The sequence below is a fragment of the Peromyscus maniculatus genome, chromosome 6 (genome assembly GCF_049852395.1).
Source record: "Peromyscus maniculatus bairdii isolate BWxNUB_F1_BW_parent chromosome 6, HU_Pman_BW_mat_3.1, whole genome shotgun sequence".
In the NCBI taxonomy this organism is placed as follows: Eukaryota; Metazoa; Chordata; class Mammalia; order Rodentia; family Cricetidae; genus Peromyscus; species Peromyscus maniculatus.
In genome coordinates this window covers 81,594,848-81,739,026 of record NC_134857.1, presented here as the reverse complement: position 1 = coordinate 81,739,026, position 144,179 = coordinate 81,594,848, and the positions used below count along the sequence as shown (strand labels likewise).

General features: G+C 49.6%; 1 protein-coding gene across 4 annotated transcripts; it reads right to left on the bottom strand.

The window, feature by feature from the left end:
* Positions 1-28,640: 28,640 nt before the first annotated feature.
* Igsf3 (immunoglobulin superfamily member 3) lies at positions 28,641-118,673 on the bottom strand. Of its 4 annotated transcripts, none has more exons than XM_076574722.1 (12): positions 118,553-118,665; positions 117,256-117,934; positions 66,416-66,793; positions 63,690-64,100; positions 60,089-60,478; positions 58,679-58,738; positions 55,904-56,305; positions 51,796-52,200; positions 39,808-40,218; positions 36,476-36,883; positions 33,535-34,017; positions 28,641-31,882 (listed from the first exon to the last, which is right to left on the bottom strand). In XM_076574722.1, exons 2-12 carry the CDS (start codon positions 117,296-117,298, stop codon positions 31,632-31,634), a joined length of 3,642 nt encoding a protein of 1,213 aa, XP_076430837.1. In that variant the 5' UTR covers positions 117,299-117,934; positions 118,553-118,665; the 3' UTR covers positions 28,641-31,631. The 4 variants fall into 4 exon arrangements, with proteins under 4 accessions (XP_076430837.1, XP_076430838.1, XP_076430839.1 ...); XM_076574723.1 differs by having other exon boundaries at positions 58,679-58,735; XM_076574724.1 differs by lacking the exon at positions 58,679-58,738 and having other exon boundaries at positions 118,553-118,673.
* Positions 118,674-144,179: the final 25,506 nt, after the last annotated feature.

The following is a 144,179-nucleotide window of genomic DNA, read 5'->3' as shown; positions in this document are numbered from 1 at the left end:
GATAATCTTTTGGCATCTTTCCTCTGGTAAGTCTTTGTGAACCTGTCAGCTCCTTTTATTTCTCGGAAACAATTCCTCCCTTTCTTTTGCAATCATATCTCACCGTTTAGCTGACATGGATGAAAACAGAGCTGGCACAAAAGAGGCTTGGGAGCGCAGCTCACCTAGGCATGCGCATTAGCAACAGAAAGATGTCTGGGTGATGGGGGCTGCCTTCTGGCCTGAACATCTAGTGCACCCCCACGAGGCAGCAGTGAGTATGCCTCAGAGAGAGGGTTGCACGGTCATGTGACCTGGTGAGTCAGTACTAGAAGCAGAACTTCACCAGAAGCCCTATGTGCTGGGAGTTGGGTAACTGTGAGTCCTCTCATTCTGTCCCTCCGTCATTGCTTCCATAGTTGAAATCTCCAGAACTGCAAGTGCATGACTCCACACATTAGCTGGATCTTGACTATCCTCCAAAGCCCCATGCATGGAAAGCTCAGGGAAAGCCTATGGCACTATTAGAAATGATAGAACCCTTAGGAGATAGTGCCTAGGGGGAGGAAGTTGGGTCATTAGAGATGTGTCCTTCAAGTAGATATTAGGATCACAGGCCTATATAGCCAAGAATGACCTTAAACTTCCTCTCTCTACCTCATATATGTGCTGGAATTGCCAGCATATGGCTTCTGCGGTACTGCAGAGCAAATCCAAGGCTTTGCATGTTAGGAAAGCATGCAACTAAGATATCCCCAGTCTGCCGTTCCTCCTTCTAAGCTAATTTCTCTTAGGTGTTTTGTCATAGTAATGGGTAGCTGACAGACACAGTGGGTGTGGGTGGGGAGGCATGGGAAATCACAAGCTTCTTTTAGCAGTTCACTGCATGGTATTTAGCACTTTGCTGCAGGGCTCTGCTGGGGTGTCCATGGGATCCCACCTCTCCCTGACGGTTACCAGCGAGTCCTCCTCTGCTCCTCTGGCATTCCTCACTGGTTTCCCTAATTCATTCTTCTCTGTGGACCTTTGCATTGCTATTTCCTTTAACGTCTGGCTGTCCTCACCAGAAGGCAGGTCTGTGAGGTGGTTTTGTTGTTGTTGTTGTTGGACTTTGGGTTGTTATATCCTAAATACCTTTAAGAATACCTGACACATGGTAGGTCCTTGGTATGTATCGGGCAAGGAATGGGTGAATTCATCATTGGACAAGTGGATTGGATTCCTTCATTCCCTCCCTGCAATAATGGTGCCAACCTAAGATGCCCAGCAGGGCTAGGGCTGGGGTAAAGAGTGGCACATTTGCCGTGGGCACAACGTTTATGGAAGCATCAATAAACCCCAGTGAATTTTCCTTTTAGATAGGGTTTCATGTTGCCCAGGCTTGCCTCAGACTCATTTTGCAGCTAAGGGGGCCCTGAATGCTTGATCCTCCTGGAATGAGAGAGTATGGGTGGATGTCAGCATACCCTGTTTCTACGGTGCTGGGATGGAGCTCAGGGCTTCATGCATTGTGGGCAATTATTATCTGAGCCACATCTCCAGCCCCAAAGGAGTGACGTTTTAATGCAACTGTTTTTCCCAGTAGTGGGAATGCTGCTTCACATATGCTGGTCAAGCACCTTACCCACTTTTTGTCTTGAGACGGGGGTCTCACTAAGTTGTCCAGGCTGGCCTTGAACTCACTCTGTAGCCACACCAGAGGGTCCATCCCAGCATGGATGCTGACTCCCTGTGGCTGCACAGGTGAAGCCCCCTTCCTGCAGCCTCCCCACCCCCACCCCCAGCGTATACATCACTAGCCCTTCCACAAGACCCCAAGAGCAAGTGAATATCAACAGTCAGCAGGCCCAGCTGAACTCACAAAGATGGCGGCTGTTTGTTTCAGAGGGCAGGGCTGTGAAATACCTGGCCTTAACGCACCACTTTTTTTTTGCAGGATTGGGGGGCCAGGGAGTGGATTTATTTGGCTTGTACTTCCACAGCACTGTTCATCATCAAAGAAAGTCAGGACAGGAATTCAAACAGGGCAGGAACCGGGAGGCAGGAGCTGATGCAGAAGCCATAGAGGGGTGCTGCTTACTGGCTTGCTCCTCATGCCTTGCTCAGCCTGCTTTCTTATAGAGCCCAGGACCACCAGCCTAGAGGTGGCCCCATCCACAATGGGCTGGACCCACCTCCATTAATCACTAACTAAGAAAATGGTTTACAGGCTGCCTACAGCCTGATCTTCTGGAGGCATTTTCTCAACTGAGGTTCCCGCCTCTCAATTGACTTTAGCTTGTGTCAAGTTTACATCAAACTATCCAGCACTATTATCCCCTTGTCAACTTGATACACAAGCACATCACTGTTAAGTCTTAACCTTTCCTTCTCCATCCATCTCCAGGATCTCACACTAAAAACATAAATAACTTTAAAAGTCCCACAGTCTTTACAAATTCAAACACATTAAAAGTTCAGTCTCTTTAAATAGCTCATCTCTTTAAAAGTCTTTTAAAATTCAAAGTCTCTGGACTGTGGCCTCCTACAAAATCAAAAATAAACTAAATATTTTCCTACTTCAAGAGGGAAGAACCAAGGCACAGTCACAATCAAATCAAAGCAAAACCAAACTCCAAAAGTGTAAATAACTCAATGGCCAGTGCGTGGGATCCACTGGGATCTTCTGGGCTCCTCCGAGGGGCTGGGTCACTTCTTCAGCTCCGCCCTCTGCAGCATACACAGCTTGTCCTCTAGCCTCCAGCTGGCTCCACTCCACAGCTGCTGCTGTTCCTGGTGGTCGACCCATGGTGCTGGCATCTCCAAAATGCTGGGGTCTGCTGCTACAACTGGGCTGCACTTTCACCAATGGCCTCTCCTGGGCGCTCTTCATGGTGCCAAGCCTCAGCTTCTCTGCATGACCCCTTCAGTCCTGGGCCTTCAACTGCTACTGAGACTGCACCTACACCAGTCACCCCTCCTGGCCTCTCAGAGAATGCCCCTCTTTTTCAAAGATCACAATGAATACAATGAAAGACCAGCAAAATAAAATAAAATACCATCCAGAAAACTTACAGTGGCGCGCAAGTTAATTAAAGATCATTAAACATCACCACTTGGTCATGAGAAATCCCCAAAGATGCCAATGCTCTTAATTGATTAAATTAATTAAAACAAGATAAGCAAAGAGGTAGATATTGAAGTTTTTATTAATGGCTTTTCTTCCATTAATGCCAGGAAAGTAGTATTTTAATGTATTCCGGTTTTGATTTTCTTAATAAATAAAATATTTAAACTTAAAATAATGAAGAGTTTTAATATACCTACATTTCAATATTTTAAAGCTACCTTAATATTCTAGAACAATTAACTATTAATAAGAGGCATAAAGATATGCTCATGAGAGCACACATATTTTTCTTTTGCTCCGGGCACCAGGCGCCGTCTGGGCTGGCGGGATGCCAGATCTCAGGAGGCACTGGCTGATGAAGAGGTTTAATGAGCTGTCCCGCCCAGAACAGTGGCTCAATGTCACATCACAGACCTAACATGCAATCTGAGCTGCTTTCCTACAAGGAGAGGTGAGGGGACCCCGGATGCGGGTGAAGGAGACCTTGGGGATTGGGGTGCTTTCCAGCAATCCCTCCATCTTCATGTAAGCCAGCTCCGATGACGTCTAGCTTTTCCACTGGAGGGGGCACTGTTGAACCCAAGAAGTTGGCTCACACCTGTAATCCCAGCACTGGCGAGGCTGAGACGAGAGGATCAACACACTTCTGAGGCCAGCCTGGGCTACACAGGAGACGACTTCTCAAAAACAAATGAACAAAAGAGGGAGAAAGGATGGCGAGATGGTTCCGCTAGAGGCGCTGGCCTCTGCCCTCCATCCAGGCTGGGAGGGACGTCTTCAGTTTATCTCTGGAATCTACATAAGAAGAAGAGAGCCAATTCCCGCTGTCCTCTGACCTCACTGGGGGACGCGTGTGAGCACACACACACACACACACACACACACACACACACACACACACACACACACACACACACCGCGTGAAATGCAGTTAAGAAGTATTAAAAAGGAAGACGAAGAGAAAATACTGAAGAAGAAAAAAAGAGCGATGTTGAGAAAGAGGAAGCGCCGCGGACAGGAAGGACACTCCCAGCTCTCCTGTCATCACACGTGACCTCAGGCATCCCGGCAGCTGCAGCAAGAGCCTCTCCCTGTCTGTCTGTTCACTCCTCCCATTCAGAGCCCGAGGAGCTGCTGCCCCTCAAGATGGCCAACGCTGCCAGCCTCACCCAGCGCTGGCTCCTCCTGTGTGGCTCATGGACCCATGCTATATTCTCAGGCTGGGGCAAGGCAAAACCTGACCCAGTCGGATGGAGTAGAGAAGGCTGCTGCTGAGGGCAATTGTTGCAAGGCATGCTGGGAGGTCATGATAAGCCAGGGAGCGGAGGCCAAACCATTGAGCCTCCTGCGAATTATAGTCTTACACAAATAAGCTCTAACCCCTTGTCCAGGCACCTCCCTCCCTGTGTTCTCCTCTGTCTGAGAGTCCCAAGCCCTCTCTAGTGTTTAGAGCTGTGAAGCTGAGTCAGACACCACCCATGGTGCCTTTGGTCTTTTGGTCCAGCACACGGCTAGAAGGAAGCTGCTCTGCAGAGAATCCTGACTCGAGGATAAGTTCTTTCACAGAGCAACCGCAAAATCAAGCACAGAGGCGGTGTTCTGAAGACTCAGAACTTTACACAGAAGGCTGGCAGCACACGCTTCTCACAGGACAGCCTCTGAGGCGGCATTGCCTGGGTTTGGATCCTGGTTCCGCCACTTACAACCAAATAGACCTTGGGCACATCCTTGTCTGTCTCCTTATTTGTGAAACAGGGTCGGCAATAGTGGAGAGAGCTACGAGTGAGGAGAGCTGGAGAAAATGCTGGGAGCAGAGAAGAGGGGATGAGCCGTAGAGATGGGCCTGAGGCTGGGGGGCAGGGGTGGCTGCTGGCTGGACTGGAGCTGGCTGGAATGTTGGCTTCACAGAGGACAACCTAGGAGGAGGGAGAGGGTTGGGAGCACACAGCATGATGGGATGGAGTACAGAAGACAGGCAGCCCTGGGACTTGTTTGCTGGATGTAAGTGAGAAGAGTTGGATAACCCATCGGCATTCCGGTTAAACAGCCTCCCCGGGCTCCCCCAGCCTGTGTGTGGTTAGACTGTTGTTGGCTCTGGAGCTTCTGACAAAGGGTTTATACCCTGGAAACTCCCTTCCCTGGTAGTGTAGGGAAAATAATCAACGTCCTGAAGGACCCACATAACAAGGACTACTGGGGTCCTGCCCCTTATAGCCCTTTCTCGGGGTCCATGGAAGAATCTACAACCAGCTGAGGATCTAATCTTAGGGATGGCAAATGAATCTAAGCACACCGAGCTCTTCAGTCCATTCACTTTACTCTTCTGAGTCAATTCTCTCTCCACAGCTTCTTTTCTGCTCTCACACTGAGCTCCCCTCTTGCCTGAGTCTCTGTCCCTTCTTCAGCTGTTCTCTCACTGTTCTGCCTTAGTTCTTTCCCGAGGCTCTGAAGTTTCAGTGTATACACACACACACACACACACACACACACACACACACACACACACACACAATCAGCAAGTCTCTGGCCAAAGCAAAGTCACAAGGCTTGAATTCTTTCAGGGTCATAAAGGCAGGTAAGAGTTTACACCAGGCAGTGACTGTCCGGTTTTCTTATTGGCTCAAGGAGGTGGGGGGGGGGACTTGAAAAGGGGAAGGGTCAAATGAGAGGGAGAAAGATCTTGAATCAATTAGGGAAATCCAAGAAGAGAAAAAAGGGGGATCCATATGTAATACTGCATTCCTAAGTGTGGTTAGATAAAAAGCTGATTAGTCAACCAAGGTGAGAGCATAAGGAGTGAAGAATTTGTTAGTTCGAGGTTAGCTTGGGGCAGCACTTTCCTAGCTGCTGGCAGGAGGAGTGTTCTGGGTTGCTAGGCAGCCTGCGTCACGGCATGTAGCATTTGGTTCGTGAAAGCACTCTTCTGAGTTAACACCGACCTGGTGCAGGAAGTAAATCTCTTAAATTAGGGTTTTGTGTTAATACCAGAATTAAGGATTAAGGTTAGTGAGGTTGTCTTCTCTTACCTGTAGGTGAGATGAGCTAATGCTTATCTATCTGCAGCCTGTCCTTGGATGTTTGAGAAGTATTTCAGATGAAATATTTTTGTCCGGAGATGGCCCTGGCCAGAAGTTTGCTAATGAAAATCAACCCAGCTGGGGACTGTTATCCAAATACCCCAACTGTATAGGGAAAACTGTATTGTGCCCAATAAATGATCAACCACACTGCTAGAAGTTTTAGGAAAAGAATCAAATGGGAAAGCTACAATAGCACACAAGAAATTCACTGTGGGAAACAGCTAAGACATTCAGAAGCCGATAGCATCAAGGCTCCTTGAGTTTGGCTTCCCTCTAGAAGAGTTCTTGGCTCTTCCAGGCAATAGCTTTGTCTGTGTCAGCTGAATTCCTACTTCATATTTCTGCAGCTCACAGCACCCACACTCACCTACATAGCCTTTGGTCTCCAAGAGTTCAGTCTCGGGTAAAGATATTGACAGGTGAGGTCTGGATGAGAACTTCTGCCCTCCTCTAATTCCTTAGCTTTGTATTTTCTTCTTAAAAAAAAACAGCCTTAATTGAAGCATAATTCACATACTGTACAATGTATCCATTTAAAGAACACAAATCTATGGGTTTGAATATATTCACAGCTGTACAATTATCATTACCATCCATTTTAGAACATTGTCATCATCCCACAGGGAATGATATATTCTTATTCATATCAATGTATTAAAAGTGCTATTATGTCAGCAAGCAAACAACATAAACATTGTTAATGAGGTGTTTTACCTTTTGCCAGACTAAGTCCTAAAACTCCATTGTATATTTTCCATTCACAATCAGATACACTTGGACGGCCACAGACCGGTGTTCCACAGACACTCAGGCTTGTGGAGATGATCCTAGACATATAGGTACTTGTCCCATATGTTTCCTCCCCACAGAGGGCACTGGGCTCAGTGCAGAGCTTGGCCAGTGGTCCAGAAGTCTCAGTTGGTTACTGTCTGCAGAGCTGTCTGTCCCCTACAACCAGCCGTCTAGGCTGTTCACACTCAGCTTCTGCCCCTCCAGAAGGCTCTCTTTCAGAAGTCGCACTGCTTCCCAATTAATAACTTTGAGGTTAAATTGCTTATGGAAGGAAGTGTTTCTGAAGGACCAGTTCTTGGAAGTTCCTTGGGATGAACCATACTAACCACAGGGGTCATCTTCTCTACCTTGAAGGAACTTAAATGAAGTCAGACCAACATGTGGCGAAGTCCTGTGGTTGCTCTGTGCCCTTCCCCTTAGCTAAGGCATCCTGGGAGCCGGAAATGGCCTCGACTTCTGGAGATCAACCTGCTAAGAGATGAGTAATTATAACACTGTGGTGCATTACAGATATTCTCAGGGCAGGCTCACCAGTTAAGAACTCTTGCTGCTCTTGCAAAAGAGCAAGGTTCAGTTCCCAGCACCCACATGGTGGGTCAAAACTGCCTTTAACTCCAATGTCCTCTTTTGGTCTCTGCAGGCAGAGCATGCTATGGTGCATTTGTATGTATGCAAGCTAAATACTCACACACACAGACACAATTACACCTTAAAAATTTATATATTTAGAGCAAGGCATGATGGCACACGCCTTTAATCCCAGCACTCAGGAGGCAGAGGCAGGAGGATCTCTGTGAGCTCGAGGCCAGCCTGGTCTACAAAGAAAGTTCCAGGACAGCCAGGACTCTGTTACACAGAGAAAACCCGTCTCAAAAAACCTATATATGTAGTGGGTAGCTGTTCCAGCTTTGACCTCTAAGCACTGCCCCTAGTGTGGCAACAAATAACTGCCACACCTGCCTATGACCTGCCCCTGGGGCGTGGCTGAGATGAAACCCCTTAAGACCCGAGATGCATACGTGCCTGCTCTCTTGGTTCCTCATGATCCTGGATGCTGGATTGCAGACCAAGTCAGAGTTCTCCAGAGAACCCCGCTGGACTGTACCTCATCTCTCCCAGATCCTGTAACTGACCCTTTATTGGCTGTAAGTTACCCCTGAAATAAACCTCCTTTAATTAACAGATAAACTACATGGAATCGCTTCATTAATTGCCACTATATACGTATATTTAGAAATTTATTCTCCCAAAGCATTTTACTCCTTGGGTAAAAACTTTCTTTTGACAGCCTTCTCTAACAGTATTTGGTGGAGAGTCAATAGGCTAATAACCCATTACCGAGGGGGCTTGGTGCTATTTGTAGCTTATGATATGGAAGCAGCACTTTGGGAAATTACATTAAAGAACTAGTGCTCCCAAATAGCTCCTGTTTGAACTGACCAACAGAGCTTTCTGCACTGATGACCTGGGTCTTCTCCCGGGCTCACCTGTATGCCAGCCACCACACGCTACCATGCATTAAACACTTGAAATGTGTCTATCTTGAGACTGAGGATTGAAATGTAACTTTAGGGGTGTGTGTGTGTGTGTGTGTGTGTGTGTGTGTGTGTGTGTGTGTGTGTGTGTGTGTGTGGTTGTTGTTGTTGTTGTTTTATTGAGGCAATTTCTCACTATGTAGTCTTAGCTGGCCTGGAATTTACCATAAAAATTGGGCTGGCCTCAAACTCAGAGATCCTCCTGCCTCTGCCTCCCGAGTGCTGGAATTAAAGGCATGTGCCACCATGCCTGAGCTAATTGAAATGTGAAAATATGAAAACAGGATTATATTAATATGAAATAATAATGTGAAATATGTACTTAAAATATGAAAACAGTTTTGTACTAAGTCACCACACGTGGCTACTATTTAGAAATGGCATGCTCAGGGAATCAGAAATCTAGTTTGTTTATTTGATTATAATATCCCAAGAAGTGGCACAGGTCTTAGATGCCACTCACAACCTCATAGAAAATCTGCTCTGCCGTGTTTCACGTGGAGGAGAATCAGCCAGCAATTTCATTGTGTGACAGCTGGTGTGAATCACCTGCCCCTCCCATTGTCATCTGGTTGATGTCCTTTAAGACTTAGGGGGTTTCTGGTCAGCAGAAAAGGACAAGCTGAGACCAGGTCACCAGTTCCTTAAGTTGCATGGCTTCCTCTAAGCGTTCCTAGGGGACAGAGAAATGAGGAGAAGCAATACCAGAGGATATGTACATGCTTCAGGTTAGTGTACAACTCGGTACCACCCCTTTGGTCCCTGGACAGTCACCTGCACTGTCACCTAGAAGTGGGGTGAGTGGCAGGCAGGAGAAAGGGGTGTCTGGCTTCAGGCCAGAAGTTGGATGTGTGCTGAAACAGACCCCAGGCACAGGGAGGCTCTGGAGCCAGTCCCAGGAGCACTGGGCTGTGGTCCCAGGTCTGCAAAGGACTCTGTGACTCAAAGCACTGGCGTTCTCTGGAGGGAGCTGGCATGCGCAGCATCTCCAGACAACAAAGAAGACAAAAAAAGCTTTTGTTTCTTTCAACTGTCTAAAACGTCAAACTCTGAATTCTTCTTTGAGACATTTATTTTCTAGCCTTTGAAAAGTCAAGTTAAGTTTGAAATTAATTTTCCTAAGAAATGTTTGCACCTTTTAAAAACAGAAAAACACTGATCACAGTGACAAGCAATGGTGCTATTGTGAACAGCAGCCTGTGCCCTGAGCAAACTGCACAAGTTAAGAGAGAGAATTAGCTGGGCAGTGGTGGCACACGCCTTTAATCCCAGCACTCGGGAGGCAGATGCAGGAGGATCTCTGTGAGTTCGAGGCCAGCCTGGTCTACAGAGTGAGTTCCAGAACAGGTAGGGCTGTTTCACAGAGAAACCCTGTCTTGGAAAAAAAAAAGAAAAAGAAAAGAAAAGAATTAGCCAGACTCATCAAAATAGACAGTCAAAGCTGGACATGCTGCTCTCCCAGCATGGGGAGACTGAGGCAGGAGCATTAGCACAGAAATCATCCTGGGCTACATAGCAAGACCTTATCCTTGTCACAAAACAAAACAGACAAACAAGCCACACACACTGTGGGTCATAGAGGTGGCTCAGCAGTTAAGAGCACACACAGCTCTTCCAGTGTGGAACCTGAGTTCGGTTCCCAGCATCCATGTCAGGCGGCTCACAACTGCCTGTAACTCCAACTCCAGGGGATCTGATGCCATCTTCTGGCCTATTCAGGTACCTGCATTCACATGTATGTATACACACACACACACACACACACACACACACGAGAGAGACAGAGAGACAGAGAGAAACAGAGAGAGACAGAGAGAGACAGGGAGAGGAGAGAAGCAAGTTCCTACTTGAATTGAAAGTTGCCCCTTTGATAATATTTATGTGTATTCTTTAATCAATATTCACAGCAGCCATTCTCAGACCTGAGCAGAGCCCCGAGCTCCCCCCCCCCCCCCAGTACACCACTCTCAGCTGAGGTGAGCCCACCAAAGCTCTGCCTTTCATTTTAGCTGTTATCTTAACAAGTATTGAGGTTACAGTCAATTCAGAACCATGCTTTTTACATGTCTGTGATCTTTGCGTTGATTTCATGGTTTTAAAGGGTTCCCATGTGTGGTATTGAAGCTTGGCTAGTTCCTGAGTGTGAGGAGGCTATGATACGTCACTACAAAAGCATTTGTGTTAACCAAGCTTTGTCCAGGTGCTAGCTATGGCGTGGTTGACTGTGAGTTTATCACTAGTGAATCGACAGTGTGTCTGTTTTGGGGTGGTTTTTTTCATTGCCATGACAAAATACTTTTTTTGTTATTTGTTTGTTTGTTTTTGTTTTGTTTTGTTTTTTGAAACAGGGTTTCTCTGTGTAGCTTTGTGCCTTTCCTGGAACTCACTCTGTAGCCCAGGCTGGCCTCGAACTCACAGAGATCCACCTGCCTCTGCCTCCCGAGTGCTGGAATTAAAGGCATGCGCCGCCGTCGTCGCCGCCGCCGCCGCCGCCGCCGCCGCCGCCGCCGCCACCACCACCACCACCACCATCTGGCAAAACAAGTCTTTTTAAGTTAATTTTTTATTTTTATGTGCATTGGTGTTTTGCCTGTATGTATGTCTGTGTGAGAGTGTCAGATCTTGGAGTTACAGACAGTGGTGAGATGCCATGTGGGTGCTGGGAATTGAACCTGGGTCTTCTGAAAAAGCAACCAGTGCTCTTAACCACTGAGCCATCTCTCCAGGCTCTATGATGAAATGCTTGACCAGAGTAACTTCCAGGAGGAGGCGGAGGGGTTTATTGGTCTCACAGTTTAAGGATGCAGTCCGTCATGGTGGAGAAGGCAGGGTCGTGAAGCAGTTGGTCACTTAGCAACCAGTCAGGAAGCCGAGAGTGGTGAATGCTGCTTAACTTTCTCCTTTTCATTCATTCTGGGACCCTAGCCTTCAGGCTGGTGCCACCCACCTTCAGAGCACATTTCCTCTGCTTTACGAAGCCTTTATGGATATACTGCCACAGACATAGCTGGAGTTTGTTTCCATGGTGATTCGAAATCCCATCAAGTCGATCATCAAGATTATCCATCTTTAAACGGAAGCACACATGAAACAGAAGCATTCAGGGACTGGCTAGTAAAAATGCTTTGATCAGAGGCTCCTGGGAATCTGACCCTGTACTCCTCAGGAGCAGCTCCTGGGAATCTGACCCTGTACTCCTTAGGAGTAGCTCCTGGGTGGCTGGAGAGATAGCTCAGAGGTTAAGAGCACTGACTGCTCTTCCAGAGGTTCTGAGTTCAATTCCCAGCAACCACATGGCGGCTCACAACCATCTGTAATGAGATCTGGCACCCTCTTCTGGCCTGCAGGCAAACATGCTGTATACACCTTAAAAAAAAAAAAAAAAAGAAAAAGAAAAAAAAAAAGGGAGTAGCTCCTGGGAATCTGACCCTGTACTCCTTAGGAGCATCGGTGCGGGGCTCACTGAGTCAGTGTCCATTGTGACTTTATGGGACACAGCTGAGACAAAAGAGCAGATCCATCTTTGTTAAGGTCACTATTGCTGTGAGGAATCGCCATGACCAAAGACATCTGAGGAGGGAAGGGTTTATTTGGCTTACACTTCCACGTCCATCACTGAAGGAAATCAGGACAGGAATTTAAACAGGGCAGGAACCTGAAGGCAGGAGCCGATGCAGAGGCCATGGAGGGGTGCAGTTTAATGGCTTCCTTCCCATGGCTTGCTCACCCTGCTTTCTTATAGAACCCAGGACCTCCAGCCCAGGAACAGAAGCACCTACAATAATCAGGGTCCTGCTCATCAATCACTGATTAAGAAAATGCCTCACAGCCAGATCTAATAGAAGAATTTTCTCAACTGAGGTTTCCTCCTTTCAGATAACTCTGGTTTGTATGTCAAGCTGACATAAGACCAGCCAGCATAGACCTCAACTTTCCTCTAAGGACTTACAAGGCCCCATTCCTCTCCAGACAGCTCAGTGCATCCACTCCCAGAGTCTGTAGTGAGAAGGTAGAACATTGTGTGGGAGAGAGCATGTGCCCTCTCTCTAAAGGATTTTTTAAATTTTGTATATGGTGTTTTGCTTACATGTATGTCTGTGGGTGTATGCAGTGCCTATGGAGGCCAGAAGAGGCCTTCAGATCCCCTGAAACTGCCATGTGGTTGCTGGAAACTGAACCCAGGTCCTCTGGAAGAGCAGCCAGTGCTCTTACCTGCTGAGCCTTCTCTCCAGCCCCCAGAACACCAGTTAAGTCCGTCACTGTGGCTCATGCCCATCTGCACGGGCAACCACAAAATAAATAGGTCAGTAACATAAACATATTTCTAAAGGAAAGCGCCCGACAGAGAACAAATGGGTTTAAAACACAAATCATACGTAGATACGTGCAGATAATTGTACCAGAATTCAGAATAATCCTATGTGTGCTTTTGCCCAGTCATATCAGAGTTTTGTTGCTGTTTGTTTGTTTGTTTAGATGTCTTACCCTCCCCACAAGCCCCCATAACAGCCTCCAGTTCAATAAACGATGTTTTAAAACTTCAGTGGGCAGAGGCACCTGCTGCCAAGCCTGATGGCCTGAGTTCGATCCCCAGGACCCACATCATGAAAGGAGAGAACAGACTCCTTCAAGTTGTCCTCTGACTTCTACACATGTGCTGTGGCTCATGTACACACACACACATGCACATTAAGTAAAACTATTTTAAACCTTACAATTTATCTTTCATTATTTTGCTAATGTAGAGACAGATGTGTATCACACATATGTGTGTGTGCATTGTTTCATTAAAGTGGCCTGATGTATATGTTCCTTTACCCTACCTTTCTTCTGTTGTATGTGTGTATTTTCAAAGAAAGGGTCTCGAAAAACCCAAAAAAATAAATAAATAAAAAAGAAAAGAAAGGGTCTCATTACACATCCCTGATTGTCCTAGAACTCACTCTGTAGACCAGGCTGGACTTGGACTCAAAGAGATCTGCCTGCCTCTGCCTCCCAAGTGCTGGGACTAAAGGTGAGTGTCATAATCTTGTGACTCTACCAAGTCAACCTGTCTCACAGTATTCTAAGGTGTTCATGGATCATAACTGACTGGCATGCGACAATTAGTCAGATCCCCCCCCCCCACACACACACCACCAATGTGTATGGTGTTTGCCTGTACGTACCTTTGTGCACCACTTGTACACCTGGTGTCTGAGGAGGCCAGGGAGGAATTGGCTCCTCTGGACCCAGAGTCACAGGCAGTTGTGAACCACCATGTGGTTCGAACCTGGGTTCTCTGCAAGAGCAGTGCCTATGGCCTTAACCACTGAGCCATCTCTCTGGCCTGTAAAATGGCACTTTTGTGCCTGCATTTGTCCACCGCAGTAACACTGACATAACTTTCTTCGTGTGTGTACGGCTTTTGTATTTATAGAGTGATGATCAGGAGTAGGGCAGGGTTGCTGAATCAAAGAGCAAATCAATTTTCTATTTTAATAGAAGCTGCCGTACTGCTTACAAAAAAGATGTTACAGTTCCCATTTCCATTAGTGGCGTCTGAGACATATTTTCTCTGCGCCCTTTGGTTTAGATTCTCACACTTAGCTATTGGCCACCAGCAACCTTTTGTTGCTATTTGAAGATGTGCTTCTCTGACCTTCGGGCTGGAAGCATCTTCCCTGTTGATGGTTTATGTTGCTTTTTCTGAGATCAATCTTTTCACATCCTTTCCCATTTTTTTTTTTCTGTCAGATTGCTGGTCTTTTTCTCATCAAAGTTTAAGAGCTCCTGGTAGATTATATACATATTTTTTTGTTATCAGTCTTACAATGCTTTTAAATCCAGCTTTGCCTGATGAGTTTAGCAAGTGGATGTCTTGTGTACAAAGCTTCTAAATCTTCACATAATCAAAATGTCTATCTGGTCTGGCTTGGTGTGAGAGATCGTGGAGGAGGAGGTGAGAGAACGAGAGATCAGTCAGAAGGCAGAGGCCGTGTCTGCCTCAAGCAATGGTCTCCTGGCCAGGCGGGAGATGGCTCGGGACCAGGATGAGTGGTTCAAGAGACGTGGGAGGTAGACCTGGCAGGACCAGAGGAATGACAGCGTGGGAGTCAGGAAGGGAGGGGTCTCGGGTACCTTTCCCCCAGGTGGTTGGGGATGTCATTTCCTATGAAAGGGAAGGCAGGGCGCTGGAGCTAGGCTGACCCTGGTGCTCTACGTTGGGGACAGTGAGAGCGTGAGAGGCCTGTAAACACGCAGTGTAAGTGTCCAGTAGCTACTTGGTAACAGGTGTGCGCTTGGGAGAAATGTGACTCAAACAGCATATAAGGACCAGGACCAGGGAGAGCATCGGAAGTGAGACGGGAGGGCCTGCGTGAGGACCCTGACCAGAGGGAGCATCGGAAGGAGAAGGGAGGGCCTGCGTGAGGACCCCAACCAAAGGGAGCATCGGAAGGAGAAGGGAGGGCCTGAGTGAGGACCAGGACCAGGGAGAGCATCGGAAGTGAGAAGGGAGGGCCTGCGTGAGGACCCCGACCAGAGGGAGCATCGGAAGGAGAAGGGAGGGCCTGCGTAAGCCATTTAGAAGATGGATGGAGAGAAGCAAAGACCAAAAGCGGTCTGAGACATAGACCAGGAAGGGACGATTCAGTGACTGTCGTAAGCAACAACATATGGGGCTGGGGATATGGGTAACTGATTCAGAGTACTGGCTCTGCAATTGTGAGGACCAGAGTTCAGGTCCAACGCCTCAGTAACCAGCCAGTCAATCTGCATCCCACAAAGGCCTGTAAACCCAGCTTCTAGGAGGACACAGGATGGTCTCGGGGCTAGCTGATTTCCAGCCTAGCCAAGAGTGAGTTCCAAGTTTAGGGAGAGACCCAGCTTCAAAAGGAAGAGGTGGAGAGTGGTAGAGGGGGATACCTAGCGCCCTCTCCTGGCCTCTGCCCGTGCACAGGCATGCACACCTGTACTTACACACAGAGAGACACATACACACAGGTAGACACATCTGAGGGAGGCAGAGCGAACAATGGAGATGCAGATGAACAAAAGGTACCAGCAACAGGACTCAGGAAACAGGAAAAAGTGCAAGAAAATTCAGATGCAAGCAGAACTGAACACACACTCGCATGCACACACACACGGTTTATTTCTGTATTTATTTTTAATTAAAAAAATTTCACCCACATGGTGACTCACAACTGTCTGTAACTCTGGTTACAATTCCCTCTTTTGGCCACACAGATACACGTACAAGCAGAACACCCATCTTATAAGGATTCATGACATAAGTACAATTCAATTTTTAACTTTTTCATTTTGAAAATATGATCACCATATTTTCAACTCTGCAGTTAGTGAATGAGAATCCCTCAATGCCAGCCACAAACCCCTCTGGCAGTTCTCACTTGGGTCCTGAGGTTGCCGTTGACTGCTGTTCTTATTTAGTTAATCTCAGACCTGGATGGTACTTGCTTAGGGGCAGGCTAACTCGTCTTACAGAATTTTGAGGGCAGGGTTTCTCCAAGTTTGTTCTTAAAAATGGATGATGCAGGTATAAAAATTTTATTCTCATGCTCATTGTGGCCTGTAGATTTAAGCAGCTTTGATGCTTAATTTTAACTGTCAATGTGACACCATCAAGAATCACCCGGGAAGGGAGTCGCAGTGAGGAACTGTCAGGATTGGGAGCCCCTGTGAGGGGGTTTTCAAGGTGAAAGACCCGCCCTGAATGTGGACCACACCACTCAGGGACTGGAGCCTGGATAAATGAAAAGGAACAAGCCGAGGGCTGGCAAGCATGCACGCATGCACTGTCTCTCTGCTCTTGATCATGGAGATGGTGTGGTGGTTGTTTTGTGTTCTGGTTGTCTTTGCTTACCACCCTTGATGGATGTAGCTTGGAACTGGGAGCTACAATAAGCCCTTTCTCACCTAAGTTGCTTTTTGTTGGAGGTATTTTATCACCACGCAAGAAATAAAACCAAGGCAGCAGTTAATGTTTAAAAAATATCATTTGACAACAAGAGGTTTCAGCACTCAACTCTGTACACCCTGGTACTTCCTTCTGGATAGTGACATCACAGGTTAAAGTCCTGTCCCAGCCCTGAGACAGCAGGGGCGGCCGTAGGGCAGCTTTTCTCCCCAATGAGCCTCTCCTGGCTGTGGCTTTGGGATCACACAGTGGCTCCTCTCCGCTCTGCTGATGCTCATGCATCAGCGCACACTTCCATGAGAAGCTCTCCTGGATGGTCAGGACAGTGGCCTCCTGGGAAGAAAAGCTTCCCTCCACACATCTGCACATCTGCAGACCAGGAACAGCCATTGTTTAAAACTCTAGGCCAGCTTGGCTATCAAATCATCGGTCCTCTGAAGTCCAGAAATTCTCAGGTGAGCTGTTCCCAGTTTGGGGGGTGAGCATGTTCCCTGGGTATGCAGACAGAAAAGGTTACCACCGTCTTTATACTCAGGCAGGCGTGAGCAGCCTGTTTCTTCCACCAAGCTCCACAGAAATCCACTGCTGCGAGACTGAGGCTAAGTCCCCTCAGCAGTAATGTTGAACCATGGAAGCTGCACAAACATTTACAGAGGGCTCTCCATGTGCCAAGCACTTCTTCTAAGAGATTTACTTATCAACTAATTTAATCCTCAAAACTCGGAGAGTCGGTCTTATTCCTTTATTCATTAATCAAATGTTTGTGGAGTCCTTTGTATGTGCCAGTCACTGTAATAAGTGCTCAAGGCACACTAGAGAGCAAAGAAGAGAAACCCCCTGCCCTCTTGGAGTCTATGCTACAGAGGGCACAGATTCCCATGGGTGATGTTAAGGGCTGGTGAGAAAAACCCAGCAGAACGGGGGCGGGGCTGCTGAGTACAAATAGGGGGAGGGGGTATGGTTGAGCAGAACCCAATAAAGCAAGAGTGAGTCTGAGATTATGGGGGTAGGGGGTAGAATACCCAGAGGGTAAGAATTATCAGGTTATAGGTGAAGACTATCTTAGTTAGGGTTCTACTGCTGTGAAGAGACACCATGGCCATAGCAACACTCACAAAGGAAAACATTTAACTGGAGCTGGCTTACAGGTTCAGAGGTTTAGTCCATTATTGTCATTATGGTCAGAAGCACGGTGGCATGCAGGCAGACATGGTGCTTGAGAAGGAGCTGGGAGTTCTGCATATGGATTGGCAGGCAGCAGGAAGAGAGAACACCTCTGGGCCTGGCTTGAGCTTCTGAAACCTCAAAGCCCACCCTCAGTGACACACTTCCTCCAGCAAGGCCACACCCACTCCAACAAGGCCACACCTCCTAATCCCTGCCAAGTAGCCCCACTCCATAATGGCCAAGCATTCAAATATATGAGCCAATGGGGGCCATTCCTATTCAAACCACCACAAAGACTGAGCTCGGAGGGGCTGAGAAGCTAACAGCGAGCTCTCTGCAAGTCAGGGACACAGCTGATGTCCAGGCTCTGACAGGAGCTTTGAAGCCAAGTGCCACCTTGGTTGGGGTCATCCCTGTCTTGCCTTGTCATTTTATCCTCAGTTCAAGTTCATGACTTCTCTCTGACGGCCAAAGGCAGAGATCTGCCTGTTTCAGCCATATCATCACAGCTCCCCTGCCTCCCCTGATTTTGGACTGAAACTGTGGCCATCTGTCCTCTCAAGAGGCAACAAACCCCTGTACCCCAAGAGTAAGACTTCCTGGAAATGTGCCTCACATATACCCTTGGCAGCCAATCAATTTCTTGAATGGCTCGTGCAGAATTGAGTTGCCAAATCAGTGTCTTTTTTTTTTCCTAAAAGTTTTTTAAAGATTTATTTTATAATTGTGTGTGTGCGCGCATGCATGTGAGCTCACAGGCACATGAGTTCAGGTGCCTGAAGAGGCAGGAAGACATTGTGTCCCCTGGAGCTGGAGTTACAGGTGGTTGTGAGCCACCCGATGGAGGTGCTGGGAACCGAACTCCCGTCCTTTACAAAAGCAGTGCATACACTTAACTCTTGACTTTCTCCTTTTGTTTCTTTTCTTTCTCCCCCACTCCCCAAAAAGGGTTTTCTCTGTGTATCCCTGACAGTCCTGGAGCTTGCTTTACAGAACAGGCTGACTTCAAACTCAGAGATTAGCCTGCCTCTGCCTCCCAAGTGCTGGGATTAAAGGCGTGCGCCACCACTGCCCCGCTCCTTTTATTTCTTATCCTTGGCACTTAAAATCTTTCTCCTCCTTCATGGTGTTTCCTTTAAGTCTGCATGGTCCAATGCAGCAGCCGCTAGCCACTCACCGCTAGAGCAAACAGGAATGTAGCCTGAGTCTATAGTTCACCCTCTGAAGGATTAATATGAAAGAGCAGAATAGAAAAATCTCATTAACATTTTCTTATATCCAAATGTTGAAAGAAAATGTGGCAGATTGAGGTTAAACAAAATGCATCATTGAAATTAATTTTACCTGTTCCATATTATATCTGTATTTGATGGCTCTGTTCCAGCCTGTCCTTTCAAGACACTCAATCCCATCATGCTTGAAGATCAAGTCTACTTCTGGCTATTCCTGTGTTGAGTGGGATGGAGCAGAGAGCTACAGCATGCCTTGGGGTTTCCGGTTCGTACAGGGCTATTTAAAACCCCACGAGGCTTTTAAAATCTATTTTCCAAAGTCTGATTCACAGCATTTCAATACATTATTGATCATTTTATTAAAATTCCTATAAAATCCCTGCTATTTTCCAGACACTCAGTCCCTCGCTAGGAAATTGCACTTCAGCTCATTTATGATGCGTCATTACCTTCTTATTAATCTGCATGCTTTATTAGTTTCTGACTTTATTTGTGGAACTTCTTGCTTTCTTCCCGTTTTTAGTTGTTGCATAGGGGAAATGCACACAAAGTTACGGAGCAGCCAGCACAGTGGAAACTTGGGCACATATTGGAGAACACATAGCCATGCAGGAGAACTCTATGTATGGAGAACCCACAGCCATGCGGGAGAGCACTATGTATGGAGAACTCACAGACATGCAGGAGAGCACTATGTATGGAGAACCCACAGCCATGCAGGAGAGCACTATGTATGGAGAACCCACAGCCATGCGGGAGAGCACTATGTATGGAGAACACACAGTCATGTGGGAGAGCACTATGTGTGGAGAACCCACAGCCATGCAGGTGAGCTCTATGTATGGAGAACCCACAGACATGCAGGAAAACACTATGTATTTTTGCTTGTATGTTTCTGCAGTGCTGCGGATTGAGTCCAGGGTCTTGAGCATGGCAGACAAGTGCTTTTCCACTGAGCTACATCGCCAGGATTTTTGATGAAAAATAACAACATCAACAACAACAAAGCAAAAATCGGTAGGCTCCAGATGAGCCCATTTCCTGAGAACAAGCCTATCTGGCTCTCATTTCAAGGGAGGGAGCAGGCATGCAGTCATTTCGGTGACCTGAGGCAAGAGCTTCTTCTCTGACTTGCCTTGGTTTCAGTTTGATCCGAGGAGCCATGGACTATGGAATCACCAGCACAGGCACAGAGGTGAGAAAGGAGAAGGTGGCCGGGGGAGGGAGTGGAAAAAGAAGATGACCTGGGTCGACAGGAGGGCGAAGGCATGTTCCTCTCAAGCTAGCAACAGATGTTGGGTGACCTCACGCCAAGAGCTGCACAACTCTTTCCTGAGGGCTTCCTGGTCACATGTCATATTCATGTGTCTGGGTTTCACTCACAGACCAGAGGTGGAAGGCTTGATTTGTGACTACAGAATGTGAGAGGCTCCCTCAAGTACAAGCTTCTGGTCACCGTACAGAAAAAGCTACAGACAGCCTTCTGTACCTGAGCAGGAACTACCTGAGAAGAAGCCAAGCAGAGGAAGTGTGGACTTTTTGTTTTGGTCGTAGATAGGTTCATAACATATATTTGATATTGAAAGTGAATGATGTAGTACAAAACTCCACAGCTTCCATTCTGAATGCTAATTCTAGCTGTACATACGTTCATTAAGTTGCATAGTCTTTGAGTCTGTTTAATTTTGGTGTGTGATGTTTTTATTTATTCCCAAAGTTTCTTTTCTAATAAAGAGAAAAAGGAAGAAAGAAAAGAAAACAGGTCTGGGAATTTGCTTTATTGCCTTCCCCACCCTGCAGTGTGTGTGTGCCTAGTGAACCCAGGTAGGTACTGGGTTCTCTGCTTCAAAGCAGAAAGTCTGTCTGCACAAGCCAGCCAGCCCCGCTTCGGACACTTTCTGTCTTTGAGTGTCACATGTGACCAAGTGAACTGATGAGTTGACCAGGGTTGCTTATATCACCATGAGTGACAACTCAAGAGAGTTGCATCCCTGAGGGTTTGCTCAGTTTCAGAGGAGACACACACACACACACACACACACACACACACACACACACAAACACACACACCCTCCACCCTCCAGCCCCCAGCAATTGCATACTGTTTTTCTAACCCTGGGAGAAGGGGTGAATCCTGTAACTTTCCAAACTTCCTTTCCTCCTTCCTCTTGCCAGGAAGGAATGTTTCGGCTCAGAGGAAATAGCTACCCAACACCCAGCCCTTCCTCTGGCTCACACATTCTCTTCCTCTGGCTCACACATTCTCTTCCTCTGGCTCACACATTCTCCCAGCCCCTCTTCCACTGTGTTCCTTAAAGCTTGGAGTGGGAAATACGGACTTCGGATTATTTTCTTCCTTTCGGTTCTAAGTCTCTGCGGTAGGCACCACCTACTGCGCAGAAGCAGTTTCCCTGCCCGAGCAGAGGAAGCTGAAAGCATCAGTAATCTGTGGGTGTAAACACAATCAGAAGACAGCCGGACAGGCGCATCACATCCATTTAACAAAACAGCAGTAACGGCCTCCCGATGGGGCCTGTGCCCTCCTTAGCCAAGGCTTTGCCTTGTTTTATTGTACCAGGCATGGGTTCCCTCCCGAGAGGTGGGCCTCAAATCAGACCAGAAAGCCACTGTCTGCGTTCCTAAGGATCACGTTCTGTCACACCGTGCAGGCACATCTTCCTGGACTCCAGCCAGAGTCCATAACCAAGTAGGACTTGCTGGTGACACCCCTCTCCCAGCAGGACACCTAGCACCTACTCTTACTACAGATGCCGCCACCCATCGGGGAGGGGGCCATCAGCTGAGTCCCTGACTTCTTGCAACCAAAGCATGTGATGTCTTCAATGGTCATTCCAGCATAAAAGCAATAACTGTGGCAATAGCTTTCATGGTTTATGGAACTTCAGGGGGCCTCCATGGCTAAAACTCGTAGGGAGGTTAACTCACCCTTGACACTGCGATTTCTGCCTAAATGTACAGGTTTTGAGACTGCCTCCTCCCACCCACGTAGGATGCCTTTGTTCAAACTCTTAGCTTCTGTTTTTGCTGTTCTTTCAGACGCTCTCCAAATCTGCAGCACACTCAAGTCTTAGTGTTGTATAACGGAACACTTTCATGGAGCGTGGACAGGATCACGGAAGGCCGCTGGTCCGAGGAGCAAACTCCTGATGGACTGGCACGGCTTATGAAATACTAAAAAGGGAGTGTTAGCAAGGTCCGGGGAAGCATGCAAAGGCCCTGCTACTTCTGCCAACTGTTTCATCACAAGAACAATGACAGGCACTACTATCATCTAGCCTTCCGAATCTACAGCCTTTCCCCGTGATGCATCCTGCTTCCTGGGCCCAGTACCATTCATTGCTCTTGGAGGGCTCCTATGCCTCTCTTCAGCACTACTTGGTCTGGGTAGGACTGGCTTATGTTGCTTAGCCTAGGCCCCCTGTGCCTGCCACTGGTGCTGGACATGGGTCTGATGGACTCCAGGCCACACCTGGCTGGTGGTGAAAGAGCCCTGATCTGGGTCAACAATCTCCACTCTCATCTCCATGTATACTTAACTTTTTAGGAAGAAACGTCTACCTCATACTATCAAAGGACACTGTCCACACCTCAGGCAAGTGGCAGGTGACTCCACTAAAGCATTTGCTCTCTCCCAGAAATCACTTTCTGCTTTTATAATCTTGGGGAAGGACCTTAAAAATCTCGTGACTTCCTGCATTTCATCAGCCCTGTAAGTTGTGATAGTTCATTGGGTCTTATGACTGCTCTCCCCCACTCCCATCCAGGAACGTAGAGGGAAAAGCTACACACAGATAGGTTGAAGATACTGTGCCATTTATGTATTGTGTGAACTTGGATGAGGTACTTAACCTGCCTGAGCTTGTTCTCTTTACCCAATAAAACTGGTGTTATACCCAGGTGCCATGGTGAGCACTTAGAGCCTCGGCTACTTGGGAGGCTGAGACAGAGCAATTGCTTAGGATCAAAAGTTTAGGGGCTGGAGATATGGCTTAGAGGTTAAGAGCACCAACTGCTCTTCCAGAGGTTGTGAGTTCAATTCCCAGTACCCACATGGTGGCTTATAACCATCTGTAACAAGATCTGGCACCCTCTTCTGTATACAATAAATAAATAAATAAATCTTTAAAAAAAAGTTTAAAGCCAGCCTGGACAACATGGTCAGACTTTGAGGGAAAGGGTGGGGGAGGGAAGGAAGGAAAAGGAATGAAAGGGGGACGCTGGAGAGATGGATCAGTGCTTAAGAGCATTGTTGTTCTTCCAGAGGACCCAGGTTCGGTTCCCAGCACCCACATGGCAACTCACAACTCCAGTTCCAGGGGATCTGATGCCCTCTTCTGACCTCCACAGACTCCAAGCATTGCTTATATCCACTTGAGTAGAAGATAGTACACATTTTATAAGACATTACAAAGAATAAGATTTAGCACATTTTGAAAGTAAAAAGGTAAAATACATGCAGGTAAAATATCTGTACACACAAAATAAAGTAAATTTAAGAAAGGAAATGGTGTCTATACAAAGTGTGCAATAATACTATGTTGCTACAAAGCATTATTTCCTTTACCCTGTGTGACAGTTCTGATTTGATTTACTATTTCTCAAGAAAAACACAAGACTCTCTGAATGTGTTATAGATGTTTCCATTGGGGCGGGGCACCGGGTGACCAGTTGTTCTCTGTGTTTTGACCAGTTGTGGTGCCTGTCTGCTGCAGAGAAAAGCTTTTGATGATCAGGAACAGGGGGCTCACAAACCAAAGCCCCCAGCTCTTAAGCTCTTGCTTGGTCCTGTCCACGTGCCACTGAAGTCAGCCGGTGCCAACCCATGCCAGCCCTGCCTTCCTAACAAAGCCAGGCGCTTCTTGCTTCCTCCATTGCCTGTCCAAGCTTCTCATTTTGTTCCTGTGCTATTTCTGGGACCCCTGTTCCTCTCTACAGACCATTCTCCACTCAGTGACAGAATTATTAAAAATCACACTCACTTCATAATACATATTATATCGATAAATCAACAGGCCCGTTGATAAAAAAGACTCTGGGAATGTGCCTGGGGGTGGGTTGGGAGGGGGATCCTTTGTCTCTTCCAAAAAATCCACCCTGTTCCAGGTCAGGATGGCCCCTGGCTGTGTAATGGGGAGAGGAAAAAACAGCAAGCAGCTAAGGGTATTAAAAAAAACAAAACAAAACAAAACAAAACATTGTCCTTGAGAACAGCTAGAAAGGAACCCTTTGCCAACAGAGGTTACTATTGCTTATTCCATAATATAAAAATGCCTGCTGTGGGAACAGGAAGCTGCGAGCCCATCCATGGAAAGAAAGTTCCACCAAGAACTCCCAATGACTGCCTCGGCTTCCCCAGCGGATTTCTGCTGGATGTTGGTAAACCCCGACTGATACGTTACCTCAGGCTACTCCAGTCGCTATGCTGAGTGTTGTAAATGGTTTTGATGATGTCTTGTTACCTGTCTGCTACTTATGATCTGTTCGTTTACTTTGCCCCTAAGTACTTAATAGACTCGTTCAAAACTGAAAGCACAGTTGTCACAGGCCATTTTCCATACTATAAATTTGCTCCATTCAAAACCCCCAGAACTTTCCGTTTCACTGACTGTCCATTTTTTGTTTGTTTGTTTGTTTTGTTTGTTTTGATCTGTAGCTTTGGAGCCTGTCCCGGAACTTGCTCTGTAGACCAGGCTGGCCTCGAACTCACAGAAATCCACCTGTCTCCGTCTCCTGAGCACTGGGATTAAAGGCGTGAGCCACCACTGGTGACCTTGCCTGACTGTCCATCTTCAAGAGTTCCCAAAACGCGTGAAAAAAGCCAGACATGGGACTTGCAGGCCCCTGAGTAGATCCTTTGTGAGAGGCAACCTAGTGCTCAGTGAGACATGTTCTAGCTGTGAGTGCAGGAACATGTTGATGTCCTTGAGTCCACAATGAGGGAGGGAGAGATAAATATTAGTACTCAGCTGGCTTCCTTTTTTCTTCTTTATGCAGTCTGATAGCACACCCTACGGGACAGTGCTACCCACACTCAGGATGGATCTTCTCTGTTAAATCTCTCAGGAAATGCACTGATGGACTTACCCCAGAGGTGTGTCCCAGATGACTCCGAGTCCATCTGAGAAGGAGGTTTAAACTCCAAGGAAAATTACTGCCTAGAGTGGAATATTGCCTTTCGTGTTTGTGAAGTCTTACTTACCATTCCCTTCCCGCTCCACCACGTGTTACGTTGGGTCTAACTACAGAGTTAAGACTGCTCACTGCTTTGTTTTTCAGGTTTCTGGGGAGGCAGGCTAGGCTCCCAGAGGGCTCACCTCGAATGGGGCCCAAACCCTCCTCATTACAGCTATGCAGAACAGATCCTATACACAGGTTTGCTGGCTGAAATGACCTCTGAATGGATTCATGAATTCAAGGAGACACCATCTCAGGAGCTTTTTCTAGCCTGGGTTCTAGAAGTTCCAAAAAAAACCAGGAGTCCAGGCACTCATCCCAATATGTCAATGAAGAAGGCAGAAAGGAGAGGAAAGGGGAGGGAAGGGAAGGGAAAATAAATAATAATAAAAGCAAAAGGAGACTGACTCAATGTGGTCACATTAGGAAGAGGAACAAATACAGAGGTCCAGGGGCCCCACTCCCAAGTCCATCTTCGGGAGTCCTGGCTTAGTTTTAAACAGTAGGCGCAGCATATGCACATCACTCCTCCTCCTGTCCTGTGAGGCTCCCTCCTGCAGCCCTACGGACTTGATGAGGGCAATCAGAAGTGGAGGGTCAGGCTGGGGCGGTCACTCCCAGAGAGCTGTGCCCTATGGGGTTGGCCTTGAAGTGACACTATGACAGACCAAAGTGTGCCATCCCACCAAGAGGTGCGTTTCCTCTTCCCCTTTACTCAGCCCGCACAAGATAACCTCCCTCCCACTTTTTCCTCAAATATTAGAAGGGGCCCTTTGAGACAACTGCTAGAATGTGGGGGTTTCTTAGAGTGCCTCACACAAGCACTTCTTTTCCTGAATCTCCCAAGGACTACCAGTAGCCTTGGTTTCTCTCTTCCATTGCCGCGTTGTTGGGTGTGAATTCCATTACATTCAAGTGTGTGTGTGTGTGTGTGTGTGTGTGTGTGTGTGTGTGTGTGTGTGTACATGAATACCATGTGCATGCAGTGGCCCGAGAAGGCCAGAAGAGGGTGCCAGATCCCCTGGAACTAGAATCACAAGCCTTGTGAGCCACCATGTAGGTGTAAGGAATTGAATCTGGTTCTCTGTAAGAACAGCAAGTACTCTTAACCTCAGAGGTATCTCCGTAGCTCCTTGTTCTTTGTTTACAGACAGGGTGTTTTGTAGCCCATGCTAGGCTAGAACTTGACATGTTGTCAAGGGTATCCTTGAATTCCTGATCCTGGGTCTCCATCTCCCAAGTGTTGGGGTTACAGACTGATTTCTCAGCACCCCCATAGAACCCGGGGCAGGAAAGCACTGCCAACCGAGCTACATCTCCATTCTCTCCCTTGGGAGCAACCCCCCTGACCCCCGTGCACCCCAGTCCGAGACAGTTTGTTAATTTAGCTTTCGCAGGCTTGAACTCTTCCAACCCACCAGACCCCAGGTCAAATTACTATTCTCAGACCTGCACTTTCAGATCCTCCTTCCTGGCTGTCCCGGTTCTTGCAAAAAGAAGCATCAGGCTTGGCCCTGTGCAGCTGAAGGAGTGAGAGAATGCTTGTCCTGGGAGCAGGACTCTGCTGTCCACATAGACACCAAAGCGTGTCGCCAGTTGTGAACACGAAGCATGCTTCTTGCTGTCATCTCCTTCACCCTCAGGTGGGGACCTAGTCACCCAGGCATGTGAACAGGAATTCACGTATGTCTCAAACCAGCCATAAAACCATAAAGGTCTTTCTGTCACTGAATTCCTGGGACGGAATTCCCACCCCATGAAACCTACTTTCTATCGCTTGCAGATCCTGGGAACCAGGCAGGTACAAGGTGTGGCCCAGAAAGTGAGAAAAGACACTCTCTTCTCCACCCCTGACAGTCAGTCAGAATGTCCCAGCTGGGAAAGGCAGGAGAGGTCAGACTTCACGTACCAGGCAGCTGTCAGAAATCTGTCTTGGAGCTGGGTAGGAACGATGAGTGTGTTGTGTGTGAGCCTATCACCTGGCTGGTTTTCACAGGCTTGCTGCTTGTCTATCTTCACTACAAGGAAACTGGCTTGAAGAGGATAAACAGCTTACCTAAGACCCAGTGGGGGGCCGAGTCCAAAGCCTCCCCTTTGCCCTGCCCAGACAGGAACGACAATGAAGATGAATGGGGCTTTGGGACTGAGCTGCCAGGGTTGTCAGTAAGGCAGAGGGGAGCTGCAGAACGGAGAGCCCTATCACCGGGTGCTGGGGAAGTGCCTTAGGTCATGGTCTCCATGTATCGGGTGAGGGTGGACTCGTTAGACCCTTGATTGCACTCTGACCAGTGGCCAGTGCCAGGCCTTTCATTAAGAGAACGGCTGTGTTTCTATCAAGATTCTCTAGATGAGCCGAGAGGCCCTGTACAGCCGACTTCATGAATCAAAAGTGGCTTAGGATGCCCCATAATGCATTTGGCAGAGAGCCAACCAGCTCCCTTCACATGCTGAGAACCGTCTCTACTTCTCTTTTTAAAAGGATTGCCCAATGTGTGTTCGTCCTGTGACTGGCGTTTTGTGGTCCAGTTTTTCCTTCTCGTCACTGTGGGAAACTGTGGATGAGAAGGTAAGAAGAGACAGCCCAAGAGGCTTGGACCATGCTTTGCGGCATGCCACTCTCTGCTGCTCTGGGCTTTAGTTTGGCCAAACACTTGGAATTGCAGTGTAGAAATCTGGGACACAGTGACAAGACACAGCCTCTAAGCCCAAACACACAGATGGTCATTTCCATCATATGCCTCACGGGGAGGTACATGTTCATTTTAAACCCAAGGGCTTAATAGGGGTAATCTTACTCTAGAATACTCTGCTCCCCTTTTAAAAATTTAGTTCCTGGTAGGAAGAGGGCATTTGGGGGTGGGGATGGGGAAATCATGCAAAAATAATGGGTAAGACTTAATAGGGAACCATTTGTGGGTACCTAGGAAATAAACAGTCACATTTTCCCCCATCTAAGCAAAAATAATGCGTAAGACTTAACACGGAATCATTGTGGGCACCTAAGGGATAAGCAGTGGCAGTTTTAACTGTGGCCAAGCTGGCGGCTGCAAGAAGGTGATAAGAAGAGAGCAAATGGGGCCGGGAGCAGAGGAAAGCACAGGGCGGAGCCGCAGGACGGCTGGCTGAAAACGGGATGGAGACGGAAGGGAGGGGAGGAGCACACCCCCTCTGCTTTTCTGTTCCCTCCTCTGCACCTTCTATGAACTGCAAAGACCCAACCAAGTGTGATCACCGCCGGGGCCTACGTCATCCCTCTGCTTCTCTGTCGACCACTCACTCAGAGCAGTGACCGGTGCTCAGTCCCACTGCCCGGGACTGGCCAGCTCCGAGCCTTGTGTCTACCCGGGAAAATGCCTGCTGACCACGTCCACTCACGACCACTAACGGGGCTGGGGAAGGGACAGCGGGGTCTGTGGCAGAGGCCCTAGGGAGCCGGCAGGTTCTTTTCTTCCGGTGTCTTTTGACCCTAGATTTCCCACCCAAGAAAAGCCAGTCACGTAACCCATTGACAGTGTCAACTTCTCGGTCTGCCTCGCGGGGCCCCAGGGCTGCTCTGTGTCACAGCTCCCAGGGCAGCAGTCTACATGGGGTAGGTGTAGAGTCGTAATACATTTCAGCATGTGGCCAAAGTGTCTTGAGAAAGATTTTTATCATTTGTACAAAAACATAATTTAGGCTGGGCGAGGGCATGCATAGAAAAGCTACAGCTTGTAAAACTCGAACCTGGTACACCTCAGTGCCAGGGGTGGAACTCCAGGCCACCCACGAGCACAGTCCCACAAGCCGGAGGTGGCTGGTTCAGTGAGGGGCAGGAGGGCATCAGACTCCAGAAAAATGTAAACAGCGTAGTGTCAACGTAATTTACTACAGTCTCTGCAGTGTCTATAAAATGTCTTAGTGCAGTGGCTTACAAACAGTTTCTCCTTTAAAAAAAAAAAATGCGAAACAGACCAACAGCTCTCTACTTCATGCACGGATGGTCTTCTCACTCCTTCTCTCTTCATCAATGAACGCAGAGAAACCATTGTTTGAAACGAGTATGAAAACTTGCTACAGAGACACCCTGGTGAGGGAGGGTGCGGTCGGATAGTGTCCTGGGACATGCCTAGCACAGTGGAGCGGACAGGTGTCAGGAGTCTCTTGAGTCCTTTGCTCTCTGAATTTAGAAGACCAAAGCCCCGGCACACAATGTGCAGTGAGGTCTTCCAGCCACTGGAGGGCACCATCACCATTCCCCTGACAACACATGTCCATACAGCCAGCCACAGAGAGGCCCTGGGTTTTTGTCTCTTTTTCTTTTTCATAAAAAGCTCAGAGTTCAACGTTTGATTGCATCCCCCAGCCCTGCAACACACACACACACACACACACAAAGCAGTTGTTAAAATACTGACTTCGGTTTCTTCCCTCCTTGCGAATGGCCTGCAACGGCTTCACAAATTCACGTGCAGCATCAGGGTTCCGCTGCTACAGAACCCATCTGAAATCTTAATCCAGGCCAGCCCTCTGGCGTCTCTCCGTTCAGAGGCAGAGGCAGTCTTTCCTCATTGACTCAGCCTAAAAACCAGGAGTCAGCATGACCCACTGAGAGCCCAATACCCACGGAGTGAAGGAACAGAAGAAAAGACGTTCTTTCTTTGTGACTGGGCCAAGTTGGTCCCTCTGAAGTGTTGGTGCAGAATAGGGAATCAGCAGGGTGGGCACCCGAGGGATTAGGGTGGCCGTGCCTGGAAACTTCCCAGAGGATCAAGGGGGAAGAGGAAGGTTTGTCTTGCCTCCCTTGCCCTCCCCCGCCACCCGGAACGTGGCCTACACCCAGTGGACCCCTGGAAAGGACCTGTAACCACATGGCTCAGTGGCCTGGAAATCCCACAGCCTCCGTGTTGTGCTGACCATTTATTCTCATTAGATTCACTTCCGCAATCTTGGGCGGCTTTTCCAAGGGGCTCTATCTTGGGATTCAGAGTGCAAATTCCCAAGGGAAGGTATGGCTGGGAAGGATGGGGGAAGAGAGGGGGGCTTCACGAGATCTTCAGAGCGAGTGAAAGGCAAAATGAAGGATGTGCAATGGATGGGGCTCTAGGGCAGCCAAGCATCTGGCCTAGTAACAGTGGAGGCAGTGGATTTTGAATTTGTGGGCTGAAAATTAGAAGCCACTAGTACAACCAAGACAACCTAAACATGCACACACGCACGCACGCACAGTCACACACACACACACACACTCACACACTCCAACAAAGAGAAGGGACAACCCCTGACTCAACACCTGTTCCCCCACCCCCCCAGTCTGCTGAGATTAGGGGAGAGCTTGGATCACAAAGGGCACCTGGTCCTCTCCGAGGACAATATCCCCACAGCAGTGAGATTCAGGGAGAGAGCAATGACAGATGAGGAAGACCTCATCCCCCGGTGGGAGGAAGACAGAGAGGTTAAGACTTCCTCCAGCCTCTCCAACATCAGGGTCTAGAGACCCCCCACCCCACCCCACCCTCCACTCTCCCAAACTCAGTACGAGAGCTCAGCACCCTCCACTGGGCCACAGTGCTCCACTCAGGGCAGCCCCTTCAGGTTCACTGGACATGTCCCCTTGAAAATTTGGCAAAACACCTGCAGATAAAAGCTCCCTGCTCAGGGGTATCAATCAAGAGACTGAGCTTGCCATCATCAAGACAACAAGCAGCTTCTTTCCCCGTCCCTAATCATTGGCTTTGGTCACTACAAAGGTAGGTACACTCAGGGCAACCCTCAGAAGCTGAGGGCCATCTGGAGCCCTCAACCCGGCCTCCAGGTTGGCTTGCTTGCTTTCTTTATTTTTTTTGGCAAGGACGGGGTCCCCTTTCGCCTCCCTGGTAGATCGGCTGGCTGGATACCATCTAATCCTAACAGGTTCTGCAGGCCGCCTTCTGCACATGTGCAGTTCTCTGAAGCAAAATTCAATGCTTTCATCTTGACTATAAAGTGGTTCCAACAACTCCAGCTGAGGGAAAAGATAAGATACAAATTGGGCCCACGCTACACATATTTTTCAAGTCTTTGCTAAGAAAGTAAAAAAAAAAAAATAAAAAAAATGTTTGGGTGTATTTTGATCCACGGGTGGCATTTTCAAATGTGCAAAAACAAAAATGTCTTGGAAGAGATTTCTTGTTACTATAAAGTCGTCTTCCTCTTGCTTTTCGGTTGTGAGAGAAACTCTTCCACAACATTATGAGATCCACACGGAGAGGACCAAAGGGGCTTAAAAGAGTACATTACACTGAACAGGAAACCCCGTAGCACCGGTCCGAAAACACTAGACAGACTGGTGAGTAGATGCGGCCCCTGGAGCTACGCACTACGTTTACCAAAACCAAAAACTAGAAACCCAGGACGTTGGGATCATGTCGGGATCACGACACCTGGGTGCAAAGAGCTAACCAGGACTGCCGCCCGGAGGCAGTCATCTCCACGACTGGGATCTTCCAACACGGTCCAGGTCTGACTGGTCTCTGCAGAGAAAACTGCAGAGTTCGGGTGCTGTGGCCTGTCCAATCACAGAGCACGAAGCAATGAGGAAAAGCCCACAGGGCTCCCCGGACCCGACCCTGCCATGGGCAATGTCTGCAGGGGGGGCCACCCTCCTTAGTCTATGGCTCCCGGATGGATGCTGAGCACTGGGGGCTCCAGGCAGGTCGGGGAGTAGTTGAGGTGCGGCTCCTTGATCCACAGCAGGGGCACCCCGTTCTTCCCCTCCGAGTTCTTGCTGGAGTTCCGGCTTTTGAAGCGCACCAGCAGGATGGTGATGATGAGGATGCCGAAGATGGGGAACGGGTAGAAGAAGACGAAGTAGAAGAGGGCGTCGTTGGAGCAGATGAGCGACTGCAACGTGGAACCTGGAAGGCAGCAAGGGACCAACCGTGAGCCGGGAGGCTGGACCGCACGGGCCTGCTCCTGAGACTTCCCCCAAACACTCGCCCAGCCCTCCCCACCGCCACCAGGGACTGGGAGACCTTTCCCCGTTCTTTTTCTCACAACGCCCCAAGCGCTCATGCCTCTCAAGTTCAAATGCTGCAGAACCTCCATTTCCCCCGAGATCCACACGTCCGCCGGGAAGGTCACACACTCGGGCTTACTGACCGTGACCTGGCCGGTGTCTAGGGGGGTAGAGACGCTGACCCCCCTTCATTCTTACCTTCCTTCGTTCTGAGAGGGTATCTAACATGTCCTTCCGTGCCTAGGTCTACTGTATAGACGCCTATGCCGGGGAATCTAGCACATCCCCTTCCTGGCTACTTCAGGGAGCAGCTGTACTGGGAAAGGCACTTGCTGAACATTATCAACTCACGCAACCACTGTGGGCCACGGACGGTGTCCAGCGTCTGGCTGCACAGGGGGGACTTACAGCCAGGAGCCCTGACACCAGGTCTTTTTCGGTCCTTGGCAGAAACCCGGCCTGCCTCTGCCTCTCAGTGATCCCCATGTTCACGAAGCTTATCCCAGGTGTCCACAGAGGCGGGTCAAGTGTGTCCTCAGCACTTTCACTCCTGACACACGGGGTGCACATTTGGTTCAGGCTCTGTTTCCCCTTCTATCATACGGTCGTACACCATCGGAATTATTAAGAAAAAGTCAGCATGTACTGATAGATGGCAAATTTATATCAAATGACTGACGATCAACACTTTCAACCCATACACATTTCAATGTCACTTGACATGATATGGACAGGAGGTGATCCGGGCAGAGATTTCTGAGCACCCGAACCTCAAATCAAGATGACGGGGTAGAACGAACTGGCTGAAGAGGTTGAAAACCTGAGATTTCTTCGGTTTCTGGATTCTAAGCCGATTCTACTAGAGCAAACGCCACGTTCAGCCCGGTCGACTCTATGTTTTGACAGACGGGCAATCAAAAGAGCATTTCCTCCAGTCTGTGTTCGGAGCAAAAGGCCCTCATAGGAAGGAAACTGTGTTCCAGGCCATTCTGAGTTGTTGTGTGCCTCCAAACTCCCCCGGCTGTCTTTCTAGGCTGGTCCCAGTGACCAGGCAAAATCTACTACACCCACCCCTAAGTCATCCTCTAAAATAAAAGTGACCCAGAAACATGGGGGACGGCTTTACCTCTTTGCCCGCTCCTGTGAATTTGGAAACACTTGCTAAGTCACTGCAGACTGACCTGGCATTCTAACGTATAACAAAGAAACACTAAGCAAGACACTCGCCCAATGTGATCTTACTGAAACAGACTCAGGTAGAGGTCAGGTTGATCACAAAAGCCATGTGGTATCTCATCACTTTAATTCCTAGCCCTGTTTTTTTTTTTTTTTTGTTGTTGTTGTTGTTGTTTGTTTGTTTGTTTTTGGTGCATGGGTAACCTGAGGGTCAGCTCTGTGGGCTAGTGTGTCAAATTCTACATCTCAAACCCTACTAGTAAACGCCCACTGCAGCTAGGAAAAATGCTTAACCCACAACCAGGCTCTAAATTTACTTTCTAGATGCTGCAGGGACAACAGTCACACCCCTCTTCTGGAACTGGGGGAACTCACTTGTGTCCAGAACCCGGATGCCAATGGGGGCCGACTCCTCCTCTGTTAGCCGGTACCACTCCTTCTGGGGGCTGGGCAGCCATTCCTCCACATGGCAGGAGTAGTTGCCTGTGTCGTGGGGGTTCGCCTCAAGCACCGTGAGCCGGTAGAGCAGGGGCGAGAGTCTCTGGAAACGCAGCCTGCCCTCCCAAGGGCTGCCTTCGGGACCAAAGACGGCATCAGGTCCCACGCTCAGCAGGACCACCCTCTCTGTTGGATCTTCACTGTCCTCGTCTTCCGATACCTCCCCCTCCTCCTCTTCCTCTTGCTCTTCAATGCCAAGGCTGCCTCTTTTTCCTCCACCTTTAGTCCTTAGGGAATACCAGGCCACAGCAAAGCGGGAGTCTTGGCTTGATCGAGACAGGATGCTGCAGTCCAGCTGGAAAGCTGCTTTCTCGGAGACTGTGGCATTGGGGACCACCGTGTCCACCTGCAGGGCGGCATCTGGGGAGGGACAAGGAACGGAGAAGGGAGAAAAGGCTGATTCACTTCCCTAAAACAAACAAAACAGGCCAGGGAGGTGGCTCCCAAGGGAAAAGAGCCTGCCACACAGACCTGAGTCCAAGCTGCCCCAGAACCCAGGTCAATAAGCCCGATGCCATGGGTTTGCAGGAGGAAGGGAGGGTGCTGGAGAGCTGGCTCCATGGCTAAGAACACTTGATGCTCTTGCAGAGGACTGGGGTCCAATTGCCAGCAGCTACATAGTGGCCTACAACCATCCTTAACTCCAGTTCCAGGAGACCCAATACCTTCTGCTGACCTCTGCAGGTACTAGGCATGCATGTGATTCATGCACACACATACATACACACACACACACACACACACACACACACACTGACAAACTCATAAAATAAAATAATCTAAAAATTTTTTCTTGTAGGGCATGGTGGCATCTTTAATCCCAGCACTTGGGAGGCAATGGCAAGCAGATCTCTGGACGTTCAAGGCCAGCCTGGTCTGAGAATTCCAGGACAGCCAGAGCTACATAGTGAGATCTTGCCTCACCACTCCCACAAGTAAATTAATTAAATAAATGCATCAATAAACCAGGGAGAGGGAGGGAGGGAGGATGGAGGGGATCTAGACTGTGGACAGGTCTCAGGCTTCGGGACCACACAGGAGCACACAGTGCGGCAGGGTGGAAACTTGCGGCCACTCTGTCGGCTCTCGTCAGCTGTGCAGAAATCCCCTCCGGGTTTCATTTCCCTCGTTAGAGAAGTCTCCCGCTGGGGGTTTGAGTTAGACTAAACATCAAGCTAACTGGCAGGGACCTAGCTGGATCTCCCCAAGTGTCTGTCTCCTCCCACTCCAGGGGGGGGGGTCCCCAGTGATCTGCCGGGTGGGAGTTGGGGAAGTGTGCTCAGCACCCATTCTCTACACTCTACTTCCAGGGAAAGACAAGCACCGGCCTGCCTCCGGGAAAGGTTTCAAACACCAGCAGCAGCAAAACAGCCAACTATGTACGTGAAAAAGAAAACTCCAAGGAGGGGATTTCTCCTCCAGCATGGCCGAGCACGGCGAGGTCAATCAATGCCCCTCTCCTGAGACAGACTGGGGCACGAGACAGCTGTGACTCTGACATCAGCTCACATTAGCTGTGGCGCCACAAGGGGAAGAACTTGCAATGGTACAAGGACCATTCAGAGTGAACATCAAGATGCCCAGAAGATACAAGGCCAGGCATTCGCACTGACAGGTCGCAAGTTCAATTCCGTGCCATGTCCTTAAGGGATGGTTGACTCCTTGCTCTGATAAGGCTCGGTGGTGCTGTGATGCTGCAGGAGACACAGGGAGTCTGCACATCTCAGCCTTAATTATGTGTTAAATGTAACAATAATTGCACCCAGTAATTATATGCCTTTAGACACTTTAGAAACGGCAATAGACACGAGGAACAAAGGGCCACACGGAGAAGTCACCAGTGTCAATAAAATGATTGGGAGAGGAGGGGAGGCCGGAGGGACTTGCTGCGTTCTGCTTAAAGAACGATTCTTTCCCACAGTAAACCCACCAGCATAACTTCTGGACACACGGCTACTGTTCCAAGGTTTCCGTCACACTAACCACCTATTCCTACCTGAATGGATGCTTTAAAAGGAAAATATTCCTATGGCCTAGAACAATTAACTGCTGGCTTTTATTCTAATTAAGAAATCTAATCACCTGAGGAGAAAGCCTGATGAGCGATTTCCCGTTCATAGGAAAAACAAGTTGAGAGAATTTAGAATATGAATGTACAATATAAATGTTCATATGCTTAACTGCAAATAATTTCTCCCTTTTTTTAATAAAAGGATTTATTCATTTTTATTTTATGTGCACTGTTTGTGTGAGGGTGTCGGGTCTCCTGGAACTGGAGCTACAGATAGTTGTGAGCTGCCATGTGGGTGCTGGGAATTGAACCTGAGTCCTCCGGAAGAAGAGCCAGTGCTCTTAACCAGTGAGCCATCTCTCCAGCCCCTGCAAACAATGTCTTAACTAAACTAATTTTATTCAGGATCATGGTAGTTAACCTTTATTTCTGACTGCATTTGGAATCACTTAGGAGACACACCTTTGAGCACGTCTGTGAGGGCATTTCCAGAGAGGATCACCAAGAAGGGAGGACCCATCCACCCCAAATGTGGGCAGCAGCACCCTACAGGCTGGGGTCCTGGTGACCCAAAGGCAGAAAGGCAGATAAGCAGCAGCATCCACTTCTCTCTGCCTCCTGACCAGATGCCATGTGACCAGCTGCCTCCACGACACCCCTCCACGACAACCCACCATGACGGGCTGTCTCCGCCAAACCAACCCTTCCTTCCTGAAGTTGCTTCTCTGGTCACAGCGACAGGATAAGTGCCTTTCAAACATTCAAAACATTCTTAACACGGAAGGCTGGGGGGGGGGGGGGGCTTACCGGGTCGCATGACCGTGACGACCGTCTGCCCGGCTGTGTCCTCAGCCCGTTTATACCACACACCGCTGGGGCTGGGCAGCCACTCTTCCACTCGGCAGCTGTAGGTCCCGCTGTCCTGGACCGCCACATTCTGGATGAAGAGCCTGTAGACGCCCGAAGACGGGCTCTCCAAGTGCAGTCGGCCCTTGAGGTTGTTTTTGGCGGCCTGTTCACCATAGTGGAAGGTAGCATCTCGGCTCAGGTGGGCCACTGTTTCCCGCTCTGGGTGGTTGGGCTTCCAGACAAACCATTCCACCGTGAGCTGGGAGGTGACGCTGGTACGGTTCAGGACCACACACTCCAGCTGGATCTGCCGGGTCTCCAGAATAGACAGGTTGCCCTGGGCTTGGCTGAGCTTCAGGCGGCTGTCTGAACAGGGAAGAAAGAGACACTGTGACCTGACCGCGAGCAGGGCACGGCACCCCGAGAGAGTGGGTAACAGGTGCCCTTGGGGCACAGGAGAGTGTCTCATACATTTCTCAGACATGGCACCTTAAGTGTGCTGAATCCCTGGCCATGCGTTCAGAAGCCTTCCCAAAGCGCTTTAGATGTTTGGGGGAGGGAAACAAGCAATAAAAGAGTAACTGCAGACTCCAGAGTGTGTGGTTGACTGAAGAGGTAGCTAGCAAGAGAAGGGGCAGGCAAGGGCAGAGACAGCCCTTCTCCCAGCAGGGGTAAACTCGAAGTTGAACCCAGGGCCCTGCACACGCTAGGCAAGCACTAGACTACTGAAACACGGCCGTGGCTTTGAAGGAGAGCGGCCCCCATAGTCATGTATTTGAATGTTTGGTTCCCAGTTGGTAGAACTATTTGAGAAGGATTAGGAGGTGTGTCCTTGCTGGAGGAGGTGTGTCATCGGGTGTGGGCTTTGATGTTTCAAAAGCCTACACCATTCCCAGTCTGTCTCTGTCTGTCTCTGTCTGTCTCTCTCTCTCTCTCTGCCTAGGGTTGGTGGATCAGATGTAAGCTCTCAGCTACTTCTCCAGCACCATGCCTGTCTGCCTGCTGCCACGCTCCTCACCATGATGGTCATGGACTCACCATCTGAAACTGTAAACAAGGCCCCGATCAAATGCTTTCCTTTATAAATTGCCCCGGTCAAGGTGTCTCTTCACAGGAACAGAACAGTGAGCAGGACAGTCACCGACCCTTTGAACACTGTGTTTTGAGACAAGGTTTCACTATGTTGCCCATGCTGGCCTTGAGCTTCTGTAGCCTGGCAGGCCTTGAACTGGTGATCCTCCTGCCTCAGCTGTCTGGGAACCCTGGATTACAAGCCCACACCACTAGGCCTGTGGGAGGAGTAAACTTGTAAGTCTGACCACATGATAAATGGACTATGCAGAGCCAGAACCATAAAGGAACTGCCAAGGAAAACCCAGTTTAATATGCATAGACACTGGGCCTCCGAATGGCTTCTCTTTCAAGGTGGGGAGAGAACAATGTGAACATCAGCCCAGTGAAGATGGTACTGATGAGGCGGGGCGATGGAAACAGCCACCAACAAGGTTTCCCCATGGAAGAAGTAGCATCCCTGCAGCTCCACAAAGGACCCGGATGAACCTCTCTGTACGAAAAGGTGCTAACAGCAATGACTGTAAACACACAAAGGACCTTGGGACCAGCATCCCCAAGTGACCTGTAAAGCGAAGGAGAACCCGACACGCTCACTCTCTGCACTTCAGTGTTGTGTGGATGGTTTGTTCTGCACAGAAGATCGCTGGTGCAAATAAAAGGCAAAAAAAAAAAAGATTCTATTTTTAAGCAGTCTGGCCAAAATATACATATGAGATGTTAACGCTGGCACTGTATCTGAGTTGCAAGACTATGATGCTTTCCACTGTGCGTCCCCACTGCCTGCAATGGCTCAGTGATGTATGCTTTCTCATCAGGAAAAAGGGGAGGGGGACAAGGAGCAGGAAAAAAAAAAAAAAGAGATAAAGATGCAAACCACAGAATCAACTGAAAAAGCAAAAGCTGTGGTAGTCAGCACCCTGGGAGTTTTCTGTACTCAGATTCGCCACAGGAGAGGTGTCACTGTGCTTGCTGACGGGGATCCTCGTGGCCCCTTCCATTGTCTCACTTAGCTCGGCAGAAGCCTGAGATGGGGAAACCCCTTCAATATATTGAGGGCCCGAGAGGACCTTCTTGGCATCAAACCAAAGGAGGAAAGGAAAAAGACTGGAGACGAGAGAAGAAACCTTAGGAGGTGGTGATCAGAGGGGCGAAAATAACATTATCCTGGGGAAGTGGGGATCAGAGGGGCGAAATTCACATTATCCTTGGGAGGTGGGATCACGGAAGCAAAACTCACATTATCCTAATGGAGAGGAAGCAGGACGGAAGGCAGAGGCAGGGCAGGGCAGGTGAGAGCCCCGCGGGCCTCACAGCAGCTGTCGGTCAGCTCTCAGAAGGCCCTGCCTGACACACTGCAGCATGGGCTGCAACCTCAGCTACCTGGGAGGCTGAGGCAGTAGATCTCAAGGTCAAGGCCTGGCCTGCCTGGACTACATGGTGAGTCTGAGTGCAGCTTGAGTAATTGAGACATTCATCCCAGGGCCCAGCAGGCAGACAGGACCCAGGTCATGGGATGGCCACAGAAAGCACCTCAGAGATGGACTTCCTGCTCTATGTACCAGTGAAACAGTCAGCAGAACATGCCCGTGTGTGCCAGATGGATCCCAGAACACAGGGCGTCTTCTGCGAATGGACGGGAATGGTGTCTTTGCATCCAGCGTGCATCAGGCCACATCTGGACGTCTGTCCCTGGTCCCATTGCTTTGCTGGGAGTCTGATGAAGAAACAACATCCCTGATAATTCATGGAGCTTCATCTAGTGGAGACCCAGGCAACAAATGTGCCTATGTACATGCATATATGTGTGTGTGTATGTGAATATATCAACAGCATAAGGTAGCTGTCTGCATTCTGGAGACCTCAGCTGGCCTCAGTATCTCATTGAAGAAGCTCCCACAGGACAGTTGAGGATGCTCAAGTCAGCATCAGGACAAGGGCAGGTCTATTACAAGGCCTGCAGGGCACTAGAACTGACGGTCTGTGCATCTACAACCACACGCAGGGTGTCTCTGTGGCGGCCTCAAGTTGTGTGTGTGTGCGTGCGTGCGTGCGTGTGTGTGTGTGTGTGTGTGTGTGTGTGTGTGTGTGTGTGTGCGCGCACACACGCATGCATGCATGCACGCACATGTGTGGGGGGGTATGTTCAGAGTTCCCCAGGTCCTAGGGTCTCTGCAGTCAACACACAGGCCCATGATGGCCACACCCCCTATGCGTACCTGGCTGCTTCACGGTGACCTCGGTGCGCCCTGAAACCTCCTCGGCCAGCTTGTACCAGGCGTAGTTGGGGCTCAGCAGCCACTCCTCCACGTGGCAGTAGTAGCTACCACTGTCGCTGACCTCAGCTCTCTGCACGGTGAGGCTGAACAGGCCCCCCGAAGCGTGCCTCTCGAACTGCAGCCGGCCTCGCAGGCCCTCCTCCTCGGCGTAGGTTCCATACTCGAAGGCCGAGCTGTGCGTGGTCTTGAGAATGAGCTTGCCGTCCGCGTCTGAGGGCTTGTGGACGTACCACAGCACGGCGAAGTGCGAGTTCTGGCTGGTCTGGGACTTGACGGAGCAGTTCAGCTGAATTGGCCGGTTCTCCACCAGCGTGAGGGTTCTCTTCGACTTGCTCACCTGCAGCTTCGTCACTGCGCGGGGAAGAGGGCGACTTAGAGGGGCCGGCAGTCCTGGAAACGGGGCCTGTCCCAAGCTCACTTCTAGGCTGGGAGACTGGGTCGGTCCAGCAGGGAATATACCATGAGTGAACATCCTTCCCGACCTCCCCCAGTGTTAGCCACCCATCTCCTGGCCCCCCGTCCATTCTCCGTGCACCACTGCCCACCCCCAGCCAAGACACCAATCTGCCCAGAGCTTGACCTTGCTTAAAAAGTTTAATGGCTCCCAACTGCCTGTAGAATCTACAGAGTAAGACTCACCTGGCCAGCACAAAGCCCGCTCAGAACTTGGCCTAACTGTCTCGATTCATCTCCTAGGACTCACCCTCCACACGCACCACTCCCCGGCCCCACACGCCTTGCCCTGCGCCCTGACCACTGGCCTGCTCTTCTGCCGCCTCCCCGCCAGACTCTTCTTCCCACTCCATCTCTTGACCCTTTCTATCTCCCATCCCACCAGGCAAGGTTTTTTCCTCCCTTGGTGCCCTCTGGTACCCAGGCTGTCCCCGCCGCCCACTTCCATCTCTCCCCTCCCCTAGACGCTCAGCTCCCAGGACCAGAGCTCAAGCTTCTCCATGTAGCCAGCTGACATGTCCCATCACCCACGGTTCCACTAGGGCTGTGAAAAGCTGAAGACACCCTGAGAGTGGGACAGTCTCAGTCTCACAGTGTAACTGCTGGTGGAGCCCCTTATTTCTGTACCCTAGAGCCTAGCACAGTGTCTAAGCTTCGGAAAGCAAGAAGCCCTCCCTCGAGGATTGCTAGGATACTGGAGATGCGGCAACGGACAGTTATGGGATGTTGGTGCAGATCTTGAAGAGGATAGCAATGGACGGGGCAGAGCCAGCACCAGCCTTGCTTCCCTTACTATCGTGGTCCAGAAGCAACAGGGATGGCCCACTCCAGATAATAATAATAGGGATGGCCAACTCCAGAGATCCCTGCTTGATAATGGAGACGATGTTCAGCTTTAAGGTGGCGAGAAGCCAAACTCTAGTAAAATGTATCTTAGGATGATAATTGGAGGATTTTACCCTATACATCATCACACTTGTCTCTGCTCTTCCCTACCAACCTACTTCTTCCTACTAAAAACAGAAAAATATAACAAAAAGAAGAAAGGAGAAGGCAATTCTCTTAGTGAACCGATCGATAATCAAGGCAGGAGTCCACCACACTCCACTCTTCACACCTTGATTCTGGACCCCTTTGCCAGGTACAGGACCAAAACAGGGTATGGTACAGGACCCGCGGCGAGGAAAGAGCTAAGGCCCCTGCCGACTGGCCAGGCCCATCTCCAGGCCAGGCTGGGCAGTCCATTTCTTTAAGGCTGGAGTCCAGCAGCTGGAATGCGCAGAAACTGTCCAGGTGTGGGGCTTGGCCCCTGGCTGTGACCCTGGGATTCTGGCCAGCTAGCTAGCCTGTTTCATCAGCAGCTTCAAGGGCTGAGTCCCATGTGTAAGGAAGGAGAGCTTCTGACAGCCATAGACCACTCCTCTGTGTGTCGGGGAACACACAGATGTTCAGGATGAATATGAAAGTTTGGTGAGAAGGCAGAGCAGGGTCCCACACCCAGCACCATTACTACAAAAGCACCTCTGAGGATCTGTCTCGTGTTGCTGAGGCAGACTTTCTCCTTGTGAAGGACCTCTGAATTCACACACAGACCTCGAGCCACGGAGCACACATCAAGACGGGCCATGGCCCCACACTCTAGCATCATCTATTTTTCCTTCCTTCAAACACAGAGTGCTTCAGGGCACACTGGGCATCCTGGAGCCTGGGTCGGCATTAGCCTGACGGTCAACTTTTCCAAGTGGACTCCTGTGAGTCCTGAAACAACCTGTTCCCTTTCCGACCCAATTCCCCACATGCAAACGGTATCTCAATCAGTGCAGACAACACCACCTGAATTATCTGGTGTATGGCCAAATGAACTGGGTTGTTCTGTGTGGAGCAGAGAGAGCTTTAACATGTATTATTAATTGGGGCCAGATTATTTTTGCAACTGTTACTAAGGAAACCTCAATTGCTATAGTAACCGCATATGTTAAACTGGAATCCTATGACTCAACTTCAGTTCAGTCACATGGTCAGAAAACCAGAAGCCAAGGAAGAGAAATATTTCAAAGCATTTCCAATTTTTCTTTTTCTTTTCTCTTTTTGCTATCCCATGTCAAAATATTGTGAAGTATTGGGGAGCTTAAAAGAGAGGCACTTTTGAAATTTGGTATATGTCTGACAGACGGGCAGGGGGTCAGCTCTTACTTTAAGCTCAGCATTTCCTCCCATATCTCCGGGGTAGGGAGGACATGTCCTGAAGCCTGGAGGAGTCGGGAGGCTCCACGGCTAATTAGGAAGCATTCACAAGCCTGTCTCAGCATTGCCCGGGGCAAGGTGCGGCTGCAAGCCTCGACTCCCTCCCTGCTGGGCCAGCCTGGACTCTTTAAGGACCCTGTGTTTTCATCTGCAAGTGAGATCACCAGGCGTGTGCATCCAATTCCCCCAGAGTGCCCAGCAGATTAAATGCAGTAGCTAAGAGTTTAGTACCGGACTGGGTGCACCCTGAATACTAGGTAAGTTTCAGCTCTTCTCATTCCCTTTTGGTTTCTATTTCTGGTCCCAAGACCAAAGCCCATCATTAGATGGGACACTGATAAAAGTGGGCAACTGAACTTTTAAAAGTGCTGTAGACAGGGCCGCTAAATTGGCTCAGAGGATAAGGGCGTCTGCTGCCAAGCCTGGCGACCTGAGTTCAAACCCAAGGACAAAGAGAACTGACTCTCATCAGTTGTCCTCTAGTCTCCACGGTGTGCTATGTCACGTACCTACTTCCTATACCACACACACACACACACACACACACACACACACACACACACACACACAGAGACACACATACACACACACACACACACACCCCACTCACTAAAATAAAATAAATCCTAGGTGTGGAGAGATGGCCCGGTGGTTAAGAGCACTGACTGCTCTTCCAGAGGACCTGAGTTCAATTCCCAGCACCCACAAGGAGGCTCACAACTGTCTGTAACGCCAGGCCCAGGGATCCAACACCCTCTTCCGGCACCAGGCACATGCATGGTACAGACATACATGCAGGCAAAACAACCATATACATAAAATAATCATAAACAAAAACTTCGAAGTGCTGTGGACCAGCAGCATGAGATGACTTGGGTGGGCATTTCTCAGAAACAGACTCTCAGGCCCATTGCGTCCGAATCTCCATCTGAACAAGATTCTTAGGAGAATCAGACTGGCCTTCAACCAGGGAAACCCCAGGCTTAGCTGCTCAGAAAACGGACTTGGAGTCAATGCATGCTGAGGCGAAAGGAGGACACTCAGAAGTGAGGCTGAGTTAGTCCCCCAGTGAACCAGCAGGAGGTGAGAGGATGCAGCAGGAGGCAGGAGAAGGGTCCAAGGCTGGCCGGGATAGCAATGGCTGGCCGGGATAGCAAAGGCTGGCCGGGATAGCAATGGCTGGCTGGGATAGCAAAGGCTGGCCGGGATAGCAACGGTCAGGCAGTACACTCACACGCCAGCAGCTGCCTTCCCAGCAGCTCCCATCATTCACAGCAACGCCCTTTCTTGCTGCAGATGGGCAGTTTCCACCCCAGGTTTGGATCAAACCTAGGAGAGTCTGTCAGTCAGTCCAGGAAAGGCTGCTGAGCCACGAGGAACAGGGTGCATGGGGGACGGAGAGTGAAAAGGGGGCGCTCAGCGGCAGAGAAGAGCAGCTGCTCCCCCAGCCAACCTGCCCCATCCTCTGGTTTTATGCGTGTACTGCTCATGTGAAAGGCACCTACTCCACCAGTAAATGATTCTCCTTAAGCGCAACCATAGCTGCCTTATGCCAAGGGCCATTTTTAAAAGAGCTTCTCTTTTTGCATATGTCTGGGCAAAAGAACTATGACCCAGTCATTGCTAATCACATTAACACATGGGTGACTGAATGAAAATCCAATTAATCTTTTAAGAGGGGCCATTAATTCTGATTGTGATGAAAGAGCGAGAACCTTGCAAAAAAGCTGTGGTCCCTGAGCGGGGCTCCGAGAAACACATGAGCAGGCAGGCGTCCAACAGGTGAAAACAGAAAGGGAGAGGGAACCCAGAGCAGGCAACAAGGCCAGCTTCTCTGTGTACTGATCGGGGAAGAGCCAGTGGTCAGACACAGTGGATGAAGTTACAAGGGTGAGTGGAGAACGCTGTGGGGTCCCAGGACTGGTTCTTGATCCTGCCCACCTGTAGCTCTCGGAGAGGACCTGGTGGATAAGGATAAGGTAAGCAGAGCTACGTGGGAACTTGTTAGAACCATACTGGGTTGGAAACAGGGGGAAGAGGGACACCCAGAGACCTGCGGGTTTGTGAACCTACAGGCCCCCATGGTGCATTCAAGTGTGAGAAGCCACAGGTGCAGCAGCATGGCAGGTATTCTGGGCAGGAGAGCAAGGAGAGCGCAGAGGAGAGGTGAGGAGAGATGGGTAGAGAATGGAGACAAGGGAGGGAGACTCCGTTCTCTCTAAAACACCTGACAGGAATGCCAGGGGCAGAGGAGGCCAGTGGCTGGGGCAGGAAGTGCAAGGGAGCAGGGCATCCAGGAGACGCCCCTCCCTCCACATGCATGGATGCATGCATGCACCAACACATGCACGCACACCCTGGGAAGCGAGCAGCAAAAGCAGCTGCCGCTCATGACGTGTGACTGCACTTCAAGTGCCGGTGTCCCTGCTGTTCCTGCTCTTCTCCTCCTGCACGGCCATGACTTACCCAGTCTCGGATGAGCCCTTCCTCAGACTGCCAGTCTGAAGACGAGTCCCCCAGTCTCTGCCCCAGCCACGGAGGGAGAACTTCCGAAAGAGCAAGCAAGGGGGTGGTCGCTCCCAAGCTGACAGCCTGTCCCTGGGACAGCGGTTCTCCACAGGGCAGACAGCTACCTTACTCCCCTGCCACACACCGCCCATCTGCACAGGGATCTGGAGGCAGCAAGTCTTTTGATTGCTACACTGGTTTAGGGAGTGGGAGATATTTAATGGCTCAAATTCTCTCCAGTAAAGCTCTGTCCCGTGTCCCGTATGACTTTCAAATGACACGCTATGAGTGAGAATTCCGCCTTTGAGCCTAAAGTCTACTTCACTCTTAATAGTAAACACAGCACTCTTTCCCCTCATGTTTTTAATACACAAGGTCAACCAGGAGAGATCTTTATCTTCTTCAGTCACCCCCTCTGTAGCAGCTGTCACTGCAGTTAATGGCAGCATGCACAGCCCCTCCAGCCATGGCTGTGCCCCCTTGTCACTGTCTTTGGGTAGTTATTTATGGTGAGATGCATTTTACTACAGAAACTTTAAAATATATATATATATATTCCTCCTAGCCAGATGTGGTGGTACATACCTGTAATTCTAGCACTTGGGAGGCTGAGGCAGGAGAATCACAAGTTTGAGGCCAGCCAAACCAAATGAAAATAAACAAAGAGCACCACTGTGGGAACCTGACACTGTTTAAAGGTTATGTGACTAGAAAACTACACTGAATTTTATTTAACTTCATTTCCGGTTAGTAAAGGCAAACTGTCATCTAAAAGGGGGTACATGAGGGCTGGCGAGGTGGCTCAGCTATTAAGAGTGCATGTTGCTCTTGCAGAGGACCTGAGCTCAGTTCCCAGCACAGGTCAGGCGGCTCACAACCACCTGTAACTTCAGCTCCAAGGGATCTGATGCCATCTTCTGGATTCCCCAAGTACCTGTATTCCTATCTACACATACACACACACACACACACACACACACACACACACACACACACACACACACGCTAAAAAGAAAATCTTTAATAAAAGGGTATATGGTCTACACATGATCAAATCCCTAATTCTCCAGGTTACGACACTGCTGCTTAACAAACTCATCTCATGCTATCCTCTACCCTAAGCTCTCTACAGATATTAACTGTGTGTTCCTCACTAGTCCTAGCGAGTAAGTATTAGTCCCAATTTTACCAAGATTCTTCCTCAGTCACAGACCCAGTGATCTGGGAGACCTGGAATCCCACCCAGGCCATGTGGTCCACCATTACTTTTAAAAGTATGAACTGCCCCACCTGATGTGTCCATTGCCCGTGCTGGCTCAGGCCCACATCTGGAAGGGCCGCATGCATTGCCGACTCCCATCTGTAACCTCCTCCAGACAGTCTGCACTGGAGCCCTGTGTGACACCCACTTCTGCAGTCCCAGCAGATGCTCAGACATGCCCACAGGGGTAGGGAGGGGTGGGGTACAGGGAGAGCAGCGAGGGCTGGGAGGGGAGACAGCCGATTAGGAGAAACCCAGGCACACCCTACCCCGCCTGACCTGTCTGCAGACAGAGCAGTGACCCTAACTAGCCGACACCAGTAACACACGTCAGGTAGATTCCTGCTGCCACAGCGGCAACAAGGCTGAAGCGCTAGTGGAGGGCTGAGAACGCCTCTGGGGCTCGCACACTCACGCTTGCTCTGTCCTGCAGAGACAACAGGCAGGCAGAAGCTGCCTGGGTAGGAAGAGAATCGAGGCGGCCCTGGGAGAATGCAGGGCCACTCCTCTGTCAAGGACAGCGCATGTTCACATACCACGGACGCACACAGTCGTAGGCAGGGCCCTCAGCTAGCTCAATCTGCCAGGTCAGCAATGTGAACGCAAAGAAAACGGATTTGGCAACATGCAGAGGGCATTAAATATTCATCCGCCTGCCCATCAGTCCGATCCCAGCAGAATACACCCACTGACAAGCAGACTTCTACCACCGGACGGATGCTGTCCGCCTGGAGGCTTGTTTATTGCTTTGTCAATTTTAATGCACAATATTTAATAGTCAGACCAAGGGATGGTCATAAACATTTGCAAAGTGAATGCTGACATTTCCCTTATTGCTTCTGTATTTAGCCATGTGAAATTGGAGGGTGTTTTTGGAACTGGAGAAAATCAGAAGGAAGCAAGATGATGCTTCACAGTTAAGAGAGGGAGAGAAAAAAAAAAAACTGAACAAGAAGGGAACATATTGGACTGGCTAAGTCTTGCCTAAGTGCTCCATGGGATCATTCAGATACGACCAGACTAAACCAAGCAGAGAAAGGGAGGCTGATGATTGCCTCGGGATCACAGGCTCCGAAGCATGCCTATGGATTGCAAGTGGCCAATGAAAAATCCAGGGCAAGTCACTTCTGACAACAAGTCACCCATTCCAGGTAACCAGAGAGCTTGGTGAAATAAAAGCAGTGGTCTGGTCACCATCAGTGGCTCTGGCAGGGAGCAGTCTGGGTACAGACCACATGGCACTTGACTGCAACGGACTTCGCAGCAGTGGAAGTGGATGATAAATGGACGGAGTCAGTCACCGGTGCCCGAGTTTCTTGTCGATTCTCCTCAAGTGAGAACATTCACTAAACTATTCTTTAGGGGTGGATGGCACCTCTCTGGAAGATGCTAACCCAGGCTTGGAGGGGAAGGCTCCACGGGGAGGGTGGGAGGAAGGAGGCTGGCACTGGAGTGTCCCCTGGTCCTAGAGCCACCTTGTGGCAGAAGTGAGAAGAAATAAAGGAACCTGAAAGAGGTATGTATTCGATTTTGTCTTTAACAACTTGTGTGCCAACGAAGCTCCAAATGCTTTGTGGCCTTAGTGCCACAAAGCAAAGGTCCAGGGACTCCAGATGACAAAACAAGACAGGGAACCCACGTAAAGTGCCTGGTGCCAGGGTGCAGCCCTGGGAGTAGAATGCTTGCTTAGCACACGCAAAGCCCTACATTACACAGACAGACAGACAGACGACAGACACACACACACACACACACACACACACAGACACACAGACACACAGACACACACACACACAGAGACACAGACACACACAGAGACACACACACACAAACACATACAGACACACACACACACACACACACACACACACACACACACACACACACACACACACACACTGTACCAAAGGATGCCAGGGGAGAAGAAAACACAAACAAGTATAAATTTGGCTCATTGTCTACAAAGCACATAATATAATAAAATCACAAATGGAGCTCTGGGGCCAGACTGCCTGTTGAGGCTTGAATCCTGGCCCTGCCACTCATCATGAGTCACTGGGCAACTTATTCACCCTGGGTGGCAGAGTCCTCATCTGGGAGCTCTGTCAGGCACCCACACACCCACTGACCCTGCATGGACTAAAGGAGAATGAAGTAAGTTGTCAGCAGCAAGGCGTTTACAACGGTGACGGCCACACATTGCTACTGTTATTAATCCTATCACTGCTGTGGTTTCCACACACCAAGGACCTGAAAGGAAAAAGATCCTCCATGTCACGAGGTTGAGTGCATAATAAGATGTGATTACATGGTTTCAAAAAAGGGCACTATCTCCACTACCAGCATTTTTCATTAAGGCCAACTTATACTTGGGTTCAAATCCCAATCTCCCACTCTTTGCTGATGGCGGCGAAGTTGGGGGCGGGGCACTGTTTGACTGTCCACTTATCAAATGGAAACTAAATACCTTCCTCCTGGAGTTACCACAAAGTCTCAGTGAGAGAGCACACCCCAAGGACCCAATACTGCCTCCAGTACGCAGTCTCCCAGCCCCCAGTGAAAGCACCCGGACTAGCTGTTCTGGCTGAGCCTTTAGGGAAAAGAAGCTCTTTGGAAAGTGTTCGGTAATAAGTGCCTAAATAATTACCACAGGAGGCAGTGACACTCAGCCATGTGGAGAGCCACACGCTCTTCCAGGTGCCTACCTTTGCTCTTCCCAGCCTCCAGAGGGCTAGCACGTGTGTTACTGTCTGCCCATAAGCACAGGCCTTGTGACAGCTATTGTCAGGACCTTCCCCTAGGGAGGACAAGGCAACACCTCACCCCCTCCAGGTCCCAAGAGCAAAGCAGAACTCGATTCTGCCAAAGCTCACCTGGGCAAACCACTGACTTGATCCAGCTCACTTACAGAGCAGCAGGCGAGGGGTTAATCGGCAGGAGCAGGGACGACTTCACAGCAACCACATTGGAAGGTGTGCACCCAGCAGCAATGGTCCAGAGACACAGCTGTGCAGAGGGAACCCACTCTCCTAAGTCTTTCACCCACCTGTGTACTCTGGCCTGCCCATGCGATCACCTGCAATTAATGCAGAACTGCGATACTAGTTGGGAGGGGCATCTGGATACACAGGTGAGGGTCCCATGACCCTTCCTGACCCCTCCTTCAAAGAGGGAAGAATCAATGGCCAACAAGCCCAGGTGGAATGACCTTTTGCAAGCAGGCCCAGGAGGCTCCCGAAGATGGTGGCAGTTTGGAATGCTCAAAAGTGCCCAGTGCCAACCACGACTTGTGGTCACTTCCCAGTGAAGCCGCAAAGTCTCCGTGGCACGTTGACGCTCAGGCAGATGCTGTTGCTGGATTCAGCCTTCTCAATGGCAGTCCAAGTTTGGAAAGCAGGACTTGCCCCTCCCTGGAGCCCTCCATGCTGTGTGTATGAGACACAAAGGCAGTCCTAAGCCCACAGCAATGACAGCCGATAAGATGGTGATGGGAAGGGCAGAACATATGAAGTCAAAGGGATCTGGGCTCTCACCTCAGGCTGAGTCTCAGCTCTGCACCTTTGTCACGGCTCATAGTAGTCAAAAGAGTCGCCATAAATTTGAATCAGAATCCAAACAATGAGAACTGTAATGAATGAGGTGCACGCATGTGCTTCTGGTTCTAGTAGATTCCAAGTAGTAACAGAAGCAAGCAGACAGCAGGGGCTTATTCAGCGGGGCAATGGCAAGCAAGGTCTGGGGGTCACTGTCCCTGCTTCCTTCCCAAGCTGCAAAACCAGGACAGGTACTGCTGCTCACAACACTGACCTCGAGTGGCAGAGGAGACAAGGAGAATGCACAGTTACCATCCCTAAGTACTCTACTTCCTAAGGCAGCCAGCGGGTATTTCCACACCCTCCACACGAGCTCACATCCAATGGGGTCTCCACTTAGTCCTCCATTAACCTGAACACCCACTGAAGAACAGCCTCTTCCTCAGCATCCGGTTTGCCCAGTTCAACTCTAATTGGCCAGAGTCTCAACATCTATAAAACCCTTTGTTCCTAATGGGGTACAGCAGAGGCCTCTGTGACGGGGTCGGGCAAGGGGAAGGATAAACGCAGACCTCACCACCTTCTAACCTCACACTGCTGAAAACTTCCCCATCTGTGTGCGGCCCTCTGAAGGGACCAGGCTGGGCACTAATCATAGTAGGGGAGAGTGAGTGAGTGGGACAGAAATACAGAAAAAAAAAAGTTTGTAAGTTCTAACCACCGCCATTGGCTGTGGGGGGCGGGGGGCTTTTCTATTCTAGGGGTGCAGCATCCTAGATTGGGCTCATCTGCTCCAACAGCTTCCAACCTAGCCAGCCACGTTACTCCTCAAGCCAGTGGAAAGGCTGGTGGAGGTGTCTGGAGGAACCTCCGCTGCAGAATGCTCCCCAGGTTAGCACCTTCGGGGTGACCCGCCTTCCCAGGAGAAAGGAGTTCAAACTCAGCCCATAGGACAGGTTCCAAGACAAGGAAAGACCATGAAAAAGACCACATGGTTCCTCCAGTGACCGGCCCCACGACCTCAGGCTAGCCCCTTTAATTCTTCCAGGGAATGTGAAATTCCCATCAAAGGGCTGTTCTTCCCATCGGGGACAAAGAAGCTCAACAAACACCTCTGTCTCCTTTCTCCTCTGAGTTCCTGAACAGGGAATGAGGAGACCCCACACAAAGTTACGGCCAGGATTATAAAAGACTGGAGTGGCCTGCCCACATTTTAATGTCAGTGTCCACACACACACACACACACACACACACACACCAGGCTGGGAACTGTTCTAGATTAACAGAGTGCAAAGAGACAATACAACTCTAAGTGCCGTGCGCTCCCCAACTGAAGTCTCCTTGGAGGCGGGAGTTACACTGAAGAACACAGCTGAGAAACGAGACTGAACCAATGATGAATTCCTGAGTCGGACTATGGATGGGGGTTGCGATTTGGCAGGACAGTGTCCTGTTCTTAGGGGGTCACAATTGTCCTAGTGCCCCCCACCTACTCTGGAATGCACAAAGGGGGGGGGTAGTGGGGAGGAAGGGAAAATATACACACAGGGAGAAAACACATGCGGCAGACATGAACTGTCCACCAAGGAAAGGGAGCGCAGGTGATCTGAGTTTCTCAGAGGTGGGAGACAGATGCTGGGCCAGGGCTCAGTTTCTCTCCTCACGTCTCCCCATCAGGCAAGCATATGCCCTTCATGTCTTTCCATGTCACATAAGCAGACATCCTCACGGCTCACATGTCATGGCAGAGCATGCCTCCACACATTACACTACGTCAGGTAAGAACAAGCATCCGCATCTCGTGTCATAGGAGCACACATCCTCATGTCTCCTATCACATAAGCACACATGCCTGTGTCTGTGTCTCACCCTGCCGTGCAGACCCACCTGGGCCCTACAGCAGGGGGGCCCAGCAGCCCGAGCACCCACCTGGCTGCAGCACCCGAATCTCCAGCAGGTTGGAGGTCCTCTCCGCCAGCCTCGTCCAGGTATTGTTGTAGTTCCTCCGCCACAGCTCCGCCACGCACTGGTACTTGCCGGCCTCTGTGTCACTGGCCCGGCTGATGCTCAGGCGGACGTTGTTGCTGGACTCGGCCTTCTCGATGGCGGTCCGGGTTCGGAAGGTGGACGACCTGTCTCCCCACTGGACCCCTCCGTCCCGTGTGAAGGTCACCAGGTCGTGGAACTCGACTGTGCCCACTGGCTGGAAGCGCCACGTCACCGACACGGGGACTCGGGACGGGTAGTGGGGTTTGATGATGCACTGTAAGTCAAAGGAGTCGCTGTAGGTCACCCCCGGCGTCCGGGAGATGGCGGTGACGGCAAAGCCCGTGTCTGCGGGGAGAGAGCGAGAGATGAAGCCAAGTCGGCAGCACCTGGCTTTTCTGGGGCAGTGTGTCGTCAAATACGGGCCTCCTGGCAGAGCCGGCAGGCAGAGCGGAGGCTGCAGGTTCTTAAGCGGTCTTGTCACGGGCAAGCTATTGCTTGAGGTATTGTGTTGAGGCCCAACTCCAGAGTTCCTAAGACTTCACACAAAGAGGGCCCAGGCTATTCTTCTGAGCAACCCAGCCCCGTCTCCTCCCAGTGAGACCTGAGGTCCTCGTGTGGGTTTACAGTACATCCTCCTCTAGGATAAGACACCAGAGCCTTCTCAAGGGCTCATACCAGATGGCCAGGATCATTCCTAGCAACCCCAGAATTCTGTGCAAAAATAGGAGAGGGGGAAAAAACGTTCCAGAGCCAACTTCCTTCACTGCACATACCCAACCCCCAGATAGCTGTCCCTGGCCCTCTAGCGCATGACGACCTGAAGTAGGCAGGTGAAGGCTGCCAACGCCTCCTCTAATTCCCCAACAAAACCTAGGATCAGACAGGTATTAAGGGACAGGGGTCAGGAGGGCTTGGTCTCCAGGAGATGGACACCTGAGGTGGGGTGAGGCATCACTCCTAAATTGAGGTCCCTGCGATCTGAGGGGGCTGTGAGTCTCTCAGTATTCCTTACTGACTGGGGAGCATCCCTAACCTCTAACACTCATTCTCCAGTACACGGGACTCACAGTTCCTTCAGTGGAACTGTGGCCGGTGTGTGCTGAATGCTGCGTGCTAGGCCAGCTGTCAGAGGCTTGGCTTTCACCCCTCACTGGATCAACGCTGGCCTTCAGGCAGGCTTGCTACCCCTTTTGCAGAGTGCAGAGAAGTCAAATAAACCACCTGATACTGAGTGTAGGGAATGGTAGAGTCAGGCTACAGACCTAAGTGCACCTCATCCCAGGCCCTGCCTGCGGCTGCCCTGCCCACGGGAATCATCAGACTGGTCAAAGGCACCAACTCCGCAGCGGGCAGGCAGTCACCTTCTTAGGGCAGTTCCCAGCTGTGTGGCGTGAAGCAAATGATCTAAGTCCCCGCTGCCTCTGTTTTCCTTTCTGTAAAGGGTCCTTGTGAAGGTTAACTGAGTATGTAGCACATTGTATTCAGTCTAGAAAATATGTAGTTTGTTTAAGAAACCAAAGCGGTGAAATACTTGAAAGTCCACAGGTGAAATACAAAGAGTCTTCGGGATTTCCCTAGGGAGCTGTTAGAGAACAGGTCGGCAAAAATTGCTGAACTCTTCGGATCTTCCATTTAAAAAAATAAAGACACCGAGACTGATCCTGTGTGGCTGTGACGGCAGCTTAGGCAGTGGTGTGTAGCACACAATGCCACAAGAGGGGTACAGACCAGGGATGCCAGGGAACAGGCCTTGCGCTGGGTGTTCCTGGCTTCCCATATGGAGCCATGGTGCCCAGGCCCAACACAGGCTACACCGTGGACACAGACCAGAGTGCACAGGGCTGAGCCGTCCCTCCAGTCACAATGGTCTATGGGCAGCCTATTAGTTCATGCCCACACCTGTCACTGCTGAGGGAGATCCATACAGAAATGTTTATGTGTCACTGTGTACTTTAGGTAAGACCATGGCTGGCAGGACACCCGTGGGGTCCTAGTTCCAGAGGGAGTCTAGAGAGAGGGTCAAGTGAGCAGAGGCCGCCTCGGGATTCCAGGGGAGTGCTACTCAGCATGGCCTGGCTGTGGGAGCAAAGAACCCGGCATCACCCTTCCCTGGATACCCACCCCTAACCGCCTCGGTGAGGAAAAATTACATGTAGCAGATCCCAGAACCATCTCCCAAGTTCCCCTGTCTGGCTTCACAGCAGTGCCAAGCATAGGCAGCAGGAACTGCGATCATCACTGGAGGAAGTTTCTAGAAACAGAAATCCGAGCTGCCTGGGGACTGCAGAAGGCAAGCCCATCTTTGGGAGGAAGCTTTCAGAGAGCAGATGCAATCGCAGTGAGGTGGGGGAGGACACAGAGGCTGCATCTGGGCTTTCCATGATGCTGTGTCCGTTCCAAGTCCTAGACAGCAAGCCGGCCTAACCAAACAGGCACCAGGGAACGCCAGGGGTCTGGAGCATCTTACTGTTTCCCTGTTTGCGTCTTTCTTCTTTCTTCCTTCCTTCCTTCCTTCCTTCCTTCCTTCCTTCCTTCCTTCCTTCCTTCCTCCCTCCCTCCCTCCCTCCCTCCCTCCCTCCCTCCCTCCCTCCCTCCCTCCCTCCCTTTCTTTCTTTTTTACTGCATGTCTTGCTTGGGGAAGACACCTTGTTACCCTGAAAAGCTCCAGGATTCCTAGAACTGTGGCATGTGGCCTCCCGCTTTGTGAGGCAGCTGGAGGGAAGCCCTGGCATGGGGGGGGGGGGGCGTTAAACATCAAATAGAAGACGTTTTATCACCAGACGATTGAAAACAGACATTTAAGAATAAAGCAAAGGTGTGGCTAATCTCAGCAGGGAGAACAAGGACTTGGTCATAGTCAGCTCTACCCTGCGCGGCCATCTTTACTGGGTGCTCGACAGCACCACCAGCCTTACCTCAGGGAAGGTGGTGGTGACACAGTCCTCGAGAATGGGGACAGACAAAGCCTCCTGATAAACAGAAGGCCTGACAAAATAAGTTATCTTCCCAGCAAAGTAGCAGGCTGGTCTTTTAAAACGTGATAGACCGATTGCATCTGGCAGATAACACCGACAGAAGCCGCTTTGGATACCCCGTGAGAAGCAAATCTAATATTGCTTGGTTTCTGCAGATCTCAAGGTATCTTTTCACTCGGTGCAAATGCGGAAATGTTTTCTTCTTAAGTGGGGCTTTACAGAGGAAGAGATAAAAACACAGGCCTAGATGGGACAACTGAGCTGGGTGCTGAGACTCGGGCAGACACGGGGCGAGGTTGTATCGCTGGCAAAGGGCTTTCCATCTTGTTCAGCCACTTTTGGGGGGCTGGACTGTGAGCAGCTGGGCAAGACCCCCCGTGGACAGGAGACACTTATCTCTCCACCCAGTCACTCTTCCCTTTCAGGCCAGTTTTACCACAGCCATGTCCTGCTAGTTGGTAGCACTAATCTGGCTAGAATCTTGACACCACCCAGCCCCAGGGGTGGTAACAGCCCAAGGGGGTCACTAACCCCAGATGCCCCACCCACCATCAACTGTTAAGTTTCCTCAACCCTGAGCATGCTCCCCTAGAGTCCTTTCAACAAAACCCCTCTAGAAGACACCATTATCTCCAATCAGAACTGGCTTTCCTTTTTGCCGAGTGTGTGACGCGATGCATATATGAGCATATGCATGTTTGTGTGTGGTTGCATGTGTGTATGTATGCACGCACAGGCCTGAGATTGATGTCAGGCACCCTCAATTGTTATTCCACCTTATTCATAGAGGCAGGGTCTCTCAATCAAACCCAGAGCTCACTGGTATGGGTGGTCTCAATGGTTAGCTTGCTTTAAGGCGCCCAGGTCTGCTTCTGAGGCAGGAATTACAGGCATGATGCCAAAGCCCACTCCACATTTTCCCAGGGTTCTGTGAACCTGGATTCCAGATCTGCATGCTTACAGAACGCACTTTAACCACTGAGGCATCTCCCCAGGCCCTGCAACCAGAATGCTGACAAAGAGGGAAGGAGCCGGACACAAACGCATCTGCCACGGTCCCACTGCTCACTCACCAAGAGCTGTGATGGAGATGAGGGTACTGGCGCGGCGCTCTCCCACGATCTGCCACTCCCCATCCACGGCCCGTACCCACTCCGTCACGTGGCACTCGTACTGGCCCTCGTCCTCCTTCCTGCTGTTGAAGATGCCCAGGCTGAAGGAGTTGGGCTGCACCTGCTCCATCTGGACGCCCCCAAAGCTGCTGCGCTCCCAGTAGGATGAGCCTGGCTGCACGGTGCCATCCCGGTCCAGCCACATGACGTTGCTGCGGCGGTTCTGCCGATCCACGAGCTGCCAGATGACGGAGAAGCGGCCCTGCAATCTGCCCACTGTGCGGACACTACAGGAGAAGTGCAGATCCTCGCCCTCGAGGATGACGCTGGCGTTGCTGGCCACCTCCACGGAGATGCTGCTTTCTGGGGACAAGAGAGAGTTCCACACTGGGGGGTTTACAGTCTCCATGGCGCCCTCCTCAGAGACGACGCGGGAAGAAGGGTGCACACCGAATCCCACGATTCTGACAGTGACACTCCAAGGATTCGAAACACTCTGATTTGTTTTGAGACACAACTTACATGTTGTAAGATCTGGCTGTTCAAACTGGGCACTGCTGCCTAGATCTGGTGGCCTAGAATGCTCTATGCTTGGTGTAGTGGATTGGGACAATGAGGTCCTGAGGCCTAAGAGTAAACCAGAACCTGAGAAATAGAATACAGTGACAGGACGTTGATAGCATAAAATTATTTATGGGTGACCTGTTCAGATGCAGTTCAGGGCTGTTGGCTTGGAGTTTCGTCGTGAGGAGTAACTTCCGAATCCTACGGCCCCTCAATCTCCCACCACTTGGAGCTACAGCAGTCAAACAAAAGCTACAAACATTCTTAGTGAATCCTTCAGGGAAGTATGAGGAAGTAGAAAAAAAATGTCAGGAAGTGTTTGGAAGATGGCATGTGCGTGTGTGTGGAAAATGGGGCACAGATGGTCTAGTCTCCCAGCGTGTGTGGAGAGCAAAGTTTCATGCTTTCATTCCCACAGAAGAAGGAGCCACAGCCCGTGGCTCACCATCTTCCGCTCTCCTCTTCACTCACTCACTCAGCCGTGGGGCACCTCTGCTCTCTACCCTGACAGTCTGCCAAGCAGCGGTGGAGATAAGAACTCCACTCCCTGCCTAGCTTGGTCTAGCCTCTGTCCCTCCTGTGGATGGCTGCTCTCAGCCAAGGGGATGATTTAAACTCTCTAAGTCTCAGCTGCTGCCTCTGTAAGATACCATTTTTAACTTACAAAAGATGAAAAAGCAAAGAGGACAATGCATACAGATTGTGCGGCACACACAGTACGTTTTTTAAAGGTGGTACCCACAATCATGATTGATTTTACTATACTCCGGGATATTTCTGCTTTCATAAAGAGCATGGCTAACACTTTCTTAATTATGCATACATTATTCTGTATAATTACCTGTATTGAGCTCAATGAGCTCATAAGAATTAAACAACACAAAACACAGTGTCATAATCAATTTGGACTCAATTTTCTAGGCACCACTGACGATCAATTAAGTCAAATCCCAGATCAAGAAGCACACCCGATCACTGCAGCATTTGGATCCACTTATTCTTCTCCCCTTCATTTCCCCCACAGGCAGAAACAGAAAAGAAGAGCCGCAGGCCTCAGCACTAGATGCTTTTGTCAGAGAGTATGCTGGGCTTGTTTCACAGGAAGGAGGTCTGGACACGGTGGGACAGCAGTCTTCAGGAGGACAGCCTGTCCAGGGCAAGGCTCTGTAGAGCCATCGTCCACAGTGGCAGTGCTTCAGAGCTTGGCTGCACTGCCTCGCTGTGGGATCTTGGTGTTCTTACCAAGCCTCAACTTACCATGTGCCTCAGTGTGGGATCTTGGTGTTCTTACCAAGCCTCAACTTATCATGTGCAGAGTTGGGATGTTCCTGGTGCTGACTCAGGGTCATGACGGAGAGAATGAAATGGGGAGGAGGGGCAGAGCTGAGGGCTGAACCTAAGGTTTCATGGACGCTCTGCAGGCATTCTACTGCTGAGTTCCAGCCCCGGGCTTTAAATTTGTCATCATCAATATTCTTCCTCCCTGTTTTCAACTCAAGGTGAGGTATGCAAAAGGCAACTTCAGCGTCAAGGAAGAAAAAAAAAACAAAAAACCCTTCCGTCTGTCTTGTACAGAAGAAGGACCTGTAGGACATCAGTCGTATGCTCTACTGTCACCCCAGTGGACTCTAAGGACATGCTGGGTGGCTATTTGGAGAAAGCCTGGAAAACCTAGATAGAAGAAAAGCCTTCTGATAGCTGGGGCATGGGTAAACACAGATCTGGTGCTGCACTGCCCATTGTAACTATTTATACAGGTTCCCGGGCTTTAAAAAGGTAGCCAACAAGTTAAAAATCCTCCAGGCTGAATGAAAACCAAGACGGAACTAATGAAAATCTGAGTGTGTGTTCACAAATGAAATCTCCAGTCAGGAGGCTGCTGGCGGAGCACAGGCGGAGCGCAGAGCAGCGGGTTTGGAGTTAGAGCAAATGTTCCTATTGCAATTGCAAGTCAACCACCAACTGAACAACCGGATCAGCCACTTCCCTGTGTGCGCGCTGACGTCTCCATCCACAAGATGGATGTAACACTAGCTTCTACAGGGACTGGCGGATTGAGAGCAGGGAGATCATTTATGCAGAAGCACTTTGGGTTCTTAGGAGGAAAGGTGCCATTAAAATCCAGGGCATTATCACCATTACCGATTGATTGTTATTCTTCAGTAGACTTACCCAAGTGGCCTTGGGGCAGGATCTGGTGCTGCTGGGGGACTTTAACTACCCAGTTATCTGCTGGAAAAGCAATATAGCAGGCCACAGATCATCAAACAAGTTCTTGGAAGGGCTGGGGGAAATCTTTTAGTACAAAAGATAGAGGAAGCCAACAGTGTGGCTGCCCTTCATGCCGTCCTTACGAAACAATGAGAGATTAGTTTAAAAGTTTAGAGTCTGTGGTTAGGGCAGGCACAGGAAGACAGGACAAAGAGTGTGGGCATTCAATCTGGAAGTTTCAACTGTACGTGTGTTTAGCAAGCACCTAAATCTATGCAAAGCATCATGCATCGCGAGGAAAGCACGAGAGTTCAAGGTTACGTACGTGTGTGTGTGTGTGTGTGTGTGTGTGTGTGTGTGTGTGTGTGTGTGCGCAAAGTACAACGAGCAGGACAGAAAACAATCCCGTTGACAAAAAAAGAAAGGGTGACAGGCCTCCTCTATTTTGGACTTCACACTTAACAGAGAAACATTTCAAATACATAATCGTGTAAATAAAAATGTAAAGGAAATCGTTACAAGGCGAAGAGGAGGAACAGTCCTGGGAACTAAGAAAAGGTTAAAGGTTAGTTCTTAAACTAGACCATCTTGTTTAAAATCAGAGCTGTGTAAGTTTTGATTAACTTTTTGCTAAGAACAGAACTGTGAGAGAAAAGAGATTAATAAGGACGTCTTGGCACTATGGACATTTAAACATGGCATGCACACACACTGTTCATCTCTCGAGTTCCCAGAAGAGTACCACCCATCCTGACACTGTCAGTGTGCATGGAGGCCGAGTCCCTGGAACAGCCTTGAGAGGGCCAAGCTCTTGAAGCATACTCCAGGAAGACAGAGACCCCATCCACTGAGCACTTTATATGCACATTAAGAGGAACCTAACACTTGGTACATGCTAGCAAGTACTCTATCACCCACTGACTTTTAACAATGCAATTTCAGTACAAAAGAGACAATTAGGGAAATACCTGCCTTGATACCTGGAAAAACCCAGACAGCAAATCCTTCTTAATAATGCAGCTGATGATATCCAAATCCTCCCCTAAGAGATGAGCTCTCCTTAAGTGAGATTTCAAGGCAGGCCTCTGCCCACTTCTTTTGGGATTTAATTCCCCTAGAGGAGCAAATGACTTCCTGGTCTTCCTCCAAGCTGAGCTGGCAAGGCTGGTGTTGTACACCGAGCTACTTGAGCTCAAGGCTGCAGGTACCATCTCCAGCCCAGACATGCCCCTGTCGCTTTGTAGACATGGGGCTGGAGGAGGTGGAGAGGCCCTCTCTCTGGTCATCTTTATCCCAAAGTCTGCCCCTTCTCCTATAGCTAGTCTCTCTCCCACTGCACCAGGAACTAGTAAGTGGCGCGCTTCTACTTACTGAGGGGAAGGACGACGATGGGGATGTTCTTGGGACGCTTGCTTTCCTTGTCAATGAACTCGCCAGTGACAGTCTTCTCTCGCTCTGTCACCCGGCAGTTGTATTTGCCACTGTCTTCCTGGCGGAGGTGGTATATCTTCAGCACAAAGACACCGTCACCCTCTTTGGACACTTTAAGCTGTCCCTTGGCTTCACGGTGGGCAAATTCACTGTTGAGGACGGGCACAGCATTAGGCCCCATGGTGGCGATGAGTGAGCTGTTGAAGGCCCAGGAGACGGCAAAGTACCGGTCGGGAATGTTCTGAGCCTCTAGGATACATCTGAACTCCACCGGCTCACCCACTGTGTGTAGCCTCTTATCTGTCTCCAGACGCACGGTGAACTCTTTGTCTGGGAACACAAACAAACTGGATGCAATCTGGGCAAATGGGGCTGCAACCCACCAAACTGCTTCAGGAAATCCCTATTCCCCTGACCTTCTTCATGACAATAACCACAGAGAAGACTCAGTGTTCATCTTGGAGAGAAAAACCCAACTCCAGCCATATAAACCCTTAAATAGCAGAGTCCCAGCCAAACCCAGGCGGTCTAAGGAGTTTGCCATTCCCATCTAGACCAATAGGGCTCTGTCAAGGGGCATGCTGCTCCAGATTAAACCAGGGCCTGCAGACAAGCCTAGTCTCACTTAGATGGCAGATGGCAAAGGCCAGAGCTCTGCTAGAGCAACATGACTACAAGTATGTTTGTTTGTTCAGCGGTTACTGTGAGACTCACCTCACAGAGGTCTATGAGACAAAATTTGCGTAGTCTAGGTGCTGACCCCAATTCTAATCAACACTCAGATGGATTTATTGAGATTCCTCTCCTTACCACTATAAGAACACTGAAAATTAGATAAGGGCAAGACAAACTGGCTTCATCACACAGACTGTCTTAGCACTAGCCTACAACCTGCCAGGTCATGACTTTAAGCAGACAGAGCAGGAAAGAAATCCACTAACAGCCAGGCGCCTCTGAAAGTGGTGAAGGATCAAGGCAGAAACTCTTCCAAGAGCTGGTATCTATCTAGGCACGAGCATCACTGCAAACAGCATCACAGTCTCCAAGAAACAGCAAACAGTTGACTCAAGAGGCGTCACCTTGTGTCAGGAGGCACTCATGGCACACAAGCGAGGGGACAGGAAGACGAGTTAAGCCATCCCCAACTCATCCCTCACACTCTTCAAGCCTGTGAGAGCCCTGTTCCTGCAGTGGTGTAAGGGGAGGAGACCTCTTTTACATCATGTAAAATCTTTTCCTGCTCAATAGGGCAGACGTCTGGCTGAAGCAAGAGAGGAGCACACAGGTTCTTGTGCTTTACCCGCTGGTTCCCACACTTCCATGTGAGGAAGTGTACTCACCCAGGTGCACCTCTCTGGTATCCCCCAAGCACCCGCTGAAGTTCCAAGAAGAACGGCTTGACAACTCCTGGTCCACAGGGTCAAGCCCATGCTCCACCTCTCTCTCTCTTCCTCCCCTACCGCTCAATCTAGACCTCAACATCTGGTCACTTGACCTTCTTCTGCCACCCAGCTACCAAATGACCTATGCCTCCCGCATTTCCTGCTGCTGTCTGCTCAACCTTGACGCAGCTCAAGTCACCAGAGGAACTGGAATTCCCAGGTTTGCTACACTAGCCGTCTTCTCCGGGAAAACGTGGCGCTCACACAGCCTTCACTATTCACACAGCACTCGGCACCCTAAGTGCGCAGAGCAATGCTGTTCACCTTGGCATCCCCAGACGCCTCACACCACACCTTCAGTGCTGTAAATACTAACGTCTATTAAAATAGACATGAAGCCTTTAAAGACTGGAAGCCGGAGTTGCAACTCCTGAGCCTGAACAGGAACACACAGTGAAGTTATCAACACTTCTTTTTTCCATTAAAATTTTCCTTTGCTGGCTTAGGCTGGATATATTTGCAGGGCAAATTCAAAAATGTCCTAATTCTAAATTGGTAAGATTAAAATAAAGAAGATTAGCTGATGCAACCTAATTTAAAAGTATTAAGACTCGAAATTAGGCCCAGACTTTTTTGACACTGATCTTAACACCAACCAGGAAGGAAAACGATAAACAGGAACTAAAGCCTCTTGGGTAAACTTAATATTAGAAGATCCAGAAACCGCTAAGAGCCCTGGTCCTAAGTGTTGATCAAGTGTGCCCTTCTCACCAAGAATCCAACCTTCTTTTGCTTTCACACCCATCAGGTGTCCAGAGGATCCTCTCAGCCCTGTTCCCTCCAGAGCTGTGCTAGACAAAATGTAGGCAGGTAAGAATGACCAGGGAAGTACATCAGAAACGTAGCTTCCCAGTCCCGCTCCCAGCAGTCTCCGAGTAGGGACTCCAGGGATGAGTCAGAAAGTTTAGTATTAGGTGAGTCGGAAGCATTGCTCTCAAATGTCACAGTACCCATGCAAGGACCAAGGTAAGCGACCTCCAGGACAAGAAGGACAAGAGGCAGGGTCTGACAAGGGTGCGACCACCTGCAGCACAGACACTTCCTCTCCTCCTCAGGACCAACAGCCCTCAGCAGGGCCACCTCAGTGACAGCTTGATGAGCACCCTCCAACCAAAGCCGGGCCCACGTAGGAACCTGGCCCAGCTCAGCCAAGGCAGCCAAGAACTGCCGTCAGTTCTACACTGGAGCCCTGCAGGTGCAAGAACCGGGAGGAGAACCTGGGTCTCAGGAGATGCCAGGAGACACTGTGGAGGACTGTGGCTTGCCAGGCCGCCATCACTGCCTCAGTAACTGAAACATCATCAAACTGGGTGGCATCCACGCCTAACAGGAATGGGAGCCCAGGGGTATAGGATACAAAGATTTTCTGTGAAATCTCTCATTTTTAAAATTTTTTTATTTTATGTGAGTGTCTTGCTGCATGTATATATGTATATCCCATGTGTGCTTGGAGATCAAAGGGGGCAAAGGACCCCCTGGAACTGAAGTTAGCAATAGCTGTGAACCGCCATGTGGGAGCAAGGAATTGAACCTGGGTCCACCACAAGAGCGACAAGTGCTCTTGGTCACTCACCAGCCATCTCTCTGGCCACATTTTTCTTCAAAATCTCTCATTTTTATTTGCAGTTTCTTTTCTTTTTCTTTTTCTTTTTCTTTTTTTAATTATTTATTATGTATACAGTGTTCTGCCTGCATGTATGTCTGCAGGCCAGAAGAGGGCACCAGATCTCATTACAGATGGTTGTGAGCCACCATGTGGTTGCTGGGAATTGAACTCAGGACCTCTGGAAGAGCAGTCAGTGCTCTTAACGGCTGAGCCATCTCTTCAGTCCAAAATCTCTCATTTTTAAAAAATAAATCTCTTATTCAAAATGATGTACGACACCATATTGTAAAGAAAACATGATGATGAGCAGGGGCCCAGTATGGGCAGCTGTCTGTGACTCACTGGAAGTTGGTTTCTCCAGCCTACATTACAGCCATCTCTAACCTCACCCCAACCCCTACTTGCTGTTACGGTCACCAAACAAGGTGTCCCCACACCCTCCTAGTGTCTGAATCCCTACCAGGTAAAGGACAAGAAGCAGAGAGAGACTGACCGGTGGGCTGGACGTTGACGATAGCACCCTCGGAGCGCTTCCGGGTCATGGCATACCAAGAGCCATCTGGATCCTGGATCCACTCGGCAGCCTCGCAGTAGAACTCGCCCTGGTCGGAAGGCTGCAGGTGGAAGAGGGTGAGGCGGAAGGTGGTCCTCCCCAGCTTGTCCAGCCGCACCTCCCCCAGGCTCTGCCTCTGGGCGTATTCGCTGCTGGAGTGCAGGATGAAGTCGCGGCTCAGGGCTATGACCTCCACAGGCTTCTCGCCACCCTTCCGCCGAAGCCAGGATACGGAGAGGTGGCTGTGCTGGTCGCTCTCAGTGGACACTTCACAGCTGAGCTCCAGGGGGTCCTGTTCCACTTTGTGCAGAGTCTGGGGGACAGCTGTGGTCTGCAGGGAATCTGGGATCACTGTAACAGAAAATGTTCCCACGGAGGAAGGTTACGGGGCTACAGAATCTGAGACTCGCCTTCCGGGAGGCTAGGGCCCTACACCACACAGAAACCACTGTTACAGCCTCAACAAAGGCAGCTCTGACAATCGATTCAAGGCCACAGACAACCCTGAAAGGCATAGAAACCTAAATACACTTTTCTGTTATGATAGCTAAGATAATATTTTTGGCACTGACACCTGCTTGGTATTTTAACGACACTCAGAGCAAAGACGGATTTTATTTTGAAAATGTATACAACAAAGAACTCCCTGAGGATACCATATAAGAACAATCGCTGAGGTCTAATAAGATTTGCTGTTCATTTTGGTATTGCTCTGAGATACCTTAACGTCAGGCCCTGGACCTTCTGGCTTTACATTCCTATACAGTCCTTCCCTTTTCCCTTCTCGACCCGCTCTCCATCCCACCTCATCAGTACACTGTCCTTAGAAGGACACTTACAGAGGACACTGGGGAGTGGAACTAGAGAAAACCATCCTCACCCCTACTGTCCTGGGGACAGAACCTAGGACTTCATAAGTAACAGGCAAGACGCTACTACTGAGCTACAACCCTAGACCCAGCTCTTGGATTTGGAGACAAAGTCTCACTACGTTGTCCAAGGTGGGCTTGAACTTGTGGTCTTCCAGCCTTCCAAGCGGCTGGATTACGAATGGACACCAGTAGGCCTGGCCTGCTCCCCTGTTCCTTCACAGGATTCATCAAAGTGGCCCACAGCAGAAGGAAGCCACAGGACACAGAGGACTCAGGTAAACGAAGACACTGCTGGGTCCCATCACTGGAGTTTTCTTCCGACTTTTATCTTTCTGAGAATTAAACGCCACCCCCACACCGCTGCCTCTGCTGCCTGGTAACGGCGCCCCAGTCACAACAAGGGTACGTCTTCCTCCCAGAGCCCGTCCCAAGACTGAGGCGGAAAGTCCACTTACTAGGATACAGGTTCATTATAGCAATGAAAACTAAGCCAAAGCAGTGTCCTTATCGACAAAGACCTACCAACACGTCCTGCCTAACTGGGGGAATGAGAGGTAGAGCTCAGGACGTGGGCACAAACAGGAACAGCCTGTTCTTGGTCCTTTCTCACTGGCAATGGGTAGCCAGAGATGTCCACACGAAATGCTCCCCACCCTTCCAGCTGGCATCTTCTCCAGCATGCAGAGAACATCTGGAGAGAACATCCGGAGAGAGAGGCCCTCCATAGCTTCTTAGCATGCAGCCAAGGAGGTCTGGGCACCCAGAGCCCTACTCACTCCCTGTACCTCAAAACCTGTCCTTTTTGCTCATCATTTCTGGGGGATGGTGTCCAGGGAATTTCACCCCCAAGCAGGGACACCTGTGTGGTGCCGATTACTTCACACTAAAGAAAGACCCTCTGGACAGCAGTAGATGCTTTAAGCAGCGATGTTCCAGTGCCTGTCTGCCCAAAGGGCAGGCCTGCTGAAGACGCTCTGACCTTCTATTTCTTCTCTGGATTTTCTATTAATTAAACTCCTATCGACAGGAAGGGAGATTAAGGAACACAACTGCTCGTAGGCAGCTTCAGTCACAAGCTACTCTGTCTGTGGGATCCACTCACTTCCCACAGGAACCAGTACTGATGTCTGAGCATCCGCTGAGGTCGTTCACTAAAATCACTTACTATCCCTCCAAACGCTCCCGTTCCCTTTTCGTTCCCTCTCCCCTCTGAGCGTCTGGAACTCACTGGGTTAGTGAGCAGAAACTCTCCGGACACACACACACATTGCTGCACTCCTGTGACGCCCCTCCTGCCGGATCTCTGGCCACTTCATCCTGGCCTCTGCAGGGGGGAGCTCTGCCTTGCTCTTATAGGGGCTTTGCCTCTCTTCCGGCTGATCTCATCCACCTTACCTTCCAAGCCCTGCCTCCAAATTGTCGCCCACAAATGTCCTTGCCACAGGGCAGTCCCTTGCCTCGGCCTCCTGGATGCTGGGATTACAGGCATGAGGTACCACACCCAGATCTTGCCTTTATATACACTATTGTATATAAATACTCCTATTGCCTTTCACCAGCAAAAGGTTAACCACTGAGGTTCTTAACGTTCAAGAGAACTCTCCCAAGTGTCAGCCTTAAAATAGTGTTCACGAGTGTACCCAGAAACCGTGTTCGCTCATGCTCCCTAATGTATTCTAAGACATTTGGGGAAGAATCTGTTTTTCAGTCATATGGTATGCAGTAAAGGTACATGGCAACAGAGGGGACTCAGGCCGGACACTGGCCCCTCGAGAGCAGCGCCTCCTTCCTTACCCACGAGGTCCATCTTGGCACTGTAACTTCCAAAGTAGCGCTCATCCGTGTTGGGGGTGTGACACTCATACTCCCCAGCATCCCGGGCTTGCAGATCTGTGATGTGCAGCAAGGCCGAGTTCCCCTGGATTCTCTCCACGTAGATCTTCCCACCTCGGACTCGCTGGGTGTAGATGGCGTAAGGGAAGGAGGAGTCCACCGTGCTAACAATCTGTACTTCGCGCTGCGGGGCGGAGGGCAGGTAGATGGACCACTGGAAGTTCTGCTCCGAGGGACCCTGGTAGCCACTCACGTTGCACCAGATGGTGATGTGGGAGCCCTCTGTGCGGTACAAGGGCCCTTCCTGGACGGTGACCTGTCGCTGCGCTGACGCCACACCTGAGGGAGACAGACACAACAGCGTGCTTACTTTTCTGACCAAATGCGAAACAGCGAGCAGTCCCCGGAGGATTTGTTATTTGTGTGACATGATGGCAATATAAATAGGTTACTGGCCCTTTCCGAGGCACCCTGTGATTTATAAATATTAATTAAAACACTGTAGTAAAGCTCTGTATCTCATTTGCATATATGAGAATTTGATCGCACAAGGACGTGGCTCTGTTACTTATTCAACAGTGACCCTTGTGAATTTCATTTGGTCTCTCTGTCATTTATACGGCAGTTTTATATCTATTTATTAATGCTGTTTATAAAGTTTTTTAATAAAATGAACAGGAAAAGTTGAATCCTTGGCACAAACCCAGCCAAAAACAAATAAAAGCAACCGCTTTGTAATCTGGTTGAAATTAAATGTTTCTCCCATGATTAGCAGGGCTGGCCCAAGAAAGTCATTGAGTTTTTTTATTTGAAGGGGGTGGGCTGTGCCTCACACTTTATTTCCATCTCATCCCAAGGAGCATCTCCTTTTCCCTGTACAAACGGTGGCAAGCAGATCCCGCAATGGCTGCCGGGTGATAAGGAGTGGGCAGGAAAGTGAAGCCGAGCAGATTCCCACCAGCAGATGAAGCAGAGCAGGACAGTGCATAGGAAGACCTGAAACAAGGTCAGCCGCCCTTGGGCTCCAGGCTCTGACTGGCCCGTCAAGACCCTGCTTCCCGGTTCCAACACAGCTGCCCAAGATCACTTCCGCCTCTGCCTGCCCTCTCTTTGCCCTTCACGTTGCCTCTTGCAGGGGCAAAACCTAGCTATGGAGACTCAAGTTTCTCACCCCCGGCCATCTGCTGTGCCTTCAACAGGGTCTAAGTGTGCCCCACAAGGGGTCCTCGGCTGGAAGCCAAGCCTTTGGTGAAGAGAAGTGAGAGGGGCGGAACCTTTAAGAGATGGGGCCTAGGACAAGGGCAAGAGGTCAAGAGGTCATGGGGCCACTGGAGGGATCAATGCTAATAGCAAACCCTCCATCTCCGGCTTCCTGCCTCACTCTAAAATGGGTCCTCACTCTTGCACATGCCAGGATAACATCCACCATGTTGTGGCCCGGTCAAGAGGGCCCTCACCAGAAACAGAACACACAGGGTCAACCAACCGTCTCTGGCCTTTGATCTCTAAAACCATGGCTTTAAAAAAAAAAGTGTTTTCAAAATAAAACACTCCACTTTAGGATTTTGTTACAGCAATAAAAAAAAAAATTGATTGCTGGCTGGGCGGTGGTGGCGCACACCTTTAATCCCAGCACTTGGGAAGCAGAGGCAGGCGGATCTCTGTGAGTTCGAGGCCAGCCTGAGACCAGAAACAGAACAAGTTCCAGGACAGCCAGGCCATGTGTAGAGAAACTCTGTTTTAAAAAATTAAAAAAGAAGAAGAGGAGGAGGAGGAAGAGGAGAAGGAAAATGAATTGCTATATCTGACCATTCCTGAGCCACTCAAACATGGAGAGACACCTCTCTACGTGCTCCCTGGGCAGCAGCTGGGTGTGGCAGATGCCAGGGACAGCAATGTGTGGCAGAAAGAGCATCTGAGGCCTGGCCTCAGGAGTCAGCACAGCTCAGACCAGACACAGACGCATTTCGTTTGCAGGCCTTGGTCTCATCTTACAGAAAGACTTCAGAGAGGACAACATTGCAATGCTGGTGATGTCACTTAGCAGCTGAGACCCTGTGTAAGTCCCTTGAGGCCTATAGGCCTCAGTTTCCCCCTGTGCAAGACGAAAAAGACTGGATGTCTATAAAGCCTCCGACTTGGAGCCTAAGACACAATTAATACTCAATAAAAAGCACACAATGGACCTGGATCTAGAGACAGATCTTGGTCAATAACTGCTCAGGGTCATTTTGGTAGCCTCCTGTGAATGACCACATCTTGGCTGCGCACACTTACCCAAAGCTACAGCCCACTCCCATGAATCCTTTCCTTTTACCCAACAGAAACTTAGCTCAGGCAGACTGGCTCCTAGGGAAGTGGGACAATGCTAATCTCAGTGGGACACAGCTCAGTCCAGCCCAGGAGGACCTCAAAAGCAAGCCAGCCTAATCTGCATGACAACAGACCCCCCAAAGGCCAGCTGTGCAGAATGAAGTCCTGTAGATGTAACCAACCGTCTTATTAAATAAGAAACACAGAACCAATGTAAAAGAGAAAACCAGAGGTCAGAGCTCAGAGCTAAAATCTCACCCTTCCTCCTGCAGTGCTCCTACCTCCAAAAGAGAGCTACTTCCTGTGTGTATGTCTTTACATAGTCTTTCCTAGGGAGTGATGGTATGGTAGAAAGCAGAAAGGCATATAAGGCGTGAGGACCAGAAACTAGAAGCATTTGGCCTGGTTAAGCATTCAGGCTTTTGAGCAGTAATTCAGCTGAGACCCATTCCGGATGAGGACTCAGAGGCCTCCAGTCTGAGGAGAAAAGACCAGCTGAGGATCCGGCGAGGTGAGATAGCTGTGGCTTGTTCTGTCTCTCTGATCTTCAAGTGTTCACCCCAATAACTGGCCTCAGGTTTGATTTTATTAATAAGAACTTTTAAGATTCATGCTACAAAGTCCTGTGGTACTTGAATCTATTTCAAAGTCTTACAGAGAATGCTATCCTGGTTTCAGCAGAAGCAGCAAAATGAGAACAAATATAAATACATACATACATACATACATACATACATACATACATACATATCTATGTGTGTATATATTATATATATTATATATATAAAACTATATATATAGTTTTACAAAGGGCAGGGAGGGGTTGAGGAGAGAGCTTAGTTGGTTATTGTGTCTTACCACACAAGGAGCTGAATTTAGCCCCCAGCACCCACTGGCTAGGCACCGTAACCCACATCTGGAACCCCAGCACTGGCTGGCCAGCAGAGTTAGCCAGCTTCTGGGTCGTGGGCAGAGAGAGCAAGGGGAGCTCCAGGGTCACTGCAAAACCTCGTCTCAAAGAACGATGTCAAAAGGTGATGAAAGGAGATGCCCGTCATTGACTTCCCTCTTGTGGAACATTATCTTAAGAGGTGTTACATTTGTTTATGCTGTGGAATATTTGCTTAATGATGCAAAGGTGTGTTGCATTTGATTAATTCTGTGACGCTGTGTTACTTTGTCTGTCTAAAACACCTGATTGGTCTAATAACAAGCTGAATGGCCAGTAATGAGGCAGGAGAAAGGATAGGTGGGGCTGGCAGGCAGAGAGAATAAACAGGAGGGGAAATCTGGGAGGAGAGGATGAAAGAGAGAGAAAAGAAGGGGCCAGCCACCCAGCCACACAATCAGACAACGAATAAGAAGGAAAGAAAAGATAAACAGAAATAAAGAAAGGTAAACGCCAGAAGCAAAAGATAGATGGGATAATTTAAGAAAAGCTGGCAAGAAACAAGCCAAGCTAAGGCTGGGCATTTATAAGAAAGAATAAGACTCCATGTGTGTTTATTTGGGAGTGGGGTGGTAGCCCCCCCTAAGAGTAAAGAGTAATTAAACAACCAACTACACTCCCCCCTTCCACATACAAGTACATGTATGTCTATGTGTGCACATGCACATCCCAAACCGAAACGCTTCCCACCTCTCCAGCCCCCTGCATACACACATACATGAGAAGAGGATACCTAAGCAAGGCAAAGTGACACATGAACCTGTTGCTTTCTGCTTGATGGCAGCTATTACTAAATTTAAAGCCACAGCGAAGGCAACTAACAATAATTTCCAGTGTTAAAATTTGGCACCTAACTTGAGTTTTGAGAAACTTTTATGAAATTTATACACACATTCACATACACTGTGACAGTTCACTCAACACTTGAGTACTCCTGGAATGCACAACACTAGGAAAACAAGTTGACTCCAATCACAACATTAGGGCTCCTTGACATTCAGTCTGCTCTGTACGTCAGTGATCTGTCACTGAACAGCTACAAACATGCCATGCCCACTGCAAAGAAGGCTGGGGGCAGCTCAGGGAAGGCCAGCACCTTCCTAGATGAACTGCTTCTCATCTTTGGACCCACATGGAATCACAGAGACACCGAGGAAGGGGAAGCTTCAAAAACTAACAGTGCCTTGATGCCTCCGATGATGTCATCCATCTGGGCTGCAGCCTGGGGGAGTGAGTTCTCTCCTAGCACCACGTGGTTCCCAGGGATGGAACTCAGGTCACAGGCTTGACGGCACGTGTCCTTACCATCTCACCAGCCCCATGAAGTGCAGCTTAGGCATCAGGATTTTTAATTGCCCCCATGTAATCCTGAAGATGTATATCAGACTTAGAACTGTCTGCTTTGGGGTTGGGGAGATGGCTTCATTGGCCATACAAGCATAAGAACCTGAGTTCAGATTCCCATTCCCCATGTACAAGCTGATACAGCAGCGCAGGCCTGTGATTCCAGTGCTGGGAAGGTGCAGTCAGTCTAGCAGAATCGGCAAGCTCCAGGCTCAGTAAGAGATCCTGTCTCAGAGGAAATAAAGCTGAAAGCAATCAAGGAAGACATCCGATGTTGAATGCTAGCCTCGAGTGCACACTCACGTGAGCACGAATACACTCACAAAGAACTGTCAGCCTTAAGATGTCTCTTTTCTGAATCGAGCCAGTCAGGTGCCCGATGAATGGACACATCCCAACTGAAAGCTCTCAACAGTGTAAGCTCTGGGTTTGGAAGATTCCGCAAAGTGCCATTCTCCTGTCTTTTCTTGTCCAAAGAAAACAGCTGAGCCCCATCTGATGCAATACATGATAATGAGCTTAACCAGCGTGCATTCAGCTCACAGACCTTACACAAGCACAGATCCTACACCCCACCCCCCACAAAGGGTAAACAGTGTTAAGTGCCTGAATGAGCAGGGCAACAGGGTCAGAACTACTCATCCAGACCAGCAGCAGATTACAATCAATCCTGACAAATAAACAAACACCGTCCTGTATGTTAAAGCCATACCTCTTTATCAATCATCGCTGTCATTCCCTAACAAACAGCTCTTCATACCTGAAAATAGGCTCTTCTTAGGAAGTTTGTTTGTTTTCAGATGGGTCTTGTTGATTAGTTAGCAAGGCTAGTTTTGAACTTTTGGCAATCCTCCTGTCTCAGCCTCTCAAATGCTGGGGTTACAGGCATGCATGACCATACCCAGCAAGAAGTACTTAGTACAGAAATAAAGTGAACTTTCTTCTCTCTAGACTAATTCCCCTTCCACACTCCACACTCGCAATGTCCTGGAAAGTTTCTGCTGCCTTCAAACAGACCAGGTACCCAACTCGGCCCAAGGCATCCATCTGGCCATCTCCTTTCTTAGTCTACAGCAGCAGGTTCCTCCGCAAGAGGACCTTTTTAAAAAAAAAAAATAATAATTTTAAATAAATAATAATAACTACAACTTCAGGCATTTTGTACTCTTCAGATTTCTTTGTAATAAGCAAATAGCAGAAGTCTGCAATGAGAAAAGGAAGACTGAATATCATATATAACCATGTAAAATGGACTAGAAAATAAATACTGGCCATAGAATGACAAGTGATTTTATTTATTCCCTTTTATATTGCACTCCTCTGCAGAGTATGAACCAAAGCTTTACCCCAAAATAAAAATGATACCTGACTGCAGTATAAAATATGCCGGGTGGTGGTGGCGCACGCCTTTAATCTCAGCACTCGGGAGGCAGAGCCAGGCAGATCTCTGTGAGTTCGAGGCCAGCCTGGGCTACCAAGTGAGCTCCAGGAAAGGCGCAAAGCTATGCAGAGAAACCCTGTCTCAAAAAACCAAAAAAAAAAAAAATTATCTTTAGTTACTAGTATAATAAACATTTGTATGAAATGTCTATATTGCTGTGTGTGTATATATACATATATGTGTGCGTGTGTGATATATATATATGCATACACTTCGTACACTTGGTCGAAGCCCTAAGTCCTGAGCTCCTAATGCCCTTGCAATATTAATGACAGAGGGCTTCTGATACCCAACGAGCCTCTTCCAACCATATCAGAAGTTTTGCTAATGAGATGACTCAAGGTGTCTAATGAAACTCAAACCCTAGAGTTTCCAAAGGTGGCCATGAGTAGCAGGTTGGAAATTTCAGCTCCATCTGAGATCTGTAGGAACAGGAGGGGGCTAGAGACTAAGTTCAACCACCAGCAGCCACTGATTTAAAGAGGCATGCCCATGTAATGAAACTCTACACAGAAACCCTCAGTGATGGCCAGGAGCAGTGGTGCACACCTTTAATTCTCAACACTCTCAGGAGGTAGAGGCAATAGCAGGCAAATATTCATGAGTTCGAGGCCAGCCTGGCCTACCTAGCTAGTTCCAGGCCAGTCAGAGTTACAATGAGACTCTGCCTCAAAAAAAAAAAAAAGAGGAGGAGAAGGAGGAGGAGGAGGAAGGAAGGAAGGAGGAGGAAGAGGAGGAGAGGAGGAGGAGGAGGAGGAGGAGGAGGAGGAGGAGGAGGAGGAGAAGAAGAAGAAGAAGAAGAAGAAGAAGAAGAAGAAGAAGAAGAAGAAGAAGAAGAAGAAGAAGAAGAAGACGACGACCACCTCCGTGGTGGGTTAGGATGCCTTCTAGGTTCATGAACACACTGTGCCAGGAGGACAGTGTCCAAACAGGCCCAAAGCCCTTGCACTAGGGGCTCCATACCTTGCCCAATATGCTGAGTAGGGCTGGCCTGTGGGGACACAGGAAACTCAGAAGCAATGCACCTGACTTCTGAGGGTGGATCTCTCTCTCTCTCTACTCTCAGGTCACATATTCTGTGTGGGGACATCAAAGCAGCAGATGGGGGCCCACCTGAGGCTCGGTGCCACCAGCCAACACTAACCTGCTGGCAGCCGACAGCCACCAAGAGTGGATCTTCCAGCCATACCCAATCTTCACAGGCCAGCCAGCTGGCCCAGAGAAGACTGCCTCTTCCTGGGAGACCCCAAACCTGAAATACTACTGAATTCCTGAGTCACCGAGACACCCCACCCCCACCACTGCTGCCCTGAAACTGTAAACATCTGTTGCTGTTATTAGTGAGGGCTAAGTTATCCTGAGCCAATACATAACAAAGACTCCTTCCAAGCCTAAGATTAAATATAAAACGACACCTCATACATTATTTATATATTCTAGGGGAAAAGCCCATTTTAAAAGACCCTCCAAAGAATTATTCAAGCCCTAAAGAGCCATGGTCTGTGGCCAGGTGAAGTTGGCTGTCTCCAGCCACAGAAACACACACTGTGAGTCACCTGACCAGCTTTCAAGGCATTGCTTGTCTGGAGCTGGAGAGATGGTTCGGGCATTAAAGGCTAGACTCACAACCAAAATGTCAAGACATGTTTGTCCAAGGGTACATGTTCAACCTAGTGAGCCTGGCCCTGGGAGACATGACTCAGCAGTTCATGACCAGGGAGTGGCCAACACACTTCACATTCGTTTCTTGAAACATGCCTTGGGATTCAAGGAAATACATCTCTCATTGAAGGATCCAGCTTTTTATGTTCAGGATGTATGACTGAGCACTTATTCAAACATCTGGGCTATGTGAATGCGTGACGGCTCCGTCAGCCAAGCGCTTGGTGCCCGAGCTTGAGGGACTGAGCTCAAGCCTCACCCCTCAATGCTCACTCGACACCCAGGACTCTACAGGGGACTCAGGCCCACCGATTTACCGAAATACCAAGAACAGGGCTTGAGTGGCCGCTCAGTCAGCAAAGTGCCTGACGCACAAGCATGAGGACTCAGTTTTGATGCCCAGAACATACATTAAAAAACAAAAAAAAAAAAAAAAAAAGGCTGGGTGTGGCAATGCCCACTTGTAATCCAGTTTGGGGAGGTGGAGATGGGCAGGCCCCTGGGCCTTGCTGTCCAGACAGTCTAGACTAACGACCTGGGGAGCTACAGGCCAGTGAAAGACTCGATCTCAAACACCAGGGTTGATGGGGTTGGAGAGCTAGCTCATTGGCTCTTCTCCGAGGATGTGGGTTCAATTCCCAGCACCCACGTGATAGCTGACAACCATCTTTTAGCTCTAGTTCCAGGGGAATCCAACAGTCTCTTCTGACCTCCGCAGACACCAGGCATACACAGGGTGTACAGTCAGACATGCAGGCACAACACCCATACACATAAAATGAAATTCAAAATAAAAAATAATAAAGGCTGGCAGTGCTTGTGGGACAAGGTTGACAGGTGCACACACACATATACACACATACACGAATGAATACATACACACACACATACATGCATGCATAGAAATGAAGTAAAGGAATGATGTAATGCACCATCTATCCGTCTCCTGGGGAACCCTGAAGAGCAAATAATACTTGAAAGCCAACAAATGAGTATTTTAAAATTTCATCTCACTTCTACCAATATGAGATATCGATCTAAAAATGGGTCTCACAAAAGCTCTAAGTACAGGCGTATTAAAAGGAACATTAATGTTTAACTTTGGGTTAAAGATGCAAAACAGCATTATGTACACAGTGAAATACGTTGGAAACCCTGTCCCCAGAAAATAACAAAGCACTCGCAATATAGTATTTATTGAGGTGCTCAGTAGTGAGGGCAGGGCTGCCTCTCACCTGTTACAAGAACAGCAGCACCCCCTGCCCCCCACTTTCTCATTTTTCTCCAGTTTTTAAATTAGCAAGTACATGGCATTTGAAGACGAAGATGAACGAGGCCAGTGAAGGGCCCTGCCCTCAGCTTTGTGCACGTCACCTCACCTGGACTCATCCTCGACTGAATGAGGTCGATTTCATTACAGCTACACTTACCAGAGGAGGAAATGGTCTTCAAGGGTAAGTAACTTTCTCCATGACATTAGAACATGACTAATGGCTTTTCCCGGCGCCGTGGCTCGGTGAGAATCGGAGATAAGTGATAAAGCATCTATCTGCTTCCTCGCCTAGTTAGCCCTGAAGGAAATGACGGGGAACCCAGAGAACTCCAGATGTCGAGGGGAACCTAAACCCGGCCAGCCAAGCGAGTCAAGACAATCTCCAAAGGACCCAAAGGGTGTGTCAACCGACACTTCAGTGACAGCATCTGAGGAGTCCCAACTGCGAGCCTTTGGCCAAGGGAGGACCGGAAGTGGGGATAAGCTAAACCCATCCTCTGTCAGACGGCCTTCCAGGTCAGGGGACAGGCAGACACAAGTCAGCTGGACTCACTGAGCCCTGAACAGTGTGTGGTACTGTTCTACCTACTCCTCACAGGTGACCCGATTTAACCCTCACAGCAAGTTAGGAGAGATAACCCGCTTAGTGCCGTTGCGGTAGAGAGACAGAGCCTGAGGGCTGGAGGGTGAGAAGCAGCGTGGGGCTGAATGACCTGCACTGAAACACTACATTAAAAATGAAGGTTATGGCCAGGTCCGTGCCATGCCCACGCAGAGACAGGCTAACCAAGGTCCAGATACGACCCGTGGGGTGCGAAGACACCCGAGGCTCACTGTGTGAAGCCACGGGCGCGTGGACCAGGATCTGAGTCCTCACTGTCATCAGAAAGGACCCTTCGGAAGAGAACAGAGGTGGGCAAGGTGGGACACACGGGGGGGAAATGGGATCGGGGTGACACATACGATCAAAGTCCGCAATCTATCTCCCAGCCGTAGGCACCTCCCAGCTGAGGCCTCAGCCAAGGCCACTGTGCTCGGCCCCATCCACAGATCCTGTAAGCTCAACACAGTGACCGTTTTAAACTGCTTCGTCTTGGGCTGATTTGTTACGCCCCAAAGATAACAGTGCACATGCTCCGCTTTCACTCACGGTGTCTCCAGAACCTATCAGATGATGAATACCAAGGCAGCACTACGAGGGAAGGGGAGGTCAAGCGGGTTCGTCTAAGCTGATATTCCTGATAGAAATGACGCTGACTATTATAATCCAACAGGGAACGATGTCATCAGTGAGGTGCCCGGTGACACCCTCTCGGCCTGGTCCAAAACCGCTTCACAGCCACAGCGGCAGCTGGACGGTTTCGAAGGATGTGGAGCAGGGCATGCCACATGGAAGCATGGCTGCAATTCCGGGCTGAGCAGGAAGCTGGCCTGGGTCTGTCCTGCGACCACGGGGCCCTTCAGTTTCAGCTGGGAGAGCGCTCGGAAAGACATTACCAAAGGCAACCTTCCTCCGGGACTGGAGAACTGAGGAAGGCGCAAAGGTAAACAGGGAGATGGATCAGATGCCTGTTTCTGAATCATCGCTCTCGGGGCCGCTGGAAGACAGGGCAGAGGGCAAGGCTAGAGGCAGGGAAATGAACAGTCTAGGGACTCAGCAGGGGACCCGGCCTGCTGAGGGACTCAAGGGCACGAGTCTCATCCATTCATCTTTTCAGTCTTTAAAAAAAAAAAAATGTGAATCTCCTCCCGCGGTGCCTAAAATAGAAATGGCCTAAAGATGATTAATAAATGTTAAATATTAATGCCACTTCTAAGAAGGTGTAACTACCTAATAGTTCACTTTGCCTCAGATGATTCCATGTCCCCGACACCTGTACTGCTGAGTGACCGGCACCCGGCCCGTCACACACGGACGCTCAGCTAGTGTCTTAGGCAGGGTCTACTTCCATGCAGTCCCTCACGAGCGAACGCTGGAGCTGCATCACTGCTAACCCACACCCTGGGAACACTGGAGTCGATGTATTCTTAGGCCAGAAGACTGGCTTCGCTTTTTTTTTTTTTTTTTGGTTTTTAAATCAGAATGTCACAAAGTCTTCTGATCATTATACTGATCCTGCTCCTCTTCATCTTCTCAGATCGTCACAAATGTTACCTCAGGGACAGCTCTCTTGGACCTTTGATACAGGGCCGTGTGTATATAACCACTGGAAACACACAGTATTGCTCAGAATTTTCACTAAATATTATACTTTAGGGGCTGGAGAGACGGCTCAGCGGTTAAGAGCACTGGCTGCTCTTGCAGAGGATCCCAGTTCAATTCCCAGCACCCACATCAGGTGGCTCACAACTGGCCATGACTCCACTCCCAAGGGATCCAGCACCCTTTTCTGCCTCCGAAGGCACCAGGCATGCATGTGATGCACATACATACATGCAGGAAAAGAAATCTTTAAAAAATTAAATATACTTTATAAAGATGTATGCTCCTTTATATGACTATAATATTCCATCACAGGGTCATCTCATAATGATGAGTATTTGGGTCATGTACATGTGTACATATTTTTCTTATTAATGACAACCCTTTATAACGTGCTTGTCCTTTCTCATCTGAATTGACGCAATTCCCCCGATTCTGTCTCAGTGACCACTTAGTGTGAGTTCCAGTAAAGGACCATCCCCAAAGCCAGAACCGCCTTTCTGCTGCTCAGGCTCCCTTCCAGAGGACCTCGCTCTTTCCACCGGTGACGGTGACGGGTTCAGCATCACACAGCCCAAAGACCCCCCCCCCCCCCCCCCCCCCGCACTCTCAATTCTGTCCCTCCTGAAGAGGTAAAGGAAGCAGCCCAGAGTTCCACTTCCCTCTCTCATCCCTCTCTCCTCCTTACACCCATGCTAAAAAACGGCAGGAAAGAAGCTTCCAGAAGGATCAGCATCAGTGGACAATCTGTAGCCTGTTGCCAACCCAGTGCCCACAGCCACAGGGTAGACACTTCCCTCCACCCCACTTGGAGTCAACGCAGCAGTAAATCACAGTGTTTCTGTCTGAATGTAAGTATCCAAATGCTTTCTCTTTTCTAGATGGAGGGGAAATTAAAAGATGGGATCAGATTACTTGCCTGTAAATGCGCGCCTCATAATTACCCTGCCCGCTCTCTCTGGTCTCAGAAATGACGGCAATGGGCTGGATTTGGGCTGCTTGCTGCAAAGGGCAACCTCGTTGCACCGCTCTCTTGTGTCACAGACCACAAGCTTAGTGTGACTTCCTGTAAAGGACTGCCACAGAGAACCAGCACACGCCAGGCTCCCTGTCACAGGGCATCCCCAACTCCCGCTGTCACTATTTCAGGCTTTGGACTCCAGTCTCCCCAGAGTCTCTGTCTCTGGCAAAGTCTCTGCCGTGTGTCTGCCTCTTTCCTGACCCCACCACCCAACCCGAACAAGGATGCCCAGAAGAACCAACTCCTCCTCAGCTTCCGGCATTGAGTCCCTCCTGTGTGTCCTCCCAAAAGATGCAGGGTATCACCTGCATGCCCACGACGTTTGATGCCCAACGTGGACACTAGAAGAAGCTGCTGGGACCAGCCCTTGCTGAAAACAGGCTGGGGGTGGGGGTGGGGGGGACGACACACAACTTCCCTGAGCAGTGTCAAATGTCACTCACTCAGGCAGCAGAGCGAGGCAGCAGGCAGGGAGGGGCTTTTCCAAGGGCTTCAGGAACAAGGCCTGGCTATGAAGAGGTGGCCACTGCTCCAGGAAACTGGGGGGATCTCAGTCTGCCACATCCATCAACACAATGTCTTCATTCTGTCCCCTGGTACCCAGGCAGTAGAGTGAGAACTACCGGGGTATACGGCCCTCAAGGACGGCGTAGGCTCTCAGTAGGGACGGTCAGAGGAGCCGAGCAGTTCCTGCTCCAGGAAGGACCTCTACCTCTCAATCACTCCCCTGTGCAAATCTCCAGTGCTCTTCTCGCTCCATGGCAGGCTCTGCTAGCCAGTGCCTTCCCGACAAGGTCCCTCTGGTCCCCTGGAAGTGCGGAAGTGGGCCTCTCAGTAGTCAGGTGGAAAGACCAGGGATACCGATAACCACCAGGTATCTGAGGGGAAGGGAGAAGTATGGAGGACAGACAGCAGACAGTGTGTACGAGAAGATGCACGGCAGGATTTCTGAGCAGCCCAAAGGATCACAGGAGGAAGGCTCTGTATGGACCCCTGCTCATCCAAGCGTCTGTCCCCTAGTTTAGAGAAAGCATTGGCAGAACCAGGTTTGTTGAACACACAGATCTATTTTCTCGAGAGGAAGAAGATGGCTGAAGCCCAGTCCCTGGGAAGGCTGGAGTGGGTGTTGTCTAACCTGGTGATCTTTTTACTATTCTATGGAGCCAGCCTTCCTGAATCCCCCACAATCCTGAGCATTGTGTAGGCCCTGATCCTCAGCTTTGTCTCTGAGTAGAACCCACCAGAAAGAAAGAGGCCCCATGCACTCTGCATCCTCCATAAATAGAATCTATCCTCACGATTATTACAAATCCTTCCTCCTTAGGCCTTGTTCTCAGCTCTGTTTATCAGCCAATAGAACTCATTCTTATTGTAAAGGTCAAAGGTGCTTTGCAGGCGGTGGTGGAGCACACTTTTAATCCCAGCACTCGGGAGGCAGAGCCAGGTGGATCTCTGTGAGTTTGAGGCCCGCCTAAGCTACAGAGTGAGTTCCAGGAAAGGCGCAAAGCTACACAGAGAAACCCTGTCTCAAAAAACAAAAACAAAACAAAACAAAACAAACAAACAAAAGGTGCTTTGCTATTTTGCTAGGGAGTTTCTGTGTAGCAATGCCCGAAGCTTTGTTCTGAAAACTGTCACATGGAAACCTCTCCCCAAATTTTTACTATGCTTAAGTGTGTAAGAAAAATAAACCGCAAGGTCAGACTCTAGAAGTGTTGACCCTGGTCCTGCTAAAGTACGCTGGCCCAAGTTTCCATCTTCACCTCACAAGGATTGTTTCCCTACCAGCGGGGATCCCCAACACTCTGCCCTCGAGGGCATGTCCTTCACCCAGCCAGTGTGAGCTCCAAGGGCTCTGCTCACACATGTTCACTGCTGCGACTGTGGCATCTACAAATTCTCTAGGCCAAGCTCGGATGGATATCCAGGCAGCTTACAGCATGGTCATTAGTTGTTGTTACATGTATGAATGTGTGATGGCATGTGTGTGGAAGTCACGGAACAACTCTGTGGGGTCTGTACTCCCCTCCACCTTGGCTTCCAGGTCTCTAAGCTGTGCAGCAGGAACCTTAACTCAATGGCTCAGTTTGGGGGTTCCCCCAAGCTTTTTCTTTTAAAACTGTCCTCAAAATCATGCATCCGTTTGTGGCACGTATTCGGTCTATCCAGGTCAAGCAGTGTGTGGTCAGATGGGCACCTGGAGCCTTGTCAACCAGACTTAACTGCTTAGGGCAGGGATTTAAGCACGGGTGGTTAGGCCCCTGAAACACACTTAGCGTTTTCCAGAGAGCAATCTCTGCTCTGAACTAAAAATAAACAGTCTCGAGCCCTGGCACCGATCCTGGGGGAATTGCCACGCACCTGTGGCTTATGGTGACACTCATCATTCTCCCTTCCCTTCATCCCTGGTGTCCACTGCTGGTGGTCCAGGCTGCTGCACACTGCCCTCCTCTGTGGGAAGCCCTGGGATCGCACAAGTCAAGGAAGGCGCACAGAGCATGACTACACATAGGTAGTGAGCTCTGGGCCCATCTGGCTTGTTCTTCTGCAGGACACAAAGTAGTCAGCATCACAGACACACAAAGTAACCCCAGGCAGAGGTGAATTCTGCAGCAACCCAGACAAGAGAGCAGATGATATGTCGGGCCAGGATGGGTGAAAGTGTCAGACTGCACCATGGGCGAGGCGCCCAAGAGAAAGAAGAGGTCTACTAAGAAATAACTCAGATGGGCTTGCTTGGTGGTACACACCTGGAAGCCCAGCACTTGGAAGCCAGGCAGAAGGATCAAGAGTTGGAGGCCAGCCTGGGCAGCAAAGTGGGACCTTGTCTCAACTCCTTGGAACAAATAAAGGTAAACCAAAGAATGTATTGAGTAAATCACAGCATCCCTTCACTAGTGACCTGGCCACTAAAAATCACAGAAAAGATCCTGGGGGGTTAGCTCTGCAGGAGAGTACTTGCCCAGTATGCTCTGGGTTCAGTCCCTAACAATCTCCCACCTCCACCCCTAAAAAAAAAAGAAAAAAAAAAAAACAGAGAAAATATAAACATCTGAAAATGCTTAAGGCATGTTACCAAGTAGAAGGGGGGGAAAGAAGTTATAAAAAGAGTTGAAAGTATTTTTTTAAAAAAACCACTCCCCCACGTCCAAATGCATGGAGGAAGGCTATTGGGCTTTAGGCCTTCTACAGCATCTGTAGAGAAATGAATGAGTAACAAAGGATGGGCTTCTTCCCTGCACTGTGTTCTCTAATTCACAGCAATGGATCACAGCCAAGCTCTCCAATCACCTGCTTTGTAGAACCCACAAAAGGAGGCAGTATTCTGATGCAGACTGCCCTGAGGTGGAGTCAATGTGACAGGAATTGTGACCAAGGGCTTGAGGTGGGACAGGAGAGCAGAGCTGGGAGAAAGGGATGGCTGGGGCCAGCCTGGCCAGGGGGGCGGGGCAGGGGGGCGGGTGTCAGCTGCCCTCTGCTCAGATTCTATGCTGGGGACCTGTGTGAACAGACATGACCTCCTTTACTCATATTTTTTTTTTTCAAGCTTAGCCACTCTCCCGTAAACTCCTTATTTTCTGAGTTATTAAACTTTCAATTCCACGTTGATCCTTTCTGAGCCTTCGACCACATCTCTGCTGTTGGCATGTCCCGATCGGATGCCTCCAAGCAGCATTAAGAGGCACCAGGAGCCCGGATTCAGATTAGCCTTCCAGGACATCAAGAGGGCACCTGAATGGCAGATGGCCCGAGGAGTCCTGAGAAAGCAGAAGGCAGAGAATTAATATGCAGGCTTCCTCGGGCTGACTGTGACAGGGCCAGGGATGTGACACACGCTGCCGGGCTCGTTCTAAAGCCCTGCTGAGTCTGAGGGCCCTGCGGGACCCGAGACGGCAGGACTGGGGTTGTGAACATCTGCAGCAGGGGCCAACCCAGCAGTGAGGGCTCAAAGCCTCCACCCTCCGAGATGCAGACTCGGCTCAGATTCCATATGGGGCTCCCCATGGTGCACCCTACTATTTCAGGTAGATTAAGCTTTCTCTGGGAGGCAACAAAAAATATGAGAGCCATTATCTTGAAACAAGCCGTCCTTGCCATGACTTGGTTCCTGGTGGGATTTTTATTTATTTACTTTTTTTTAGGGGGGGTGGAAGGGCTGGGGGCATTGAGATAGAGTGTTACTAGCCCTGGCTGGCCTGGAACCAGGCTGCCCTCCTCACAGAAATCAGCCTCCTGAGTGCTGGGATTAAAACTGGACTAGGGGAACATGGGATGAAGAAAGGACAAATACAGACATGAACAGAAAAGCTGGGACGGGGCGGAGAGACGCCAGCAGCAGCTCAGAAACTCATCGAGTTTCCTCTGAATTACGGGGACGGACTTGGATTTATTTCATACAGGGAGTGAGGAAGCAGGTTAGGCCCATCTCAGTAGGGGGTCTCCGTGAGGGAGCAGTCTTGGGCTGTAAACATCTCGCAGGAGGAAGCTGCAGTGACATTTCCGGCACACACTGTCACTAGCTGTACAGAGAGAACAGAGGGAGGCTTTGCCGTACCCATGGGTCTGAGGCGACTGGGGGAGGGGGGTGTCCCTGACACAGTTGTGCTCATGTCAACAAACACATCCTTTCCACACTTCACCCACTCCCCAGAGGCACGGCCCCCCTTCTCCCAACTTCTCACCGGAAGGAGAAATGGGGGGTGAGGACCTGTCCTTCCAGACGCCACTATGTACTTACTATGCTAGGACTTCCACGGGAGCCTCCTCTGTCAACTGCACAAGCATCTGGTAGAAATGTGTGCTGTTCCCATTTTACAGGTGACATAAGAGAGGCTCTGAGACGCCAAGCTCAGATCATTCCTTCCACAAATACTTACGGTGCTGCTTCTTTGCTGAATGAGATGCTAAGGGGCCAAACTCCAAGGCCACAGCCCTGGTCTAGGAAGGAGAAAAGGCATATAAATGGTGCTTTGAAGGACATACGGACGACAAAGTGAGGAGTCCTTCCTGAACAAGGGATAGGGAAGGAGAGGGGGTGGGGAAAGACTTCACAAAAGTGAGGGGCGTGGGGTGGGGGCCAGGCTTAAATTCAGGAAATTGGTATTTCCACACAGGGACACGGGATCTCACCAGAAGGTAGCCTAAAGACAAAAGAGCCACCGTGGGGAGCTGGAGGTCCAGAGGACAAGCGAAACATTGCTGGGTGGCAGGTGCACACGGGCATAGAGGAAAACCAGGAAGGGCGGCAGAGAGCAGCCAGATCCGGCTGGGGACCGGGAGGCTGGCTGACAACCTGTGAGCTTCAGCCTGTGCACAGTGGAGGGCCACTGAGGAGGAAGGGCAGGGGGCGTGCACTTCAAACGGCGTCTTAGAAGATGGTTCGAGAAGGGATGATCAAGTCTAGAGCTGCTGAGGCCTCAGCTAGAGCAGTCACGGCTGGGATGGGGGGAGAGGAGGGTAGACAGTCGGCAGGAGAGATACAAGGGACATGTGGACAAGAGACAGGAGAACACAGGGTGTGTCCTGGGAGCCATCTCCTCCCGGGTCCTGAGTGACTGCTGCCGGGAAGATATCCACCCTGCCTCGTGGCTCTAAAAGCCTTCGCCTGCAGCCAGTGCTCAGCAAGACAGAGGAAGCAGAGGCAAGAACCACGGGGCAGACAGGATGACAAGCACTGTGACAGCCGGTGCCTTCACAGGCCACAGCAACCTGCCCATCGATTGCAGAAGGATGCCAGAAGACAGTTAATCCAAGGCCGCTTTCAAATACCTGCCATCCGATCTCCTCCCAGTCCCTATCCGCTGCATACCCCGAAGCTCCCAGAGAAGCTTTGCTGGCCACAAAGGTCAAGGCAGAGCCAAAGTCACCAAGGCAGAGCCCATTCCTGGAAAGCAGTGGACTCCAAATTTACACATTCAATCAAGGAAGGGCTCAGAAAGCTGACGGAGAGGAGAAGGAAAGGACAAAGGAGACATTCATGCTGGAAAATAACCCTGGCAGGGACCAGTGGGGGGTTGGCCTCCTGGCAGGCCATGTGCTTAGCCTAGAGGAGAGGACCAGGTTCCATCTCCAGCAACACACACACACACACACACACACACACACACACACACACAGGAAGAAAAAACAGGACCAGAAGAGAAAACAACCCCATGAATGGCTGCGACACTCGGCTGGGACTGCACTTTTGAAATGCCTTCCTGAGAACCAAAACTCAGAACCAGTCAGCACCCCTGGAGGACTCCCCATTCTATCTACTGATGGGGGGGCGGGGTCCAGAGCACTTCTGTGTACAGCAAGGTGGGACAGGGACTGGGGAGGGGGCCAGCATCCCTCCCTCCACACCACAGCGACTGCTATCGGGTGGTGACATGAGCGCCAGGTGACATGAAGCAGCATCTCAGGCACCAGCTTCACGATAACTGAAGGCTTCAGCATTCCCCATGAGCAGCCCTGGGAGGCGGGGAGAGACGGAGCAAACTCACAGGGCAGTGAAGGGTACATTTTCAACCCCTTTTCCAGGTTTAGGAAAGCCATGAAAGAAAATTCCGGCTTTAGGGGGTTAAAAAAAAAAAATTATGCCCATTAATTGTTGCTGACCTTGTCTGGCAGGATTAGCTGGCCATACCTGTACAGCCACGGGGCCCAGCTCCAGGGCATGGGGAAGCAGGCCCAGCCCAGGAAAACAAAAGGCCACAGTGGGGAATGGACAAGGCCACCGACAGAAGTGACTCTGGAGAAGTTCTCAATCTCCCCCTTGAGGGACGGTGACACCGTGTTTACTGCGCATCTGATTTACTTGCCAAGGCAAAACTCCAGAAAAAAGCGAGCCTGGGACCGTGCAGGGCTTCCCACCGCTGCGATCCCTGCCGGGCTCATTGTAAAGTAATGAATTTTGTGGACACTCTGCAGAGGAAAAACAGCTTCCAATGCTAGGGATCGATGGTGCGTACCGCAGAGACACAGCTCTCAGCTTCCTCAAGCTACGTCTGGGAATTACCCAGAGTTCAGTGGCAATCTGTCCCTTGGAAGGCCAGATAAGAAGTCAGCCCCAGGCCTCAGCAGGTCCCACGGTCCCACAATCTAACCACTGGAGATGCCCTGGCCCAAGCATTCCTGTCATAGCTGAATCAAGCGTCTCCTGCTCTAGGGTATGCGGTTGGGGGAGGGGCCACAGAATGTCACCAACGACCCAATCATGTTCAGCAGGGTTCCTCTGGGTTTGAGGGCAATGTGTGTTGTGGGTACAGATATTTGATATTATAATTTCCTTTCTAGGGATGAATTCTCTATATACCAACTTAAAAAAAAAGGAAAAACAGATAATCCTTTAAATCTCTTCTCAGCTCCAAGACTGTGTAATTCCAGGAATTGAACCGTGTGACTCAAAGCACCTGTGTTTCCCTAACTTGCACACTCCTCTATGCCAGGAAGAGGCACTCCCTTAAGTGTTGGGAGGGGGAAAAAAAAAAACTGCAGAATCACGATCTCAGGATCAAAACAACACAGAAACCATAGAAAGCCAGGATGAAGCGCATCCTGGAAGGATCTGACTGGAATTAGAAGCAGCACTTAAAACTGCAGGGTTTAGGAAAGGTTGGACAGAATCCAGAGCCGAGGTTATCCCTGCGCCTGCAGATTCTGCCTTCTCTGAAGGTGGGCAGCCCAGTCTGGAGGTGATGCCCATGGCCGTGGCAAGGCCGCCATGCTACGGAGGCGAACCTAAAGGCTCGAGAGCAGATCAGCTCCGCAGATGTGGGCAGTTCACAAAGGGTTAAAAACGGTGGAGGCCATACACAGAAAGCAGGCGGGGGGGGGGGGGGGGGGGGGGGGGGGGGGGCCTAGGAGAGGGAGCAGCAGAAGCTGCTTCGTCTGTGCTGACTGCCCAGTTCGTAGTCTTTTTCCCCTTTGAGGCAGGGTCTCACTATGGAGCCCCTGGCTGTCCTGGAACTAAGTAGACCAGGCTGGCTTCAAAGTCAGAGATCCACCTGCCTCTACCTCCCTCCCACATACACACCCCGCTTCTCTCTTGTACTCCTTTTAGGTAAGCACATATGTATGCATTGCCTACTCAAAAAATAAATGAATAAAAATTCAAGCTAAAGTAATATAGGGAAATGGTAAAAACAGACAAAGATAATTTTAAACTTTTTCCTAATAAAATACTGCTTAAAAATCTTTTGGTTAAAAAAAAAAAATAGAAGTGAGGGGGTGGCCGGAGCAAGCACAGAAAACACTAGAAAACAAGGGCACACACACGGTCCCGCCCGAGCTCATCTCCTTCCCATCCTCACTTGCTCACATCTGCCCGGCAGCACCCGTATCTATCCTGACTTTGTGCCCAGGACACCTCCTGCTCTTCCTCCTCCATCCCTGCCCCCCCCCCCGCGTCTCCCCCAGCCCTCAGTCATCCGCTGCCCCCTTTCCTGTCTCTTGGCTGCCACCAAACCTGGGGCAATGCCTGGTGCTCTGCTCCACCCCAACCACGCAATGAGGCAGAGCTGACCTGTCCTTCCCCCACCTGAGCCAGAGTGTGCTTCCCAAGGCGGGGGCAACACTGCCCCCCTTCTTCACCCACCTGACGAGTGGCACTGACCCCCGCTGGAGGGGGGGGAGTGCGGACTCTGTGCTTCTCTCTTCTTCAGCCTGATGAGCTATCACTCTAGCAGAAGTCCGCACGCTCTGGGACTTGGAGCCCGGATCCTAACAGCTCTACAGCTTCTCCGGGTAGCCCGGGATGCTCATCTGGTGCCAGGAGCTGCTGCGGACACCCTGACTGCTCGAAGGCCACCGGTACCCCGAAGAAGTCCCAGGCCCACACCCAACTCCAGTTCCCAGTGTCCCCACACCTGTTTGCAACCTGGGCCGCAGCCAGCACTTTCCTTATTCAGAACTCATGGAAGTCACTAAGACTTAAGGCAGCTCTAGGTAACTGCGGCCTTTGCCTCTAAGCAGCGGACCCCAAAACCTAGCCTTCCCTACGCCCTCCACTGTCTATGTCTTACTGGCTCCAAGCCTTGCGCCACCGATTCCAGACACTTCGGTCTACTCTGCCTGCCCCTCCAGACAGTCCCGTTATTGGGGCTCCCCCCGCCCTTTCTGGCTTTCAGGAGCCTGCTCTTTCCTAACTTGACCCTCACTCAAAAGCTGTCCCTGGGTTCTGCTCAGTCCTAACTCCTGTAGGGCCTGGTCCTCTCCTCCTCCTGTCTCAGGCTGGCCACTTCCCCAGGCACCTGCACCTGGGGCTGCCTCAGCTGCCTCCCGGAACATCGCCCTTCCCAACTCCCCACACACAGAGGAGAAAGGACTATTTTTTATGTCCCACCCACAATGTTCCAGAAAAGACTTAAGGCCACAGCTCAGGCACTAAGAATGCTCCTCTTCAAACACTATAATGACCATCTTTGGGGGCACCGAACTAGAGCCCCCTCACTCCAAGAATTAAATCAGCACCTGCCCACGGAGTCTCCGGCCTGCATCCACAGGAGGACTCGAAGCACTTGAAGTCCCCCTTCACCTGGGAGAAGGCCTGTCCTCCTCTCTGCACCCAGCTCGCGGCTAGTTACAATGGAAAGCCCTTTTGTCTGCTCTGCTGGGAAACGGCCCTCACCTCCGTCATCAGGAAGTCCTCCTGTGTTGTGAGTCCACACCACAGACACATTTCCCCCACACCCACCTGCCTCCCTGCGCTGAGGGCCACCACCACCCAAGGTCATCCTGTCGTGCCCTCTGTGCCCCAGGAGGTAGGTGCCCAATATAAATGCTTCTGAGATGGATCACCGGCCTTTTGCCTGCAGCCCCCAACCCAGTGCACCCCCGGACACAGAAGGCATCCCATCCAACAAAACCCTGGCCCCCAGAGCCCAGGCCACATTCACACTCCCTGGGAAGGAGGCCTCCACCAGCCAGCTCTACCCTCTGACTGTCTCATAAGCCTACTACGCTCTCCGTGCCCTCAGGAATGCTTCTCCCGTCCCCACGTGGGCTTCAAGCACATCAAGAGCAAAGGCTGGAGATTTCTGAGCTCACGTCCTTAGGGCTGAAGAAATGCTATGCTTAAGTAACATTAATAAAATAATGGTGCTACCTGTGGCATCTTAGGTCTGAAGGCTAGAAAGAAATACTGGTGCTAGATCCCCAGTCCTTAAGATGTAGTGTCCCACATATTAAGAGCTCAAACAAGCGAACAAACAAAAGCAACAACAAAAACATCAGCTGAATGAATGAGTAAATGAATGAATGAATGAATGAATGAACAAATGAACGACCAAATCATCATTCTGTTTTAGAGGATGAGGTCTGCCCAGCCCCCTCTGCACCAGGCGCCATGGCAATCACCAGTAAACCCATAAGGGGGTAACAGGTACCTCTTCCTGGCGACACAGCACCCTCCTCTGTCCAACCCTGGGTTTCTCAACGCCCACCCCTTCCAGTTCCAAATGCAGGGTTCCATGGGAGGGTCTGGACGGCATCCAGGACTATTTATCTTCCAGGCTTTACAACAAATGGTGACAAATGGCTCTGCAGATCTACTGGGCCACGGAACAGAGCAGATGGGACTGCAATTCACACTACCAGCTTAAATTCTATCTGGTGCTGTTTCAGATGAGGGCACTTACCTAGGAACTTGATACAAAGCGGTGTTTGGGGGCGGGATTCCACCTGCAAGCCTGCCAGCTGCCCTCACTCTCCTTTATGTGCCCTGACCACGAGGCCCTAAAGTGGAGGGAGGATGGGTTTCTGGGGTGCAGAGTTGTAACCACCACCAAGCTCGGCCGCCCTGTCCTAGAGTCAGGCCTCCAGGAAAAGGGGGTCTCTACTGACAGCCGCCATGGTGGGAAGCTTGTCTCTGGGGCTGGGGGTACTGCCCAGTGGTAGGGAGCTTGGTTAGCATGTGTAAGATCCTGGTTCCAGCCAGAGAGAAGAGTGGGGGGAGGAAGGGAAGAAAGAGGAGAAAGGATGGGAGGGGAGAGGAGGGATGGGAATGCAAGGAAGGGGAAAGGGTGAGAAAGAAGGTAAGGAGGGGAGGGGAGGGGAGAGAGGGGAGGAGGAGAGGGGAGAGAAGGGGAGGGGAGGGGAGGGGAGAGAAGGGGAGGGAAGGGAAGAAAGTCCTGTTAGGAACCAAGACCAGCAGGGCTCTGAGATCTTGGATACGGGACAAGCTCACTCTCATGTATCTATTCAATGGGTAGCAGCTGAGTGCATACCATCAACAGGATGCTGGCACTGGCACTGAGTCCCGGGGACATTGATGGGCACAGTCTGCTGGCTTACAGGCCAGTTCCGCTCCCCACTTCTTGCAAACAGGCTCCAGTCTGTCGATGGCCCTCAGCATGTTGTCAGAACTGCATGCTGTTTTTCTTCAGGTCTGACCAGGATGGAGTAAGCAGAGCCAGGGACACAAGACAGCTTTGTTTGGGGGCCTCACTGCACAGCAGATGCACGCCAAGTAAAACCCTCTATCTACCCCATCCGTCTCCGCCCCACACACAGTGTGCATCTGGAGTCCCGGTCCACAGACCCAAACTGCCAGCCTTTCTCCTTCCTGGCCAATCTGTGCATCTGAGGACCTTCTTGCTTTACCATGGTACGGGTAAGGCCTGGGTATGTGGCCTGGTGGTAGAGCACTCAACCAGCATGGCGAGACTCCGGGTTTAATTCCCACGGCCACAAAGACAGACAGACACACAGAGACACACATCCTCAGATTAGTGCAATCCCTACTTTCATCCAACTCACTAGGAAAATGCAGTTAAGGGCAGAATCCCCAACACGCCAAGAAAAGGTTCTGAAAACACACTCTTTCTCTGTAGTCTTCAAGGTCTTCCTGTATTTCGAAGACATTATCACTAATGCTCTCTGCACTGGGCTCCATCAATCCACCCCACCAAACACTGCCAGACAGGTCTGCCCGTGGCTGGCCACACCATTCCATTCTACTTGGCCACTGAGGACACTTGCGTGGCTAGGGGCAAAACTGCAGTCACAGACGGGGTGTGAGGTCTGCTGGATGAGAGGGGACATGGGAAGCAGCAGGGGAGAGTGGACAGACACGGGAGAGGTCGATCGTTTGTGACACCCTAAAGACAGGTCCTGCATCCTGTAACGTGGACTCAACCGTTCCTTCTTACCCATCTAGGGTCTACCGTTCTAACAGGACTCAGCTCAAGTCCCATCTCTCCCTACCCATCCCCCCTACTTCTGCACAAACCACAGGTGTGGAGACAGGTGTGAGCCAACTGTAGGTGACAGAAGAGAAGCTGCCTTTCAGAAGGACCCGACTCCCTGAGGCCAGGAGCACTCCTGGCTGGGACTTCTCCCTCCGCTGCTGCTCTTACCTTCTTCCGGGAGGAAGCCAGCAACACGGTTTCTTCCCCAGATCACTGGAGCTGCGTAGCTCTGCTTTCTCTACCTCTCAGCATAGATGTCCAGGAAATACCTGGAGTCGTGGGCCTCTAGGAACTCACTAAATGTAGGCAAAGCCACGAGCTATCATTAGAAGATAAAGAAACACATTTCCTCGGGATCAGAAAACAAAAAATGCCAAGTTATCTGAACTCAGTCAAGAGAGTAACACCAGAAGACACAGTGTTCCCGTCCTCCTCCCTTTTTATTACTTACTTACTTACTTATTTATTTAGAGATAGGGATTCCCTACACTGCTAATTTTGATCAGGCTGGTCTTAAAATCACAATTCTCCTGCCTCAGCCTCCCTCAGAAGCTGAGACGACTATAGGTGCACGCACTCTACCCACCCAGTGGGCACCAAGCCATTTATTTATCCACTTGTTTATTTATATTATTTATTTGTTTGTTTGTTTGTTTTTTCAAGACAGGGTTTCCCTGACAGCCCTGGCTGTCCTGGAACTCACCCTGTAGGCTGGCTTTGAACTCAGAGACCCACCTGCCTCTGCCTCCTGAGTGCTGGGATTAAAGGTGTGCACCAGCACTGGCTGGCTTATTTTTTCGACAGGGAAGATTGTAAGCACCCAGAAAGTGTATAACAAACACCTACGCACACCCACGGTGTGCCAAACCCTAACACTCTGCCCCTTTCGTGCCAGGCTTTTTCCCAAGGAAGAATGAATTACAGACTCTGCTCGGGTCCCTGTTTTGCCGCCAACCCTGTCACTCCCACCTGCCCCAAAGCAGCCACATTTCTCACTCTTACACACTTACACACTTACACACTTTTACTACACGGTCGTCAACAGCACAGGGCTTTGCATGTCTTGAAGCTGTCGGAAACGACATCGCCATGCAGGTCCCATTCTGCAGGGTTTTTTTGTTTGTTTGTTTGTTTGTTTTGACTTGAGGAAACACTTTCTAGAGTAATCCTCATCATCACAGGTTAGAGCATTTGCTTCAGCTGCCGCGTGTCAGAGCCTGCTGTCCTAACAGTCAGTGCTGCCCAGGGAACTCATTTTCCAACCGATGGACTTTCAACTGGCCTGCAACTTTCCATTGCAATCTAGAGTCTTCTAACTGTCCCCAAGGGACGGCTCACCCACACCAGGCACTCTTCAAAGCTCTGCAGCAATGCCGCCCTGATTTCCAGTCCCCAGGCAGCATTCCAGTGGCCCCGCCTTGTGTCTCCTCAACTCCTAGTACTGTTTGACATTTCCACTGATCCACTGCGAACGAAAGGTTACCTTTCTGTTACTCTGAAAATGAATTTTTACATGGGAAAAATAAACGCCTAATAAATCCAGCTTAATAGACAAGAGTTTTGAACAGCACCCGGGAATACACTAGCAGACCTCATGTTTTCCTGGAAATCATACTGGGTGGTGGTTGGTGCACGTGAAACAAGATGAGCCATGAGCTGGAACTGTCAGAAGCAAGTACATGGGACGTCATGGCCTCGCTCCCTCTCCTTTGGTTCCCATTTGACATTTTCCACAGTAGGAAGGGGAAGGAAGGAAAGCTGTGGTGTGTGTGTGGAGAGGCCCACCGAGCCTCTCCAGAGAGCATCAGTGATGGCGGCTGGAGGCAGAGCTTCACAGCTGCCAAGCTTCCCTGGAGAAGATGCCTGCAACAGTGACCCAGGAGGCAGGGAACCCCACAAGTCGGGGTGGAGCCTGCTGGTAGGACTCAGGGGCAGGAAAAGGAGGCCAGGAGAAGTTTGGGAGTTGTGTTATGTTTTCATTCAGAAGCTCCCAACGCTAGCAAATTCACATTTCTAGTGACCCTGTACAACCTGGCAGCACCTAACAAAATGTTTTGAGATGTTAAAAAAACAAAAACAAAAGCCCAGAGCTGGAGAGATGGTTCAGCGGTTAAGAGCATGTACTGTCCTTGAGTTTAGTTCCTAGCACCCACATTAGGCAACTTATAACTTACAACTCCATATAACCCCAGCTCCAGGGACTCTGGCACCCACCTCTGCCCTCTATGGGCACCTACACACACACACACACACACACACACACACACACACACACACACACACACACACTTAAAAATAAAATGCATTTTGAAAACTACATAAAATAAATCTTAAAAAAAAAAAATCACTGAAGCCAGGCATTGTGACACACACTTTGGGAGGCAGACACAAGCCTGGTCTACATAGTGAGACCCTGTCGAGAGAGAGAGAGAGAGAGAGAGAGAGAGAGAGAGAGAGAGAGAGAGAGAGAGAGAGAGAGAGAAGGAAGGGAGGGAGGGAGGGAAAGAGAGACAGAGAGGAAGGGCAGGAGGGAGGGAGGGAGGGAGGAAGGGAGGGAGGGAGGGAGGGAGGGAGGGAGGGAGGGAGGGAGAGAGAGAGAAAGGAAGGAAGGAACGCAGGTAGGCAGGTAAAGAACTCAAGTTTTTATTACTAAATTTTTTTTATTTGAAATACAGAACATTTCATTTGTTTTTATATTCTGCAATAAAAAAATCTGTCTGAATTATTATTTAAAACACAGAGGCCAGAGACATGTCTCCACACATAAAAGTGCCTGCCACACAAGCCCCAGAGCCTGAGAGCGATCCCCAGAACCCACAGATATGCTGGGCACATCTGTAATCCCAGCACTCAGGCGGTGGGACAGGAGGCAGACAGGACTCCCGGAAGATCCCGGAAGATCCCGGAAGATCCCGGAAGATCCCGGAAGATCCCGGAAGCTCCCGGGCACCTAGACCTAAGCATACGGAACAGCAGCAGAAGCAGGGGACAGAGCACCCACTCTCTAGAGTCTGTCCTGACTCCACATTTGCACACAAGCCTGTGAAAGCACAAGGATGTACACACATGCACAGCATGTGCACACACACCTGTACACACAAACACACACATACTTATAGATACAAAACTCTGCAGTTGGTGAGGGGCATCTGAGTTTGCTGGGTTCTGGGAGAGGAAGGTGAGTCTGGGATCACTTGGCAAAGACAAGAAGTCAAACTGTCTTCCTCCGAATGGAAATGCAATAATGGTTAAGAACATTGGAATTCTGGGTCCCCCTGGAAGCCGGAACAGGTGGCAAGGAGGGAACCCTTGCCTAAGGAAAGGGGTCCAGGAGCTGGAGTTGGTCAGGGCTCCCAGAAGGTAAAAGATGAGTTGGGAAAACACGAAACAGAACAGCAGGGCATAAGTGAATCACACCCATGCCCCAGCACTGGGGACACTGAGGCAGGAGGACTGCCATGAATTCCAGGCCAGCCTGGGCCACTGAGTGAGACTCTATCTAAAAAACAAACAAACAACCGGAATGGGATCCAAAACCTTTTCCCTGGAAACAAAACTTCCTCCTGCACCAGTAAGAAGCGCACGGGCTCAGCAGGGCTAGGAGGTGGGCAGAGGAACAGCCCTAACCAGAACTCAGTGCCAGGGTTTGGACCGGGGAACAGAGAGACCAGGAGCTGGTGTCTGGAAGCCAGGGCCCCAGCTCTGCAGCAGACGCAGGGCTCTCTGCAGAAGCGCTTCTGTGGCAGCGCCATCCATCACTTCTCCTTGCTAAGCCCTGGGAGCTCCAGTGGCAGATGTCAGCAGAGGCCATCCGGCCGTTTGCCAACAAGCTATGGGCAAAACTGCTTAGCGACATCATTCCTGGGTGCCTCTGCCTAGTGTGGCCTTAGAACGTCTCCCCACCTGGACCCTATGTCTGTCCCAAAGCGGGCAGTCTTCCCATCCCCACCTCCGCCCCTGAAGCAATTATCTACCGACCACAGGGGCTTCCCACCCAAGAGGCCGCCATGAGAAGCAGCACCTCTGTGTGGCTCTACTCCCAGGGAAATGAGGTCATCTGACCCTGTCCTCCCAGACTCTGCACGGGGGAACCTAGATTTCCTGCTTCCCAAACTCATGCTCTTGTGGCTGCTCTCGAGATCCATCCCGAGGCCCCTCCTCCACGCTGCCTCACACTTCCAGGCCACCAACAGAGCCGGCCAGGAGGGTCGCTGGAACCCCAACTCTCCAACAGTGCTCTGTATCTGGAAACTCCTCAGCTGCTCGTTCCTCCTCTGACACCAGAGGACCCATCCAGGCATCTCCACACCCGCCTATGCTCAAAGGCAAGGAGGGGCCTTCTTGCCAGAGTCACTCCTGGGCACACGGTCCTCCTGGGTGGTCAGGCATGGGAACCAACAGGATAAAGGGAGTCTGCCTCCACAGCTAAGCACATGCTCGGAGGCAGACACAGCCACCTCTAGAGGTCACACTGTCACACAGGTTAAAAGGCTTCTGAGGTGACCCATCCTTTATCCCCTGTGAGACTGAATGGGACTTCTACTGCACAGTACTGAAGGCAAAGTCCAGAAGGGCCGGGTGACTGAGCCACACTCACGGATACTGGCAGAAGGAGGGAGGGGCCGGGAAGAACTTCCACTCCCAAGGCCAGGCCTGGCAGCCAGGTGAGCTCACCTGCCTTCTCCGCCTTTCCCAAACATGCACGGGGTTGGTGAGGCTGCTTCCAGACCGGCACGCTGCAGGAAGCTTCCACGGTGTGCACACGCGCCACAACACCGGTCCTTTAGAAAACATGACCTGTGCTTCCCCTCGCTGCAGCCTCTGAATCAGAGGGTGCCTAATTACCAGTGGTTCCCCCCTACTCAGGAAATTCTGCCTCAAATAAAGAAAAAAAAAAAGAGTAAATCCAACCACATGTTCCTGCGTCCCTCTCCGTTTCAGACTCCACACGGACGGAGCAGAGCTGTAACCTGATAGCGGCCCTGTCTGGTTTTGGCTCTTTCAAAACTCGGGGGACCGAACAGGGAAGCAATGGAGGGAACTGCAGTCGTCTGGCTGCCGGTCAAGAGGAGCCCTGAGCAAGGAGAGAGAGAGCCAGGCCTAAAATGGGCTACAAACCAGGGACTGCCCCTCACAGCCTGCACACCAGCAACCAGCATCTCCATCTCTCTCTCTGTCTCTCTCTCTCTCTGTCTCTCTCTCTCTCTGTCTCTCTCTCTCTCTCTCTCTCTCTCTCTCTCTCTCTCTCTCTCTGTCTCTCTCTCTCTCTCTCTCGTAGTGTCCCCAGCATCCCATGACTTCTGAGCTCAGGTGTCTCTAACCCCACCTCTGGCTAGGAGCCAGCGTCTTAGGTGTGAACTAACACACGGGAAGTGAGCCACCCAGCACAGATTGTTCCAGTGTCCACAGGTAACTGGGTCCCCATCAGAGCAGAGGGAACTCCCCCGGTAAGTCTCAATGACAGCTAAGGCTGAGCTGAAAGCCAGCAGGAGGAGGAGGCGGCGGCAGCATTTGGGGAAAGCAGCAAAGGGTTTCCCCAAGGAAACATCTCCACCATCAACCAGCTCCCCAGGGGTTACACGCTCCCTGATACCCCCATGTTAAAAGGCAGGCTCAAAGCACAGGGACACTGTGATATAACAGGAGAGGCTCTGAGTTACAGGCCAGAAGTTCCAGGTCCTTTTCATAGAGGACTAGTCAAAGTGTGGGATGGTGCAGCCTAGATAATCCTTATAAAGTCAAACATAAAATTTCTTGATTGACCCAGCAATTGCACACCTAGGTATCTACCCAAGGAAAACAAACACCTCTGCGCACCAAACACCTAAGTGTCACAACAGTTTTACTCTTAACAGTCACAAACTGGAAACACCACCAGCATCCAGCTGCTTCTGAATGTGGTATATCCATACGATGGAATACTACTCTGCAATTAAAAAGGAATAAAGTAGACACACGGCAACATGAAGCATTATGCTGAGAGAAGACAGATCCAAAGGACAACACTGCAGGATTCCATGCCTATGGCGTATGGGACAAGGCCAGTCTGCACTAGCAGGACCCAGATGCCCTGCTCCCGAGTACCTGGAAGTTGGGGAGGAGGCCAACCTCCAGGAAACACAAGGGGACTACTGTACACTGGGCTCTAATAATAGAGACCCAACGGCTTCCGAGTGTCCAGGCTGCCCGACCTAGCTGCCCTTCATGCTGACGTGTGTAACTGTTCACACTTGACAACATTCAGACAACTACATACTTTCCAATCGGTGAATTGTGCTTATGCAGACCACACTACAATAAATCGAAATAAAACACCAAGCTCCTTAACCTTAGCTTGAGTGCAAAAACATGGCCATGACCTGAAGAAGTGACATGACCTTCTGGGCCTCCACTGCATGGCCACCCCATGGGCAGACATCCGTAAGGCTAACTGGAAGAACATGCGTGAACACACAGAGCCTGGACTCGTGTGGGAGTACAAGAGACACGCACTCCTGCTCGCCTTCCTCGGTGCAGGATGATACCCCAGAGAGCCACAAAGCCTCCAGGCAGCTAAGTCAGAGACGAGCTGGAAAACAAGCGGCAGACACTGAGCACAGCCAGACCTAAAATGCAGTGTGGGCAAACCATCACGGACTCACGGAGGCCATGGACTTAGGGAAACCCTGGACTCGGGGGAAGCCACAGATGTGGGGGCACGAAAGACACACGGAAGTCATAAATGCTGCTGGCTGGGATGTGGGCTGCAGGAACAGCACAAAGCAGGGGTTTGGTGGCGACAACGTGGCCATTCAGCTCAGGGTCAACCACCGGCCTCGGCATCTCATTTCCTGTGCCTTAACGAGGGGCTGTGCACGCGCCCTCCCTCAAGTGCGACACAAAGTTCCCTTTATTAACTCGCTGTGACTCGCAGCTTGTTCCCACTGTCTCCGCTTGAACCCTGCGGCTGGAACATGGATCACAGGCTTCAGCAGTTCCCTGTCATTCCCCACAGACATGGTTGCATGCAAACAGAGCACTCCTCGGTGGAGCCTCAAATGAAATGCTGTTTTATCCAGGAAGACAGAGACTTCGGGACACGGGCCAAAACCAGAACGGCTCCAAACACTTCTAGAAACCTGAAACTGCCAGGACACACGAGTTCACACACAGATCACGCCTCTCAGCACAATACGACTTATCCATCGAGACAAGGTCGGCGCTCGGCTCACCAACAGTGAAACAAATTTCCTCCATTAACTGGAAGAGAGCTGGAACCGGGCAAAAGTGGTACTGAAACATATTCCAGGTAACCCAGATGGCCGGGGGCAGCAGTGAGTGAGTTGTCATCTGTGACACTTGAGGAACACAGAGCGGAGATGTGAAAGGCAGCTGAGAGAGCGTGCCTGAGGCCACTGCCACCGGCCAGGACAGCCTGATGGCTGACCAGCGCTCCTGCCCGTTACCTGCCTATGTTTCAAGCAACTCTAATTCAGGGAACAAGAGCCTGGCCCTTCCGGCCCACCACCCAGTGACCGATCACGCACCTTCCCCAGATCGCCTCTAAGTAAGTGCTCCGACGCCGCCCTACGCTCAGAGGGCCAAGGCCGGGTCCAGCCTCACACACAGCCTGGGACACGGCGGGTCGGCCCTGTTCTCAGTGTACAGGGAGAATGGCGAACAAAAGAAATCTTCAACGCCAGGCCAGAGAAAGACGGGACTGGCAGGAGTCTGGGAAGACACAGGAGGGTAGAAAGAAAAATGTTCAAATGTTGGAGGGGACACCTACAAGTCACCTACAAGTCACAGTGCAACAAACGGTCAAAAAGGTGACGCTGAGGGGCAAGGGAAACTGAGGCAGTGCCGGCCGAAGGACGTGGCTGAGTAGCCACCTCCAAGCCCTCTGTACTCACCCATCACATTCAGGACTGGCAAGCACTCAGTGACCACCAAATACGGGCTCCGCCTTCTGGAGTGCGGCCACGACGGCCTTATCAAAACTGGAACAAGAAAGAACTCCCAAGGGAGATGACGGGTGGTCAAAGATCATGCCTTTATGGCTCGAAACTATGTATGGTGGCCGGCATCCAATCTCCAAACGGCCATATCATGCTGAAGGCAACCTGTGGCTGGTCAGCTGAGGAGGGCGGCCACTCTGGCCACTCTGGCCAACACTGATGGTGCCTAGCACTGACCGGGGCAGGCGCTGCGTACCAGGCCCCGCGCCAAGCGCTCTCCCTAAGGGCTCCAGTGAGCTCTCAGCACTGCGCTCACATCTCCTCACTTAGGGTCGAGGAACCGAGACCGCAGGAGCGTTCGGATAACTTGCCGAAATCCATGCGGCTGTCTCCCAAGCAAATGTTTGCTGAATGCTGGTTGGGGGAAAAGAAGGATGGATGACTAGAAAGACAGACAGACAGACAAATGAGAGGCTGGGCTGACAGTGATCACCCTCTTCCAGGGATTCAATGTGACACAGGCCCCGTTGGACGGAAGAAGAAAGCTCGGGGTGTGAAATACGAGCGGCTACCAGTGTGCCAAACGGCCCTGACAAACACTCATGAGGACACCCTGGGCCACGGGAAGGCAGAGGGAAAGGAACTGGAGCCCTTGCTCCATTAGGAAGACAGACGGTGCTGTCCCCGTCTTTAAATTTTTCAACTCAGAGAGAAAAGTCCCAAGTAGGCAGCACCATCTGTCTCCCCAGCCTGAAGGGTTTTCTTCTGGGGGCCTCTGGAGTCAAACAATGGGAGCTCCCACAGCCACGCGGTGAGAAGGAGGGGGTCCCGCCCCGGCCTCAGCTTTGTTCAGAGGGAGAGCCAACTCCCCCCCCACATGCACTCTCACTTGCTGCCTGACGAAAACCAGATGTCAAATGCCGCCGGCCCTCCTGGGGCCCTGTGCTCTCAGGAAAGTAATGGGAGCCAGACAGCAGACAGACTACACCCCAACTAAGCGTGCCGCGCAGACTGGCAGTGCCTAGCTCGGGGCTCCAGAACTTTTCAGGAAGAGGCGCCTTTTGGATGTCTTCAGAGCAGGGAAAGATAAGGTGTGAGTGACAATTCATCCTACTCGGGGACTAGAGCTTGTTCTTGATGCTCCACAGTTCACTGATGGACATGCCCAACAGCCACCAGTAGGTACCAGTCACCAAACAGTGCCCTCTGCAAGACACTTGACTTTCCGGAGAGAGCAGACCCACGGAGAGAGCGGCCGCACCACTCATGAAGAAGAATTCGCTCCCCTGGAGAGCTGAAGGGCCCTGAAGCCGGGGGAAAAAAACCTGATGTTCAAAAACAATGAGAATCCCAGGGATAATATGGAGTTGACCCATAAGCTCTAGCCTGCTTGCAAATCAAGACAGGAAAGGAAGACAGCTACAGCCTGAAGACCACATGCCACGCAGACTGCGGGGCAGCCAGTGGCGCCCACCACACTTCAGCATGTGTCCACCGATCCGTGGTCTGTCACGTCACAGTAATCCCTGGCCGCTCATCCTTGGAGTCTAGCCCATTGTCTCCCTGAATTCAAGGTCTCCTGAGTTGGATCTCCCACCATTATCTCAAAGCCCCAGTGGCAAAAACCAAATAACATCTCCCTAAAATCTGACTCTCCCAAATTTCCATGGCATGTCATTTTCCAAGTCATTACACACATGCCCCCAGAGTCAGCGTGCAGATTTCACTGTCCCTCAATAGCCAAGCCGCCTTTCGCTGGTTACGCTATTGCTTTACAATCTTCCTGAGATGTCCTCACCCCCATTCCCTACACCTCCCAACTCAGAACTCATCCCGACAAATGAATGCTTCGGCAGCTTACACTGTCCACTTAGCTTTGACTCCCACCAGCCCCCCACTTCCAGTCAGCCTGGCTCACAGCTCCTTAATCCTACTTGCACCCCAGGGTCCATGCTCATGAGCCTCTCCTCTCTGCCCAAGGGCCCACAATACTTTCATGTATAAATCAAATATCGAAGTCCACACACACCATCTGAGGTCCTGTGGAATCCCGATGAAATTAGGACATAGTGTCGCCGTTCCGACAACGCCACCTCCACGTTCACACCTGTCTCCGCAGGTCTGCCCATGCTAGCCCCCTCCTCAGACGCCCTCCTGCTCTTCCACACAGACCCTAATCCTTCTTCAGAGTGCATCCACTCCAGATGCAATCTCCGCACTCACATGTTCCCTGACAGTGTATTTCCCGCTCCTTTCCGGCTTACCGCGGGGCTGAGCACTGGCTCCTAACAATATGCTTTTTGATGACAATCTGAATGGCGCTGTTTCATGAAAAGAAATCCCATTTCATGCTCGCTCAGGGAGTGTCTGAGATAGGTTGCCTCCAACTATGAGCAGACAAAAATATCAACTCGTCCGGTAAACACGGAGAACATAAAGTATGGAGGCTAGACTGCTCGCTTTCCAGGGCCTCCGTCAAGACCTTAGTCCCTCCCCGTTTCTTCTCTCTAGACAAACGTGCTTCCTCGTGGTGATAAAACAGCTGCCTTGCCTCCAAGAATCTAGTGGAAGAAGCATTCCCCTTCCCGATGATTCCTATGAGAAAATGTTTTCCCCAGAATTCCCTAGCAAGTCTCATTGACCAACCTCATTGGCCCACATCTCAATGACGGGCTGCTTAGAACGATCAGCACTTACTCCAGAGCTGGAAGGAGGGTCACCTTTCCTGGAGTGGTGTGGCATCCAAACCAACCAAACTGTCCCCCTACCCCCGCAGCAGGAAGAGGAAAGAATAGCTGTTACATGAGCAATCAATTATTCCTGCACCAGCAGAGGCCAGGTCATACATCTGTGTTTCCCCTCACACTTCAGCCCCATCCTGTGCTGGCACAGGAGGATGCTCAGCAAATAACTGGGCTTGAGCAGAACTAGAAATTACCCTGTGCGTGTGAGAAAACGCTGAGCATCATAGCATGGTGGTACAATTGGACATTTGTGTACAGAAACTGGAAAGACAGCCATGAAATCCTAACAGATGCAGAGACGTTCTCATAAGAGAAGGTTGGGGTACTCTGATCCAACTCCAGCCTGGGCCCAACTCCCAGTTCCACAGATAGGGAGTGGGACCCCAGCCAGAAACTGGGCTTCCAGCAGGCCCAGCTGGGCCTTCTCCTCAGTTCAACTCTTGCCTCTGATGGACTAGTGGGCTCCAGTCCAGCCCGCAACGCACCACACATGAGTTCCAGGCTCAAAGGAAGCCCATGGGAAGGAATGTCATGCCATCAAAGGTAACCAAGCATCCTGTGTAGACCTGTCAGCTTTCCTTCACTGGGACAAGACGCTGAGACAATTCCAGGGGTCTCAGCCCATAGCTGTTTGGCCCTTTTGCTTTGGGGCTTGTGGCAAGGCAGGAAGGATACATGGCAGAGAGCGAGAGTGGAGCCAAGGGCTAACCTCATGGGGGGCAAGGAAATAAAGACACAAAGAGGAGGGGACCTTTCGAAGAGGAGGACCCTACAGACATAACTTTCTCCCATTAAACCACACACACACCCCAAAGGCCCCATGGCTTCCCCATAGCATCACAGGCTGGTGGTGACCCAATCCTTGTCACATGGGCCTTTGAGGGACATTCAAGATCCAAACCACAGCTCTGTAGCCATACAAATGGTCAACGAATGCACAGGAGCAGGCGTGCTAGCCCGCGGAGAGACCCTTCAGCCTTCTCTCCCACCTCTTTTCTGCCCAGGCCAGCCAACCCCTGCCCCTGCCTCCTGGTTCAGACTTCCTGCTTACTCTCCCAGCTTCTCTGGCCAGCGATAGCACCGCAAGTCCCAAATACACATGTCCCCGTGTGGGGCTGAAAGGGGGCCTAGAAATGTCATGGGAAGCACACAGGAGGCAAGGTTCCCCCACCCCCCCTACTCCCACCCCTACCCCCACCCTGCCCTCCCAATGCCCCCAGGCTGCATCAGAAGACTACACTACTTGAGTTTTAGGAATTCCTTTCTAAATACTGGAGCTGACATTTCCTTGGCTAAAGAGAACCACATGAAATACTAAGAAGTAAACCAGCCGGCCTGCCCAACCCACAGCCCACAGCCTGCAAGCAGCTGGCGACAGCTATGAGTATGGCCCAACCTAACATCACTGACTTATTTAAAACAATTACATACTTTTTTTTAACTTGACTGCACCATTTTCTGGCATTACCTTTGTAAACGACAAGGTCACGTTGCAGTATCTTAAGGTTGGGCACACCTAGATCATGCATTCCACCTTCAATACATATTAACTGAGCAACCACTAGGTTGAACCCTATGGCCCTGCTGACATTCGACTCTTTTGCTGACCTTTGAAACTGGTAACATTATACAGTTCATCTTACTATCAACCCTGTGCCAGTCAAGAGCAAGAGTCCTGAGATACTACAAGTCACAGATACAATCTGCAAGGATGGGGGTGTACAGTCTAGTGTTGAACCATTCATTACAAAAGTAACCCACAGTTTAGCCTCGGTGCCCTCATCACGGACCAGGACACCCATCCTCTTGGGCATGGCTTCACTGTCCGTCCATAAATGGCATCCTTGCTGACGACCCGCTGGGACTGTACTGGCTAGCACAGGAGGCTGAGTCCCCTCCACAGACCCACTGCCAAGCACACAGAGCACATCACACATTCTAAATGCTGGGACAGGCAAAATCAGGTGTGTGGAAGCATCTGAAAGAGAAAACTATGGAGCCTCTGATACTGCCGATATGGTTGAGTTAGGGTCTTAGCAATACAGATCTTAACACAGCATGTAAACTACCCGCATCCGGGAGTTTCATGGGGACTATTTAAAATACTTAGGAGAACAAACGGTTCTCAGGCACAATCTAGTATTTCCGAAACTCCATTTGCATCAACAATGGGTCTGCTAATTGCAAATCATTCTTACTTCTCTCCTATAGCGGGTCCCCCAAGGATCTTTATTAGGCACTCCATTAACCTAGTCTGGGTTGCAATATTTACTTACAAGTAATAACAGTGAATTTCTTGAAAAATATTTGGCAATTCAGGCATTTCACTAATTTAGCTAATCTTCCTCATTAGTCTACACTGTTAGGGCTTTGATCATTCTACCAAAAGAAATGACTGACGCTACACTTGAGGTTTCGGCCACCAAATCCTTTCAAAGGGTACCTTTGGTAGTGGGAACGTGAGCTCACATTCAAAGTGAGTGGAAACAGAAAATCAATAGACGACAACTTGAAGAACCATTGTAATCCAATTTGGTCCAGCCATGGGTCCGTGTGAAGTCACGTCCAAACCATAAGCAAAGCACATGGAGATGTCAGCTCCTGCACCTCTGATGTTTGGATGAACCCGATCTCATTTGTGGGCAGCGGGCCTCAGATGGTTTTGCAGCATCTCCCGGAGCCAGCTCCAGACACACACTGCAGGATCACGAGTGAGCCGGGATGAGATCTTCACTCCAGCTCACTTATTGTTCTGGGTACCAGTATGGAGACTTAGTAACACGCTGGTCACACTCATGGGGCATCCTGAACTCTCTTGACATGGCAAATGAACATCGGGCCTTGTCCCTGTGCCAGAGACACACAAAAGCCTGCTGCCAGCCAGAAAGACACCGGGCCTTTCCAAAGAACACCAGGCCCCATCCCTCCTCCTCCTCCTCGGCAGAACCCTGACAAATCTCCCAGATGCAGGCAGGATGCTCATGGGCTGGGGAGATTATGTTCTGAATGTCTTAAGAGATTAGTTACTTAAAATCCTCTCCGTGACTTCAGTCATCCCTGCCACAGACACAGAGTAAAAGGCTCCTTGATTAAAGCTGAATGCCTACACACTGGCAGAAGGGAAAATATGCAGAAGAAAACAAGAGTCGGATTCCTGATGGGCACAGCACCAGCTCCAGGACAGGAACCGAGTAACAGTGACAGCGAGGCATGGATAGGAATCATGTGTTCAGCAGCAATGCCAGCCTCCTGTATCCACTCCTTCCCTCCAGATCACAGATATCAGAGACAGAATCTGATTTATCCCCAAAGGAGGCCCTCTTCTCCCCAAAAGCCAAATGTGGGAAACTGCAGATCCTCTGTGGTGGGGTAAGAGTGGAAGAGTTTATCTCCTGGGATGTTTTAAGTACAACAAAGCCGATGTGCAGAGCGATGTTAAAGGAATTTTCCAGGGCTTCGGCCGCCCCTTCTCTCGCCTCCTCAAGGCCACCACCAGCCTCTTCTTCACCTCTAGAATAATTTACCTCTATAATTAAAAGGGCTGCACAGGAGATCTGCCAGGATTCTTTCAAAATAAATTCATGTCTAGGGACACATTAGTTCTGCTTCTACCTCCTCCTCCTCCCCAGAAGCCCACTCTTCTAGTCTCCCAGCCAGAGACTATCACTATTCCCAGAGAAGGCTAGGGAAAGAGCCAAGCAGGGTGCTCAGATCGGATCTTGCTTTTTCTTCATAGTGCCATACCACAAGACAGCCCACGAGACTGTTCAGAATGCAGTTTTCCATTCTCAAACACCAGGAGACAATATAAAACTGTCCAGCAAATCATCTCTAAGCAGAGTCAGAAAGGGCTGTCTAGTTTTCTAGTTTGGGGGTAGCCTGGAACAGATGTGTAATGAGGCCTCCCCCCCCAAAAAAAAATAACAAGTGTGTATATGCATCTGTGCATCAGAATTCCCAGACCACAGCAGAACCACTGCCAAATAAAACCAATGAGGAAAACCAGAATGGCCTCAGGCAAGCACTGCTCACAGCGAGAAAGCAGGCCTAGCACAGAGCACTCAGGGGCAGCAGCTGCCTGCGTTGGGCCATAGCCATGGCCACCAGGCAGTTTATAACCAGCTTGAACCTGCAGACTTAAAGATTACTGGAGGGGGAAGAAGCCCCTGGCTACCCTGGAGTCCAACAGGAACTCAGGAGAAGACTACAGAGGAAAGCCTTCTTAGGGTTACCACCAAAGTTGTAAGGATGCCTAGTAAGTAAGGGCCCCCCGCAGTGGTGTGGCCTGGGCTACAGGACTCCTAGACAGAAGTCACACCGCAGGAGACAGGGGACACATGGAAGGTGAAGAAGACCAATCAACCTTCCCACCGAGACTGCAATACAAGGAGAGAGCCTGGCCTGGACGTCGTCTCCTATCTGATGAGAAGTGTGCCCTTTTTCTATTTCTCTTTTATTCTAGTTCCCTAGAAATTCAGAGGCACGGATGAAGCTCCCAATTCCCCAAGAAAGACAGTATCCCCAATAGTCAATAACAACAGTTGGTCCCCATATCCAGACAGAATCCCCAACAGTCAATAACAGTCAATCCCTGTATGCAGACAGCATCCCAGCAGTCAATGGCAAGAATCCACATATCCAGCGCTCAGGATACTTGCCTATTTTCAATAGAAAGAATTTCTCCTATACCATCAATTACTTCCATCTCCTCACATCAGCAATATTCTAAATCCTTCCCCTAGAGGCCCGCTGCCATGGGCTGCCCTGGGTATTAGTGATCCATGGCCATTAAAGAACCGAGGGAAGGAAAAAGAGAGAAAGGATGTCAAAGTGACAACCAGAAAAGAGACTTACCTTAGGGACAGAGGAGGGAGGGAGAAGAGGAGGGAGAGAGGTGGAAAGAGAGAAAAGAGAGAGAGAGAGAGAGAGAGAGAGAGAGAGAGAGAGAGAGAGAGACCCTTTGTACCAGAGCGTTTTTAATCAATCCCCCTATTTATGAAAGATTAAAAATACTTATCAGGTGAGTGTTCCTCACAGCGTTCACCTTCAACTCCGAGGCGTTTGAGATAACAGAACAATGAAGACTTGGAGTAGACACTCAAATATTTACTGGGTGAATGGCTAAAAGGTTTCGGGAAGTCTTAAAGTAGATTCTGACAGAGGAGGGCTGCTCTGGTGGTCTCCGGAAGGGTGATGGGTCAGACTCAGTTTAAGAGTCTCCTACCTACCACATGTGAATTCAACAGCCATCGCTCCAGAATAGCAGCCATTTTTACAAGGTGAACCAGGCTCTGCAAAGCCACACCGGTGAGCCTGAGAAGTAACCCATCTTGAGAGTATCTCTCCTCAGGAGGTGCGCTGTAGGCAGCAGGGGAAGGTTCTCTTCCTGGGGTGGAAATCGCAAGCGGGGAGGGGGCTGCTGCCAGGGAACTTGGAGGCTAGTTCCTCCACTGTGGTTTGGGGGAGTCATGTGAAAATGGAAAACTCAGTTCTTTTCCAGCACGAGAACAAACAAGAATGTTGGATTGAGTCAGACGCAAACCCCAGTGTTTATGGCTGTCTCCTTAACAAATCCTCAGTGGGTTTCGTTTTAATCTGACAGAATTTCAACATTATGACAAACTGGTCAGTAAAACATGAACATGCTTAATTTGTCAAATTTATGTGCTTTTCAGAGAAAATATCCAGGATAAACAAGTCGATTATCCTCATTAACTACACTAACATTTAAGGCCAGTGTTTTTATTATGACTCTTGGTTGCCTGATGATGGGGAGACGGAATTATTCTGTTGTATAGCTACTGAGTGAGTTCACGATTCCCCGGTGACTTTACAAATTACAGCCTCAGCTAGCTATAAAATAAGCAAATCAGTTCTGATATGACTATAAAATTAAGCCTGGAAAAAAAGAAGTGAGGTAAATCACCCCTTTAAAATCATGTTGTGGAACAGAATGTTCTGTATGCTTCCATTTATGTCAGAAAAATGTGCATTTGAGTATACATGCAGAAGTGTCTGAGAGACTATATACTAATCATAAGAAAGATATATCAAATCCAATAAGGGGTGTGGGACAAAGACAGGAATGTGCACGTTTTAATTTCTGTTTTTCTTTTTTCTCTTTTTTTCAGTGTTAAGAATGACACTCTGCCAGCAGTGGTGGCGCACGCCTTTAATCCCAGCACTCGGGAGGCAGAGCCAGGCGGATTTCTGTGAGTTCGAGGCCAGCCTGGTCTATAGAGCGAGATCCTGGAAGGCACCAAAACTACACAGAGAAACCATGTCTCGAAAAAAAAAAAAAAAAAAGACACTCAGCCACCTTCACAGGTAAAGCAAACACTATACCACTGGGCCCTCCCCCAACCCCTATTTCCTATATTTCTTACAACAGAGTTACGTTCTCTTGTTACCTCTGCCAAAAAACAAAAGCCTCAAAATCAAAAAATAATACAGTAAATATCCGCTATCATCTAAATTAAAACCAGTATCTGATCTCTTACTGCTATACAATACTCTAGCCTACAGCATTCTATTTAACTGTTTTAAATTATGGCTTAATTCAAACCAAATGCTCTGTTTTTAAAAAAAAAAAAAATTAAAAAAACAAAACTCTACATTTCCTGTAGGTGAGTCCTACCTAAGAGATTGTGACATCTCATTCTCTGGAAGTCTTTTTCCCCTTTCTCTCTTGGCTTCCTCTTTGGACTGACATAATACACATATTTATGGAGTCTGACTCCGTGTTTTGATTACACAATGTGTACATTCTCTAGAAGTCCTTTAGCAAACAGTAAGAGTCCCCGGGGCGGGGCAGCCTGACCTGCAGCGCCCAGTGAGAGCTCAGCTCCAAGCTCCTCTTCCCTCCACTGAAAGTGCTTCCTGGCTAAGTCGGCCAAGGTTAGTAATGTAAATAAGGACGCACACCACCGAGTTACCCAAGGTCCCAGAGGCCTCACGCCGCCACTTGTGGTCAGGAAGCTGGCCACCTTGGAGATTTTGAAACACTTGAGAGTGTGGCCAATCGCAGTCCAGGGCCAAGGTGCCAACGCTCCAGTACACAGGTGTGTGTGTGTGTGTGTGTGTGTGTGTGTGTGTGTGTGTGTGTGTGTGTGTGGACTTCGGCCATCTTTGCAACCCACAGCCCAACCCTGACAGCAGGACGGTATGAAAGTGAGCTACCATACTGATTATCACATAGGAAAGGCACACTAACTATTACTTAATAGTCGACATCTCTGAGAAAAAGATTTGAAAATGGGCAGCTCTTGGGGACGAAGGAACGACAGAACAGGTCCTCGAGAGGTCGGAAGCCTGCCTCTAGACCCAGGCCCTGCAGAGAGCAGCGGTCACCAAGCAAGGGGTGGGTACCAAGCAAGGGGCGGCAGCAGACAACACTCTTGAGTACCAGACAATGGTGCCACGGGCAAAAACTGATTTGTATGCAAAACTAACACCAACTTAAGGAGAGCCTGGGCAAACAGCATCAGAGAATCACCAGAAGGAACACATGACCAGCATCAGTTTGGGTTTCATTTTCAATAAAGAGAACGATAAGCACCAGCAGGTGGGGGAGGGGAGAACACTGACTTCTTCAATTCCCAACTCTACTGCTTCTGCTCTGATTATCAGGTGATAAACACCAAGAACTGAAAACTTGGTCTGTTCAAGAGCAGGCATGTGCCTTCCCTTCTACCTCTGGGATCCTTCGGATGACAACCTGGGGGCTGGATGACCACTTCCCCAGGGATCCTCCAGGTCGATGGCCACTCCCCAGGGATCCTCCAGGTCGATGGCCACTCCCCAGGGATCCTCCGGGTCGATGACCACTTCCCAGGGATCCTCCGGGTCGATGGCCACTTCCCAGGGATCCTCCAGGTCGATGGCCACTTCCCCAGGGATCCTCCAGGTCGATGACCACTCCCCAGTGATCCTCCAGCTTGATGACCACTTCTCCAGTGATCCTCCAGCTCGATGACCACTCCCCAGGGATCCTCCAGGTCGATGACCACTCCCCAGGGATCCTCCAGGTCGATGACCACTCCCCAGTGATCCTCCAGCTCGATGACCACTTCCCCAGGGATCATCCAGGTCGATGACCACTTCCCCAGGATCCTCCAGGTCCATGACCACTTCCCCAGGGATCCTCCAGGATTCCCACTGACAATTTTCTCCGCCATCTGTCTCTGACCCCAAAACCCAGTTTTCATACCAACTGTCTGCTCCAATTCTTACCAACCAGCACCAGGAGGACCTGGCTCACTGACAACCTTCCCCGCCCTCCTAGAAGTTCCCACAATCCTGCCAAAAATGCCATTCCCCTGGTCCTTAGAAAAATGTCTAGAATTTGGGCTGCTCCCGAAAGCACTTCCAGATGGACCAGTGACCAGCTTCTCCAGCATCTCCCTCACCTGAAGTCTCTTTCTTTGCTGCTCTTGCTCTCCCCGACCCCCAACAATAGACGCCCCTCCTCTAAGAGTGCATGATGTCAGTGCTGGCCAGCCTATCTGCCAATCAATTTACCTTTTGTTTCTCTGGTGGCCTTAGATATCATGTCCTAGGGCAGTGGTTTGCAATCCTCCTAATGCTGGGGCCCGTCAATACAGTTCCTCGTGCTGTGGTGACCCCCACCCCACACACACACACACCATAAAATTATTTCATTGCTACTTCCTCACTCTAATTTTGCTACTGTTATGAGCCGTCATGTAAATACCTGCTGTGCAGGATATCGGATATGCAGCCCCATGAAAGGATTGATCAGCCACCCCAGAGCGTCGCGACCCACAGGTTGAGAACCGCTGTCCTAGAGGCCTAGGTGTACGCTGCAAAGCTTCCCCTGGATGGTGGAGAAGACTCTATCCGGTGAACGTAATTAAAGGGCGGGGCTGAATCTTCGCCCGAGCTCTCATTAGTATAAAGCCTTATTATAAAGCCTTTTCAAATGCATCTGACCACCTTCCAGCCGGGGAGAGTTAATATAATTCAATCTTCAGTTTAGGATCTTGCAGGGCCCCAGGCTCATCATTCTCCCCTGCTACTATAATTATAGATGGAAAGAAAATGTAGAGACTGGGTGGACCATTGCTGGAAAAGTGAAGTGGAGAATACACCTCCAGCATGTGAGACTTGCCCTCTGAAGGCGGAGTTGAGAAAGGAAAAACAAACTCCACTCTGGGGTTAAGGGAGGTCCGCGGCTAAGGCCTTTGTTGAGTACCTGCCTCTGTGGCCACAATTAGTCATTTAATAAAGGGTTCTTCGAGAGGGAATTTGGCAACATGTGATTTTCGACAACTACAACCTTGATTTTTATGTAACTGCTCATTTCTTTGAAAATCAGGGGGGCATTCACGCACAGGTGTCCTAAATTTTCTTAAATTGAAAAATCAACGTTTTATAAGGAAGAGCCATGCTTCACTTCACTGGGAAGTTGAAAAGAAAACAGGTGTCTGCTGTGGCAAATGAGGAACTCCCAAAGGAAGCTAAAAATGTGAGCGGAAGAATGGCACCCCCCGCCAGGAGGCACCGCGGTTCTCCCCTGGAGCCCTTTCGGCCAGTCTCAGGCTCCTAGCTCAATGACAGCAGACCCAGCTCTGGATTCTAAGTCCAAACTTCAATTCATTACACTCTACAGCCATCCTCTTTCCAGCACCATCCAACCTAAACCGGAAGCTTCCACTTCAACTTCCGGCCACTGAGTCATTTCTTCAGCCCCTAAAAAGCCACCCCCATGTCCCATCATTATAACTGCTGGCTCCTGCCCACCCCTCCACACCCTGCCCATTCTAAACACTGGGAAAGACACTTCATTAGAGGCTTTGAAAATCAAGGAGGCATTCATACACAGGTGAGCTAAATTTCCTTACATTGAAAAGCCAACATTTAAGAATTAGAGTATTCCCGTTTCTTCCGCCAACCACCACAAGTTTTGGGGCTGGCTTTTGAACCCTGCCAGTCTGTGGGGGGAATTCAGGAGGTATGTAAACCTGAAAGTGAGGAATGGCATCTTTATTCTCACTCACCTCTAAGTGAACCTTAACAATCCCTTTGATTCCTCCAGTAATGTTTGTAGAATCAGCGATTCTCGAAGCAGAAATCACACACTTTTATCAATGAAATCAACACATCCTCAAAATACCAAACTCTCATCACTATCCCAACACTAACGCTTATTAGGTTCCATGTGAGGAGCTGTTAGTTTAATGTGCTATTAAAGAGGAATGCTACGCTATCACATCATTCTTTTTGAATATTCTGATAGCTCTATTTCAATATAATCGATTTTCTTTGGGGAGGGGGTATTTATATACTTTTAAATGCTATGCTTAGGTTCACCAGACTGCCAAAAGGAAACACAAAAGACCCAGAACCCCTGTTTGGTAGAATGAAGGCCTGAGTGCCACCATCAGAAACGCTGGGTTCAAAACCAGACCCTGGCAACTTCCAGCTCCTTCTAGAGCAGTGGTTCTCCACCTTCCTAATGCTGCGACCTTTTACTACAGTTCCTCATGTTGTGGTGACCCCCACCATAAAATTATCTTCATTGCTAATTCATAACTGTAATTTTGCTAGTATGATGAACCATAGTGCAAATATCTGATATGCAAGATATCTTATATGCGACCCCCCAAAGGGGATCTTGACCCACAGGTTGAGAACTGATATTCTAGAGCAAAGTTAATTCTTCACCCCCAGTTGGAGCATGGCAGCCCACAGGAAAATAGTATTTACTTTGTGAGGGCTAGGAACATAACTCAATGGTAACCAACATACCTAGGGTGCCGTGGGTCCTGGGATCCATTGCCAGCATTGCCAAGTAAACCAAACCAAAGTATGTCTATTTATCTTTGAACCCACTCACCAAAAATTAACTGAACTCCTACTTGCTTGGTGGCAGGCACAAGACAGTTCTGGGGCTCACATAGAGACCATCCTTAAGTTCTTTATACTGAAGGCCACACTATGGGAAATGTTGGCGCGTAACACCCTATAAATACAGTATTCACTGCGAACGCCACACATGTTCTTTGTAATTATATGCTGGCTTATGTTGCTTCCTCGGCAACAACTGTTGGTTCGTCTAGCTCATGTCTTTCCCAGTAAGGCTCCTTATTGGCCAGAGTCTGGGCCTCACTCTCAGAAGGGATGGCCTGTTTGATAAAAAGAACCCCAGATTTGGAACTGACAGTCCTGGCTTCAGTACTATACTCGGCCACTTATAAGTTTGTGGCTATGGCAGAAGCCGGTATTTGTCCACCAAAACCTGCACTCTGCTTAAAGCAATACAGCCCCAGGTTTTAAGCATGGCCGTGGCACTTGGGATAAGCATACTTCCCAGTCTTTCTTGCAGTTAAGTATGGCCATTATGCCTAAGTTCAAGGCAATGAGACTATAAACAGAAGAAATGTGCATACCTTCCGGTAAGCATCCTTAACATACAAGATTCATCATGAATCCTTCATTAATCCTTTCTTCCCTCCTGATGGCTGGAGCCAGATGGCCATATTGGACCCTGAGCTAATATTGAGAGTAAAGGCCATGCACAGGAAGCAAGCCTGCAGGACACTGGGGCCCAAATACCATGCAATGCATTAATCTGGCCAGCAATCCATTTTAGGCAAATTACTTAATCTCCTTGGAATTCAACATCCTGGTCTATAAAAGGATGGAAATGTAAGGTACCTGTTGCCTAAGGTTGTCTTGAGGACTGAACCATAGGCTTGGTTCACAATAAGGACTGGAGTTTAAAGAGCTGGTATTACCGTTGCTATGGTAATAACTGTAGCCCTGCTACAATGGACAGTATAGCAAAAGAGGCAGAACACAGCCCTGGGTACAGAGAGGTGACTCAAATCATTTCTACAGTATAAAGACGCCACTGTCTGGATCTTAAATACCCCCATACACCCAAAGGTTTGGACCACGCACGGGGTGGCGGTATTGGGAAGACAAAGAAGACAACTTTCAGAGGTAGGGCCTGGTGGGAAGTCTTCGGGTCCCTGAGAGCATGCCCTTTAAAAGCACAGTACAACCCAGTTCCTTCTCCTCCTTTTTCATCCTCGGCCATGAGGTGAGTGGTCCTGCCTGCCCCACCACCACCACTGCTCCGCCACCAGGATGCCCTCTCTGCCCCAAAGCAGCAGAGCCAATCCCTAAAGCTGTAAGGCTCAAAGGAACCTTTTCTAGGTTAGTTATGCCTGGTATTTTGTTATAATGATGGAAGGCAGGCTACTACACGGGGCATCCTGGCCAGTCCAGTCCTCCTGACAAGAGTCTTTCTCCAGCACCTTCATGGGATGGTCTTTGAAGCGAAGTATACCATCCTTTCAACAGTGTGAGGGCAGTCGTGCTGGCTCGTCCATCCATCACGAAGCCCATCCCTGCTTTAGGCCCCTCCCCTGAATGATGTAAGCCCCCTGCTCTGTCATCTGCTCCCTCCTTCTCTTCTGCCTTTGATCGCCATGCCTCTGAGTTCACGCCAATCAGTACATCAAAGTTTCCTTCCATCTCTTTTGGAAGCACCCTCTGGCCTCTCCGTAACAACTGGAAGGAAGTAATAACTTCATCCCATCCTGTTCACACACAAGGCTTCCCAAACCCTATAACCAATGTATGGGTACACTGGAGAACACAAATGCCCGCACACCATCCGGATGTTCTGTGTTGGTCCAGGGGTGGCTCATCTCCCACGTTTCTCACTGCTAACACTCCCAAAGCTATTTCATCTTGTTTGCAACATCCACACTGGTCTGGGAGGTCTACGTCTTCATGGTACACAAAACTGAAGTGTGCTTTCTGTATCTACAGCCTACAGGCATCTTTCCAGAGTGGTCTCTTCTTGTTTAAGAAGACACAACCCCTACTTTTCTTCTCTTACGTATTCCACTGCCAGCTTTTCATGTCGCCTTTACTCACCCAGACTGTGCCCAGGCACAGACACGGTGCCAGCCACCCCATCTCTCCCGCCCCATTCCCTCTTCCTCACACTCAGATGAGCCTTGATATCTCTCTCTCTCTCTCTCTCTCTCTCTCTCTCTCTCTCTCTCTCTCTCTCTCTCTCTCTCTCTCTCTCTCTCTCTCTCCTGCCCCGCTGACTCCATCCATTCCTGTCAGTGGAGATTCTGCTGTTCACCAGCCCAGGCCTAAGATGCCTTTGGAATGGAAACAAGAGGTGGTAGCAGCCTCTGGCTACACACTGAAGAGCCACCTAGGACAGCCGAAGGACAGGAGAGTGGGCAGTCGGGAGGACAAGGACAGAGACTTGCATGATCAGTGTCCTAGACAGGCAATAAAAGAGGACCCTGAACCAAACTCCACACACTGGCAAAGGAAGGGAGCAGAAATGTGCAGGCCTAAGTAAGGGTCACACACATCTCACAGATTCACCCTGCAGTGCCCATCACAGAAGGTCGCAGGGTTTCCTAGCTCAAACTGCCACGTCTGGAGGATGGTTCCTCTATCAGTCCCACTTTCGAGCACTTAACCTGACTCAACTTTCATACAACTGTATTCTCAGTGTGCAACCCGCACGCACGGGCTCAACACCTCCAGATTCTTGACTGTGTTGGAGTCGCAGTACGCATTGATTCACATCACACAGCAGGAATGCTGACATGAGTCAGACCACACCAGCGGCCAGCAGGAACCAAGACTGAAGTGTGGTTTCTTCCCTCCCCAGACACCCTGTGCTTCTCCCAGGTGAAGACTGGTAGGAGGCAGGCCTCCCTGGCCACACTGTCAGCTATCAGGTGACAGGCAAAGAGGATGCCAGTCCCCCAGAGGGGCTCGGAATGGGGCGGGCACTAGTGTGCCTGTCCACAGTTCCAAACATCTCCAGTCACACACATCTGGCCTTCCACCCCAGGAGCCCTTTACAGCCACAGCTTCCTCCAGGGCCCCTCTTTGCACACGAGGGTGAGGGTGAGGGAGGATGACAGCACTCAGTGGGTGCCAGGGTCCCAGCTCCCCTCCACAGAGGGACCTAGAGAGCGAACAGCAGGGAGACCAGCAGGCAGCCTCACATTTCTTCAACAGCCAAACAGAAAGAAAGGGCGCAAATGTCATAGTTCCCTGTTTTCCCATTGGTGGCTCCTTCTGCCCTGGGCCCGGGCCCCACCCACCCCCTCAGCCACACACCCAAGCCTGGGCCGGAGGGGGGGGGGGCAGCCTCTGTTTGTGTTCTTTCCAATCTCGATGAATCACTAGCTGCTGATTCAAGCTGAGACACAAGGACCAATACTGTACAACACATATAAATGCAGTCTAAGAGACCAGCCAAGGGAAGCCTACCTACCTGCTTTCCTTTACCTGAGCACACAGGAGACATGGGGACCCTGTATCCCAACAACAGGGTCAACTGACTAAACTCTCAGACAGACAGGGGTGTGCATGCCTGTGCACATGTGCATTGGGCAGGAAAGGGCTGACACTAATATACTCACACACTAATTCCCCAGCTCAGCCAAAGACTCCATTCCCACTCCAGAGAATTTGGTATCACTGGTCTGAAGTGGTTACCCGACTATCAAGATTTTTTTTTTAAAAAAAAAAAGATGCCTTAAAGACATCAGCCTGTACCCAAGTTTGAGCACCACCGAATGAACACACTGATTATGAGTTTCAAACACATTTCAAGGCAGTCAAGATTTTTTAGGACATCTTACATGCCTTAATTGCAGACTTTGGGTGTTTTATTGAGATTCGGATGTCAATCAAGATGAGGCTGAAATCGGAATTCAAGTCTCTTAACTCCAAAGTCCATCCCCAATCCACACCCCTGTCAACTTTCGTAAGGGTGCAGATAATTCACTGACAATCTCCAGGGATAAATTCCTAAGTGCAAGACACCTAGAATAGAGAAGCAAATGGCCAGCAGCCATAACTTCTCAGAATGCAGAGGACAGAGTCACACAGAGGAGGTAGGGGGTGTGTCCATTCTTGAGGTCTGAGGAGATCCCGTGAGAGAATGCACCGGGTGCTGGATATCAAGTTTAATATAAACCGAAGCATTGGAAGATACTAGGTGGAGACGCCCTCCATGGCATAACAAGAATGGACAGGGGCTGGGGATCTACACTGGAGACGGAAGCCTGGAGAGGGTCAAGGGCCCCACTTCTGAGACCACAGTTTCTTCCTCCTCCTGAGCCTTCAGACTTGTCTCTGAGGGTATGAAAACCAATCATCCTAACACACCCCTTGCCAGGCAAGCCCCAGTATCTCCAGCCTCACCTCCCACAGGGGCCATGAACTGGGCTGCGTTGGCGCGGAGACACAAGACTAGTTAGTGTCTTCAAACACATTTAGCCTACAGACTTCTTAGGCAAGACAAAGCCTCCCTTCAGCCCCCCGGCCCACCCACTCCCACTTCCCCCTCCAAAAACAACAGTAAGAAAAGGCACCGTCATTCAGTCATCCATCAAACCACCTTTCCCAACAGAGTGAGAATGATGTTGTAACTTCCCTGGAACCTGCAGCCCCAACACGAAAGTGAAAACCTTGGAAGCATCAACCCACACACCATCCCTCAGCCGCAGGGGCTTCACCCAAAGGCCCAGGGCAGTCAACACACCTGCCTTAAGACAACCCGTATTCCACCAATGGACCCTCTTGAATCCACGGTCACACTCTGGCTACCCCGTTCCGTCCCCCCCCCAAAGCCCAGTGTGGATGGGAGAGAACCACAAGGAAATTAGCAATGAGAGCAGGTTTAACTTTCACGGCCAGTAGAACTGATAAGCAGTCACTTACCCAGCACAGCCAGCCAGCTCAACACTGGGAAAAAGCACTTCATGTCGGCGGCGCCGCAGCAGGAAGAGGACACTTTGCACTGGGCACTGGGCTTTCTCCCACCGCCTAATCTCTCATTACTGCCAATCCACTTATAGCTCCGGGGAACAGTTTGGAAACAGAACTTCACAGGGGGAAAAAAAAAACGAGAACCAGTCAAAGACAGGAGGAGAGAGTTGGGGGCAGGGGAGGGGAGCGGCAAGAGAGTCCTCTACGCTAAAGGCAGGGTCCAGAGCAATTCCGAAGGCGCTCTAGGCTTCTGCCACATTGTATGCCTCGCAGTCTCCACCGGAACTGTGGATTCTGGTGGATTAATCCTCAAGGAAAATGGGAGGAAAGAGAGTCTGAGAAAATCCTTTCATCCGTTGATTATACAGAAATGTCCTTGGCTTCGCAGTGAAGGTGTCTGAGATCTCTCATTCGGATCCCCCAGAGGGAACCAGGCAGGTTTTGTCAAAACCTGGGCCAGTCAAAGCACCCAGACTGGTGAAGACACTTTGGGTTTCTTCATCAAAAAGTCCATCTCCATCCATGGTGATAGGTCACGGTGCTGTCACCTGCCCCCAGAACCTCCCAGATGCACACGAAGTAAGCTGGCATTCGGTAGCCCGGGAGCGGTCCCACAAAAGCCGGCAGATTTCTAAAACAAACACAGCAGACGTTTATCCAAGGCCAACACAACCACCGCAAAACCGAGAGAGGCCGAAGCGCCGGGTTGGCCGAGCCACCCGGCTCCCCTCCCTGGCTCGGGCAGCCCATGTGTGTGTGTGCATCCTGACCTTGTCCAAGTCTTACCTTCCGTGCCCTACGCCTCAGTTTCCCCGCCCAGAGCAAGGCAATTATGATTGTTCTCAAAACACTTTCACCAAATGCCTCTTCACTCGCGGGCTTTTCCCGTCGCGGTCCACGGCGCGGGGCGCGGGGCGCGGCGGGCGGCAGCCCCACCCTCGGCAGCGCGGGTCGCCACGGGGCTGGCACGGGGCCGCGACTCGAGGCGCCGGCCGTGGGAGCCGGGGCGCGCCGCGTCCCAGGTGGCCCGCTATTGTTTTACCTCCCCGGCGGTTGCTTCTGAGACGCTGGCAAAGAAAAGGCACCGAGAAGAAGGGAGCCCAAGGGCTCCGCTCGCCGTCGACCGAGCCCGCCCCGTGCGCGCCGGGTCGAATGGAGGAAGGGGCTTGGGCCCGGGGCGGGACGCCGCCGATCCCCCACGCCACGCTCCCCGTGCCCCCGACCCCGATCCGCGCCCGCCCGCGCTCACCTCGCCCGGGGTCCCGCCGTACCCAGCGGCCGATAGTCCGCCAGTACGCGTCCCGCACGCCTCCCAGGACGCGCAGCTTCCTCCTCGCCTCCCGCAGCGGCTCAGGCTGCCCCGCTCCCGCCCCGCCCCAGGCCCCGCCCTCCAGCTCCCGCCTGGCCCGCAGCTCCCGGCGTGGCGAGCAGGGGCGAGGGCGGTGGCCTCACAGGGACACGCCCCCGCGACGCCCCGCCCACCGCCCCGGAGCTCCCCGGCTGCGCCCGTGCGCAGCTGCGGACCACCTGGGATGAGCTGATGCAAAGTTAACCCCGGGTTCGCGCACCGTGGCCCCTTCCCAAAGCCCAGGCCCTGGTGTCGCGTCTATTGCCCGATAAACAATAGCAAGGCGCTTTGCTGGAGACTTGAATTTGTTTTCATAGTGAACCCCCACATTGTGTTTTACTCTAGTATAAAATCTGGAAAACAACCCCGAAAACAATCTGGGTTCTTGCCCAGATGCCTCCGCTTCTTAGCGGTTGGCCTTAGCACGTTTGCCTCGGTGCCTCAGTTTGCTCATCTGTTCCGAAAAGGAAATAACCTCTGCTTAATAGGGTTATGTGAGACGTCCACGCCACACTTGTAAGGCACTTAGCGGAATGCCTCATATGTCAAAAGCACTCAGTAAAAATGAACTGTCATTATTTTATAACAGTGCTCTCCATGCAAGTGCCTCCGTATTAGTCAATTACAAACACTAAGTGCTAAAATGACTCATTACAGACGGAGCAAGTCGGATTGTACTGCCCTTTGCGGAGCTTGTTGACTGCTTGGGGTCACTAACACGAGCCGTACATAACTGGAAAATGGGATCGAGGAAGGCTCCCAACCCTGTGTTGTTGGGGTGGGATAGGGCAGATAGGACCCAGGAAGCTTTCTCCTAGAGAAAACGGATAATTCCGTGGAACGGAATACAGGAGAGGAGGAAGAGCGGACATCACAGGCCCTGGAAACACACCTTTCTTTAGAGGCCCAGAGAGGAAGGACTCAGTACCTATGACAGAAAGCTCTGGGAGCCCCTAAGTAGACGGGAAGGAAGACTAGCAAGAAGGGGTCTGTAACAAAGAATCAGAAGCCAGAGGGGTGAAGGATTTGGCCTTGAGATTGAGTCCAGGAGACGCCCTTGAGTAGGGAACTGTGGCTAACAGATGTGCATTTTATGAAACCACTTGGCTTAGGAGTGGAGGGTGGGTGGAGGAATTTTCCGGAAGACTGAAAATGTCATGGCCAAGGATAGGTGAAAAAAATCCAGGAAATGGAAGTTAACCAAGACCACACAGGCAGCTACGGGGACAGAGTGGGTTGAGCAGGCCTTGGTGTCACCCCATGAGATGTCCAGGTGAGTGTGAGAGAGTCTTGGCGACAGAGATCAGGACTCACAGGATGAGGATGGAGGTTTGAGCTTGAGATGCCCAAGCTGCATCATGATTGGCTAGCCATGTCCAAACAAACAACCAACAGATTTCAGAACTCAGAGAGGGACTTATTGGATTGCATGAGAGCAAAACTGTGTACTGAAAGAAAACCTTGACGGGCCAGGGAGATGGCTCATTTGGTAAAGCGCTTGCCATGGAAATGTGAGGACCTGAATTTGATCCCCAGAACCCACATTAAAAAAATGATGTGGATGGCACTTGAGGGGCCATGACTTGTTGTCCTCTGAGTTCTACATACAAGGGCGCATAAATGCACACATATCCACAAACAAAATGAATGTACTGATAACTCACCCATCCCCCCAAAGTCAATACCTGTATTATACAAGACAATGAAGACCTTGTCATAGGGGTACCCAGATAACTGGAAAGTCTGTTTGTCCTTTCCCTTCTCCCTTGGCTGTAAATTCCATGAAGCCAGTTCGTCCTGTAATTATCATTTATCCACAGACAACTCTTGGCATTTGATCTGCATATGTAATTGAACTATAAATACCTCTATCGTATCAAATTGAATATTTATCGCATATTTAAAGTATTGTATTGAAAATCTCCTCTCATAGATGACATATTCCCTCTTTCCCCCAAGACAACAGAGGCTCTGGTGTCTCTCAGCTCTTGCTAAGTAGATGCCTTTGTTTATTTCCTAAACATCTATGTGTGAAGAAATGTCTCTGTTCTCTTAGTACATTCTTGTGAGAAACAGACAATGAGACAAATTAATGTATTACACAATGGCATGTGTGCTAAAGAAAGTGAGGTGATGGAATAGTGTGTGTGTGTGTGTGTGTGTGTGTGTGTGTGTGTGTGTGTGTGTGTGGTGGGTGAGGCGAGACAGGAATTCTGTTCTAGGTGGGCTGGTCAAGGAGGATCTCTCGGGGAGGTATTAAAACAGAAACCTGATTTAGACACAGGGAGGAGGAGGAAATGGCGATGTCTGAAGGAAGAGTGTCATAGCTGTAGGAGACAGCAAGTGCTAGGCCAGTTAACATGCTCTGAAATTAAAAGGGTTTTTTTTCTTTTTTTTTTTTTTTTTTTTTTTTTTCTTTTTTTTTTTTTTTTGGTTTTTCGAGACAGGGTTTCTCTGTGTAGCTTTGCGCCTTTCCTGGAACTCACTTGGTAGCCCAGGCTGGCCTCGAACTCACAGAGATCCGCCTGGCTCTGCCTCCCGAGTGCTGGGATTAAAGGCGTGCGCCACCACCGCCCGGCAAAAGGGTTTTTTTTTTCAAAGAGCATGTGTGTGTGTGTGTGTGTGTGTGTGTGTGTGTGTGTGTGTGTGTGTGTATGTGTGTGTGTGTGTGTGCTCTATGTGCACGTACAACTTTATGCCAGAAGAGGGCATCAAACCCCACTATAGATGGTCGCTAAGACTTGAACTCAGGACCTCTGGAAGAGCAGCCAGTCCTCTTAACCGCTGAGCCATCTCTCCAGCCCCTAAAATACTTTTGTTTTGTTTTGCTTTGCTTTTCCTGACAGGGTTTCTCTATAGCCGTGGCTGTACTGGAACACCATCTGTAGACCCGGCTGGCCGTGAACGAAGAACTCAAAGATCTGCCTGCCACTGCTCCCCAAGTGCTGGGATTAAAGGTGTGTGCCAGCACTGCCCAGGTTAAAAGTATTTCTAACATATTATAAAGGAGAAATGGGAGGAGTGTGATCCAAGAAGCCTCAAAGGTCAGACCGTAGGACCTCGTGGGCTGGGAAGCACTTTGGATCATGGGCTGCGGAGAATAAAGGGCAACAGGAAGTGGGAGGAAGATGATGGACAGGAGTCTCTGACATCGTGCGGCTGAGAGGGGGTCAGAGGTCTGTTGAGGGCAGTAAATACGAAAGTTGTGACCAATGGACAGAGTCTGGGAAGCTTTCAATTTGCACTCTCTGAAGAACTGAATACGGAAAAGATGAGAGGGACCAAGGAATCTTCTTGAAGGTCCATCTCAGCCTGCTTGAGAGCTCTCAGCTCTGTCAATCTGCCTACACCTTCCCAAAACTCAGTTTCTCGGGTCCTCTACCCAGACCTCCAACATTGAACCTCTACACTCAATAATCCCTTGTCTGTTCCCAGGTTTTCCTTCTCAACCTGGCCCTCCTCCACCATTCGGATGCCTAGCACCCCTCCCTTTCAACCTTTGGCTTACATCATCACAGCAGAGTCCCAGCCTTGGGTTCTTTCTGAATTCCACATTTAGGGAATATCTACAATATGCAAATAATTGTGTGACCTGCTGGACAGAGAGAGAAAGGCACAATGCAAACAATGTCTCTGCCTCCCAGACACACACACAAAAAAAGACGGGACGAAGTAAATGTGAACCAGAACCAGGGTTGATGGTCCCTGCAGGAGATCAGAGGCAGGCAGAAGTGAGCTGCAGAGGGTCCTGACTGGGCGTAAAGGCACCAACTGATCACCGTGTCCCGCGCGCACATTAACCTTGCTTCACGGCACTTCACATTTCAACTTCCATCCCCTCCTAGAATGGCCTGGAACAAGGAAGGTATTTTGTGAGTCTTGGAAAACCCCTTAACCTTCTCCGTCAGGGAGCTCAAGACATGAAGCTCATGGAGCCAGATGGAGAAGCAGCCACAGGAAGAATTGGGGCTGGGTGGGCTAGACTGAAGACACGGTCCCTAAGAATTCTCAGGCAAGTACCACCGGTAGGCATGAAGGACCCTGGTATCTGAGTTTCCTACTTCAAGAGAACCGGGACATCTAGACATTTCCTAGAATTCTTCCTAATGTTGATTATTTTGTGTGCATGTGTGTTACCGTGCTTGTGGGGAGTCATTTCTTGTAGGAGTCATTTCTCTCCTTCTATCCGGTATGTTCAAACTCAGGTCACCAGGCTTGGCAGCAAGTGTGCTGTGTTGTTGCTTTGGCAATCTTGGGGACTGACATGCTCCGCAAGTACGCTACCACCGAGATATGTGCACAGCCCCCTTTTTATTCTGAGACAGGGGCCACTCACTAAGTTACCCAAGCTGATCTAGAATTGCCTGAGCCTCCTGTGTAGCTGGGCTTACAGACCTGCCTGCACCACCAGCCCCCGTGTTTAAATTAAATGCTGTGGGGAACAACATTTTTAGATGAGGTATGGTCAGGAGATTCTGTGAGTTTGAGATTTCCAGAATCACGGTTGGTTATCATCCAAAGGATCAATTATGAACCCCCAAACCAGCAAGAAGTTCAGCTTTGAAGGCAAAACAAAAAAGGATGGCTACCAAAGTTCTCCTTTGTCATCGGAAAGAAAGCTGGGGCAAAGCGTTTGGTCTGAGGAGAGCAGGTATGGATTGCACTCTCCCGTGGTGCTGACTGCTCTTCCACGCACCAGGAAGTGTCCTGTGAAAAGAGCAGAGCCTCCTACCTCCTACCTCACAGTTCAACCTCAGCGAGGCTCAAAGTGTGCGCTGAACAGTTCTCCTGAAAGGCAGCTTCCCTCGGTGATTACCTCCTACACAGACAAGGATCCCCGGAGCCGAGACTAGGAATAGCTTACACAGGCTGCCATCTGTCTTCAAACACACAGAGACTATTATATCTTGAGACCAGGGTAGAGAGTGGGTAGTCCCCACAGGCTTCACCCACAGGTGGGTGCTCAGAACCTTCCATGCGCCACCTAGCGTTGGAGAAGTGAGTCTGTTGGCCTGGTGGAACTGATGCCTGATTATCCCGGAGGGGAAAGTCTAGTTCTACTTAGGGAACATTCCCCATTCCCTACCAAACAGTGCTTGCCTCTTTCATCCCTGATAACGAACAATGGCTCTAAACGCTAACGCATGAGTTTGGGGCCCAAGTCTGTGTTTATGGACAGCTAACTCTGCACCAAGCTTTTTCGTTTCCGTTTTTGAGATGGGTCCTCACTCTGTATCCCAGGCTGGCCTGGAACTCACTATGTGGTTCATGTTAGACTCGAACTTGAAACAGTTCTTATGCTCCAAGTGTAAAGACTGCGGGTATGAGCCTCCATGCTCAGCTACTTATCCTTTCTTTTTTTTTTTTTTTTTTTTGGTTTTTTCGAGACAGGGTTTCTCTGTGTAGCTTTGCGCCTTTCCTGGAGCTCACTTGGTAGCCCAGGCTGGCCTCGAACTCACAGAGATCCGCCTGGCTCTGCCTCCCAAGTGCTGGGATTAAAGGCGTGCGCCACCACCGCCCGGCTACTTATCCTTTCTTGCCTGAGGTTCCTATTTATAAATGTGAGTAGCACCCACCCTCAAAGTAAGGTTGCATGTATTAGTGGTCTGATGAATGGAAAGAACCCAGCCAAATGCCCAGTTCTCAGTACCCATGAGCTGATCTCTATACTAATGTGTACTTTCCAACGTCCATTGTGCAATGGGGCAGGGTCAGATATTCCAGCTTCTCATCCAGACTTTGTTGCTATGTTCTAAGAACCTTCTGGACCCCAACTTGTAGTGTGAATCCTAATTGGTTTTAATAATAAAAAACCCAGAGCCAGATATCAGGGTGAAAACTGAAAGATCAGAGAAGCAGAGCAGCCAGCCACCAGAAAGACTTCTTACCTCTAGGAATCCTCAGACAAGAAGGGCCAAGCTCCTGTCTCCACCCCACCTTATCACTTCCTGTTTCCTTCCCCCAAGTACTGGCACCAAAGGCATGGGATCCCAAGTGCTGGGATTAAAGGTGTGTGCCACCACTGCCTGGCCTCTAGTGACTAGCTCCCCACTCCGATCTCTAGACAAGCTTTATTTGTTAGAGCACACACAAAGAATCACCACACCAACTTCTTCCGGCAAATGAGGTTGAGTAAACTAAAGCCCTAAACTGGCTACACGTGACTTAGTGCAGACACGTTTAAAGGTACGGGTTCCCGGGCCCATCTAGAAGATTCTATTTCTCAATACCTGCTTGAGATTTGGCTTCACAGAACTTTCAAAGGCCAAAATGTTAGGATGTGTCAGCTATAGGCTGAATGTGGTTCCTTGAAATATGGCTGCCAATGCCGCAGTGCTAAGAGGTGGAGGGACCCTGAAGAGGTGATTAGATCATGGGGCTCCACCTCTGTGGGAGGTCACACCACAGGAAAGAAAGCAGGCTATCTGGAGCTTGCCCCTGGCTCTCTCGCTGTCTCACCCAGGCTCTTCAGCGCATACCTGCTTCCCCTCCACTTTGCCAACATGTATCAATATGTCACAGGGCTCTCACCAGAAGTCCATGCCAACTCCACAGTCATAGGTCTCCAAAACCACAAGCCAAACAAACTTCTTTCATTTATAAATCACCTAGTTTCCACCTCCCCCACTCACCCCCAGGGGAAGGGGATGTGCCTCACTATATAGACCAGGCTAGCCTTGAACTTAAAGAGATCCACCTGGCTCTACCTCCCAAGTGACGGGATGAAAGGTGTGCTCCGCTTAGCCTGGTTCATCACGTGATCTTAGGTATTACTGTTACAATAGAAAGACTAAACACGGATCTGCCTGGATCCACAATCACATCCTCGCTCATCAGCGTTTCTGGTTTGACTAGAGAGCCTCTTGGCTACACAGTGTCCCTTGGAGTCAAAGAGTCAAAAGTTAGTCCCAAGTGTGGTCTGCAGAACACCCTGGTTCCCAGCCCCAAACACTGAGCATTGGATGGCTCCCCCTTCCTGGCTCACAACCTCAGCAAATCCTGCTTTGTTTGGTTGGTAACCTAGCAGCCTTAGATCACCCGCTTCTCGCCCTTCCCTCTGTGAGTTCCCTCCCTTTGCTAAAAACGCTGAGGAGCCCCAGAGGCTGTGGGTCGGTTAGATGCCTCGCTGCTTGTCCTGTTGGAGTGACTTCTCTGAGTTCCATTGGCTGACCCCCAAGCTTTCTCCTGCTCCATGCCATAGGGCTGCCGGGCCGGGTGCCCAGGCTGGCTGCCACTTCCAGCCGCACTGTGGTCCAGGGGAAGAACTCTGAAGAGTTTGTTTTGGTCCCTCTGGTGAAGAGGGGAAAAAAAGTTATTTGGATTACAATGCCTGTCCTTGTTCATGGGGAGGTGTGTCATCACAGGTCTGAGATTCTAAGAATCCCAACACTTAAGTGCAAAGCCTAGTAGAACCTTCTGGATGGGGTGCTTTTTCTGAGACATCTGTTACCCCACGATCGCCAGGGCTGTCTGGGATGATTTGGCTGGCATGCTGCCTTTCCCCGTAAAAGAGTGCAAAGACGTTGGCAAACCTCCCCCCAAATATACATGAGCCTGGCTGACAGTTCCAAAGTTCACTTGCAAGTTAATTATTTGGAACCCAGAGCATATTTTCCCATAACAGTAATATGATAGATGCTGATTATATTTCCAGAATGACATGCAAGTGTGCTTAACCCTTCACATGCCTGAATGTGACCCACTGAAGAAGGAAGACACGGTGGACCAACACTGTAGCTGAAGCATCGGGTTATCCTGAGAAAGAGCACGGATGTAAGACTCTTGTCTTTTGAAAAAGAGGAAAAAAATAAACATTCAGGTAACTGAAAACAGTGTTCCATGCCCTGGGGTGTTAAAAAAAAAAAAAAAAAAGGTAGGCCTCAGGGCTGGAGAGATTGGAGAGATCACTCAGTAGTTAAGAATCCTTTCTGCTCTCACAGAGGACCCGAGTTCAGTTCTCAGCACCTGTATCAGTCAGCTCACAACGACCTGTGATTCCAGCTCTAAGGGATCCAATGCCTTCTTCTGGCTTCCACCAGTGCCCCTGCATATGTGGCATACAAAGACACAGAGATACATAGAGATAAATAGAAATAAACCTTCATGAAAACTAAAAGAAGGCAGTCCTGCTTTCTGCCCCCCCCCTCCCCCGGGATTGAGTTCTGTGTGCTTCTCTGTTTATTGTATGTCTTCTCCAGAGAATGGAGGCTCGGAGTAGCTAGAATCTGCTCTGCCTCTGTTCTCTAGGGTGTGCTCAACACTTAGAATCAAGGCTAATACACAGCATGCGCTCAACAAATGCTAGCTGAATGAAAAACAAAAACAAACAAACAAAAAAACAAGTTAGCAAAGAGAGATGCTATCAAAGCTGGATATGGTGTCACTTGTGTGGAAGTGATCTGAGCTCAAGCCCAGCCTGGTTTATAGCAAGTTCCAGGCCACCCAGGGCTACACAGTAGCTTAGTTTATGTTTTAATGACCTCAGGATCTTCTGCCTGCCCTTCCAAAGTATACATCTTATCCCAGCACTCCAGGAAGCTGAGGCAGGAGTGAAGTTCCAGTTTAGGCTAGCCTGAGCTACCTGGTTAAGACCCTAACACAAAACAAAACAACATCCCCAAATAGGTGTACATGTTTCTAAACTACAGATGGGGCCTTTGTGAGGCTGCCACATGCCACATAGGAAGGACTCAGATGTCCTCAAATGGGTTCTAGGCATCCCCTTGATCTCACTCCAACCTCCCTATGTTCTTGGTTCTATCAGTAAGCTGTGGTTTCCCAGACATGCCTGTGTGTCTGCCAGGTACTCCGTGAGGTGGCTACTTCCTTCTTGTATGGCTTCCACTAGCTTGGCAAACATCCACCCTGTTTATGAATAAAACCCACCTCTCCTCCCCCTTCTTCCGGGGTGAGTTCATGTCTTCAACGGCCAGGTAGAGATATCCAGGGCGATGCTTTCCCACTGACTTAGTCTCTGTTTAATGCACGTTTTCCCCCAATGAGTTTCTTGAGGTTGGAGACTGGCCGCTGTAACTGCGTTAACCTTGCTGGCACTCGGCAGGCACTTCTGTGGAAGGAAGCATCTCAGAATGGATTCCGTGAATGAATGCCCTTGAACTTACTTTCATCACAGACTGGGCCTCAAGCCCTTGGGCTCTAGGGCACTGCAGTGGCTGGGATGGGGACATCTTGTAAGTTTTCAAGTAGGGTGACTTAGCCACGGTAATTGACTCTCTTCTTAGTGGATGTGGGAGGTGATTCACATAGACACTAAGAACAGATTTTTTTTTTTAATTTTGACTTGTACAAAGAACTTTAATTACTGATCATTCTCTTTAGTTCATCCACGAGAGCTGGGAAGGACCATCTGCTGGGGATCTCCAAATCCCATACCCAGCCTAGTCCCAGGGGCCCTGGGGAAGCAACCAGCAGCAGCGCTCGCCTCCCGGCCTCAGAGCTGTCTGGTGTTTGGGAGCCTACACACGGACCTTAAGTTCACAGTGCAAATTACCCCATATGGATGCCAACAAGCTTGCTCCGAAGTCGCTTGTAATTTTTACCACACTCAGTGACCCCTCATCTCCTCCTTCCCTGCACTTTATAATTTGCTATTTATGGATGAGAGCTGGGGAGCCACAGAAAAGGGAGAAAAGAGCTGGGGAAAGAAAGGGCAAACCAAAGGAGAATTGGATGGGGAAATACAGAGGAGCAGAAGAGATAGAGAAGAAAAGGGGGGAGGGAAGGAGAGAGGGAGGGAGAGAAAAGCTTGAAGTAACCACAGATATCTGTGAAATATGTCTGAAGTATTTCAAACCCAGCAGGGGCCTTGTGGCAGATCTTCCACAATTAATAATTGCCCAGAGGATCCCGCACAGAACAAAGCCTTTTTCTCAGCGATCTCTCATATGATAACCCAAACGCAGGAGATGCTATTTCCCCCCAAACTCTATCAACCACTGCCATCTGTCTTGGTCCTGAGCTGTTCAAAACCATTTTTTCCCCTTCACATGTGAGTGAGTGTGCATGTGGGTGCCTGTGTGTCTGTGTGTCTCAGACATCAACAGTGGGACTCAAGTAGCCTTGACCACAATGGCTGGCTTGTGGAATTCCGAAGTAACTCCCCTAGCCGCTCCTGGCCACCAGATGTCAGGCAGTCAAGTCGGCCTTCCTTCCATCCTCGCCCACCACAGAGCCATTTCAACTTGGTGGTGGAGGGGCTTCACAGGCATTTGTGGGCTCCACCCGGGATCTGAAGGAGGTCTGATCTTGCCTGAGGCCGGCTATGGGGGTGGAGAGAGAGAGAGCAAAGTCACCTAGAGGCAGGGCTGGATTGGGGGAGATTTGTGCCAAAGGTTCAGCAGAGGAGAAAGCTTGCTCTGTCTGGGAGTCTGGCCTTGGCCACCAGGAGAAAAGGAGAATGGACACAACACCAAGACTTGTGTGGAGCACCGTGGGTGGAGGCGGAGGAGGGGCGCAGGGACCAGGGCTCCTTCCCTGGGGGTGTTTGCTGGGTGGCTTTTTCTCAGCTGGACACTGGGACCTGTGTGGTCCTAGACATCATCCTTTCCACCAGCTCCTCCATCTTTTTCTCTTGCGATTCCTTCTTTCTTAATGCATGTTTTACCCCTCCCCCTTTCCCTTTTTCTCGCTCCTTTCCTCTCACGGCTACTGATTTACAAGAACAGAATCCGATGGAGGTAGTCGGCTGTCCCACTGGACAAATACACTCATGTCAGAGGCCTGGGAGCTGGCAGTCCTTACACAAGGATGCGAGGGGACCGATAGAGACGGTGACATTAAACCCATCAGTTAACTCAAACTCCACTCCCACACTTCCTGTCACTTTAGTATTGCTTGTCAACTTGACAGGTTCTTAAACTGGAGGGGAAGCCTCTAGCCATGCCTGTGGGGAACCTTCCTTCTTTCCTCCCTCCCTCCCTCCCTCCCTCCCTCCCTCCCTCCCTCCCTCCCTCCCTCCCTCCCTCCCTCTCTCTCTTTCTTAAACAGGCTCTCACTCACTACATAGCCCTGGCTAGCCTGGAATTTGAAATGTAGACCAAGCTAGCTTTGAACTCACAGAGACCCAGGAGCTTCTGCCTTCCTCGTGAGTGCTGGAATTAAAGACATTTGCCACCTCCACCACGCCTGACTGGGATTATCCTGATTATGTTAATAGGTGTGCAAAACCCGTCATAACCGTGGAAGGGGATCCTGAATTGTACAAAATGGGAAAAGGGAGCTGAGCACAAGCATGCATCGGTTGCCATCTGTTACTTGACTGTGGCTACAGTGTGACCAGCTGTTCCAAGCTCCTGGAGCCTTGACTTTTGCACCGCAATACCTTGAACTGCGACCCACAATAGACCTTTTCTTCCTTACGCGGCTTTTGTCAGAACAAGTTATTACAGAAACGGGAAGAAAACCAAAAGAACTAAGACGTTCTCTTTCACTGGTGGAGGGGTAAAAAAAGATTTCTCCTGCTCCTCTAAGGTTCAACTGAAATGAATCAACAATAGACAGATGAATAGAAAGAAAAGGACTATAAATTCATTAACATGAACAGGACCAGGGAAGAAATCACAGTGCTTGTAAGCTCCGAGGATCCCCCAGGGCCAGATGGTGAAGGCTTAAGGAACTTCCGGATCTCGAAAGCTGGCTTCGAGAAAGGTCATCTCATTATGCAGATGAAGTCGTCTCTGGGGTAACCTCTTCTTGGGGAAGAACTGACAGATATGGTCTAGGCTGGAGTTCTAGGGCTTACACACTTCTTTCTCCTAGGGCGGCTTAAGCTTTCCTAGTTATTCAGTGAGACTCCTCAGGAGCAGACTGAAGACAATTAATTACCCCCCCTTTTTTAATTTTTTTTTTTTCTGGAAAAAAGCCTTCTTCAATCATATAAAGGAATTCCCGAGAAAGTGCCTCCCTGCATTTAGTAAAACTGGGGAAGGACAGATCAGAATAATCTTGATTCTGAGGCAAATTCTCTTTCAGCCAGTCAAAGTGTCAGTCTCTGAAGCATCATTTTTTGGGTTCTTAAACTGGTTATGTGGCCTCAGGACTTTTTTCTTCTCTCTCTCTCTCTCTCTCTCTCTCTCTCTCTCTCTCTCTCTCTCTCTCTCTCTCGATGGGGTTTCTCTGTGTGTAGGCTCTGGCTGGCCTGGAACTTGCTCTGCAGACCAGGCTGGCCTTGAACTCACAGAGATCTGCCTGCCGCTGCCTCCGGAGTGCTGGGATTAAAGATGTGCGCTGCCACCACCACCAGGCCTCAAAATATTTTTTTTAAAGCTGTATGAACTAACAGGTGGGTGCTGGGAACCAAACCTGTGTCCTGTTTAAAAAAAAAATAATGTTCTTAACTGATGAGTCATTTCTCCAGCCCCTCCCCTCTTAAAAAGGTTTATTTTAGTTTTATGTATGTGGACATATCTGTGTGTATGACTGAAGAAGCCGGAAGAGGTTGCGAGTCATCCAAGGGGATACTAGGGACAGAACTTCTGTCCTTTCCAGGATCAGCAATCACTTAACCACAGAGCCAGCTCTCCAAGCCCTGGGAGAATGATCTTAGTCAGCCTGTTGTGTCATCTGCAGAGTGGAGACCAGAGCATCTGCTTTATCGGGACCTTTCCTCAGAGGGTTAGTGGCGTGGTTTGTCCTCACTGTCAGCTTGACTTGGAGCCACCTAGGAGATGCCCAGAGGTGTCTCTGAGGAGGTAGGTTCCTGAGAAGTGAGGTAGGAAGACCCACCCTGAATAAGGGCGACACCGATTCCTGGGCTGAGGTCCTGCACTGGAAAAAAAAAAAAAAAGTAAGCTGAGCACCAGGTCAGTTTGGAAAAGTTTGGCAAGACAAATGGTGGGGAGAAATTCTTGATTCCACATGGACTATGGTAAAGCCATTAAGCTGATTAACACCAAGGAAAGATCGGCTTTGGACTACAAACTGCTCAGGACAATTTTGAGATGGCTAGCTGAGATGATCCAGCCTGACAGACTGCTTGAACAAGGACTTATGACAAGCCCTGAACTTTCCTTTTATGCAGCGACTGGACAAATGATACAGGACTTGACAATTAATCCCAAAATTTTCTTTTCAGGATCCCCTAAAGATGTCTTCACCTCCAGAAAGCAGGAAGTAATTTTAAGAAAACGACACCCACACCCCCAAGAGGTGGGATGGGAGGTTTTTGGTTGTTTTGTGAGTTATGAATATTGTCATTGTTTATGATGGTTGGTTACAAGTTGTTAATTGTTAATGGTCAGAAAAAAGCTGAACAAGGAGATTAGATTCAGAGTTTTTGTTTAAAAAAAAAAAGAAAAAGAAAAAAGAGAGTATAGATATGAGGTAATAAGACTCTTGCTACAAAAAAACCCAAACAACAAAAACTCTAAACCGCAAATACCACTGTGGTGGTTTGAATAGGTATGGTCCCTCCATAGACTTATGTGTTTAAATGCTTGGCCCACAGGGAGTGGCACTATGAGACTGTGTGGCCTTGTTAGAGGAAGTGTGTCACTGTGGGGACAGACTTTGAGTCTCATATATGCTCAAGCCATGCCCAGTGTGACAGTTCACTCCCTATTTCCTGCTGATCAAGATGTAGAACTCTCAGCTCCTTCTCCAGCACCATGTCTGCCTGCATTCTGCTTAAGCCTCTGAATCTGTAAGCCAGCCCCAGTTGAATATTTTCCTTTATAAAAGTTGCTGTGGTCATGGTGTCTCTTCACAGCAGTAGAACCCCCCCTAACAAAGACACCCACCCAAAACCCCAAATGAAAAATCCCCCCCCCCCAAAAAATAAAAAGCATAAGCCCAAAAGAGAATTGCAGAGAGAAGGGGTCAGCTGCGCCAAAGGACAGCCAGAAAGACTTCCTGTAGATGTGACCTCTGCAAACGGACTGGAGAAGGTGAGGGAGCCAAGGAAGCCCACATTGAAGGAGGAGCGTCTTGAGACCGGAGGGTTGTGTGGGACCTGACAGGTGGCCTGTGAGAGAGGAGGAAATGAGCTCAGAAAGGAGGCATGCATGTGGGGTGGGAGGGAGCAGAGAGTGCCAGTGTGAAGGACCTTGCCTGCCATTAGAGACTTTGGAGGGAGCCGGAGGAGTACCAGGACCTGGTTAATGTTTTAACAGGGTTGCTCAGGCTGCTGTGTGGACAAGGGACTGTGCAGGTGAAGGAAACAGGGAAAGCGGTTTAAGATGAACGAATAATCCGGGTGACAGATGGTGTGGCGTGGACCAGGTAGTTAGTGGTGACAAGAGGCTGGATTCAGATTTATTTTTATTATTTGTGGGGCTGGAGACATGGCTCAGTGGGTAAGAGCACTGGCTGATCTCCCAGGGGTTCGATTCCCAGCACCCACATGACAGCTCACAACTGTCTGTAACTCCAGTTCCTGGAGATCTGACACCCTCACACAGACATACCTGCAGACAAAACACCAGTGCACATGAAATAAAAATAAATGTATAAAACAGAGAGAGAGAGAGAGAGAGAGAGAGAGAGAGAGAGAGAGAGAGAGAGAGAATATTTATTTGTAAACCAGGCACAATAGCACATGTCTTTAATCTCAGCACTCAGGAGACAGAAGCAAGCAGATCTCTGTGAGTTTGAGGCCAGCCTACTCTACATAGTATGTTCCAGGACAGCTAGGGCTACATAGAAAAATGCTGTCTCAATAAATAAATAAATAAATAAATAAATAAATAAATAAATAAATAAATAAATAAATAAAAACAAAAATCTGATGATCTGGCACAAAATCATGAGCAGTCTTGACAGAAGCTGGTTGCACGTGGTAAATGCACTGGGGGAGATAAACTTCAAATAGTCCATTTTAAAGCCGCTCATGAAAAGGGACAAGGGTAGCTGATAAGACTAAACGACACAGAAAAAGTTTTAAACATGTAGCCTCATCAGGCTTGATGACACACCCCTTCAATCCCAGTGCTGGGGAAGCAGAGTCAGGTGTATCTGAGTTTAAAGCCAGTCTTGTCTATATAGCAAGTTGTAGGCCAACCAGGGCTAGCTAGTGAGACCTGGTCTTAAAAAACACAAATGGTCGGCTGGGCGGTGGTGGCACATGCCTTTAATCCCAACACTTGGGAGACAGAGCCAGGTGGATCTCTGTGAGTTCAAGGCCAGCCTGGTCTACAGATCGAGATCCAGGACTGGCACCAAAACTACACAGAGAAACCCTGTCTCAGAAAACCAAAACAAAACAAAACAAAACAAATGGTCAGCCGTTGTGGTGGTGGTACATTGGCATACCTTTAATCCCAGCACTTGGCAGAGGCAGATAGATCTCCAAGCTCCAGGTCAGCCTGGTCTACAAAGCAGGTTCCAGGATAGCCAGAGCCAATCAGAGAAACCTTGTCTTCAAAAACAAACAAACAAAGAAAAAGAAAGAAAGAAAATTAATGTCATCACAAAGAACAAAGCCCCCTGAAGCCTGAGGCCCTGTGGGCTGACCCCTCTCCTGTCTATTCCTGTCTTTAGAGTATGATTTTACTCTAATACATTCTGCTTGCTCAGATTCTGTGGGTCCCAGTGAAGTCCTTTCAGTGAGAATACAAGAACTGAGGTACCCCCATACCAGTTGAAACAGATTTGGGCTTCATGGTAGAATAAAAGATGGCAGATGTCATGAATTCTCCCTTAGACTTTGTGAGAGATTGCTACCTTAACAGCGCCCCTGATCATTCTTTGGGATTTGCACACTTTGGGATCAGAACACTGCCTTCCTCACGTGAGACCCCCTAGCCATTCTGCTGGAACACCATATGAAGGAAACCCTACCCAGGAGGCCCAGCCGATGGACCTCATAAACCATCCAGTCCCAGTACTTCTTCAAAGGACTTCAGTTGTCCAGCTGAAGTCAATGGAAATCAGAACCATGTAGCCAAGCCAAGTCAAATTTGCCATGAAGACTCACATTGTTTTGTAGTCATAAGTAACTGGTGCAACGATGTGGCATTTGAGGTGTTTGGTGGACATTTAAATTAAGGTGCCATGTAGGCAGTTGGGTGGCTGAGTTTAGAATCCAGGAAAGATACTCAGGCTGTAAAGACATATTGGGAGCCATGAGCATATGGACAAATAGTTTAATCACAAGGGTGCTGAAAACACCAAGGAAGGAAGAGAATATATTTAAAGAAACCCAAGGCAGAGACCTGGGGCACAGTAGTGCCTGGAAAGGAAGAGGAAATCTGCACATGTGATAAAAAGGACCAGCCAATAGGTAAAACACCAGGCATGCATGAGAGCTAAGGACAAATACGTTTCTGGAAGAAAGGAGAACCATTGCATTGATAACCTGTAAGTAATTACATAAGATGGTGTGATGACTAATCTTCACCATTAGACTTAGAATCACTGTGGAAACTCATTTCTGAGGTGTTTCCAGAAGGACTTTACTGAGGAGGGAAGAGTCACCCTGACTGTGGGTGGTCCTCCCCACATAGACTGGGTTCCCAGACTTAATACAAGGGAGATAGCCAGCCAGCCACCAGCGTTCATCTCTGTCTGCTTGGATGCAGACACAGTGTGAGCTTCCAAGACTCTGTCATCATGCCTTCCCGACCGTCATGAACTGTATAGCTTCAAACCTTGAGCCCAGACAAACCCTCAAGCTGCTGTGACAAATATTTTGTCAGAGCAATGAAAAGAGAAGCTGAAATAGTGGGGACCAAGAAGTGATCACTGGCCTTGGCCCATGAATGCTTGGGTACTTTGAAAGTTTCAGTGAAGCTGTAAGTGTGGAAGCCTGCTGAGAAGTTACAGAAAGAATGGAGGGAAGGAGTTAGAATTAGGATGACTGATAACCCCTTTGAGAAATTCTAGAAGTCCATCTTACAAATGAAAAAGAGAAATGGTTCATGCAATGGAAGGACATGGGGATAAGAGAGTAGTGGGGGTGGAGAGGGGTTGTTGTTGTTGTTGTTTGAGACAAGATTTCGAGATTTCTCTGGATAGTCTTAGTTGTTCTGGAACTCACTCTGTAGACCACGCTGTCCTTGAACTCACAGAGATCCACCTACCTCTACCTCCTGAGTATTGGGATTAAAGGCATGCACCACCACCATCCAACTTGGTTGTTTAAGGCTGTGAGCACGTTGTTTATGGAGAGATAAACTCAAGCAGGCGTTTGGAAGCTACTTTTGCTAAGCCAAGCCAACCAAACAACCAAAAACACTGAGTCCCTCCCTCGGGTCCACAGCTTAACTAACAAAACACAGAGGAAGCCTGCATCTCTGTTTGTGTCTGTCTCCTTTACTTTGGCTCACCGACTTACTTCAATAGGTCAGTGTATTAGTCACTCAAGGAATGTGTTTCTAAGCCTGTCCTACCACTTTCAAGGCTGTGAGGACTTGAAGAAATCAATCATCTTCTTAAACTTGAAATTATCTTCAGTTCCGGGAGGAACAGAACTTGGCAGGATGGACCATTCCTGGTTGAGGTCAGTTATGCACATAGGGAAGGCCGTATCCTGGAGCAGGAGTGACCGTATTGTAGGAATCCCTCAAATGATGGTCAAGATAAGAGCTTCTCTGGATCACTTTGCTAAACCAGAACTGAGACAATGATGGACAGGACCACACCTTTACCAGGACTGCTTAATTATGAGACTTCTTGCCCCTTTCCCAACTCTTCCTCTATTGCAGCCTAAATCTTATGGCAACACACCCCAAGTACAGACTTTTCGGGAAGGGGAGGAATGGACTCCTTTATTTGATCTTTTTCCCAACATGGCCACATTGAATAAATCTTCCTGCTTCTCATTGTTACTCTTCTAATTGGCATAACGGGACAGGTGGCCAAGCATAAGTTGTCAGAGCTGCTGTAGGCTTTTACCCTAAAAACTTTGGTAACAGAAGGATCTAATAGGGAGGAGAATATCAGTGACACAAGCAGCAGGAAGGAGATCAAAGGATGATGTCCTTGAGCAGATGATTGGACTGGGGGCCCTGGTGCACAAGTGCAAACACTGGCCTGAGCTGGAAGCCAGGGAGAATCGCATAGAATGCTGGAGGAAAGGGGCACAGTCACTAATGTAGTCAAATTCCTAGGTAGCTGTAGGGACAAGAATGTGGGATCTCTCGGCAGAGCTGAGGATGGATGACGATATTTTAAAGGATTGAGGGGAATGGAAGGAGGAACTTCTTATTTAGAAATAGGTAGTATTCGTTGTTATTACATCCCTCCCTGTAGAGGGCAAAGGTTCCCAGTGAGGGCTAGCAACTTCCCCCATGCACCAGCTTTTACTCTCCCCTGAAGCGCTACAAAATGACATTAAACTCAATAAACACAAAAGACAAAACCACAGGAAAGAGAACAGGAGAAACACAATAGCAACATAATTTGGGGAGCCAGAGAAAGCAGAATGCTGGTAACTGACTAAGTTGAATCAATACTGTATTTAGTTACTTTTCAATTGTTGGGAGAAAACACGAGGACCAAGGAAACTTAACAAAAGTCAACATTTAATGTGGCGCCCGGTTCCAGAGGGTGAGAGTCCATGATCATCGTAACAGGGAGCATGGCAGCAGACATGGTGCTGAAGCAGTAGCTAAACGCTTACCTCTGACCCACAAGTGCAAGGCAGACCGAGCTAATTGGGAACAACATGGACTTTTTGAAACCTCAAAGCTACCCCCAGTGACACACCCACTCCATAAGACCACACCTTCTCCAGCAAAGCCACACCTCCTAAGCCTTCTCAAACAGTTCCACCAACTGGGGAGCAGGCATTCAAAGATATGGGCGTATGGGCTATTTCCATTCAAACCAGCACAGGCCTAAACGTGTTCAGATGTGTAATAGTCCTGTGTTCAGGCTAATCTGATTTTGTTTCCTGACCAAAGCTCTTCATCTTGACTAATGTGAGTCAAGCAAAGGAATTCTAGTTCCTATGCCAGCAACTCTTCCAGGTATGAATGCATTGTAATTCTGACCAATAATATACACGTCTTCTGGTTGTCTCTTGGTAAAGACAAAAAGACAGTCCTAGAAGTACTGGTTTCTTTGCTTCTCGCTGCTGTGTACAAACAGAAACAGGACTTGAAGCAACTACAGTGACCAAGGCTGGCCAATGGCCTAGCAGTCTTCAGTGACGTCACTGAACATCAGGTGCAGCCCTGGAGCTTCCCTTCCTCCAGATCTCTCAGCATGTGAGATACAGTTGTATCTTTTTCTCACTGACCATGACCTTTTGTATTGACTCATGTGTGATTTGCAATCGGAAGAATTGTGATACAGAACATCAGCAAAACAAAGGCAGAATTCATCTTAGCATCATTGAGGACACAAATTGAATTTGGTGTAGACAAAATAAGAGCAACATGCCAGACACAGTCTAGACACAGAAGAGCAAACCTCCCCTTCCATGATTACTTTATAACAAAGTCTATAGCAACGACTTGGGGTGACAAAGTGCAGATATTGTCATTCTAGAAAACAGAAAATGTTAGGTACCTTGAACGAGATATGAGATGGCAAAGCTGTGGATAGTGTTCATCAAAGGAGCGGGTGGGTGATCCCTAGAAACCAGGAGGGGGCAATAACAAATATAAGGCTAATTTCTGGGTGCTCTGGAAAATCAAGTGGTCAGCTCTGTTTGGCAGACTGGCAACCTAGGTACAAAGGAGCCAGGGAGATAATGATACACAGCTGCCATGGCTCAGGATTGGAGAGTCCTTAAATTACACTGAGAAACCAAAGCTTGCTTTAGGTTAGAAACAGTGGCCATGAGAAATTTTTGTTGTTTTGTTTTTGTTTTTTTGAGCCAAGATCTCACTATGTAGTTTTGGCTGGACTGGAATTCACTATGTAGACCAGGCTAGTCTTGAACTCCTGCCTCTAACCCATTGAGTTATTTATTTATTTGTTTGTTTGTTTGTTTTGTTTTTTTGAGACAGGGTTTCTCTGTGTAACAGTCCTGGTTGTCCTAGAACTCACTTTATAGACCAGGCTGGCCTCAAACTCACAGAGATCCACCTGGTTCTGCCTGCCTCCTGGAGTGCTGGGCTTAAAGATGTGCGCCACCATGCCTGGCTCTTTTTTTTTTTTTTTTTTTTTAAGTAGAGAAGAAATATAACCTGAGCTGAGCATGAGAAACTCAGGGGATGGGAGGTACTTCTTTCTTATCCAATAATAACTAATTATTTCAGACTACACCCTCAGAACATACAGATGTGGAAGACAGATACACCTAAAACCTCAATAAGAATAAACAGAATCGCGTTTTAGACCCAAGCAATGGGAGGAAGCCACAGGACCAGAGAACTCACCCTCCACTCAGACAAACCCCTCCAGTCCTTGTCTCTGTATCTTACCGGCTCCACGTAACCCTACGGTTACCCATTCCAACCAAGATCTGCCTCCCAGCTCATGTTGCTCAAGTTTTCATGCCACAAGCCTGTCCAATCAGTCACGCTGTCCTTGCAGAGCACTGTGAAATACTACTGATAGATTCGAGTCAAACTGCAGCCTATGAATTAGCACGAAATGATACATCTAGTGCCTTCATGCTTAAATTGATTAAAAATGTTAAATTTAATTAAATTTACAGACACTAGCAGACAATATAAAACTATAACCATAAGCCCAAACACCTGTCCATCTAAGAGAGAGAGAGAGAGAGAGAGAGAGAGAGAGAGAGAGAGAGAGAGAGAGAAACAATCTGTCAAACTGAGCACGGTGGGTTATGTCTGGTTCCATTAATATTCATTTGCTGCTTGCTAATTCTCCTTGTCATCTGGCCAGTGGAGAAGTAGTAACAGGTGCCAACGATTTAATAAAAATGTAGTGGGGAAAAAAAAAAAAAACACTAAAAGCTGAAGTTTCCATTCTATCCATTACCTTGATTTTTCTGGGAATGAATATATTTCTTTATTCAGTTGGAGACTGACTGAGCAGTGACCGTGTGCCAGACACTGTGCCAAACAGAGAAGGCAGGAGGAAGCGAGACACAGTCCCGACTTGCAGAGAAGATCATGGGACAAGCCCTGTCTGGTGGTGCAGGCCAATGATCCCCACTGAAGGAGGAATGTAAGTTCAAGGGCTGCCTGGGCTAAACGGAGTTCAAAGCTAGCCTGGGTAACTTAGTGAGACTCTGTCTCAAAACAAAGGCTTTCTGAAAACGGAGCTGAAGATGTGGTTCTCAGCAGCACAGCATTTGCTCACATGGGTCAGGCCCTGGGGTTCTGTCCCCAACAATACCCACAGAAGCCCCAGGAAGGGAGTGCTGTGCTTTGGAAGAAGAAATCCTGGGTCCGAAGAGTGTCGTAGAGACACTTAGAGAGCGCCATGAAGCTTGGGAGAAGATGAGTCAGAAGACAGGGGTCTGTGGAAGCCAGTGTTTCTCAAAGCACGACTGCACACACCAGGCCGTTGCCCGTGGAGCTGAGGGTAGGGGTGATCAGGGCCAACTCAGGGTTATCAGTTTTGCCATTTAATGGACTGTTTACTCAAATGGCCATCTGCTAGGGTCATATTTTAGAGAAGAAAGGGCATTTTAACATCGTCAAAAGACAGAATTGCAACTAGTCCAAAGCCTCCCCCGGCTTTGTGGTTCTAGACGCAGGCATTGTGTGTGGTTGCACAGAACAGAGGGAGCGGTCCAGGGGATGAGCGGATGGGCTCCGCTTCCTAGACAGAAGAGGCAGGAGGAAGCAAGAACAAAGAGAAAGCAGATTGGCTGTTCCAAAGCCCTGGCCTTGTCGGGCAAGGGAGAGAGACACAAAACAATAGAAAAATAACGGACTCTAACTTCAGGTACTTGTGTGTGTGTCAGGGGCACACAAGGATTAGGGCAGAGTAGCCTTCATTATCCTGCTGACTGAACCTGGCCGGGTTGGGAGTTTGGCTATCGGCTCTGTCTCCCGATTCCTGACAAGGTCAGATAAACAGCTTAGTCTCACGTTGGTGACATGGAACTTCATTTTAAATGACTCGGTTTTATTTTTAGCCTGGTCTGTCGGGACCTCCTGTAGGAGGTTACACCAAAACAGCCTTCTCCTGTCGCTTATATCTCTGCAGTGCCAAAAAGAGAAACAAAATATTAAAGGACGTAACTTCAGGAGAAAGAGCCGCCCTTTAATTGTCCTTTAAATGCAGCTCCGGGAAGAACCCACCACACCACACCAGCCCAGCGGGCGGTGGTGACAGGGAGACTACGACTCAAATACAAGACAGTCAGGGCAGAGGGTCCGAGGAACCTGTCCTCCATATTTTTGTTATTGTGTGTAGTTTTTTTTGTTTTTGTTTTGTGTCTTTTTGTGGTGTTTTGTTGTTGTTGTTTTGAGTTTGTTTGTTTGTTTTTTTTGTTTTGTTTTGTTTTGTTTTTTTTTCGAGACAGGGTTTCTCTGTGTAACAGTCCTGGCTGTCCTGGAACTCGCTTTGTAGACTAGGCTGGTCTCGAACTCACTGCCTGCCTCTGCCTCCCAAGTGCTGTGATTAAAGGCGTGCGCCACCACTGCCCAGCTGTTTTGTTGTTTTTGTTTTGTTTTGAGACAAGGTCTCACTTTGTAGCTCCGGCCGTCCTAGAACTAGCCAGCCTCGAACTCACAGAATTCTGAATGCCTTTGCCTCCAGAGAGCTGGGATGAAAGATGTTTGTCATCATGCTCAGATCCATATAGATATTTGTTGCTGCTAAAGTTCTAGGAACCCCAAGTCTGGGAGGGAGAATCAGGGGAACAGAACAGAACCAAAAGTCTATCCCCATGTTACACACTTAGTTTTGAAGTGTGTGTGTGTGTGTGTGTGTGTGTGTGTGTGTGTGTGTGTGTGTGTTAGGAAGTGAGCAGGGCTTTGTGCGTAAAATTAATAAAAATGTTATGACTGCATCAGTGTTATGAAAGACTATGACCTTCAGCCCACCACTGTCTAGGCGCGTGGGTCTGTGAGCCTGCCCACTGTGTAAGCCACTCCTGACCGTTCTAAATTTTAAAGGCATCAGCCAGTGGTGTGGCTAGGACCCCAAAAGGTTTTGCACGGCAGAATCTTCCCCAAGCCTTGTGCAGCCCATGAAGAAGGCCAGATTTGGGGAACATTGAACACTAGAGAAAAGCAGAGGATCAAATCCACAAGATGTCACAGAGGTGTCCACAGATCCGCATGACTGAGACACGAGCTCGGCCAGGACTGGCTCTCCACAGAGTGAAGGGCCCCTTGCCAATGGCTGGTGACATAGGCCGCCCACTTTTGGCCCCGGAGGCTGGGAGCAGCAAGGACCTGCTGTCTAGAAACCGCCAGATGGCCCAGCATTCTGGACCCGGCCTGCTCCACATTTTATCAGTCACGGCCAGAGCAAGCCTTTCATAACCCGGAGCCCATCCTCATTCATCACCCAGGACTGGATAAACTAAGGATTTAGGTTTGACCTTTGCTTTCGTGTTTCAGGGATCTGTGTGTGGAGAATAGGTTGCCTATCAGACCAGCTTCTGCTCAAAGTAAGCCTTTTCTAGGATATGTGGAGCTAGAAGGCAGGAAGCAAGGGCATTTAAAAACTCAGCACTGGAGATCAGTGGTGGAAAGACACAGAGGACAGAACAGAAGAAAGAAGAAGAGAAGAGAAGGAGGGGGAGAGGAGGAGGAAGTGGGAGAAGGGACGGAAGACACCTAGGAATACAGGGCAGGAGCCTGGTTAATCTTCTTGAAAGAATACAGCCTCAGAAATTCACTGGATAATAAGCCCCAGGGTCCCCACTTGACCTGCCGCCAAAGCCTAAAGAGAGTCACGTGGTAATGAAAGTGAGAATCCATACACATGTATGAAGACGTCTTTATGAAATCCATCACTGTGTATGCCAATAAAATTTTATATTTTAAAAAAAAGTTTGATTGACTCAGACAGGATCGGGTGCCATAGACTTTCAAGTGAATCAGACTGGGCAAAAACGTGTCTGATTAGAACAGTGGCTCAGTGAGTGAATTTAGTTTTTTCATTTATTGTTAAGTCTCCCTCCAACTGCTTATGAATGAAAAAGTACAAAGCTTCAGAAAGCATGAAGGAGACTAGACAAAGGCTACGTATTCCCTTTCTGGGAGCCACTGTTTCCTGTCCTTCTCCTCTGTGTGTGTCCGAGTAGGTTGTGGTGTGTGAATTACCTGACTATATACATACGTGTGCATGCATAAGTAGTCATACATATACATGCATTTTTTGCTAAAGTATTTCAAAGAAAGCCACAGACATCATGACACATCACTATGGAACCACTAAGTATAAGGATAGTTCTTTTTTAAGATGTAGTTTTCATCACTCAAGAGACAGAGGCGGGTAGACCTCCATGAATTCTAGGCCAGCCTGGTCTACATACAGAGTTCCAGGCCTGCCAAGGCTACCTAGTGAGACTCTGCCTCCAAGGTTAAATTTTTTCTTATTGATGTGTATATATATGTATGGCACGTGTGTTCAGGAGCCCAGAGGCTAGATACCCTGGAGCTGGAGTTTCAGGGCTTGTGAGACTGTCTTACCACCCTACCAGCCATCAGCAAGATGCCCTTAGCCCTGTGGAAAGCAGCTGTGACTGAGCTCCTGTCCCAGCCATGTGATTCTGTGCCTACTTATGTGTCATCTTCTGGACTCATTTCTTAGCTCTCAGCTCAGTGCTGGGAACCGAACTTGGGTCCTCTGGAAGAGCAGTGAGCACTCTTAACCACTGAACCATCTATCCAGGCCTGAATAAGAATACTTCTAAGTCAGGTAGGCAGTGGTGGCCTTTAACCCCAGCACTTGGAGACAGAGGTAGGTGGATCTCTGAGTTCAAGGTCAGCCTGGACTACAGAGCGAGTTCTAGGAGAGTCAGGGAGAGCTACACAGAGAAACCCTGTCTCAAAAAAACAAAAGAAGAAAAAACCAAACAACAAAAATTTCTAAAAAATAAATTTTACGTTAATGTAGTAGTATTCTTTGATGTAGAGTCCAACTATCTAAAAATGTATAGTATTTTTTATCACTCATGACAATTTGGCTGTTATATTTTAGGTTTCTTTTCTTTTCTTTTTTTAGGTTTCTTTTCTTTTTTTTTTTTTTTCAGTTTAAGAGAGCCACCAGGATCTCTTTAGTTATCTGTGTTAATGACACTGTCGTTATTTCAAGAGTCCAGCTGCTGTCTTGAAAGTCCTACAATTTGGATTTTGTTCACCATTTTCTCATCATTACACGCAAACTAAATGTTTGAGGCAAGAAAAGGACACGAGTGAGATGTTCTCAGGGGTAGACGGCGTGTTTGCTCAGGATGGCAGGGGCCCGGGCTCCATCCCCTGCACCACAAAACCCAGGACAAAAGATGCAACAAGGCAGTAAAAACAACAACCAAAGCAAACACACACACAAGCGTAAACCAACTTGAAAACAAAACCAATCTACCTGCCCAGGTTACGGAGAGGCAAAGCTCTCCCATTGCCTGTGTCTGGAGATCTAATGAGGTCATTCACCTCACACTTGTGATAGTCACCCCCGGGGGTGGGATGGTTTGCTCTTCAGTGTTTATTTGCTTGAGAAGATCCTTGCTATATGGCCCAGG

Excerpts from the sequence above, each read along its gene's own strand:
- Igsf3 (XM_076574722.1), bottom strand. The coding sequence starts at position 117,298 with ATGAAGTGCTTTTTCCCAGTGTTGAGCTGGCTGGCTGTGCTGG. Across the intron at positions 66,794-117,255 it reads GAGCTGGCTGGCTGTGCTGG|GTGTGGCGTCAGCGCAGCGA; the intron begins GTAAGTGACTGC and ends TGTCTCCCTCAG. Across the intron at positions 52,201-55,903 it reads CATCTCCATCACAGCTCTTG|ACACGGGCTTTGCCGTCACC; the intron begins GTGAGTGAGCAG and ends CTCTCCCCGCAG.